The 144,179-nt window shown below is 37.8% G+C and overlaps 1 protein-coding gene across 2 annotated transcripts; it reads right to left on the bottom strand.

Moving 5' to 3' along the window:
- Window positions 1-31,425: 31,425 nt before the first annotated feature.
- On the bottom strand, window positions 31,426-99,712 carry LOC150092977 (COUP transcription factor 1-like). Of its 2 annotated transcripts, none has more exons than XM_090414079.1 (3): window positions 98,919-99,712; window positions 97,353-97,880; window positions 31,426-32,529 (listed from the first exon to the last, which is right to left on the bottom strand). In XM_090414079.1, the coding sequence occupies exons 1-3, from the start codon at window positions 99,298-99,300 to the stop codon at window positions 32,255-32,257; spliced, it is 1,185 nt and encodes a 394-aa protein (XP_090270205.1). In that variant the 5' UTR covers window positions 99,301-99,712; the 3' UTR covers window positions 31,426-32,254. The 2 variants fall into 2 exon arrangements, with proteins under 2 accessions (XP_090270205.1, XP_090270206.1); XM_090414080.1 differs by having other exon boundaries at window positions 98,931-99,712.
- Between the last annotated feature and the right edge of the window lie 44,467 nt (window positions 99,713-144,179).

Below are 144,179 nucleotides of genomic sequence, written 5' to 3'. Positions count from 1 at the left end.
ATCTTCCTTTACGACCTCACTGGAATCTATATTTGCATATATTATACTCGGGTGCTCCATTACTTTTGGAAACTGTGTGTGTGTGTATATCTGTCTGCACACTTGCATATAAATGCATCTCTGTGTATTAGAAGGGGGATGTAAAGGCGCAACTGATGTGTAGACAGAAATATTACAAGGCGAACAGAATACGTCAGCAGGTATTTGTCAGCTACTCTTGGCACATTCCAAATGCACGCGCGCGCGTGTGTTTTTGTTCAGAGCTGTTGATGCTACCCAAAGCTAATGTTCGGTATCCAAAAGGCGGTGTAGGTATTAGCGGGTGGGGTCACCCTGACAGGCGTGATTTATACACCAAACACAACCTAAGCGCCGGCTTTACGAGCGCCTAGCGCGTTCCACTTTTCCCTTTAAGACGTTCAATGCAACATTAGCATTTGGCTGCTAAGAGGAAGTCTTTTAGGTAAATTGTATCTCTTTGAAATAACTGTCCCGCTCTAATTCGTTTAGCTTGCAAAGATAAATGGCGCCTCTCGGGAGTGTATGATTAGGTGGAACTCCCCGCACGTGAATGCTAAAGAGGGGGGGTCCGTTCGAGTTGGGGGGGGGAAAGGATAGGAATGCCGTTGTTAGACCTGTCAGAAACCGCCACCTCGTAATGAGCAATATGTCACTCTTGTATTGTGTTTTGTTTCGGCAGCGATCTTCGGATGAACCGCACCGTTTCACGGGTCATTTGACCGTCTCTTCGAACTTTTAAAATAGGCACGTCATAAATAAAGTCTTCCTCGTGTTCCATTTTAACGAATGCATATAGGGACGGGGCGCTTTATATTAGTTCAGAGACCTTTAAAGATATGGAAGACGTCAGGAATCGGCGTGTGTGTGAAGCGTTATGTTATAGAACAACCCGCAGTGAATGAAGTTGTCCCTAGATGTCACTACTGGTGCGAATGAGGTCCGAGGTGTAACTAACAGTCTTCTAAAAAATGTCTCATATGGTGAATGAGTCCAATATTCAGAAAGTAGAATTTCAGTTTAAAAATCCCATTATAATTTCGTTTTTTCAAGTAGACGCTTCTGAATACACATTCGTTGTCCTGCTTTCTCGACATTGGATTGTTTTTTTTGTTTTTTTTTTTTTTAGATAATATGAGTAAACCACTCTATTGTTGTAAGCGCGGGTGGTATTTCCCTTTGGTCAGAATAACTGAAAATCTCAGAAACCTTAAGCAATGTAAGAAACGACTGTTCTAAGTTTTGTCAAAATCTGTTCAACAATGCGACCTTAAGAGATTGATGCCTGCAGAGATGGACACCTCCAGCACAAACAGAACATCAGATCGTTTCTAACTATTTAGAGAAATTCACTTAGTTTCGACATTATGATAGCGAACTAAGCGCCGTTTTAGGCATTATTTTTATACCTTAAAATATGAAATATCTTAACTGATCAGCCAAATGAAATGTCCAGTGATATTCGACACTCCAGTCCGATCGGACGACTAACGTACGTAGACCAACTTGGACGGAATAACTGATGGTGAAAAATCAGAATTATGCCAACTATTTCATTGAAAGCTTTTTGTCCTAAAATGATATTTTTGTGGTGTTATTTTGTTGTGCCACTTTAGTTGGTTTTATTATCTTAACAGTGAGATTTGGAAATTTGTCTGAAGATTATTTCAGATGTTCTATTCACTAACTGAATTCTCTAACCTCTCCCTTCTCCGTTAATATAATAATACTGTCTTTTTCAATACACCTCCTTATATATTTGATAGAGCGATATTTGATTATTTTATACATCCCCCGAGAAATTAAATGCAATCTGCCAATACTGAAATGTAGATGGCACCACCATCACTAAGTTGAAATAAGCAAACCAAAGTAGATGAATACCACATTAAACTAAAGGTGGAATTTAGAACAGAAAGCTGAAAACATTGATTTTAGATGGGAAAATTTCAGTGTTTGGTTTCGAAGGCAGTTGATTTCTATGAGGATTATAGAAACTGAGTCCATACATAAATGAACATTATATTTAATCCTTCAGCACTTTTTAAGTGTTGTGATTAAAATTGGGATGTTTATAAAACACATTTTATCACCCACGAAAGTCCCCCTGATACATTTTAAGTGTTGGCACGACGATATCTTGCCAGATTATATTACAGTTATAACATTTTCATGGTATAGGATGGTGGTTTGGTTACCGAACTTCTCTCACTGCCTTATTGCCCAAATTTATATTACACGAAAGATAGACAAACGTGGCAAGGAAGGTAGCGGCTATCTTCGGTGATAGCGGGGGGAACATTAAGGTGCGCTAGACATTCGTAAAATCTCACGAACTACAGTCCGCTAGTATTGTCGCTACGGTAGATCGAAGAAGCTACTATATATTGTTGCGGTCAAGGGTTGGAGAGCGTCGTTGTAGTAGAGGGTTTTTACAACTCTGCAAAGTAGCACTCGTGCTATTTCGAATGGGGAAACAGAAGGTGGAGGGGAAAAGAAGAAAATAGACGTGCTCTATGGAAAGCCTCAAGTCTTTCAAAAGAATAAGAAATACGATCAGTGTGCCGTCTCTTTTTTTTTTTTTTCAGACGTTGAAAGGAACGCCAGGGATTTTAAACTGGGGAGAAAAAAAAAAAGGGGGGGGGGTCTGATCACGGCAGCAAACATCATTCTCTCGTTACACGTTTCGTGGCCCTGTTCCGTCGTACCCTATTCGCTTGGTCCCTTGATACCCAAATAGAAAGAGAACAAGTTAGGGGGTTTGCTTCTACCTCTCCACAACGGAGGTAATATGATAGTTCCCGTTATGGGGAACAGAACGCATTTAGGTCTGTGCGTTTCTTTATTGTGAGAATTTATTGTTCACGTATTCGCCCGGTTGCTACGCTAGAGAATCGTATGCGAGGCTTTTATATATCGACTGTCAACATAGAGACTTATTGGAACAAAGGGTTCTTGCATAGTTTCTCGGACAAAATATCAAGGAAAGCAAAACGCGAACATTCAAAAATGGAGGGATCGCAATAAGGGAAAAATTAAAAGTAAACGCCGCGAGAATTGAGATTTTGTTATTTAGCGGTCTAACGGAAACTGTTTTCATAGATGGTGCTGCAGTAAGCAGTGCGGTTAAAGATGACGTGTTTCTGTCATGCGTCTCCTCGCCCTATCCATGTTTATCCTTTCCATTATTTCTTTTTCTATTTTTTGTTTCTTCTTTATCTCCAATTTTATTTAATTGCATGGTTCACCATGACATCACCGCCACGCGCTGTACCCGGTACTCACCGGCACTACATCTAATTGCCCGGGGCTTCATATGTCTCGTAACGACACGTCCTCCCACGTATATACGGCAGAAGACTTTTCCTCTTCCTAAGGCAGCAAAATCTCTATGCGAGGTGGTCAGGGACCGTCATTAAAAAAAGATGACCCCAGGCGTGCCGTTTATTCACGGGTACAACAAATGAGTGCGTCCCCCTTATCTTTCGACACATCTCCTGGCCCACTTCGGATCACCGTAATTGGAATGTGAGGATGCAAGGAACGAGGATAAGTGCACGATGCTTTTTGGTATTTGCGGAAATTGTGCAAATCGTAGTGAAGGCAAAAGCTATCGCGATGACCTTTGATCTTTCGTCTCCCCTCTCCCTTTGGCTACTGACTAACGAATAAGGAAGTATAACCAGTACTCGGACTTCTCCTTTGCATAACCAGAGCATCCATGTTAGATATGGCTTCGCAAATAACAACGTGAATGTCCTTCTCACTTCCAATATTCAATCCAAAGCAGTAAAATCCATGCCAAGTGGTCGTGGATCGTCTAATCATGGACTCTACAATTTTATTTAAATTTCAGCATATGAATTGTGAATAAACTTGTCCAGAGAATAAGAATTCTCCTGATGAAAATCATATTATTAAGATTGGTTTGATTCCTGTCAGGATGCATATTGTTTTGGAACGTTAATTTTTATTTATTTTTTTTTTTCTTCCAACACTTCACAGTTTTAGGCTCTTTGTACGGAAGTACAGTACTGGCCTTTAATAGTTGGTACCCGTAAAAGCAAACCTTCATTTGGGGTCCTTGCTGCATTAACGACTTCATAAAAACTAATGAATGTCATTGATAAGATGGTTAATTCTATTTGTGTTTCGACAGATTTGTCTCAGATACACACGCAAAACTATTAGTTTTATAATCATAAATTATAAAAATTGATTTCACTCTTTAATCGTTTAAAATTTGCATTCAGATTTCAAATTCAAAGATCCTGCGAGACCGGTAGTATACCCTCAAATATTTTTTTACGATGCCTGCACAAGCTTTTGATTTGTTTGTTTGAAACCCAACAACCGGAAGTCAAACCAACTTTTTTTTTTGTAATGCGCAAAAAAAAAAAAAAAAAAGACATTACTATTTGAGAAGTCCAATAATTCCCGGAATAACATGGCAATGACTGATGGGTGACGCATTTTCAAATGGTCTTATTTGGATAGCGCTGGATTAAGGGATGAGACTCCAAGGATGTTATGAGTATTTCGGTTTGATCCGTGTAGGTTTTATAGATATCAGATGAAAGCTTGAAATGCGTCTGCCCAGTTCATATCGAAAACTTTGTTACCCAAATTCCTTCATTCTGCCATCTTATCTTTACTAATTTCTTCGTTACTATTTTGTTACCACGGTGTGTGTGTGTGTGTGTGTGTGTGTGTATATATATATATATATATATATATATATATATTAGCACTGTGAATGAACTGAGATTTAGATCATCAGGATGCAGTTTTAGAGACCAAGCATGGCTCTTTTTCTAGCCACCAATAAATAGATGAAAAATTGTTATAAAGGTTCTTTTGCATCCGAGATGGGATTTGAACCCACGTCTTTCCAATTAAAAGGACATTGGCGATACCAACTGAAGTGTGGTACATCTGTTAAGAACAAAGGGCTGAAGTAGTATTGATTGTAGAGTTTGAGTTACGATATTTAAGGATTTATTTGAAGTTCGGAAAACTTTGCTAATTCAGTCATATTAAAAAAAAAAAAATTTTTTTAAATTTCAGTACTTAAATATTAATTTTTTTTTTTATATTGTAACATAATTATGTCAAGACTATAACAGTGCAGTATAGTTTACATGCATCAAATTACTTCGTACAATATTTAAATTTCGTGAATTGGCTTTAAGTACTGTCTCTATGTACGACAAGAGACCGTACTGAAATTGAGGAAGATCATTGAAGAATGGAGGGAGGGTTTAGAATTGGGTTTTCTGACATTGCATGGTGAGACCTCGTAAAATACATTGAATGGGTGCTTAGAGTTTATTGTGTTCAAGATGGGATTCAGGTGTTTTAATGTTAAGGTTCCCCGCAATGAGTCTACGGACTCGATGTTTATTGTCACTTCTCTGAATGCCTATTTTTTCTCTCTTTCGTTTTTTTTTTTTTTTTTTTTTGCTCATTCTGTTCGGCAGCAAGTATGTTAGTTTGAAACTGCATCGGTTTTTTGCTTCCAGGATGTAGCTTGTCTTCTTATAATGTACTACTGGAGTGCAGCCTGTATATGCATGATCTGCTATTGTTTCGTCTTATACTTCGCTGAGCAACTTCACACTCGGTCTGATCACAGTTTCAGCATTTTTTTTTAATCGTTTCATTCACGTGAATGAATATTAATTCATCTCTGCTCCTTTCACAAAATTACTGAACGGAGTTCATCGCATTCATTGGCTTTTATCCAGCATTGGAATATTATTTTCGTCTGAAAAAGATTTCAGAAGTTAGCTCCACCAGTCTCAAACTATAGTGGAAGATCAGATTTGTCCTTCCTTAAAACGGATAAGCTAGCCTAAGAACACACTTAAATTCACAGACAATACACTTAACCTCGTGTGTTTCTTTATCCCCATCTCTGATAATGTCATAGAGCAGTTCTTAGATGTTTATAAAGATTTTTTTTTAAAATTAAGTGTAAAGTTAGCTTACCGGTTTCATAAGGGGATTTAGTTTTCCCCCCTCCCTCAAAACAGGCGAACCAGCTGGAGAACACACACAATTAGCAGCCATATTTCACTAACTTCATAGCCTTGATTACTTCACTCCTAATTAATTTCCATGCTTTCTGAATGTTTCAAGTGCAATTTTTAGTCCCTCCCTGCAACCATTCCTTCAGTGTCTACAATTTTTATAAGCCCTTTCGCCCAAGCACTTTCATTGAGCCTACTAAGCTATCGAACCCGAGTCGATGCAATTTCGTCCAATGATATTTTTCACTGGGTGTCATCTCTTCCTTTATCCCCCCCCTCCCTGAAATTCTCCTATTTTTATTTTGCAATTGTTATATTCAGTCTTTTCTTCTTAACATCGTTTTCGTATTAGAATAAAGTTTCTAACAGTAATTAACTGTGATTTCACTTTTCAAGTCCGGTCTTTTCACTTCCAGAAATAAGATGTTTATAAAATTTTTGCGTTTAATCTTAACAGACGCACATGCAACACTTCGCGAAATCCTCAAGAATCAAAGGACCAAAAATAATAGCAGCAAATTCTGAACACAAAATGATATTTGAAGCAGCGCTCCTCCCATCCGTCCAATTGCACAGCAAAAAGGTAAATTGCTGATTTTAGCATTTTATTTATACGTCTTAGCTTTCCACCAATCGTTGCATTTTCTTTGCCCTTTCTCGTTCGATTTCCATGTGGTGTGTGAAATATAGTCGAGTGCGCTATATAAATGGAGCATTATTATTATTATTTATTGCAGTCCAGCTGCTAATAAACTTCTGAGATTGGAGATAAATATTTAACTGAATTATTCGGCGTATTTTTTATTGAATTGAACCGAATTCTGTCTCTGTCATGTCTCGGCGCACAGTGACTGACACCAAACCACGTGATCAAGTGTATACCTGCTGTCGATAGCTCCATCTTAACGATGGTCGACACCAAATTTTCCGAAAAGCCCCAGCTAGAGAGACCGCGACGGTACAGCCGTTGTTGATGGTTATGAACGCTACCTCAACTGGTTAGGCACGCACCACTGTAATAACATGCAAATCAGGGTCAGGCCACATCTACGGACACGCCGCGACGCAATATCCCTGTCACAGGCGAGACGGGGAAATAAGACTGACAGCTAACGTACCGAAATGCAAATAATCCCGACAGGTGGAGACACCATCAGTAAACTATGGTAGCTATTTTGGAATTGAAGATTATTTTAATATATATATATATATCCGCCAGATGGCGTGAATATTAAGAATATTCGGTTTGTGTTGTTAGTTGGGATGGAAGAAGGGGAAGGGAACTCGATCGCAATTAACCCTTATCACTTGATGAACCCATTTAAGGTCGAATCAGACGTGACGCAATAACTGTAATTGTTGCATCAGGAATGACTGTGTGATTTAAATAAACCTACAGTTGATCTCGTTGCGTATTCAAAACTTGCTGTTTTTTTAGTCGTCGTCCCCCCCCCCCTCCCATCCTCTCTTCCGATCTGTTTTAGTTTCCCGACTTGGACATCCTTGTCAGACAGCCAGTTCCTTCGCAGATGTCTGGAGAACATTGTTCTTCGTTTTCATATACGTCATCGAACATTGCTTCTGTCAACCCTCTCGCTCGGATGAGAAGGACTCGAGATGTCAGATAATGTCCCCTCCCTCCGCGCTAGCTGGGAGCAAGTGGTATGGCAATTATGACTGTGGTCTGATTCATCCCGGTCTGTCAATAAATCACGACTTATCAAGCCGCGTGCTTTGCCATCTCTCTCTCCTCACCAGCGACCCCTTGTGGCTGACGCTGGGGCTGTCCGTGACGTTGGCATAAGTACGCGGCGATGCACAAGGACCCGCGCGCGCGTTGGGCGAGATGGATGACCTATCAGCTGTGCTTATCGGTCGTGCGAGCGTTGGCCGGGGGGCGCCTTGCCCGCTCGAGCTTTTTACTCGTTCCTCTCTCTCTCTCTTTCGCTCTGTAGGCAGGCGATTACGTGTGTGTGTGTGTGTGTTAGGATTGCCTGCGGGCTGTGGGCGATTTGTTAAGCACCGGTGCCTGGAAGGCGCGAGTGACAAGGGGAGTCAGCCGGCTATGTCAGCTTGAGGGGCACATTGGGATTCCGACGTAACAAAGTACAGGACACCCCTGTGTCAAGGGGGGGGAGAACTAGTGGGGCTTAAAAAATGACAAACACGTCGATATCCAACAACCACTAGCTCATAAGGAAGGGGGGGGGAGATGGTGCTAGATCTGTAGTCATGAGAACTTCATTGCACCAAAGCATGCCGGGAAATGTAACAAAAGATTACACCTACAACACTCCCTCACTCTTTTCTATCTAATATTTTTATTTTTGTTTATTTGGCCGACTGTTTGACCAATTATCGGTCGCCTGTTGTCAATGCTAATCTACCCTCACTGTTAACATCGCTGATAAAAAAAAAGTAGTTTTTTTATTAGCAATTGCTAACAAAAACAATATTATCGATAAAGAGATTTTATCAGTCAATTAAGCGGATGAATGTTCTTGAGAGGGGCATTATTTTATCTTTTTTTTTTTCTTTAATGAAAGCGCGCACTCACGGACCAGAAGATATTGTGTTCGTAGTCGCAGCATTTTTCGGAGTGGGTAGAAACTTTCCAAGTACTGTTGATTGTATGGGGGCGTGATCCGTGTGTGTGGTTAAGTATTTAATGGGACAGTTGTCGAGAGGTTCGTATTATTAAGCACGTTACTAATGCAGACTGTTTTAGAAATGTTTTTAAGGGATTAAACCCCCACCAAGGCCAAACGTCCTAATGCCTGGCCTTGGCACGGAATTGTCTGGTGCAAATAATGACAAAACTGAAACTAGTGTCACGAGGTTTAAGGCTATAATGGAAGAAGTACCTGCCTAAAGAATAAAAATAAAATGTTCCGAAATTGGAAACTTGTTATTAACCACACTGACGTTATAGTGTGATTGTTTAATATTTTGTTTATCCAGTGTATATATTCCTGGAATGGGAGGAGTCAGTATTGCATTCTCTTTCTGAGACGATGGAATAGCCTGCAGACTGGGGCATCAATCTGCACAGCGCTGACTCAACTAGCAAACCTCTGTATACGCCACTGCCTATGAACGTATGTATGTTTACAAATAGTTGTTTCAGGAATTGTCCACGTTAGAAAAGATTCCCAAAGGAATCTTTTCTAACGTGGACATAAGAGGAAAAACAACTTGGGTTGTCGAGTTCTACTAATCCGGAACTATTGACGTTAACTGATCATCTTAACCAAAAGGAATATTTCTTTTTACGATGAACTTTAAGGAAAGCAAACCTCTCCGATGCACAATTCCACTCTGTTTTGATGCGAGGTCAAAGTACAGCTACTGTGTTGGATTACTGCTACCAAGAGACGTGAGGTTGAGTCCGAGGTGAGAGTCACGTCCCTTTGGTATCCCCAGGGAGCCTCCTCTCTTGCCAGTCCCTACCTTCGGAGTCAATAAGGAAAATAGAAGCTTCTGTGTACCTGCACTGACAAACCCACGTTCTCTAACCTGTACCCCCCCTCAAAAAAAAAACATTCTTTGGCATGCTTCGCGAAATAACCCTTCACTGTCTTATGTGCCACGGACTTGATTTCCATTTGGGTCTCAATTTATTCCCTACGAACCCCATAGAATTGGGGGGAGAATTCTTCAGATCTCCTGAACCTGTTTGTGTTCTTATAGCTTTTTTTTTTTTTTTAATTTTAGGTCAAAGTTTCTAGGGGTGGATAGGTAGGGGTTTACGCACGCGCACACACCCACACCGGCGCATGCTCTAGCGTGAGCACGCACTCACCTAGGAGATGTTCGTTCCTCTTACTCTCAGACTAGCCATCGATTTAATCTCGTAGGCCGTTGGAAGCATCTAAAAAATGGCCCTGGAACTGGCTATTCTAAAATGAAACGTAAATGGATGAAACGCTATTCTCCGAATTTTCAATCACTCTGCAAGGGATAATGTCTTTTGTGTTTTTGCTTTCTTTTTTTAAGCGGCTCTCTGTTAGAGAGAGAGATGGGGGGAGAACAGTGGACAAAGAAGAGAGGCAATCAAAGCAGGAGAAACCTGAATTGTATAGATGATGGGGAGACGAAAGAGAGCGGTACTTGAACCACATAGAAACTAAAGTGGTTCACATTTTCAGATGAACTGTAAAAGAAATTAAAAACCGAATTAAAGAAATGCATCCCGCGCTGCAGAAAAATCGCTACAATCTTCTCCTCCATAATAAACCTGTTATGACTAATTGTCTGAACAGATTAAAACCAAATAATATCAAGCATTAAAAACGATTTGGGTTTATTGCAAAGAGGGCCTTAAATTGATCCCTTAAATGGCATTGAGCGAACGAAATGTAGTGTGGTAATCCGTAGGGGGGATTATGGGTAGGAAAACTATGGAACAATAAACTCAATATTGTATTAGACAATATAGACTGTGAACGGTCCCTAATGATACTTACGCTAATGATAGTCCGACATACAGTTGGCCTGACTATATTTTCAGATGACTAATCTTTGGGTATCGTTACTCTGTAGTTTTACAGACGGAAATTATTGGGGTGGGGGGGGGGGGTATTGGAAGCGGAGTGAGACAAAAAAAATAAGACTATTCATGAGTGATATTATAGTAGGATTTCTCATTTCGAATATGTCTGTTTGATGATTTAGTTCAGTTTTCAATCTGGAAAACCAACATGAAAAATAGAAGGAACGCTTACTAAGTGAATTCAAAGCGGATTATTCTTAAAAAAACAACTAGAGCTTGTTGCAGGTTAGATACAGATCTACAAAATAGCATGGTCGCATTTACAGAGGTCAGACAGGAAACTGCCAAAAGGATAGCTAATAAACCATCAAAAAGGTGTTTCCTAAATGCCATGCAGATTACTCATAAGACTGGGCTGTTTCCCATGTTTTGATGCAAAAGCAATGCGTTCATCTTGCAACAGTAGGAGAAGGCTAGCTGTCTGAAATTGTGAAAGAAGGTGGATGGCTTTGGAGTGTTTTTCACCGCCAGTCACAAAACCAATTCCGGCACCAAAAACCTTTTACTGTGGGCTTACTTCATAAATCCAAAATACTTAATTTAAAAATTATGCCTTAGCGTTTATGAGTTGGCGGTTCTGCGGAATACTAGTGCCCCCACGAGCTTTTTTGAAAAAATATTACAAAAGTGGAATCCACTAGTTACCAAACGGGATGTCAGGATAATTTTCATAATCAAAAATATATGTATGAATATTAAAAGAAATTAAAACAGTCTTCTGTTAAAGTTTTTTATGAAACACAATATGCCAAAGAAATTGGAATTCTTATCGAGAAATTAAAATGGCCAAACATAAAGTGTCTACAGTGGTAAGAGTTCTGACAATTATTTGAGAGGATTCAGTGAGAAAATCAAATATGGGAATTTGTTAAATTTTAGTGAGAAAAAAGATGAATCAACAAAGATTTTAGTATTTCTTATTGTTAATTGAAGAATTTCTTATATATCTTCGTACTCACACACTCTTAACGGTTCATAATAAAGATTTTTATATATTTGAAATCCTAAGCATAGTTAGGATTGGTAAATTCTACTTGTTTTTGGACAGATAAATCGCTCTTAAAAGTACATATATAGCTAATGCATTTATTAGGCAGGCTACGGTTAACTCGTATAGAATTAGATTACATAGATATTTAAGTAATCGTAAAAGAAATTGTCAGCACGAGAGATTTTTATTTTTTTATTCTGCGTAGTTGCTTTTTTAAGGAATCTTTCTCTTGGGATTTTTGGAAAAAAGTGGACCCACCTGTTTCAACAAGACTAATACTGCTGTATCCTGAAGTATGTAGTTTGCCAATAATAATATCAGACACCCGTCACGAATCTCGATTTCATTATTTTCGATCATATTGGGGATGCTAGTATTAATACGGTATAAAATTCGTTACTAGGAAGCAAAACTTATATAAGCATCGACGTCAGCACCCACAAACAGAATCTTCGAGCAAAATGCTCCAAATGTTCTCGTACAATTAATAGTAAGTTTATATAATACAATTATAACTTTTTTATATATAGAAGGCTACTGCGTAAATAAAACTATTTGTTAATCACTGTTAGAACATCCTGAATGTTAGACCTGTGAATCAAACATCGATTTAAAAATGAATTTGGAACTTCTTGAAGAAACGGGTAACACACAAACGAACCGGCAGCCTCTTAGCTTATCCGCTATGGCTGGAGAGCGGATACGCTGAGCACTGGGCTAACCAGGTCGGCGTGTTAAAAAAAAAAATAATAATAATAATAATAAAGTATATTTTCAGGCCTTGCTCAGTAATTAAATTAAATGTCTTCTCCCTAACTATAGTCTCTGTTTCATTCGGTTGTCTTAGTATGCTTCCATGTTGAGATAACATAAAGCGATGTGTATTTTTATTTATTAATTTTTATTATGTTAAACAAGAAGTCCGGCAGATACTGAGACAACCAATAAAACCTCAGCCTTACATTTCATTTTTTTTTTCTCCCAATGTTAAATTATCATGAAAACGCGTGTGTTTACAATAACATTGGAATGGTAAATAATGAAGAATGCTAACAGTATATTTGACAATATTTATACTGAGAATTAACTACTCCTTATTCTTAATAAGGAGTAGTTAATTGGTAAAAGTGCCATCCTGTTGCTTCTTCACAGTTCGTCGGTTTAAAAGGACATGCAAAACGTCAGCACATCCATTAGACAAATAAGAATGGATTTTCTAAGGAAATAATTCTTATAGGAATGGATTCCTCTATATTTAAGTAATCTGCGAAAGAAATCTCCAGCACGAACCACGTGTCCATCCCCCTCCATTGTATCTCCAAGGAGCCGTTTGCTTATCAGACATTGCTACAATGTTCACACCGCCCTGCGTTTTTTCTTGTTTAAAGTGACAGTGGCTGGAGCAAGCTCGCGATGGTGATTTTAAAACATGGAGACATTGAGTGTGAATTATTCAAGTGATAACCCAGGTCACAGCAAGCTAACGGTGCTCGACTCCCTCGCGTTGTGTGCACTATCGTATTCCTTGAAAACCCTGCCAATAGTGAGGATTACCACATGCTCACACTGTCTGGCAACATTGTCATGCATAAATGTAAAAGCAAGTGCATATTGGAATCCCATCCTTTGAGTTAGTGGTCCGATCGCGGTCCAAATACAAGAGGATGACCTTTTGTCGTATGATTATTTAATACACTTTAAATTTCCTGTCAAAGTGCGGTGATTCATGTGGGGGAGAAAAAAAAGGGGGGGTCTATCCCGGGCGTGGAGCGCTTCATCATTGTCTAAGAAAACGAAACGGGTGTATTTTGAAGACTGCCGTGATCAAAGTCAATGGCGGGTCTATACTTCTACCGTAATGTACTGTGCATTCGTTATTGACCGAGTTTGAACCTAGAGTGTTAAAGAGAATATTCTCTCCCCTCCTAGACATTTTCCCCACCACCACGAGTAATATATTCGAGTAAAAAATTTGCATATTGAAGAAAACTCTTCCAGCATGTTTAAAAACGAACTAAAATCCTTATATCTGCTGAAGATTCGTTAAATTGGTGCTGTTGACTGCAATATGATCTTATAAATGGACGAATTTGACGTGCAACACAGACTATCTCAAAATCTCTCAACATAGGGCGATATTTAGAATCTATTTTACGCTTAAAATGATTTTCTATGCGTGATGGCTAAAGCGAAAAGACTTGAAAGACTAACTGACAATGCATGTGTGTGTTCTGCGTATTTCGTCTTATTGCAGGAATGCTCAGAATTACTGCTAATCGTGACTAGCAAACCGAGAAGTGTTTGAGGTCAATCCACACATCACTGAGACGCGCATGTGCTTAAACACCAGGTCTTTGCAACATTGTACTGTTGTATGCGAAGAGCAGCAGATACTGTGCCCTTCCCTATTATCTGAGAGGTCATTTTTCACCCACTCTTTTCGGATTTGGAATAATTTTCCACCGTTCGCTAGCGAATGGTCCAAAAGGAGGTGGTGTTATCCGATTGTACTCCTCTTTTAAGATTTACGGCCAGCAATGGATGTAGAATTACAAGGAGCGCTCGTCTCTGGTTTAGTCCGATTAAGGAATAACTAGTGTTATAAGAGAAAGGGGAGGGGAACTGTAATGATGGTGGGTTGATGACAAATACTGATCGTTACATATAAATAGGCCTTTATAGAGCCACACCTTTGGAAATTTTAGTCCGCTAACACTTAGATCCGACTATAAAATGTATGAAAAGGTAATGATAGCTATAGAGTAACAATACGATTATAATGAATAATGATGGTCGAACACACAGACCGAGAGAGAGAAAGGATGAATAATTTATTCAGCAGCAACCTATTTTGATAACACATTTCTTTAAATGAAGACAACTCTATTTTGAGAATTGTGTGAATGTCATCCATTATGTATGGGCCAATTTGAATACGCTGAAGGAACCTCCAATACATGCTCACTGTACATATGTCTGTGTGTGTGTGTGGGTAAGAGAGAGAAACATGGGGAACAGTGAGAAACGCCGCACGCGCGAAAAGCCGTAGTTGTAATCCATTGTTAGATATTTACATATCTGCTCCACCCAAAACTCTGCGATGAACCTGCCTCCCCCCCTCGATCCCCCCTGTATGATACATTGGCGGTCGTTAATGGTACTCACGGAAAAGCGCTTAGCTTTTGCCCCACCCTTCGTTTTCCTTCTCGCTCGCGATGGCACTAGCTATTGTGATGTCGCATCACACCAGCTCTTTGCCACCAACACGCCCACATTCTCCGAGCATCGAGGAGTGCCATCCTGTTGCTTGAAGGTCACCTTTTTTTTTTATTCCCAAGACTCATCCGAGAATATACTTTTAATGTCTATTAAGAATATCCTCCTTAGCTTCCTCCCTCCCTCCATCTTCTGCCTTTTATTCTTTGTATCTCTCTCTCTCCCCCCGCCCCCTCTTTATCCCCCCGTTCCTGTATTGTATAGAAGCGGAGTGTTAGTTAATGTACACACTACATGAAAAATGTCTCGATTGTACCCCCTGTTCACAGTTTAACCAGAAATACCAGCTTTAGGTGATGATGGCTTTGCCACATTGTTATGGTAATCTGTTTGGGCTCACCTCAATCTTAAACTACTGATTATACACGCTCGACACGAACTAATGCTTCTAGACTGGGGTAAAACAAAATCAAACAATCGTTTTGATATTCTGGTCGTACAGCGTATACTTGGAAGATATCTTCCTTGTGCCGTTTAAGTAAATCAACGGAATAAATAACCCAGTGTAGAAACAGGACAGTTGTAACTTAGCGAGCTAAATCAGTGTTTTAAATGATTTATTAGTTGGGGTGAGATTACACTATAAAAATATCTGTTAAGCGCATTCAGCTGGATGCTATACAGATTGGGAGGGGTGATCAGTCAAACCGCTTTACTCTAGGAAAGAATACTCTTTGTTAAGTGATCAGGTTACTGGGGTAGGTTGCTGTCCCGATAAGTAATGTCATGAAGAATGTAAGTTTTAAAAATGAACGATGTCAATTGTGGGACAACTCTGGTCTTTAAATTTAGAAATATGAAAATAGAAAGACAGATAGAAAAAAATAAAGTAAAAAAATTGAAAGATTAACCTGATGATGGCTGATGACTTGAATCGAAACTTCAATTTCTGGTTCGAAGGTGACCGGTCTCGTACGGAGATGGAAACTCAAGTTCGTCATCGCAGAACAGATACAAGTCTGTCCGACGAATGCACGCAGACATAATACACTTACCTTGCTTCAGAAATAATTCTAAGCAAGTAACCATCCAACTAATCGTCGATCTGCGACGCGACACTAAACAAGGACTCACAATAATAATAAATTCATTGCAGAAATCTTCTGGGTGAATTTAATTTTCAGATTTTTTTTTTTTTAACGTAATAATATTTGATTCGTGTTTTATTAAGCAGTTTCGCAATGAATGTTGGCAGCAGCAAACATGTTGAGTGAGTTTGCAACGATGGCGCCTTGCATACTTAAAATATTTCTTAGAACTGACAGTTCTCATTTAAGCAGTTTGTCTCTAATCATTGTTTGACTAACTGTGTACTTTTTTTTTTTTTTTTTAAAAAAATCGGACTCCATTCCGATGTACGTGGAAGTGATTTAATAAATGGTTATGTGTGGGATACCTTTCTTTTGAAATAAAACCTTCCTCATAAAAGAAAAATATTAAAAGTATTAAAACTTTTTTTTTTTTCAAAATATATTTTAATTCTGTATTTATTGAATTGATGTAGAAATTAAACCAAATAGTAAAATAAATTTCTTACTTCATACAAAAAGAGAAAAAAAGACATGCAACACTGTTTGTTTTTTAACCTATTTCAGAATCCTTCATTTGAATACTTCCTACGTTGGGGAGGCACTTGATGTGCCGCAAAGATATTTTTCTGAAAACGTGCTAGGCCGCCAGACAATTAATTCTGAGACCCATTGATCTAGAAACGTTAATCGGCCTATCTTAGTTATTGTTTAGACCAGTAACGATATCTACAACATATTTCTCAAATCAGTTTTTGATACGCAGTCTCGATAGCGTCTCTTCTCTCCAACTAATAGGTCGTGGGTGGAGATTCCACTACGAGCGTGGATGTTTGTGTCTAAGTGGAAGATGAGTTTCTTTTCACGGTGTGAAATCGCTACCCCGCTTACTGGAGGTCTGAAGTGGCTTCAAAATGTTCCATGTTTGGTTAACTAGAACATGGTTTCTGGATTACGTAAAAAACAAATTATAAGAAAAAATGTAAAGAAAATAGCCAAAAAATCTTAGTCCAATCCATCCACTTTCTTGAGTGGGAATCATATGAAAAAAAAAGATGCATCAGCAGAAATTGTTTTGAAAATCTAAGAATTTCCTTCTCTCAATGGAACAACTGAATCAGAAAAAAAAAAAAAAAGAAAGAAAGAAAACGCTCCATCAGTTAGCTAATATGAATGTTTTAATCATTACAATAATATACAATAAAAAATACAAAAAAAAATAGAATAAAGAAATACAATAAAAAAACAGAACGAAGACGAAATTAGGAGCAAAGAAATTGTCTGTAAAATGAAGACGTGTCTGTAGAAAAAGGTATCGCAGAAATAGCGATGCAGAATTTCCAGTATTATTAAAAGCTATGACGAAAGCCCAAAAGTACTTCTACGAAAGTATAGAGGCTATATATAGGACAGGAAAAGTTCTTTGACTTATTTCGTAATCCATTAACCGATAGTACTTTTGAATATTTACTTAGATTTCTATTTCTTTATTGTTATTATTTCCGTATGAAGAAAGGCTGAATCTAGGTTTCAGATTGGCTGGATTATGGTTCAAAGAGCAATATTGGTCTGTCTCATGTAAATTGTCAAAACTAATATATCTTCGCATAATTTTTGGTATTTGTCTCGGCTTCACCTTTCTTTCCATAATAAACATAGAAAGATAGATTTATTAGCATTATTAACATATCTTTAACAATAATAGTTATTTATATAGCTGACTACTTAAGCACTTACCTAAGTGGTTCTTGCCTTTAGCAAAACAGCATATTTACCTTTTATGTTAATTAAGGAATACTGAAATTCTTCAGACTGTTTTCGAAGCAATAGACTGCAATATCTCCTGAATTATTTCCGATAGCGCATATATACAGACATAACTGCATTTTACATGCTAATAAGCTGCAGCGTAGATAATGTCTCGTTTGTGACATATAACGCTAACGAATAAACGAATTCGCTTTTTTTTTTCTTTTTTGTGGCGATTTTATAGCGCATATTCGATTTTCAATGAGGGAGTTAAAAAAAGAACAAGAATCTCTCCTCTTATTAACTAAAAATATCACGTTTCACCGGGCACTATTTTCTGCAACGTGGCAGAATACTGTCAGCATAATACCGTATTCAACTAATTGTTCGTCTGCTCAGAAGCCGGCGTATAATAACTGTACAGTATATTATTTAATTACGATGTGAAATACCTTTAGGTTTAAACTGTCGGATATATAAATTACGTAAAATTCCGGTCTCTTTCTTGGAAAATATTCTAAGAATGGGTTTGCATTCCTGTCAAATTTAATCTTATGAAAATAAACGAAAGCATAAAAAGTAAGTATAATTCTAAAATATTCTTACTCGAGAGATTCTTTCATTATACGAAGCACGAGAAGTTGCACATGTAACACTAGATGGCGTAGATGGTTGCTTTTTTTCCCTGAAGAATATATATCTTTAATAATAATAATAAAATGTCCATATGCTGCAAATTAAAATATTTCGCTGATCTTGATTGCAAGATTTTAGTTTAAACAGTGTTAATATTGATTTGATTTCGTTTACTTCTAGGTATTCTGAAATATGATTTTTATGGTTTTAAATAGCAACATGGCAGATTTATATATATATATATATATATATATATATATATATATATATATATATATATAACCAAATCAATGAAGGCAAAGCGGGACGAGGATGAAATCAAGGCAGTCGGTGAGAATGTGACCAAGTCAACAAGAAAGTAAGGTGCAAAGAAATATGACCTACTTTGTGTGGTTAGGAGGGCGTTGTGTAAAGAGAACTGTTTGCCTTTCAACATCAAATCCCGTGTTATGGGATGAGGTGGCTTCAGAGATGGGAATAATAGTAGGCCTTTCGGAGTTTGCTTGTGCTGCTAAATGAGACACATGTATGGTTCGGGAACTGCCTCCAGCTACCGAACAGAGCGGGAAAGATGGGAGAAGGAAAAAAAAAAACACTCGAAAAAAAAAAAGTACTGAAGAAAGATGAGAAAGGTGAAAAAAAAGAGAAAACGTCTAAGTCAAAAAATAGTACGGTAAAATAAAAAATTAAAAACGCAAAAAAAAAAAAAAAATTAAAAGGAACATTAAGAAGATAGTAATTAGAGGGTTGACCATACATTCCTACGTCTGATTGAGAAACAAAATAGCTGTCTTTTTTGCTGTAATTATAATGCTAGTTGATTATTTGTGGCCTTTGAACTCCTTTAATCTTACTTATCGCAGATTAGCACAATTATTTTTATTCTAAACAGTATGTGTCATTGTTAAGCCTACTTACCGTAGTTGAACATAGTTGTTTTGAACAAAAATTAAATGGAGCCATGACCTCAAAAATCTCAATCAAGTATAGCTCTGCCTCTCTCTTTCTTTCTCTAAATATAATAAAGAATGAACCTAGAGTATAATGGATTCCACGGGACGCTCATTGCCCCATTAAACCTGTTTTATTAAATCAAACTCTCTACATTTAACCTGTCATTGGAGCAATTAGTTTCAATTTACACATTTCTTTGTGACTGGAGGGCGCTTACCGGTAGGAGACCCATCATTTTCCCTCACTGATGACACATACACACGGACACTGTGAGGTATTAATTTTTTTTCATTTTTTTTCTTTTACCTCAAGCACGTTTGTTTTGCATATGTCAATATCGTCTCTAACCTTCGCACCACAAAAACCATTAAGTTCCCTTAATAACTGTTATTCTTCTATCTTGCCGTCACCCTTGACCCTAATTTATCCGCCAGAGGGTGGTAGGGTCAGTAGGTCGAAGAAGGTATAATATTGTAGAGTTTCTATTTGGGTCGACAGCGTGACACACATAAATAAACGTGTGTGTGGACATGATGTCATCGTATGCAGGTATTGCACCCTTTTGTATTGAATCTTGCTGAGTTTCTCAACGGCAAGGCCGTGTGTGTAAGAGAGAGAATCCGGTGATGTGATAGACTTCCATTTTCTTGAAAAAAAAATTTAAAAAATCTTTTTTAAAAACTTTTTTTATATTTATGTCGTAATATACTCTATATACCGGTGCTTCTCAGTTAGTTGAATTTAGAATATTTTAAGAGACCATACAAAGAAGAGAATACGAAGTATAAGGATTTTTTTAGGAACATTAGTGCCGTGGTTAATGGGCGAGATAATCCAAGACAGCTCTACTCAAGAGACGAACTTTTGGAGCACTGCAAGATAATGGTCTCAAACTTGGCTATGAAATTAATACCAAAAAGACATTTACAAACATCCATGGTCAATGAAATTCGAACCCACAGCCTATTGACTAAAGAGAATGCCCTACCCTCTTGGGCAACCCAGGAGTCGGACCTACAACCTGTTGGCTGGAGAGTTGAGACGCTGCTCACTTAAAGAGATTGACTACAGAAATCTCTTGTGAGAATCGCCCAGTACATCCATGTGAATTAAAGTTTCATTATTGGGCTTCCGTGATCGACGATGAGGCCCACTATTGGTACATGATCAGTTTCAGACTGATCTTGGCACACGCGCTCGAAGGAAGTAGCGTCAATGCATTGCTGAGCAATCAGTTCCATCATCATCATCCTCATTTGAATGTGCAATATTCTTATTTGCGTTTTAGAATGCCCTTTTCTTCAGGTTTTGTTCTTTAGTTTATATTTCCGTTGAACTGTTTGCATATGTTAATGCCGTATATGTGTGCGTAGAGTCCATATACGAGGAATGATCTGAAATATCCGAGGCAGAATTTTTTTTTGCAAGAAACCGTTTATCAAAGTAGCAATCATAGGATATATGACTCTTTCTGACTCCATGCTACTTAAAAAGATACAGCCCGAGAGAGCCACAAGCTTTATATATCATAAATTTAACGAAATGAAATACGAATTGATAAAAAAAAAAAAAAGTTTAAGTGACAGCTGACAGTTCAGGGTTATTAAAGCATTATTATACACAGCGAAGAGAGTTCGTTGAATGGATTATGGAACAACAACAAGTGAATGCTTATTTTTCGAACAAAATCGTCTTCAGCGATGAGGCTCATTTTCAACTTGATGGCTTCGTTAATCGACAAAATTGTCGCATTTGGGGTTCAGAAAATCCACGAGTGATTGTTGAGAAACAAATACATCCACAACGTGTCACTGTTTGGTGCGGATTTTGGAATGGAGGCATCATCGGTCCATTCTTCTTCGAAAATGCGGCTGGTAAGGCAATAGCAGTTAACGGTGCTCGCTATCGCGACATGATAATCCAGTTTTTTGTGCCTAAATTGCAAGATATGGATGTGGACGACATGTGGTTTCAACAAGACGGTGCCACATGCCATACAGCCCGAGAAACAATTCAATTAGTGCACGAGTCATTTCCTGGTCGTGTAATTTCCCGTTTGGTGATCAGAATTGGCCGCCCAGATCATGTGACTTAACGCCGTTGGACTTTTTTCTTTGGGGTTTTTTGAAGTCTAAGGTTTATGCCAATAAGCCTACGACCACCCACGCCTTGAAGGAGAAAATTGAGCGCTGTATCAACGAAATTCAGCCACATTTATGCAAAACGGTCATGGAAAATTTCGACAAAAGAGTGCGTATGTGCCAGCAAAGCCGTGGAGGACATTTACCCGATATGCTATTCCATGCATAACCCTATACTGTATACTTTATGAATCAATAAGAAATTACAATTTTTAATTAAAAACCTGTGTTTCCTATCAAAATTACTTTTTCGCGAATTTTGGGACACTTTGTATATCTTGCTCTCATATATAGTCAATTAATTTAACACAATATCTCACAAATGCTCAGAAATTGACATAGAATTTAAAAAAAACATAATTTACTGTGGGCTACTTAGAAGATATAGGCGCCTCCCAAGCGTCCATATATTCGCCTTTTATTAGTCCATTTTGATAACGTTTCAAATGGACTAATAAAAGGCGAATATATATATATATATATATATATATATATATATATACACACACGCTTGGGCGGCGCCCATGTCTTTTAAGTAGTCCACACTAAAGCAACTCGTGAATTCCAGGGAGTGTATTCCCATAAGCTTTCTGGTCAACTTACCTTGCGAAGTTGTCATAGTTTCTACATTCGGCTTTGAAATAATGCTGGATCTAATATCCACTTTGCTTATATAATTTTGCATCGCCAAACTATGGCTCTTTATTTTAGTCATTTCCTCTTTCCCTTTGTGGGGAGTTCTCTGAAGGAGAAACGATTTCAACACAAACGCGGCCATTCTCAGATAGGCCTGCCAGAAATGCATTGCAAGGATCGTCACTACATACGGTCAAGAGAATCAAAGACATAACTGTCGTAATAGAAGATTAATTGGACCCTTCCTCTGCTCCGAAGGGTTCAGCAAAAATTCTCAAAGGGACTTTCGAAAGCTTTTTGAAAGAAGGCATAAAAATCGTATTTAGGAACAAAACGACCTAAAATACAATTTAAATATAACTTCACAACACACAGAACAAATCAGAATTAGTGCGTTTTATAGAAAAATTATGATAATCAAAATGTGAAAAATCGTACTTTGCATATACGAAGTACTTGCTGATAAAGAAGTAGCAGATAATACAATTCATTGGAGGAAACAAAAAAAAAACAAACTTTTATTAAACTAGAGTAATAAGCGACTGTTCTCTGGCCATATGGTAAAACTGTAAAAAAAGGATTCAGTTGTTATCACTCTGATTTGTTTCCATCTAAAGCTCAGGAATGTCTACTAAATTTCCAGTTTTACTGGACAATAAAAGATGTTCGCGTGTTCATATATCCTATCAAGATCTCGCTGTGAGAAGATATAGGATTTCGGATTATACAACAGTTAAGAAACGAACCGGTCGATCAAGAATGACGTACAGAACTGGAAGAAATCTTGTAGAAGTAGTTATGCCTTCCTTGAAGATTGTTTATAACGAAGCCTATGAACACAGTGTATTATGTCTGTTAACTTAACCATTTGTTTTCTTTTGTGATGAAAAACCCGAGTGTCCAGGAGGGAAATCCCACATTCTTCAAAGATATACCTACAAAACAGGATTGTCTATATGGAGTTGTACCTAACAAGTCTTGGAGAATGTCCAAGCATCGCCAGCTACTATGCACTACGTCTGTACAACGAAATTCCTAAGTGTCTTGGTGTTGAGCGCCCTCTCGCGAGTTTTGGATTGTGTTAACCATAATAAAGTCCTTCATGCTCAATGGCTTTATATATATATATATATATATATATATATTTATATATATATATATATATATATATATATATTTTTTTATATATATATATATATATATATATATATATATATATATATATATAAAAGCAGGATTTGCTCATCGAAGTCTCAGAATTGTAAATTTTTGGGAGGAGTTGAAGTTCTGCATTAAGATGAGAGTAATTCATCTCATAAGTCATGCTATTATGGCAAATGCAGTGAATTACAAATGCCATCAGATTCCAGTTTCATGTTATACTAAATTTTAGTTCGAGTTATTTGGTATTAACGTTACGGCAACTAAGGTTATGAATGGAGTAAAATTGACATCAGTTGATATGTGTCGATCAGGTAGTTATGCTGAAGAAACCTCGTTGTTTCTTACTCCAACCAATTGGACTTTTGCAAAAGGCTCAATCAAGAGTTCAAAAAGGCTACTGGGTTCAGGTTAGTAGTGGGCCACTACGCAGAGCTCATAGTTTCGGTTTTTGAAGAAGGGTAGTTGCAGATTAGCCAAATATGAACTTTTCAATTAACATCGAAGACTACACCAATGTAAAGAACATTGTAACTATTCTGTAGAACGTTGTAAGTCGCTATGAAAAAACAACTTATGATATATACCCTTTTTCCCATCGGATGTGGAGAATGCTGGCGGAGGGGGGAGGGGGACTTCTCCTAGTATAGATTCAGACCTTTAATTGTAATGCCGGCACAATAAATGCTGACGGTATATGCCACACTTCTGGATAATATAATCCAGAAGTGTGGCATATATATACGTCAGCATTTGCCACACTTCTGGATAATATAATGCTTCCCATATTGTGGCAGTTTTGCAGAAAAAGACCCATGTGTCACTTTCAACGATAATGTACCAAATCAAACGCTTAATTAATGTAGAAAAAAATTGATGTGCCTGATAAGGATTTGCACAGTATTGAAGTGCACGTATTTTAGGTTTCAGCACTTTCCGAATACTTATTAATGAGGGTCTTAGTATACTTTGGAACAAAAGTACACTGCGGATCTAAATATGTTTTGAAGAATTCGGGTTCAGTATTGTTTAGAGGAGTTTAGATTGATGCTGCAAGAGTAGTTTTCCTGTCTGTTTAATTTTGGATGGGGTTTACTTCAAATAAGACTTGAAATATTTGATCAAAATTCTTCATCTTAAGAAATCTGCTTTTGATAGCTGCTGCAATGAATACGACTGTGTACGAATGTAAACATGTTAGAGAAATCACAAATGATGTTACGAAATAATGTCATGATAGATAATATAATATAATATTGTCTCCCTTTAGCTGTTGCGAATTTTTCTTTAATCATGTTAATGAAGGTGGAGAAAATTCTTAGCAGTGTAGACGATGCGCTTGGTATCGTGTATACTAAATGAGCATATTTTTGCGGTGCGAATTTTTCACACCCCACCGCAAAACAGACAAGTCGGCAAAAGAATACACGCAAGTGATGTGATTAGTTCATTGTGTAGGATTAAATTTGCAATGACTTTTCTTATTAGATTTGATAAGTGGGGACACAAGCAAAGATTCTCTCTTCTTGTCATCATTTATTTAACAAAATGCATTAATGGACCTTCAATATAATCTCAAGTCTGCCTTATCACTCTTGTCGAATGTTCAGTTAAGGTTTTCTTTATTCCTGTTGCAAACTTTTTGTCGATGCGTTTGATAAGGCGGGTCAGTTCAATAGAAATCTCGTTTGGCAGGAGTAGTTTCTTATAGTGTGAGGATTCATCGCCCGTATCAGGATTTACGATTATTGTTAGCAACAGTCCAGAACATTGGACTGTTGGCAAGAACCGGTGGTTGCGAATTTATTCAGTTAACACTGGAATTCATGCCAGTGCTAGCTCGACTAGTTCTTAACCGGAATAATGCCATTCTAATATAAAGAAATTTGGATTTAAAGCAATAAGATATTAAAAGTAGACCATTTCAAAACATAAATGCGTTTTGCTTCCTATTTTTTTTATCTTCAGAGAATCGCCTTGATTCAGTAAAGTTACATATAAATATTTATGTCATTATTAGCAGTAATATCAGTGTTTGAGAAGAATGTGATGTAATTCCAGTAGCGTGAAAATTATCGCTGAAAATCAGCTAGTAACAAATTCGTGACTAGTGCTCATGCTTGACTGTACTTCATTTCCAGCGGAAGTTGTGTCACTTGCTGGAGCATGCGCAAATTCCGATATACACTCAGCTGCGAATACAGATGTAGGAGACTACCGGAATAAGCATTAAGCATTGAAACCAAATGACATGTTTATACGCCCATTACTGAGTACATATATATGTATGTAATAGATATTGAGGAACGTCAACAACATCCTGGTTATTCGTGAAATATTCTGCTCCCTATGATGGAACGTTGAGGTTACGTCTCTCCAGTCTTCGGCGATGTGATTAATATCAACTCCAGTAAAGGTCGGGATAGAGAACCTCAATGACTTCAAGCAGATGCTTTTTTTTTTTTTTTTTAATTTTTTCAAACTTTAAAACATATATACAATAGAATAACGTCCGTAGCTCAGTCGGTTTTGATGATTCCATTTGGTTCGGAAAAATCCTGGATTAGAATCCTATCCAGGACGAAAAGAATCTTTATCAGAGTTTTTCAACTAAGCGTGAAGTGGAAGGTCTCATATGGTGGTAGACGGGTTTTTCCTTCTTGGAAACGGGGGTAATATAAAGAAATAGGTTTTGAAGAAGCCAATTTATTTGGCTGTGACCATTAAGCCTAACACGCAAGGGAAAATTAGATATATAATGGGATATAATGTCATCCTCTTCGTAATTTTGCTTTGATTTGAAGCAAAAAATTAATTTGTGGAGACTTCAAAAATATCAAAACAAAATTTCAAAACTTCAACTATCCGGCTCTGGGGAAAGCGAAATCAACCTTATTTCGATATGTCAGTCATTCAAGCACTTGCTTAGCAGCAAGGGGCATGCACCAAATACTAGGAGAGCTCTTCCATCTTCTGTACTCACTCCCAATGCTAAATGAGTGCATAGCGCTATGAAATCCCATATGCACATCAATGTGGGCGGGATTTGTTTCCTCCATGCCAAAATGAGAAAACTAAAGGTTTGGTGTTGTTTTTAAACAAGAATTTTTCTAGTGCGGCCATAGCTGACATTTTTTATTGTTTCGTTCAGTAAGAAATGCAGACTACCGACGTTGGTGGTGGTTTTCGATTTATGACCGACGCAACTCAGGCCAGTGGAGTATGTTTGTTTGTGTTCTTATGACCGGTGGATTTGTTCTGCAGGAGGACAACCTTTCCACTTTCCTATGGAACCTGCTAACTCACCTTCCGTTGAAAAGTCCTAAGGTTCTTCGTGCCGTAGGCTTCGTAGGGTAACACAAGGGTATCCGACTGAGCTACGAACCTATTTTTATGCGTATGCTTTTTAACAGATGTCCTCGTAGAATTTTCGCAAACAAGATTTTCTCGAAAACAAAAAAAAAAAAAAAAGATAGATATTGTAATAACTAAACCGTTTTCGAATTTACAATAAAAAATGTGCTTTTGATTTTTTAATCATCCAAGATTAAAAAATCAAAATTTTTTAATCAATTCAGTTATTTAAAGCGTATGTATACTAGGTACTGTCCAAATATTCCCCAAGTGACTGAAAAACAAACTGTGATTTTAATTTAGAGATTGTTATTGCTCATCTCAAAGTATAATTCGTGAATTTATGCATTAAATCCAGCATTTTTGACACTGCTGGAAACACTTCTAGTTCTGTTCTCCTGCGATGTTTGTGGTTTAGTTTGGAACTCTGAAGCACCTTCGTTTTTTTTGAGCTGCAATCAAACAGTTAAAAAGTCGAATTAGGTAATGCCAATTGTTCTTCTTCTTCAAAACTTGTTGCACAGACAACGTAGTGTGAGTCAAGCATTGTAGTGATGAAGTAACAACTTCTTAGTATGTTGTGTCACTCTTTTACCGTTTTCCCGTGAACATCTGTCCTAAAATGCGTAATGACACCTTAAGTAATACTTCTGGGTTAACGGTCTGGCCTATAAGGATTAATTCCCGATGCTCAACTCCTTAGCAATCAAAGAATACAATCATCACACCCTTGATATTCGACCAGACCTCTTCAGGCTTTTTTTTTCGGACGAGTTAATGATAGGCCTTGCTATTGTCCTGTCGGCAAATGCCGTTAGCATTTTGTGGACGGGATAATGGTAAGGCTCTAAAGCAGTTTCTAACAAGTTTAAAACGAAACTTGATTCCAACTTTTTGCCCTTTCCTGTTCTTCGTTTCTGAGGAACAGGAAAGGGCAACACAGGAACAGGAAAATCTCAGGCAACTAAGCAATTCAACTGTAGTTTACATGAAAACTTTGCGCTATATAATGGTGACGTGCAGTCTATTGAACTCATACTGGAGCAATTCAACAATACCTAGCCGTAGAAAAGTTGTAGTGCCAACTGCTGCCACCTTGCAGCCACTTCGGAAACTTTTTTGGGTAGCACTTCCATAAGGTATTTTTGAAGTTGAGTATGTATATAAAGAATTTTGTCAAAATGTAAAGATCCTTTGAGTACAGAAAAGGAGAACAGTTTATTATTTTTTTTTATATTAACCTATTCAATAAATGTAAGAGAGTTTTGAAACCTCAGTTTATGTAAGTCAAAGTTCTATATCTGCCAGAAACACGAATAAATTATTTTAATTATTTAAAAAAAAAAATTTCTAAATATAAAATCTTCTTCTTCTTCTGCAGCTTCTCCCACTTAATGGGGTCACTGTTGATGATGAGTCTCCTCCACATCCCCCTGTCTTGGGCTGTCACCACATCCAAGTTCTTCATCCTCAAATCCTCTTCTACCAGTTCCCTCCATCTCTTCTTTGGCCGCCCACGCTTTCGCCTTCCTTGCACATCCATCTGCATGACCCTTCTTCCCACATATTCGTCCTCCCTCCTCATCACATGACCAAACCATCTCAACCTTGCCTCCTGTATCTTCGCTCCTAAGTTCGTAACTTTCACCGTTCCCCTCACATAGTCATTTCTCAGATGATCCTTTCTGGTCACACCGCACATCCACCTAAGCATTCTCGTCTCTGCTACTTCCATCCTGTTGATGTTATTTTTCCTCAGGGCCATTTCTAAATATAAAATAACGTACATTATTTTTAGAAAAAAATAATATATGCTATTTTATTTAAGTTTTTCATATGGAAGTATTTGGTGGCCAATATACATCATTTCCTGTCTTCTGCGCTGTACGTTTTTGATGCATGAATTTCTCATGGCAGTAGATTTACCTGAATTTTTAAGTCTTACTTTGATGTTTAATTATTTTTGAATTCCTTCCAATTATAAAATGCTATTATGAAGCATAATAGAAGTTTTTCATCCAGCTTTATGAATGCAATATGGATCAATCCAATATAATTTTCAGTTGATTCGGACATAAATTTTGATTGGCTCAATAAGGTTTCGGTTCCAACTTTGAAAGCGATGAAATAATACAAGTTTGAAATAAGCAACGAATAACAGATTCGTTGTTTATTTCGTAGTAGATTCGATTTTCTCAACACCTAGCGGAGGAGATTTGTACTAACTGCAATAGCGTCATCTAGTGATCAGTTGGAAAAGTTTTTAATTACACCTGCTGTCTCGTGACATAATACTTATTGAATTCAACATAGTCTAAATGTTTTCAACAATGGTGCATACGGCGTGTTGAGTCAGAAAAGGTAAATGGATAGAAGACGACAAGGAATAAGGGAGGTTTGCAAGATGTGTAAACAACGGCTCCAGTCCGTTGTTAACATATCTTGCAAACAAAAGGGGGGGGTATTTCGTTATCGTTTTTGAATTAATGAAATTTAGTACTTGCAAATCTCGTTTTCATTTCATTTGCAATTTCTGCTTCACTTTGTCTCATTTTTTAGGTCCGAATTTATATACACTTTGTATGCAGTGTTTTCCCCTGTGTCATTCACTTCTTTGGCTAACATTCAAATATCCTGTTGTGCAGTGTAACATTAATTGAATTTATTTAAAAACGATTTCAGAAACAAAGTATTTTGAAGCTCTCTTCGGCTTAGTAAGAGATCAATAACACCAATGTTAACAACAAAGGACTACATGGTTATGCACGTATAAATCTCTCGTCTCATTCAGTTCAAGTGATCTGAAACAACTTGTATTAACTTTCTATTAACAACATTTATAATTTTTAGTAGTTAATATTTGTTTAGATTTGCATTAGTTCAATAATGTATTATTTTCTCTGTTAAATCTGCGAAGATGGATGAAAGGGTCGGGGGAGATAGTGCAGACGAAAATTGAGTTTCTAAATTAACCCCCCACTCCCTCAGAATTTGTTTCAGAAGCGAAACTGCTCTGCTTAACACGCACGCACTGTATATTTAACAGTTACTTAGAATGCTAAAGCTTGCTGATTAGTTTCACAATGAAAAGGCCCAAATACTCGCCATATATTTTAAATAAGAGAGACGCAGTGCTTTCAATCAATCGCAGAGATTGCAAATAAGATTTCTTCTAAAAGGGTGAACTTACCACGTGAAGTTATGTGGACTGGAGATGTCCACACTATTAGCAAGTCATACGTTGTCATCTGTTATTGAGAGGTCACCAATTTAAGGCGCTGTTATACTGTATACTTGGATTTTACCAACCTCTTGCAGGTAAAAGGATTTTAAAATTTGTAATACTGTATCGGTTTTGAATGATTTTCACACAGCAAATGTACCAGTATCGCTTTGGATTGCGATTAAGAATACAACAAAACTAAATCAGCTGTTTCCTAATAATAATTAATATTATTAGGAAACAGCTGATTAAATAAAATAAAGCAGTTGTATTATTAATTCCTAATTAATAATACAACTAATACCAGAGTTAAGCCCTAGAACAGTATTTTCCAGTTTTTTATTATTATTTTTTTTAATTTCAGGATTTTAGCGACATGACAATTTTTAAATCAAATACGGCCAATAAAATCCTTCATATTTGGAGTATTTCATCGTACTGCTATAAAAAGTCTTCTGCTGGTCAAATTAGTCTTTAGAATAAGGACATAGAATTTTATTTCGAAATAAAGTTTACGAATTTATATGATTTCATTGTAATTAAGCTATAGGAAATATTACAGATGGCTCGCAAACATCGATGAGCGGTTCCCATAAATTTTCATACAATACAAAGAAACTCAGAAGCAAATTTTGAGACAAATCGATGTTTGCAGAGTCATTCGAAATTTGATTCCGTTTACGACGTGTGTGGGAGTGACGATAACATTAGTGAGTAAATCTGCAAGAATATAGAGTTTTGGTTTTGTTTAAATTAATCAAGAGAAACACGCCAGCAACTTTTGATAGAGAAGCTGTGGATAAAAGCCATCACTGATAGGTTGTGTTCAATTCCATCCAAGGAATACGAACACAGCTTACTTGCAAAATTTGTATACTTTTTTTTTTATATAAAATATATTTGTACTCCTTCCACATGAGCTTTAATAGGATTATTTCCATCACTTAATGTAGCGATTTAACCAAAACATTTCAAAGTCATATGCTCTAAATTTACACAAAAAAAGATAACATGGTGGTCATACAGGTTAAAGGGCATGGGGCAGCTTTGCATGAGTGCTGCCATCTATAGAAAGATAATACGTACAGTCCCATCAGATCTGGTTAAACTTTACCTCATCAAACGTGGGTGAGAACTTACCAAGAAAATAAGGTATCTGATGAAGGATTGATTTGACGCCAACTTAGGATAGATGGCGTCACGTTAAAATCTGTAGGAATATTTTGGTGCAAGTGTACTAAAACTAGTGACATTCACTTCTACACAAAAGATTTTCTGTAGAGAAACAGTATAGAATTTGTAGAAATAATGAAAAAGGACTGTGATGTAGGCCGAAAAAAAATCATTTGCATTTTTTAAATAAGTTTTGAAGGTATTCACTTATTAATCAGATTAACATGTACAATGTATTGAATAATGCAACATTAATTTATTATGGCGAAGATTTAGGTCTTCAGTAGTATCTGCCATCGGTAAGTAACTCTCTTAAGTATTTCGAAGCATCTTAAAGAACAAGGTGTCTGTGCTGTGTTTGTGGAGATCATCTTAATAAGTCCAGCTTACACCCTTTTCCATTAGGGTAATAACTGTATCTACATATCCAGGAGTTTGTGGAGTGTTGATACTGTTGACAGTGTAGTAAAAATAATCACAAAAACAGACAAACATACTGAGTTCACAAAAATTACTCTATTTCCGAAAAATTATTGAGACACTCAGAATGACAACAGCAACGAGGAACAATAAAAAGAGGCTGGTTTGCCTCCGGGTAGACTGGATAACATAAGAAGAAGAAAAAAAAAAAACGAGTAAATTGGGCTCTGAAACCATATTTATACATAGATATTGTTCATGTCGTTGACGAGTCGAGGGAAGTTTTCCAGTAGGAACACGGGATGGGAGAATAGGTATTGGCGATACGATAGTCGCAAAGACGCCTTGTGGTATGGCAAAAAATGTGGAGCCCACCTGAAGTTCCGATGTTTTATTTTTTTCATTGAACTACTGTCGTATATATATTTATATTTATTTATATACTCTTTATCTGACATACACACTTCGGACCAAACAAGGCTGGAAACAAACGAACGCTGACGTATACATATTTGTATATTCACTGGCCGCCAAAATTTGTCGGCATTCCTATTTGTAGAACAGATCTAAGCTACACCACGCGTATATACAGGTGTTTACGTACATCAGTTGGCAAGATTCCACAAAGGAACTACAGCAGCCTGTCTGTCTGTCTGTCTGTCCTGTGTGACAGAACGTGTGTGCGCGTGAATGTGAATGCACACACACACAGTCACTGGTCTATAAAAACGGGCTGTCAAGATGACAGGTTGACCTTAGTCGCTGCCCTTCTCTTGTCTTCGTCTATAGATGAACCGGAGATCGACCACACGAGGGCGCCACCGTCGGCCTGACAGTACTGAAGAAGAGGTGGGTGCACGGCAACCGGTTTTTGCTGGATCTGTGGCCCCTGTTGGAGGCCCGCCAAAGGTCACTGAAGGGGCATGTAGGGCCAATTAAAGGAGCTTCCACTTAACAGCATGTCCCTGATCAGCGTCTCAATCGGCGTCTTCCCCACGAGACGAACGAAGAATAGTTGCTCTATCACTTGAGAGCTAACTGTTCGTAGAGAGGGTAAACGAAGAAGGAGCTTGCCGAAACGGGTGGGCTGATTCGGGTATTGGGTCCGACAATACTCCTCTAATGCACACTGGGATTTCTCCTGGAGACTTTCGATGTGAGCTACGTCGGAAAGACCACATGCATCTGCAAAAATAAACAAAGATAATAATAATAAAAGCAAATCAACAACAATAGTCCATTATATCGTTTTATAAAAGAAATAAATATAACTCAAACATATCAAAACAAATCTTTATTAAAATCAGTTTAATCATATACATAATTAGAAAACAAAATGACGTCAGTTGAACAAGGCAGATAGACCGCAATGAACATTACCATCGCATGAACAACAGAACCAAGAATTACAGTCACCAGACCTTGGGCAAACAGCCAGCTTCGATCACGTGATTTTTGCAACCATATTACACCGCACTGAGTGCAGTCGACAACAAACAGTCGTTACACTTGTCTCCACTTAAGTTTTTTTTTTTCTTGTGTGTGTGTGTGTGTGTGTGTGTCAGCCGTGACCAATCACAGCAATGAGATCTGCCAGTTTAACGACTACAGGCATGTGTGAAGGAGGATCGCCAACCAAGGACACGGTTTGTTCGAAAAATGAGACATGACACGTTGTCGGCGTCTTATTCTTAGCCAAATACTGCGCACTAAACTAGTCGGGAATTGTAGAAGCAAAGCATGGCTGCTCTGTCGGTAATTTGTCCCTCATTAACTGGGCACGTCACAAGTGTTTATTTAGTATGTGAGACACCCAGTCTTGGACTGCTTGCTTTAATGTTTTTATTCGCAAAAAAAAAAAAAGAACTGATGAAATTAACTAAGAAAGTTGAGTTTTAAAGAAAAAGATACGTTTGAGTTAGAAAAGTTCATCGCACTATCTTATAATAAAAACTTAAATTACTATAGCGGAAGACTGGGGAAAAAAAGTAGGCCTAATTTCTGTTTAATTTGACCGACAGAGGGACGAATATATTTTTAAAAAAATGCAGTAATAATGAATGTGACCATATAGAGTTGATTCTAATTCCGTTTAGAATCATCTCCCCTTTTATCTTCTCCCATCTTTTCCCGCTGTCATTGGAAAGTTGAAGTGTAGAAGAAGATAATGATGCACTGATACGTTGACAGCGTTATGGGCTCTAAGGTCGTATCAAACGCGGCCTCACTGTGGATGAGATAAACTATTTGGTTAAGAGCAAATAGGGAGGGAAAGAAATGAAGTACTCGTTTGGCAATGCTGCTCCGATAGTGTCGAATACAAGCTGTGTGACCTTTGACCATTTTTATAAACAGAAGTTAAGAGGGAGATTCGTGTTTTAGTCTGGATGACAAAGTTCACCCATGTATTTACCAGAAAGTTCATTGATAAGCATCGAGATGTTTGTGTTGTGGAGGCAAATTTTATTCTAAACAATACTTGGAAGGGGGGGAAAAAATTAACTGCTAGGCACATGTAGTGCTGCATTATTTTTTAATTCCTTTACATCATTTTAACCCTAAAAGTATATAAATTAATTGCTATATAAGTATGACAGGTCTATACACGGAAAGAAAAGCATTACAAATATCATTAGCATAATTACTGCAATTAGGCTTACAAAAACGACGTCATCAGTAGAAAATAAGCGACTTCTTAGCTCCTTTTCCCGAATCCCTGTTTATAATAAATAATATTGCAATCTACCGGTAAAAATAAATAGCATTTCCAATTTAGAATAAATTTTTGGTGATTTTTATAGTTTATTTTTAAGCGATTTTGAATTAAATTTAAGGTAAAAAGCGAATATTAATAACTCACATAGCAGACGATTATAATGGAAGATTTAACTCGTAATGCAATGGAATACAGAAGCTTGATGTTTCCATGTAAGCGCGCGCTATGACGTCATTTAGATATCGCGAATGAAACACGCATTAATAAATTGAACGAGAAAACTGCGTAGTTTCCTAAACAGCAGTTAAGTCTTTTTTTCTTTTTTTTTTCTTTTTCTTTTTTTTTTTTTTTTTTAATAATGACGAAGCGCCCTCTAAATTTTGCAATGAGCGTTTAAAGAAAAATAAAATCATCATTATATATCTCATCGTATTTCAATTGTTAATGTTTTAGGAGATGACTGTTTTTTTTTTTGTATACATGTATTTTTACTGTTAATTTTTTTAGCCATTGTAAATAAAAAAAATCATCTCTGTAATGCAGATTTAAAAAAAAAAAATTTAGCCGTTGTAAATAAAATAAAAAAAAAAATCATCCCTGTAATGTAGATTTTAAAAGAATTTTTGTTCTACTCGATTAATTTTAGACTTCGAAATATCTATTTTCTACCGCAGATAGAATTAATCTCCTCCACACTTGGAAGACAGTAGAAACAAAGAGGGGGGGGAAGGAAGGAAAAAGAAAGAAGAGAAGCAATCTGCAGTGTATATAGGAACACTGAAATCACAATAACACTAAACAAACTGTGTGGCACTGTGTGTGTTTTGTGCGGTAAGAAGCGTGCCGAAGAGTAGCGAGTTATCGGATATGGTCAAGTATAATGGGCTGCTTTCAAGAAGACGGAAATAATAGACTGAAGCAGTTTTTTTTTTCTTTGTTATTTTTATTTTAAATGCAGCGAACGCGCTATTATCCGTTGTAAACTGAACCAAATTGGCTTGCTTAACTGAATACAGACTGTACTTTTTGTCTTACTGTTTGCTAAAACGTGTAGGAAGTTGATAAAAAAATACAAAAATAAAAAAGTAGGTGAAAATCCCTAATCTTTATTTTTAGCCTTTCCATTAAGACTTGTTCTTAAATTTCGTAAGATTTTAGAGATGAAGAATAGGGATCAATCTTTTATCTCAATCAGTTAAGAAGCTAGATTATATACACTTTGGAACAAAATGATACTATACAAATCAGAGGGGAAAAAAATTATACGTAATGTTATGGATAAGTTTCCACTGAATTTTATTTATTTTTATTATTTTTTTTTTTTTTTCAATTGCATGTAGCTTAAAAGTTGCTTGAACTATGAACTGTCTGTTAAAAAGCGAAATTTCCAGTAAATCATAACGATTTCTTGATGGTTGACGTAATGGTAACAGCGATAACAACGTATCAATATCAGATATATTTTAGGCCTTTTTTTTTTCCCTTAAAATATCGTACTGTTTCAGGTGATTTTTTTTTATTATTTATAACTAGACTGAACTTCATAAGGAAACGAATATAAATCACATAAAACAGAACGAAAAAAAATAATTAGTTTTTTTTTTTTCGTTCTGTTGACGATTCCAAAGAGGAGTAAAAAAACCAAGAAAGATAGAAACATTCTACTATAAGTCTAAAACAGACTGAAAATAACGAGTATTTACCATCTTAATACATTTCTTGTTTATAATAAGTGAATGCGACATATGGGATTAGTACAACATTCATGCAGATCAAATTCCACATCACTTGATACAGCTACAAATCCCCCAAATGTGAAGCCTCAGAACGTGGACACGGCAAAGTACATACAGAGGCTGAGCGTCCATCATTTTTGTGTTTTGTTCCGTCTTTGTACAAGTTTATTCTGAAACTTGATATGATTCGTAACGATATAATATTTTTCTCATTAAAAATAATTCTAAAATTGCATATCCAGGTTCTGGATCGAAGATTCAAAAGATAGTTAAAAAGGTGTTATTATAGTCTACGATCACGCCACAATAACCTAAATTAGCTAGCATGGGATTGTGTCATCTCGGCTAATTGCGTCAGTTCTACAGCCAGTTACTTGTTTTGGAATTATAAAGAATTAAAATATAAAATAATAATAAAAAAATACCAATCCAGAGATTTCGGGTTTTACTTCTCCACCACTCCACTAACCCCAGCTACCTTCATCAGCGCCATCTACCGCCGACTTCTGATTTCACAGATAATCACAAACATCCATGTCCACGGCGGGATTCGAATCCACAGCCTTTTGGCTGGAGAGCGGATACGCTAACCACTCGGCCAGGACATTAATCGGTTAGATGCGAAATAAGTCATACGTAACAAGTGTAAGCATAACACAAAAGTAGTGGGACAACGAATAAATGGCAAGTTTTACAGGCTTTTAATTATTAATGTGGTGGGCCAGTATTAGGCATTCATTTCGGCTTGGACATTGTGTGATATTCAGAATATCGCCCAGTGTCCATGACATATCTTGGAGGAAACACACTGAGGGAGTTGGATTGTCCTAAGATTAAGACAGCGAAAGAGAATGAAATATCCTTACAAAATAAACGAAACTAAATGAGAATACTTGTGGGGTAAAAACTGAAGAAATTTAGTAAATGCAAATAAATCGTGGATTTATTTAACGACGAAAGAAAATATAAATAGCATCGATTCTTCGCAGAATAATATTTATAAGAAAATTCTTTCCTTCCCACTTAAGTGCAAAGATATCTTTTAATACAAATTCAACACATATAACGCCTAACAGAAGACAAAATTAGTTTTATAGATGCTGTAGCAGTTATAGAAGTGAAAAGAGATGCCTATAAAAAAATAATAAAGAATCGGAAGGTTAGGGGTACGATGTGAAATCTGTTCTTATGTTAAAATTATTGAAACGCAGGAAGAAATTGACAAATGAAAAAATAGGAAGCTCTCCGGGGGTCTTCGGAGATTCGGTCAGCCAAATCAGGAGGGCTCTCTTCCCCAATCAACCTTCCCCATAAACTGATGCGATCAATTGAAAATATGAACAGAAGTAGCTTGAGTTTCTGCAAACATTCCATGATGCATGTTCAAAGATTAATAAAGTTAGATCTTTGGTGGATCGAGAGAAATCAAATCCTTACCTTTCATAGAATAACATTTAGACTGTCGCCTGACTTCATCCTGGACGAACGTAATGGGATGATAGTTCCATGGTAAACATTTGTTTCCCTTTCAATAACAAACTGCATAACAAGAAACTGATCATAAATGGTTGTGAGAGCCAAAGTGTATCGTGGGATGAGAGGAATTATTATTATTCCCCCCCCCCTCCCCGGGGGAATTGTCTCTCCTATATGTTCCTCAGAATGAGGAACATACAGGAATATTTCATGCTCTTCAACTTCTGTTTTCATTTTTCCTTCTATCTGTCCTCGAATTTTGCAAAATAAATTGCAAACTCACGTTTAGACTTATTTAGATTTCTTCGCATACATTTATTCACAAACTGGCAAATCAGTGTCAATGATCCTATCGGATTATTTTGATCAATGTCAATTATGACTTTCAAAAAAGCTTGCTTATTAACCATAGCCAGTCTTGTGTTTCATTGGAGATCTACAGACCCATGTGATTTAGAGTTTTAGTGACATACCACAAATACATTGCCTACTTGTAGATTTATCCCCGTATTTGTTCACTGATTTTGATGACATTTTTAAACTCTTCCCTTAGAATTCGAAAGTACTGTCTGTGATTTTAGATCACTCAGATCGGATACAGCTTTGCTGCTAACTGTACGTATTCTCGAGCTAGTAATATTGCAACTGGATTTCATACTGATACCGAAAGCAATAAAAAAAAATCTTGATTGGTTGTTGTTGTTATAGTCTTTTGACTGTTTAGGAGAAGCTATATATACGCTACCATCTACGGAATGACTATGAGCAAGGTGGTTTCCGGTTGCCTTCTTTTTCCTACTATATCCTATGGCTGTATCCGTGTGTGTGTTCACGGGACCTGTTTGCCTACTTGCGGGATGAAAAACCCCAGATAAACTGGTGGAAAAAGTCCTGCTGTCCACGCCCAAGACTGGCTATGAACTGAGGAAAATCCTTAAGCTCCTTACGTCGTCGACGGGAATCGAACCTAGAGCACTCCTTCCCTAGGCATATGGTTGCCAAGCGCAAAACCACTAGGATAACCGCGCGGAATTTCTTTTGGTATTCTATTCATAATTCATATTCTATAATAATTTTCGATTTATATTATTAAAAGCCTCAATTAGATCGAGTTCAAATGTAATGTTTCTTTTGTTTTCTTTGTGCTACTAACAACAAATATATTTCCAACACTCTTAGTATGACTAACCAGAGATGTACAATGGAGTTGGGATCATCCAAACTAAACCCAGAGTTATACACCCCCTGTCCAAAAAGAAACCGAACTGTTCGAAAATAGAAGAAACTAGTGGTGCCATATGTTCTATCTTTTTGTTGTCGAAAGCGGCTACCTTCATTAGTGTTGTGCCAACTGTTTATGACATTTGTTTCGTTAGAAGCCGAGTTATGGTGCCAACAGTGACAGTGTGTTTTGACGACGGTCGAAAAATGAGTTTCAAACAGAGAGCTGCGATTGACTTTTGCGTTAAACTTGGTAAAAGTTTTACCGAAACGCATCAAATGCTTCAAAAAGCATACGGTGATGAATGCTTATCCCGTACTGAAGTTTACGAGTGGTTTAAGCGATTTCAAAGTGGTCGTGAGACGCTTGTGGACCACGAAAAGCCTGGCCGTCCAAAAACTGGACTGAGCGAAGTTAACATCCAAAAAGTGATTGATTTCATCAACGAAAACCAGAAATCATCCGTGAGATTGATTGAAGATGAATTGGGGATTCCAAAATCAACTGTGCACAACATTTTGACCGAGAGTTTAGGCTTTCGTAAATTGAATTCGCGATTTGTTCCCCACAAGTTGACCGACGACCAAAAAATGTATCGAATTGAACACTCCAAGGACCTCAATTAAAACCGCTCGTAAGGACTCAAACTTCCTTGAAACGATCGTTACTGGTGAAGAAAAAACGTGGTGTTTTGAGTATGAGCCTGAAATAAAGCGCCAGAGTGCTAAGTGGAGACCACCAGAAGAGGGGCATCCGAAAAAAAAAAAAAAAAAAAAAATCGCTTGGAGGAGTCAAAAGTAAAGACAACGCCGATTTGTTTCTACGATTCCAAGGGCATTATCCACAAAGAATTCGTTTCGCCTGGCCAAACGATCAATGGGGAGTTTTATCTCGAAGTTTTGAAGCGATTGATAGCGAGAATTCGTCGCCGTACGGCATGAATATCGTGACTACCGACCGTTCGTCAAAACATACTGTCACTCTTGGCACTGTAACACGGCTTCTAATGAAACAAATGTCATAAATTTGTTTCATTAGAATTTCAAATGAAACAAATTTTTTGATGAAGGTTGCCGCTTTCGACAACAAAAGGATACGACAGGTGGCGCCACTAGTTTCTTATATTTTCGAAAAGTTCGGTTCTTTTTGGACAGAGGATGTACAATAGAGTTGGGATCATCCAAACTATACCCAGAGTTATACCACTGACTACAGCAATATGGATTACTGTATTACAATCGGTAGGGAGAATTGATATTCATTAAAAAGACAGTTAAATCCTTCAATATCCCCTTTTTCCGACTGAAGTTTAGAAGCGAAATGACTATCTACTTATGTGAATTAAATTTCACATTTTTAGTCTACGAACAACGGAAATGGACAACCCCTTTTTTGGTCCTCGAAAGACAGTACCGTAATAATTTTACACTCCAACTAGATCCTCATAAAAACTGTAAATCTTTTTTCTTTCTTTTAATGACGTTGTTGTGAACGTATATTTCTATCTTTCAACAGCCATACTCGAAGAAACACAAAACGGCTAAAATACTGTAGTCATCCCTCATCCCCCTTTTGCCCTCGGCGTATTTCTCAGGCTTTACAATAAAGGCATTTTGAAGATTATATTGTGAAGGTAGCTAGGGAGCATCTCTGTTTTCAAAGACCCCTGCTTTCTGGGGATTGCAAAAGAGATAAAAGTGTCGGTGCATCTAGATGAGGGCCGCCAATCAATGTCAGTGACATCACTGTCAAGGTAGGGGAAGGGTTTTGAATAGCGTGGAGGTTGGAATAATAAGCAGCTGTAAGAGGTTGCAACTCCAGTTGCGTCACACACACTCACGCAGTACAAATATATGGTTATTTTATTGTCCAAAGAGACGCTTATTAAATATATTTATGCATTTTGTCCCACATGAACTATACGGTAAAAAAAATAAATAAATATTCATTGAAGTATTTGTTGGTCTTTCGTACATAACTTTTTTTTTTGCCTTTTTTTTTTTAACCTACTGATCTACATATGCAACAGTTCTTACCAACAACCTAAATAAACAAGAAATCGAATAAAACTTTATTTATTTATTTATTTATTGTGACCCCAGGATAACTTTCTTGGAATGTTATCTATGTTCTAAACATAGTCGTACAAAAGTTGAAACACTTATGTTGACAAGGGAAGAACATAAGTCAAGTATTGTCAATTGCGTATTTTAATTAAGCAACAGCAACATTCTAGTTTCGAGTATGAAGCAGAAATATTTGAATGCCAAGCAGTATTAATTATTGCTATACAGTAGTGTTTCTTTCTATTAAGCGAATTTTTTATTATTATTATCTGAGACCTCCAGGGAATCAAGGACTCATCGAGGGAGGCAGTAAATTACCCAACCCAGCTATCATACCTACCCTTGAATTCATTCACACTAGATGCACTCACTACCCGTAAGGGTAGTGAGTGCATCTCACTCACTCACTCACTCACTGCTCTCTGAAAGAAAAACTTAGCTCTTACCCCTTTCTTGACTGAGAACAACCTTAACTTCCATGGATGCCCCCGTGTTCTCTCCCCGCCTTCCATATAACGAAAAATTTCTTCAGTTGAAATGCTATAACACCCATTCAAAAGTTTATAGGCCTCTATTATATCGCCCCTCTTTCTCCTGTTAACCAGAGTCTGCAATCCACTTACTCATAATCTAAATCCCATAATCCGGATATAATCTTTGTAACTCTTCTTTGCACCCTTTCCACAGCTTCTTTATCCCCTTGGAACCCGGGAGACCAAATCTGCGCACAGTAATCCAAGTGTGGTCTTATCAAAGCCTTATAAAGAGGCAAAATTGCTTCCTTATCCTTACATGGCAAGGTTCGCTTCAACATCGTGATTATCCTCTGAGTTGTATTTGCAACTTTTGCTATGTGACCTTTGAACTTTAAATTCTTATCCACCAATACACCAAGATTCCTTCCCTCTTCAGTTTCTTGTAGCATAATCCCACTAATATAATATGCCGCTGGAACTCTAATCATGCCAAAGTGCATAACTTAACACTTACCAATATTAAATTGACAGCCATTTTCGTTTGCCCACATTTCCAGTCTATTCAAATCATTTTGTAATTGCTGAAAATCAGTGGCATCCCTGATTGCCTTGCCTATCTTCGCATCATCAGCAAACAATTGCAAATCTAATGATAGACCCTGCTTGAAGTCATTAATGTATAGATTGAACAATAATGACCCAAGGACTGAACCCTGAGGTACTGGTTACCTTAAATCTGGCAGATTCACACCCACTGTATACCACTTTTTGATATCTGTCTGTCAACCATCCCCTGATCCAAGTCAATAGATTATGTTTTAGTCCCATATTCTCCAGTTTACACAACAGCCTATCGTGTGGTATCCTATCAAATGCCTTAGAAAAATCCAACAATATCATAGCGTATCCATTCCCTTTATCCAACTCGGCCGTAACATTGTTCTAAAATATGAGCAAATTGCTAAAACATGACCTTCCTTTAGTAAACCCATGCTGTTCCCTGCAGGGTATAGAATGATTGTCTACCCATTTCTGTATGCGAGTTCTTACCAACTTCTCTAAAATCTTCACTACCATTCTAATAGGTCGGTAGTTAGACACATCAGTTTTTGCACCACCCTTGTGCAATGGAATTATCCTACATTCCTTCCATTCCAGTGGTATCATTCCTGAGCTGAGACTCAAGTTATACAAATGTGTAAAAGGCCTAGCCAATTCAGCTGAACATTCCTTTAACAAACGGGCAGAATTACGTTTGAAAATTTTTTGGTTTGGTCTTTGTTGTAGTGACTGTCAAAAATTCAGCAGATGCTTTGAAATAAAGGAAAAAGGGATATCCAATTAAGTGCTAAATAAGCAGGGTATTTACTTAACTAGTGAAATGAATTGAAATAGGAGATGAATATTTGGAGAAATAGGAAAGCTTCCAACAGCATTCAATCAATTTTATGTTCCTGTTATGCTTATTTATTTTTAAAACTGAATTCTTTTCTGTTCATGTCTTTAATAGTTGCTTCGAATGTAATCCCACCAATTTTTTTTATGCCCCTTTAACACGAACTACATTCCGTAAATAATATATCCTCATAGGGTATTAAATTATGGCTCAAACTCCGGTCGGCTTTTACCTTGTTTAGCGGGAAGAACCCTGTACTTCCTATATAAAACCGGTTAACTCACCTTTTGTTATAAAGCCCTCATAAAAAGCTTTTAGCATCCTAAATAGGCTTCTAACTTAGTCTTCCCAAAGCTATGAAGCCATCTGAAAAGCTTACAAATATTCGTTAAAAATTTGTCTTTTTATGCGTTCATATTGTGGCCAATCAGCTGATCAACAATATGGCTAACAGCAAGAGTCGAACGTCAATAACTTCCAAAATCAGATTTCATAACAGCCAAACGCAGGATGTGCACGATTTATTATATATACACATGTTTATACATCAAATCTAGTCCTACTGTATGAAAGGAGTGGGACGTTTTGAAATCTCGCGAGTATCAAAGCCAACGTCCATTTACGAAATAAGTGACTAATTTTCGTTGATCTGAAAGAAAGATTAAAGGTATCTGATGGCATCAAGAGTCATGATTAGCAATTGCGTATGTTCTCAGGACGATTTATCTGTTTTATGGGTTTCCTCCACCTCCTTCTGAGACCGACTCATAAAACCTCGGTTGGAAAGGCTTCTTACATTCTTAAAAAAACCGGGTTTATTCGAGAAGTTTCTTTCTTTTTTTTTTCCTTTTTTTTTTTTTTTTGACGGATGTGTTGGTTTTCCGAATGAGTCTTAGACGTTACAAAGAAAGATGATGTCATTAAAAAAAATTTTTTTTTTTTTTCTGAACAACAAAAATGGGTCTCCAACTCGCTGCATGATTGTTTCTACCAAAACAGGGTTAACCTCTGCGATCTTATCTTTCAACTTCCTTAGAATATAGCCTTGACTCATGCCCTGTCTCGGATATTCTGGGTTGGTATGACGGGCCTAAAAAAGTACTGCATCACTTCATGACAAGAAAAGTGAACAAAACGGAGAATAAAAAAGAAAAAAGAAATCTACTGACACTTGTGAACAGGCCCGACCAACAGCACTTAACAGCTGCATGTGGAAACTCACACCTCAGATATGCCAGAGACGCAGATGTAACAGCGATACGTCGACGATGTAGTCCCCTGCGTGCCATGCAGTACTTTACGGGATACGGCGTACTAAGATCTGATTACTCTGGCTGATGGGGGAAGGTCAAACTTAACGTGAAGCAATCTCGTTAGCAGCAGCAGCAACCACAGTTCCTGGTCGTCTTGTTATGACCACAGTACATAACGCTCGTCAAAACCACCCTGTAGCAACGCGAAGATTAATACAACACACGAATCTAGGTACTTGGCCTTGCCACTTCTGGGCATTATATGCCATTTACCACAACCACTGGGTAAAGCCAAATTGCTAAGATTTTCGGCAGAACTACAGCGAGAATGGTCGGTGCAGAATAATCCTCTCTGTCATCTCCGTGCTTTCCCGCACACACACACACACCCACACTACAAAGAGAGATGGATTATTTAAACAAAATATTGTACAAAAGATAATACAGTAACCTCTCAGCAGAGGTTTACTGTATTATGTCTTTTTATTGCGTTCTCCTGGATGGTTTGCCTGTTTTTAGGACGAAAAAAAATTTTCGGAACGCAAAAAATTCTTTTCGCTTCCGTATGAGACCCGGTTACGTCATCTTCATTTCAGATGTGTAGCCTTATAGCGGTCCTTTGCATCCTAAACGAATTCAAGTCCAGATCTGGATTCGAATTCTTCACATTCTCGCTTAGGAAGATTTGCTCCAATCCCGCTCGAAGGATTTTTTTGCAAGCCTTTTTCAAGACAAGCTTAAGTCCCAATTTTGATGAGATGATAAAGGTTTTTAATCCACAGCGAATATACAGTTGGATAACCTGTGAAGTGCAGGAAACTAACTTTTTCTACATTCCATTTTAACTTCAAAGTTTGTCAGAAAACTGCACGATGTTTAGTAATGAAAGAAACACGCCTCATCCAAACTCTGTTATGAGTTTTATATTTAGGACATTAATTGCAAATTATCCTAAAAATAGACATTCCGATTATTCGTAATTTAATAAAATGCACCCAAAGGCAATAGGCTGTCTGTCTGTGAATTGCACATACAAGAGAAAATTTTAAAAATTCTATAGGAAAACCCAATCTTTTTTTGCACGAAATGAATAGGAGTGTTCGATTTGCATCCATCATAAATATCAATGATTAATGATGAACTACGACATTTAAAAATTATTAGCAAATTCCAACCTGGATACGATTCTTGGATTGTATTAAAAAAATAAAATAAATAAAGGTCAGGTTAGCAATACCGAAGTAAGTTGCTAACACCACGGACAAACCACAATATCTTTCCATCCTCGGAATCCATGAATCAACGCTTTGGGGGAGAAAAAATGCAAAAATATTTGCACCCCCCTTAAGAGTTTACAGATGAAGGGAAGTTAGCTGATTGCAAACGGAAATGACAGATTTCTTCCTGGAAACTGATTTTTTTATTCCACAAAATAGACAAATCCGCTAAAAGAACATCGCCGTTTATAGGCATAATACAATAGCTTTAGTTGCTTCGGCCGTAGTTGTAAATCTCCCCCACCACCCCTTCTTTTCCGAATATCCCGTATTAGTGGCATAGAAAGGTATAATAGCAAGCTAAGTAAGTTTAGTGGTTGAGTAAAATACTGGAAATGGACCTCGCTATACACATAAAAGATAGAAATATAATGGTGGAAAGAAACTGATTGAAGCATAATACCGATAGGAAGAAAGAAGAGGGAAATGTTGGAAAGAGCTGCGTGTTCCTTCTGTTTTTTCATCATTGGATTCCCTTAACTCGTAGTTGAGAAAACATTACCTGTGAATTGGCTTTTAGTTTCTATAGAAGAGATGGGGGGGGGGGGAATTATTTATCAGAATGTATATTTTGCTAAGTATGGTATTATGATTTGTGTGGGGATGTTTCTCCTGCTTTGGAGTTGGATCTCTCGTCGTTGTGGTCGGAAAAAATGAAGTGATTCTATGGAAAAGAGAATGCAAAGGTTAGACTAGCTCCCACAGATTCCAGATCGGAACCCTGCATATGAAGAATCTTTGGAAAACTAAAAATGTGGAGAACTAAGAAGCAGAAAAAAAAGACTCTTGCTTGTATAGGAACTGGCTACCATTCTGATGGAGAAATGAGCTCCTCTATGTTCCACCCAGAAATTCTAGCAACTAAGATCGTCACCAAAGAGCCTCCGTCCCATAGAGATGTCAGCATTTGTCTTTCGACTGGAAAGATTTGGGTTTCAGTCCCATCTAGGAACTTTATAAAGACCTTCCTAGCGAAAGAGATAACTCAGTATCGTAGAAAAGTAGGTTTGTTTTAATTTCCCCCAAACCGGCCAGGAAAATGTGCATTTAACAGACATAATACATTAACCATCATAGTCTTAATTGCTTCAGTTGTATTTGGTTTCGATTAGTAAAAATATAGTTTATAGGAACGTTACTATGATTTTGCAACACATTATATGTACGGAATTTATAATAATGAACTCAACGAACTCCATTGATAGCATAATTATCATTTAATACATGTCTTAAATGCCGTTCCCATTTTAGTCATACCTTTTATTTTGCATGACGTAAACACCTACGTTTTTTCTTTCTAATGTGGCGGGAAAGTGTAATACATTCACATTCTTTCCTATTGGAGAATACTCGGGACTTGCGCATTGCTGCCTCATTATAATAGAAAATCACAGATTGCGTAGGGTGAACTTAGAGACGGATTGCTTAATATTAACACAGTGTTGTGATGCATTTAATGCCTTTTTTTTTTTAATTCACGATGCGCCGAGTCAAATTGGCATATTTTGAATATGCGTTAGCTTTAAGAGTAAAATATGTTGTTCAGAGTTCGTGGAAGTGACAAATGTATCCTTACTATGAAATTCCAATAGACTGAGGACCTTTTCAGGATTTACTGATTCTTATTCATCCATTTTTTGTTTGTTTATTTGCCCATGACCATTAATTTCTGTGTGACTCAATTTTTACATCGGTTGTTGCTATCTTTGCAACATCAAACTTTGCAACGGACAAACAGTCGTATTAACTCTTTACAAAATTTATTACTTCAAATAATCTTCATAAATCAGTTATAATTAATACATAACTTCTAAATAAATCTTTAAGATGATATATAATTTAAAAGCATAAATTACACCCTTTATATATTTTTTAAATAATTATTTATAACACGAATTGACGACTGGTAGAGGGAGCCACAAGTGTGTAATATCTGTTCGTATTGCTTAAACCATTCATAGCGAATATGATTGAAGATCAAACCGGTAAAGATAAAGACGTCAAATTAAAAATAAATGCGTAAATAAAAATCCAGTAACCCATGTTAAACTATTCAATTGTATCCAGTTAGGAAAAAGCTAAAAATAGAAGATATGTCAGTAAGTAGCGAATAACTGATGACAAATTCATTGGAATTCGTCAACATCAAGTCTTCGACAATAACGTCAATGGTTTTTTTTTTTTTTTTCCTTCATTTTTGCACATCAAACGCTTTACTTGTGAAGAAGAACTTCAAGACCCACATCGAGCTAGCTAGATGACAGGTAAATAGTTACAAAGAGAAATATCAGTATTAAGAACACCCATTTCTTTGGTGATTTTGTGTTTCCTTCTCGGCAATAGGCTCGCAAATAACAGGGTGCGATGGTAATTTACCTCATGGCCTGACTGGTGAGAGGTAGTTACACCAAATTAGCATAAACAGATCGTGTCTGCTGCAAATCATGACAACTTTGAAACGGATTGTTCTAAGCGTAATTTTCTGGTTCACGACCCAAGACTTTTTTTGATTACGGGTTTTTCTGCATACTAAACAGCTGAATTCAATTAGCTTCCCGATGGAAAATGAAAGGTGTCTCACATCAACACTTCCACGAACACAAGCCGTATGAGCTAACTTACGGCGTGATCATAGTGTTGAAACTATAGTGGGTTGCGCAAGTTGAATATACATGAAACTCAAGCGTGAATTTCTCTTAAGGGAGATTATAACTTGTTTCCCCCCCCCCCCCTCTTCTAACACATACAATTTTCTTCCGAGTAAATACACCATACACAGGTATATAATACTTGACTGTAATATTTGAAGTGCTGAAGCATGTGGCTATTCTGTATATAGTTGCTCCTCCCTCTCTTTGTAGCTGTTCTTTTTGTTTGACGTATTTTTTGGGGGATTTAAAAAAATAAAAAGAACTGCCTGCAATTATTTATTTTAAATATCTATTCTTGTATTATATGATTCGCGTTTTGGGATGCTGTAGTCTATCTAGGAATGAAACTGAAAATGATTCTAATATAATAGCATAAACTAAAAAATATTAAGTTGAGCGCAACCACCTACCCACCCATATGCAGAAGTAATTTGTAATACATATTTTACTTGGGTTGCATTCTTTTTTTTTTTTTTTTTTTCATTTTCTACCAGTCTAAAATTATCAACAGTAATCAGATTTCGGATATCCCCCCTTTTTTCCTACCCCCAGGTGCTCTTTTCTAATATCGAAATCTTTAGTAAAATAGGTTCAACTTATCGATCATATACGCCTGGATGGGTGAGGCGGGATGTCGCGTGCAATAACATCATCAGGGGGAAGAAGTTCCGCCCTCTGTACATTATTTTCACTGTCTTTTCAAGGGAATCTTCTAACAAGTGAGGACAGCACGAGCATTTCCACCCCTCCCCCATTCATAATTCTTTTCCCCCCCTCTACCATTTCCCCCAGTGGCTGTTTCTGAAAGCGCTTACAGTTCTATATGAAACTCAATTGATGTTTGTAATGAGATCAAAAAAATACGGAGGGCCCCCCCCCAAACATTTGTAATGATTTAGATGTGTTTTTCCCCCCCCTCGTTGATAGGGGAGAGGGAGATATATTTTCTCTTCTGCTTCCTTATCGCAAAGCCAGTTATTTCATTTTTCAACTACGAAAAAAGAAGAAGATACAACTTAGATTCTTTCTATCATGGCCCATACGCTAGATTTTGTTCGTGTGGATATTGTTGAGAGTTCAACTCTTAACAATCACAAAAAAAAAACAAGATAAAAAAAAGGTCCACACACGAGATGTGTGCACAACAATGGAGGAAAAATCTGCTATTGTTAAGTGGCAAGCTGCAGAGCATATCACGGTTCATTGCGTCTTTGAAATCGCTTTGCCTTTAGCTGTTGGTCAGCACACTAGGTCGAACACAAGTATTGAAACTTTTAGGGGATCAGTCACGCCCTTCTTACACCGCTATCGAAATTCATTGGAGTGGAACCAACTAATCACCAGTTGCAGACATCACTAGGCCTGCAAATCTTATCAGCAGATATCATTGTCAAATGGCAGTTTCAGGTCGTTAACACATCACTATGGAAACGAATTTCAAAATGAAATAAACAAAATTAGATGATTTCTTTTAATGACTTTTTTTTTTTTTTTCGGTGCGTACGTTAGCGACATCTACAGGCACTTCTGTTACCTAATCGCCGCTTATAATCTTGCCACGAACGAGCTATGTCACCGCAGAGGTCCTGCACTGTAAAATTGTCAATAGAAATAGATTTTTATTTGTTCCACAGTCCGATCTATCCAGACACATAAAAGAGAGCCCGTTGGACATGGCCTCATCTGTTATCGTTGAGCATACAAGAAACAACTTAAATATAGCTCGCTTATAAAGCCTGGATTGGCAGGCTTTACAGGAACATATTCACTAAGCATTTGACTCTAAACGGCAGAGGGCGACCCTGGATTTTGTATGCGCACTTGGCGAGCCTGACATGATATATACTCTACGACAGCACAACTTTGATTGATGGAGAGGGGCCTGCATTCTCCCAGATCCCAGCTCTCTGCTCAACAACGACAAGGTATCAGGCGGCGTATAATAGCGCCATTTGTTTGACTTCGCTTCACGATAGCGACTAGGAGGAAAGTCGAGGGGGGTAGGGAAGGAGGGGACAGTGCTGTCAGCCGTGCTGGTAAGTCCTTGGTCCCGCTAGGCTAGAACATGGCAGAAAAGTTAAGATGGGTTCCTGACTCTAGATGCAGCAGAATGCTTGGGGGGGGGGGAATACAGAAAAGGGGGTTGAAGAATAAGTCTGCTTCTTATTGGTTGTTTTTTTCTTTATCAGCCCAAGTCTTCTGATTATCTTTAACTATAAGGTTGTATCTTCAACGATGTCTGTTGGTTTCTTGTTCGTATCATGCTGGTCTGTCTCTTAATATTGTTCATTCAGTCTTTCTTCCTGTATGTTCTCCCCCTCTTTATCAGTTCTTCTTTGTTCTTACTATACTTTTCTTCCCCTTATTATCATTAATCCCCGGTCCCTCATCATTCATGTATTTCCTCTACCATCCACTTTCTTCCTATCATTCTTTGTCTCTTTGATTCCCTTTTTTTTTTTTTTTTAATTTCTTACTATCATACTCTTCATCTTCTCATTATTTTTCCTTATTCCTTTTGTCTTTTGCTATCGCTTTTTTCTTTCTTTTTTTTTCATTCTGTCTTGGTTATAATTGTCTTCCTGCTTTTCTTGACGTTATTGGCATCGTATTCTCCTATAATTGTGTACCTCATAACTATTATTCCTTCTTCCCACTATTATTACTATTAATATTTTATGTCTGTTGGTTTTCATTATCATTATTATTGCAGTTTCGAAACCTTAATGTTTATATGCATAGTTTATAACGATAAATAAAAAGTGTAGTCTAGTGAGATCTAAAACCACTAATATAAGGAGAATATACACCTTCTTGGACTGAGTTCGTGTGTGTGCTCAAGTGGTGCACACCAAGACAACTCCGATGCCGAAGTTTATATAACCTCTCCGCTAAATTTTTAAAAACGTTTTAAATTTATTTAAATGTAACAATGATGAATAACTTAACTTGAGGATTCGAGTTCAGGCTCTGTAATACTTTAAGAAGTAATCATGCTTATATTTCTATTATTATTTTATGTATGGATCAGTCAAAAACTTCTATTCGTGACAAAACTGGATTCTCTTAGTCAACGTTTGAAATGCTGTACTAGCAGACCTCTTCGAAGAAAAATTAATTTAAATTCTTTGTAGTAATTAACGATAACTCATCTTTATTACAACGCTGCAAAACACGCATTCTTTTTCGCTGTGACTTAGCGGCAAACCGATCTATTTCATACGAAACGGGGTGTATCGAAATATCTGGGCATCGCTAGTAACCATGCATAAGCTACTTAATAAAAAATCAAGTCTCCTGCTTTATATCAACATATCGTCCCTTATAATATTTCATGCACTTTGCTCCCTTCTTACTAATTCTTATTAACTAAGCCCCCCCCCCCCCCTCTCTATACAGATTTTTGTCCGGGTATTTCGTCTTCTTCGTCTATGATCTCTTGTGCTTTTAAGCGTCGAGATTTTGCCAAAGAGATTTGCATGCCGTCCAAGGCTTGTTGTTTTGCTTCTTTCCAGTTTGGGCTTGTGTTATGAAATGGTTAAGAGGTGCAACTTGAAGGCTGTTTCTTATAGTTTGATTTCTTATTCCGTCTAGTCTTGTTTTTCGAGCCACTTTCCTAAGATATTTCATTTCAATTGTTTGTAGTTTGTGTTTCCTGTTGTTAAACACCAAGACTCGCAACTGTATGTTAATGTTGGTAGAAACACTGAACGGTACACTGCCATTTTGTTATTCTGGGCGACTTCTTTCTTATCTAGGAGTGGGCCTTTCATTTCATAGAATAGCTTTGTTCCCCCCTCTTATCCTGTCGTTAATTTCTGTGTCTAGTCTTACCATCTTCTCGTACATATGATCCCAAGTATTTAAAGGAGTGGACTTGTTCCAGTTGATGGTTCTCTATTTTTATTGTGTGTTTTGGTTGGTTTCTAGATATGATCATTGTTTTAGTTTTATTTATATTTATGGTCATATTCTTTTTTCTTGTTTCTTCATACCAAATGTTGATGCTGTACTGCAAATCTTCAGCTATATTTGCGAGAATCGCTACATCATCTGCAAAAGCCATGTGTGAAATCCTGGTTTCTTTCAGTTTCCTGTATCCCTAAGTAGAATTTTTTTGTTTTTGTTTGGCATGCCTTTAATATTTCATCCATTACTATAATGAAGAGAAGGGAGCTGAGGATATACAGCCTCGCCTCACTCCTACATTTGTTTCAAATTCTTTTGATCTATTATTACAGGTTCTTATATAATTTCTGTTACTTCTGTAGAGGCTTTGTATGGCTGCTTTTAAGTTATCTTGTATCTTGGTTTTTTTTTTTTAATGTTTGCTATATTAAGCGTCTGGGAACTCGGTCAAAGGCCTTTTCGAAATCTATAAAACATGCCTGCAGTTCTTTTCCATATTCCAATGTTTTCTCTGATATTTGTCTAAGACTGAAGATAAGATCCTGCGTGCTTCTATTTTTTCGGAAGCCATATTGCATTTCGTCCAGTGTATCCTCTACTTGGTTCCTAAGCCTCGCTTCTAAAATACGGGCATACAATTTTTGTCCGGGTATTTGGTTATCGCAATTTCAATAAACCTTTTTCATACTTTTACTATGTTTATTTTCTTTTATTGTCATTTTTGAACATGGGCGTCCGCAGAGGGGGTGGGCAAACGGGACACTTCCCCCCGGATCTACTTGCGAAAAAAAAAACCAAAAAAATTAAATACAGTAAGTAAACAAAAATTTACTGATGTAATTATTTGTTTCCAAGCTTTGTCCTACCCCCCCCCCCCCTTGGAAAATTTTCTGCGGACGCCCATGTTTTTGAACCTTTTTCTTTTTTATATCATTCTTACTATCATCTCTCTTCTCTTAACTCTACTTGCTAATTTTTCCTCTTCTGTTTCTCCTCGAGCATCTTTCTGTCTTTTTTTCTGGAACATCTTCCTCATTTGTACCTTTCATACTCTTTCTCTTCGAAAATCCTTTGTCTTTCTTTCCAACATCCGTATTGCCTTACTGGAGAAAGGGGGGGGGGGTCCGTCACTCGATTAGGACATCGATAAATGTTCCTCTTTCCTCCTGTTTATCTTTCGTTAGCATCATCACGAGTGTGTGTGTGTGTGTGTGTGTGTGTGTGTGTGTGTGTGTGTGTGTGTATGTGTATTCGATGGATGGATGGGAGGGAAGGAGTATTTTACAAAATCACCTCTTGCATTACGGGTGTCCCAACTTGTAAAATTCACCTAAAGGAACAAGTATAGGATAAAATATAATTATCTTTATTACATTAAGCAACGAATCGAGGCCCTCCACATCACGTCTCCCTAAATGGTCAAACCAACCAATGATGGAATACATTAGTTTTCCTGCTGTCGGGCACACGTGCCACGTTTTACTGGCACCAGCCGCGTGCAAACATATTAAACAGCAGACGACGCCCAAAACCCAGTAAAGAAGTATTGATCCACTTCCTTTGGTCTTTGCAAAATCCAAATATCGAACATATGCATGCTAATGCTTATTTGTGTATCGATTTAGTCTTTAGTGTCCCGGTAATTGTGTCCCAACGCCAGAATATGAAAATTTAACTGCATTTTAAAAGCGCACTACTCGCTTGCATTTCGTATTTCAACACCGCATTTAGCGACAGCATCGGCCTTCGCCTGCTGCTCTTAAAAGACTGTGGATTGATTCGGGTCCTATGGCTCGTTTACAGTGCCTGACGCCTAAGCTCTTTTCTCCTTCGTTCTCTCTAACCGTGTTCAGGTGTTTTAGTCACAAACAAGAGCCGGCAAAACGAATGATGTTTTTGTTCCCCCGCACACGGATTTTATCTGTTTGTAAATTAAGGCTGAATGCAGCGTTCTTACCGTCCCCCCCCCTCCGCTCTTCTCTTTCCTCCTTATGCCGTCAGGTTGCAAGTCTGTGTAGCTTCATCGTTTGTTGCTGTTGGATTGTGAGTGAATTGACACAACATTCTTGTATACTAAGTATGTAAGGAATGTCATTTGCTTTCTCTCTGTTTTTTTCTTATTCTTTCTTTCCTTTTTTTTTTCTTTCTGTTTCCTTCTCCTTTTCACTGTCTTATGATACGATGCAAGAGAAGCTGAAGAAATCGCTAATGTAAGTAGGAAAAAGTTGAAGACACTTCTATAAGCAAAAGGTTGAAAAAAAAAAATAAAGGAAAAATTCAACAAATGGAAAAACTCAGGAAAATCCTCGAAAGAGACAGTTAAATACTTTAGAAAAATCTTCAAAATAAAAGCTGAGAAATATAAGCTAAGAAACAAATAAAAAACTTAAATCCCGTAAAGAATCTTAAGCCTTATGTGAAATAGATCTTTGGCTAAAATATTGTCTTTTTTTTTTGTTCTTGCCAGTAACGTCATTTATTCGGACTTCGAGATCTTTCATGTGTCTTAAATATTCTCCATATATATATATATATATATATACACACACACACACACACAGGGTGGTTCAAAATTCCACGTACAAACTTTGAGGGGAGGTGGAGAACATCAAAATCAACCATATTCACATAGGAAAACATGACCGGAAACACCACCGGAAGATACTAACAGGGACACAAAGATGCAGAAATAACACAAGGAAGTAAGAAGTATAAAAAAACTTTATTAGGCGTAACTGAACAGTTCAATAGTAGATGGATACATACAGTGTCGGCGCTAGGGTCTTTGCCGCCCGCATGCAATTTATATCTAAGCGCCCCTGTAACGATACGGGCGTGTGTGGTTCTTTACGATAATAAAAATTTAAATTATTTGAAATTTCTTAAATAAATTTTGACAGAACAGCCACACGTTGGTTCGCTAAATGTAACGAACCGGGGGTGTTGACTAGGCAGGATAATCGTTGAAAACCCGAATATTCAAAAAATTCTCAAAAGTTAAAGCAAATTTTGATAAAGCCACTTCACTTTAATCGTTGAATATAATGATACAGGGATTATAGCCCTCTCACCGACCCGAATCGCTAACAAAATTAAAATGAATTTTAATTAAAGTTAAAATTTATTTGCACTAAAGTTTAAAAAATTCTTGCATTTTACAAGTTACTAAATTCTTAGTAACTTGCAGTAAAATTTTTTAATCATTTTTATAAGTGGAACTATCTTTTAGGAAAATAAAAGAAACTCAAGATAGATGAGAAAATAAGAAAAGAATTCAGAAATAATTAGAAAATTTAATATAAGTATTCAAAAGATACAATCTTTATATAATAATAATAGAAATAAATTAAATTACATAAATATGCTTGAAATTTTTTTTAATGAAAATTTTAGGGTTTTTGATTTCATATTCACAAAATTAGAAATAATGGTCTTAACGTCTAATTCCGCACATATATCATTTTCAATAGCTATTAACGCCAAACTAACAAGCCTTTTTTGTGACATACTTGTTCTTAAGTTGGTTTTAATCCATTTCAACTTGGAAAAGGAACGTTCACCGCTCGCTACACTAACAGGTAAGGTTAATAGTATTCTTAAAGCAATTGAAAAGTTAGGGAAAGCTAAATTATTGGATACAATGAAATGAAGAATATCGAAAGGGTTTTGAATATTTAAATTATCCTTCCGAAAAATATCCCGGAAAGCACATAACTCGTCATATAGTTGTATTGCATTTACGTCTTTATTGTCGCCGTCCTTCAAGAGAATCTCTAAATCGTCACAATTTTTTCGTAAATCTTCGTTATTAATTTGTAGTAATATAACAAGAAATTGAAATTATCATCATATGATTTTAGTTGTTCAAAACGTTCTATTAACGAACACATTGCAACGTCTAGAAGTGTATAAAAACACATTCACTCTAATTGTAAGTGGAGGTTTCTGTGGTTTAGAAGTTCACATGGCATATTCCGGTAATTGGACCACATATTTTTATTAAGCTATATAAAGCACAATGAATAAAACTCGACAAGTTTCGTAAGTCGTTTGACTTACATCTTCAGGGGTAAAAGGTAACTTAAAGTTTAAAACACAAAGAAAAGAGAAATTATTAGTAATATTTCATACTATACAGTTGTAGCCGTCTGACTATTCATAAAATTAAAAATCAGAATGCAGATTCAAATCAGTGCTGAGTTTAAACAATGCTGGATGATGCCACGTTCTGTTGTTCACGTTCATAATGTCCGAGGTCTGACTGAGGTATATTTTTTTTATTAAAGCTGACCAAACTTGGTGGAGAATTAAGCCTTGATTTTTATTGCATTGTGTTGGGATTTTAAGCATGTTTGCAGCTTCTTTAAATTTCCTTATGTAACAGTTTTTTCTATGTACGACATGTTGTTTTCTGCCAGAGTACATTGTGGCCGGTGGAAGTGGTATGGTATGGAAGCTTAATTCTCCACCAAGTTTGGTCAGCTTTAATAAAAAATATACCTCAGTCATTATGAACGTGAACAACAGAACGTGACATCATCCAGCATTGTTTAAACTCAGCACTGCTTTGAATCTGCATTCTGATTTTTAATTTTATGAATAGTCAGACGGCTACAACTGTATAGCATGAACTATTATTAATAATTTCTCTTTTCTTTGTGTTTTAAACTTTAAGTTACCTTTTACCCCTGAAGATGTAAGTCAAACGACTTACGAAACTTGTCGGGTTTTATTCATTGTGTTTTATATAGCTTAATAAAAATATATGGTCCAATTACCGGAATATGCCATGTGACCATTTATGTGCAACAATTCACTCTAAATTTATCTTATGGCGATTGTGGCGTTTCGTCATGATGCTCGTAGTCAAATTGTCGTGTCTTCTTTCGTCGTCGAACTTCCGTACCAGTTTTAAATTCTTGTTCTCCATCTACCTCTTCACTCAGTTCTTTTGCCGTTTGTAGAACTTGTTTAAAATTTGTATCTGATCGATACTCTTGTAAGAATATTCTTAATTTTTCGATAGATTCTAAAGCAAGTGTAACGTTCATATTTTTGTCTTGAAGCATTTTACTCACAGGGTTTATTCTGTTAAGTAAATCACGCCAAGTTATAAGAGAGCAAATAAATTTGTAGTCCTTTATTTTAGCACATAATATTTGTGCTTCCTGCTGAGTTTCTTTATTAAAATTTTCATTATTTAAAATTTCAAAAAGTGCATCGTAAATTTCTCCTAACTGATATCGTAGAGGGCGGATTGCATTAATTTTACTTTCCCATCGCGTTTCTGATGGCTGTTTCAATGTCAATTTTTTTACGAACTTTAAAAGGATTGCCCAGCGTTTGTGAGAGAATGAAAAGAAATTGTATATTTCTTGAATAATTGCAAAGATACTAATTGTATCTGCATTCATTTTGGCTGCATCGTTAATGATTAAATTTAGGGTATGACAGCACATGGCACGTAAAAAGCTCGAGGATTTTTGTTCAAAAGCAAATTTTGGAGCCCATATTTTTTCCCTTTCATATTTGCCCCATTGTCATACCCTTGACCTCGCATGTCTTCAATGGGAATGTTCCATTATTGCACATAAACCACGTCCTGGTTTATGTGTAACATAAACCAGGACGTGGTTTATGTTGTTCTGATTGAAATGAAAATTCGTTTCTGCGCAGAAAAACTGTTCACTGTTTCATTTTAGATAGACTGCAGTAGACACAACATTCTGCAGGCAAGCATTTAGCCTGCTCTCGCTGCAAAATTGTAAACAGCCGGCTGATCAAAGAGGCGGCAATATACAATTTTTAAACATTGTTATTCGGTGTATCGGGCCTTATTTTAATATTGATCATTCTAAGAATTTTTTGTTTTTATGATAAAACTGTCGTTTCTTAAAAATGAACTTATGAACCGTGCCCCGGCGGTGGCGCCCCCTTCGTAGCGGCTCCCGCATGCTCTGAATGCCCGCTTCCGCCGGCCCTGGATACATAATATGGTAAACGAGATGCATGTCTGCCATCTCAGCGTTCGTAAAACGACGCATGTTCTTCGTTGACGTCGAAAGTTTGAATGAGAAAAGCCCCAATTGCTCACCTGGAGTGCTGGCGAATAGCGCCACCTATCACTTTCGGGTGGCGTTTCCGGTCATGCTTTTCTATGTGAATATGGTTGATTTGGATGTTCTCTACCTTCCCTCAAAGTTTGTGGAATTTTGAGCCACTTTGTATATAGATACTTTCATGGGCATTACTTCACTGACTTAGTTACCTCCCCTACCATTTCTTTGCTTTCCTCTTATCATGTAAGAACACGAACAGCTATGGTCAACATCCATATGTAGTTTGACTCCAGAAATATCGAACCAACCTCTTATTATCTTCCTTCGTTTACATCTGCCTCTGTTTTTTGGAAAAAATTCTTCCCCATCTTCATTTTTTCCCCCAATTAATACAATCCCAGCTTTTCTAGAAACTTGTTAATAGATTCCTTTTTCTCCTTAAGCACTTATCCATACACGGCACTGTTGTGTGAAAGGTCTTGCGATGTCTCGTGTGTGGGGTCAATTAAAAAACACAACAACAACATATTTCATTACTCTGCCATCTTGTATATGCAACAGCCTCTTGTTGTCATGGGAACATGAAAGGATAATGTCATATCCACCTTAATCCAACAAACCGTGTGTGTGTGGAGAGAGAGAGAGAGAGAGAGAGAAAGAGAGAAGAATCAACAGCTGAAGTCCATAACTAGTCCATTTTGATTCTCGTTAAAGCAAATGATTTAAAATAATTCCCAGAACTCCTCTGATATTTCCAAATCATTCCTTAGATGTCAGAATAGTCTTGGACATTCATTGTAATGTCACAGTCGAGTAGACAATACAAATGACTGTTCGGGCAGGGAGGTGTGTGTGTGGGGGGGGAAATGGTTCCGCACTTGCGTGAGTACATCTGCACGTGATGCAAGACGGTACAAGTTCAGTAATTGTTTTCTTAGCATCGTTTGTGGCCGACCACTTAATAAAGAGACAGAACTTCAATTAAGCGCTCACCTAACACAGAAAATTTTTAAATCAATCTTCAATCGCGTTTCCTAATCACGCCATCGTTCAATACGCGAACGGATTAGACAGTGAAAAATGGTTGGTCGCCCACCAAGAACCTACAAGAAACCAACTTCCCAATCATCAACAATGCTCGCTCTGCAAGCAAGCAAGGGGTTGGGGGGGGGGGATACGGGGTTTAGACAGCAAGCAAACTTGCGCTATTTTAATTTCAATGACAAACTACCTGCTTGATAGAACGAAAGAGGAAAAAGCCAGGGACTGTTTGGACTATAAAGAAAAGCCAAGCGGAATTGATATCCCAAGTGGATTCTATAGTGAGATGTTGGCAAACACAGAAATCGGATCCTATTGAATCTCCTCTTTTTTCCCCACCCACAACCCCCGCCTTTTATTTTCCCCATGAGTTAAACCATCCAATGTACGTCAATCGATATGCCCATCCCCTTTCGTAGCATTCTCCTCCATCTCTGGTCGTTCGGTCCGTCAGGGATGCGTGTCCTCCCTCCCCTACTATAAGCCATGACAGCAAAAAGACCTTTTTTTTTTTTTTAACACACTAAGACAGGTCAAGGAAAATGCCCTTAAAAACCAGGTGCCGCTGTTGTGTGATAAAGTGCCGGTAGCGAATTATTCTCATTCGACATGCATTTGGTCCAAACCACCCCCTCTTTTTGTTTTGTTTTTGGTGTTTTTTTTTTTTTTTAAAGGGAGAAAAAAACCATGTTGTTCAGGTTTACGCTTATAAAGTAGCGCCCTCTATACAGTCCATCCACCGATCAGGTTTTCAAAGCGTAATAACGTGGCGCTATTGTGCCGTGGTGTGGGCGCTCAAGTTCCGCATTCCGCGGTCCTAGCCCACCGTCATCGCCTTAGGCTTAAGGATAAAACTTCTCGCTCGGTTCTCACGATAGAAAAGGTAGGACTCTTCCCTCCTTGTCTTAACACCCAACTTAAGAAGAAAAAAAAGAAAAAAAAAACGTGCAAATTGGGAGGAAAATCGACAGCAACGCCCTCTGCATACGAAACATACGAAGGGGTCCTCTAAACCTAAATGTACTCCGATGTCTCATTAAGAAGACCGAACAGACTTCGCCTAAAGAAATCACTTATCCGCCACACCACCGAAATGTTTTCGCGGGGGCCATCAATCCCCAACTCCGCCAAGGAAAGACGAACTGCACCGCAGTCCGTAGATGTTTTCGCTGCAGACCTTAAAGACACTACTAACAAATGACTGCAAGAATTAGGGACGTCGTTCCCGTGCGAGACAATGATTCAGGTGAAGAGGCAATTGGAACCCTGGCGGGTGCACGCTATTTAGAGAACCAATCAACGGTAATGGATCGCCGTCTTGGCGGTGCCATTAAACTTAAGTCCCGTCACTGCGGATTAACAAGATCTGCAGGGCTGTTTGGTCTTGGCTGTGATTAAACCACTTGTCATGGCCTTCCCCCATCTCCCTTTCCTACCAACTTCATACCTTCGGCAGCGACACGGAGGAACAAGTTACTGTGATGGCTATTTATATACTGGTGGTCAGCGGGGGTCATAATGCGAGACTTCATTTTTCGGAGTGTCGAAAGTTTGCCATGTCATTGACCTTTCCGGTATTGTGCGAACTGTGAGACTGGTGGGAGTCTACTAAGGGAGGGAATCTACTTTGCTAATTATCCGAGTCTGAGCACCTACTATCTTTTACTTGGGTTGTTTGTCGGGAGATAAGATGTTGTAAGGGAAAAAGAGCATCCTTGGATTTGTAGTTCTTAAGTACGTACGCATATTGAAGTAATGTAACCTCCTAGGATGACTTCCATGATAAATATTTGATTTGCACAATAGTTCGATATTTTTATTATAGTCATTAAAACATCAATTGACACTCAAGTGCATTCATTGCTGATATAAAAAAACAAACAAACCAAAATAAACTATGGAAGACTTCAACTGATCATACGTATGTATCCTATGGATCATTACAGACAACAGTATGAATAGGAGATAGTGATTCAAACTGACAGCAAAAAGAAAGCATGGAAATCAGAACACACATCTACCCATCACAACAGACATATTCGCCCTTCAGGCACAGGGATAGTCTGATTTGTGTTCTCAACTGTCTCGGAGCAGAAAAAAAAGTGTCCAAACGTGTTTATTAAACTCATGACAGTTGCAAGTGAAATGAGGTTAATTCAATTATAAAGCAAGGATGGATCAGGGTGGGGGGGGGGAGGGTTAGTAGATACACGCGTCGATAAATAAATCATAAAGACTCGCAGTCGTTAGATGGGTCGGTGGCAGCTGGATATTTGCCTTAAAGGTACGTTCTTTGGTGAGCGAAACTATAGATGACCTGGAGGGTGACCTAGACGAAATGTCATCGTAGGATATGATGTATGCTTCAGGATACGAGGATCGTGAGAAAACACTTGTTCGGAGGATGCCGATGGAATAACAAAATGACCGTTACAAATGGCGTCGAATCATTAACATGCACCGAAGGATCGGGAAAAAGAATAATAAAATAAAAATAAAGACTTTTTCCTTGTGAGGACTCTTTTTGGGGTGTTTTTTTAAACACTCATCCTCCCACGCGATATTTTTCGCGTGCTTGGCATGGACATTCCGGAGTATCCGTGATGTGGGGTTGTCGTTAGTAAACGAATAAGACCTGTCACATTTCGGGGTAGGTCACTCGACGGTAGGGTCGTGTCCGGAATATTTGATTCAAGGACTCGGAGCCATATAGTTCAATTGTGGGCATACCAGTTTGGGCGGATGGACAGTCCGGATTAAGTCAATAACCAATCAGCTTACAGAGAGAAGGAAGATCAATGATCAGCACCATCTTTGATCCCGTAAACATCTTATGATCTTCCTAACAAATATAGTGAGATCGGATTTCCTGCTGTTATCGTGATATCTGAGAATTCGGTTTTAATTTGAGCCAACGCGTCTGAGCCTCAGTGCAATTGCCATAGATATAAAGTCATTTTTACACTGTAAAATTATTCAGTTTTTCGTTATCATAGTAACTGTACAGTAAAATCATCTATATTAATCCGTGTGCTTCTGCATCCATAGCCGTTAGCGACACACTTTCTTGGTTAGAAAAACCTGGGTTCATTTCCCCTTCGGGGGTATTAGAGAAACATTAAGATGAGCTCTCTTAATGTTAAGGTTAAAAACTCTTTCACAAAGGTGAAAGAGTTTTTAACCTTACGAATATCTTACGTTTTTGCTCTGGAAAAAGAGACAAACTGGCTAGGGAAGAAACACGAATTAGCTGACAATCATAACGTTCACCTCATAGGCTCAGTTGTTTTGAAATGATCTAACTAATACTTCGGTAACTTTTGAATCATTTGGATCCTGAAGATTTGCTGATTTAAATGGAAGTGATTTGGACGTCTTTTTTTGCATATATCTGATGGACAAATGGACTGAGATCTGGTCAACTACCAGTCTGTTTGTTTTACAGAGAAAAAAAAAATTCGAGTTAATAGAATAAAATCAAGTATTTGTCTCCTCCCTACACCTTAGTGTAAAACAGGATTAAAACTAAGACAGGTTAAAGGAGATTAGAATTGAAACATAGTAACAGGTAATTGTGGTATATTACAACAAAGCAACTAAGTCATAAGCCACGTGTAGTATGTGTAGTACCTTGTGTGTTCTTGGGATGGTTTGTCTGTTTTGGGATGTAAATAAATTTTCTTATTTAACGCAGATAATCGGAATGAGAATATCACAGAAAACAAATAGGAACAAACTAAGAGGGGAGACATAATAGCTCGTGCAAAAGCTGGAAGCAAATCGTCAAGTGGGAAATTGGAGTTAGGAAGAAAGAAAGACGTCAAAGATAAAAATGGAGAGAGTGGGAACGGCTGACCTCGGGTTAGTCAAGAGATTAAACTGGCAGAAATTAAAAAAATAATAATATAAAAAAAAAGGAATGTGGCTGGCTTAGATGAGTAAGGATAAAGTCATAAAGATGTCACTCACTTATAGGACTCTTGTTGACACCAAATTTCATCGCACAGTTAGACAGACACGTGAACGAAGAAAATACCTCCGCACACCACATATTAAAGCTGACCTCTGACCGAAAAACGCAAGCGAATTTCCAACCCCACGTAACAGACATTGAAATAAAGGTGGTCATAACCTCCGACATTTAGGGGAAGTTTTAGTTCTGCAGATGGGTGTTTTAAGCGGGTTTTAACGTTGATTGCAAACATACACGTGGAGGGAAGCACCGACAATTTTCACCTGGTTTCCATGGATACCTCAATGCCAAAACAGTTTACATGAATGCCCTCTCAGAATCTGGCGTTATTAACCGACCTCCCGCCACTTGACGACATTGCGACTACGTGAGTAATAAAGAGCATCCGTACAAAAGCAGTGAAAAGCAAAATCCTGGGGGAGGGAAGGAAAAGGATGGAACTGCCTCATCCTCGCGCAAATGTATGGTCATGTGAAAGAAGTTCGCCAACATCTTTGCCCGGTTCGAATCATTGGAAACTCAACATCAGACGAGGAGAGTATGCATGGAGTGTAGGGAGTTTACTGGACATCGTAAACGTAAAATAAATATAAATATCTCGGTGAGTTCAAAAGGTTGTTTAGTTTCATGTATACATCAAGGACAACCGTGGATTTCAGGAGCTGCTTAACATGTAATATGTTCATATGAAATAACGATGTGTATAAGAAATGTCTTCTTTGTCGTATGATTATGTGGTTTTAGAATTTTAGAAATAGAATTTTATAGAATTTTAAGAATAATAAAATATTAAAACAAGTAAATACTTTCAGATGGGATTTATCATACGAAGAAGAAAAAGACACCAAAATATCAAACTTTGTCAAAGTAAATGGCATAATAAATAATATATTTAAGCCATCCCTAGTACAAAAACACACTAGAATCAGACTAGATAATGTCTTGTCAAAACCAACTCTACTATACGGAAGCGAAACATGGACCATAAAAAGGAAAAATGAAAACGAATTCAAACAGCAGAAATGAAGTTCCTCAGAAAAACAGCTGAATGTACCCAGTGGGACCATAAAACAAATGAAGAAATCTTACAATCCCTGAAAATAAAACCAATTAATTACTACATAAGACAGTATAAACAAAAATGGATAGAACATTTAAATAGAATGGACAACAGCAGACTACTAAAAATACTACAGATACAAAATAAGTGGGAAAAGAAGAATCGGAAAACCAAGAAAGAGATGGCATGAGACCGGAACAGTGGCCTAAAATCCATGTTAGGAAGAAGAATTTTGAAACAAAAGAAAAATTAGTGCAAAGTTTCGAATATTTCGTATCGTATTTGGTACTGTTATGATTCCCCTAGAGCCTTCGAAGTTCATGTGCTCTTTGGTTGGAAAAATCTGTTTTCCAATCCCATTGAGGAAGCAAAGATAAAGAATTATGCTGACATAGAAGAACTAATGGAATAAAGATCAACTACCTTCTTCTGTTGGATCTGGTTTTGAAAGCCTACATGGTTCGGTGTAGATCTACGCAGAAGAGTAAAACATAGATAGATGGCGCTCCCTTATATAAGGTATAATTGCAAAATAATGAAACAAACGCGTTTTTACTGATGTATTTTAATTGACTTTGTGCCACTCAAAAATAGACACTTTGGAAACGCTGGCTTTCTTTCAATTCTTGCACTAACTAATCAAACTTTTCTAGTGTCATTACTTAAGTCTGGAGAGATTTCTTTCAATATTTCAAGCGTGTCATACATGTAGACCTTCCTAACTTCGAATAAAATCCAATCTGTTGTTCGAAAAACTAATTGCATATATCGCTAGAGTAACAACAACACCACACACGACGCCATTACTTATATGGTTTTGATGATGATTTTTCATTAATTGGTTGATGCAATTCAAATGTACGATAACTCCGATTTAAAGGTGTTGCTTCCGAATTAAAGCGAATTAAAGTCAGCCTTAGTAGCTACGTCAATATCGACGATGGTCTCATGGTTGGAAAGATCTAATCTGAATCCAGGCTAGGACTCAAACAACCTTCATAAGGACTTTTCGCCTGAAGGCGAGTTAGCTGATCTCGTGTACAGTTGTAGCTGTTTGTAATTACAGCCGAATAAACTAAGGCTATAAATGATAGTGGGTTATTGTCTGTGGAATAAATAACACGAGTTTTGGGGAGGAAAAAACCTGGTAATTCACCTTCGAACTGTGGTTCTTTCAAAGATGTCGTCATCAATACCGGCTGAGCTACGGATGCTCTGTCTTATAAGGCAGCGGCTGGGATTTTCCCCACTTGGAAATTTAAGCTGTTACCTCTCCAAAACAGATAAACCAGCCGGAGAACACACCTAATGCGTTTATCTCGATAAATTTCAATCAATTCCACAAAACCAATGTTTTTTTTTATGGATGAACAAAGAGTATGACGCAATATCTCAACTAAGTTTATAGTTTTGGAAATTTAAAAAGAAGATTTGAATTCAACAGTAAATTCATGTTAGTGTCGTTGATTCAATGCTGTGAAAAACAGCAATGAAGTTGAGTGCAAGGAATTTTGAACTTGTAAACCAAAAATACACTCAAAGTCAAATTTTTATTCCTTTCGAAACAAATACAAAATACAGGAATTTAGCAAGAAAACACGTAAATGTGTCAAGTATCGATGCGGATCTTTTAGTTTTTACTGAAATGGGGGGGGGGTAGAATTGTTTTCATGCATGTAAAATATGCACTTTTTTTTTTTTTTTAACATGATACGGGTCAGTTCATGTCCATTAAAATGAGAAGCATTTAATAAACAAAGACAGGAATTAAGTGTTACGGTCTGGTGTAGGTCCAGAATTTGCGAACAAATATTTTTCAAAATATCCAGACTCAATCTCGTAAACAAACAGAGAAAAATAAGTTATTAAGGCCATATTTTTTTTCTTTATCAGGCCATTCTTTTTGAAAAATAGATGATTTTACACTTTAGTATATAATACTAAATAAAAACAGATCCAAACTTACCCGATAGCTAATCATTACAATGCAAAATAATGTCATTCGCTACTACCTAACACTTCGATTCGCTAACAGGAACCAATTGTGCTGATGAAACAATAAATGATGTCATTCACGATCTCTATATATGATGTAAAAGGACACACCGAATTTTGATTTACCTCAGGCAATTTAACTTCCAGGAAGGCTCCTAAAACTTTATCAAAAAATGGTTTAACAAGCAAAATCTAAGACATGATCTAGTGTACGTTGCAAGGGTAGAGAGTATCAGGTGCAAACCCCTCATAGGGATAATTAATTACAAAGTACGATATTTAGTTTACACATGTCCATCTTTGACTATTACAAAATCGCAAGAACGAAGAAATAGCCAAAAACAAAACACTTCTAATAGTTGCAAAGATCATCTTCTTATCTTGGTATTTCAACGAAGTCGAATAAAGTTTGTAACCCACTCAAGAACTGTGTTTATAAGTTACAACGAAGTTATTTTCACTGGGTTGAGTAATATATTATACTTGACAAGAAATCTGTGTTTGAAGATCCCCCACTACAAATCGTTATGAGCTTGCTTCAACATTCATTGACCTACACAATATCGTGGCTAGGTTTCTGGCACCCTTGGAAAATTCTTAGCTACGCTCTCCCTTTTTTTTATAGTGTGACAGTTTCGATAACGTGGTAGTTGCTAAGCGCTCTTAGCAACTACCACAGTCTCATAGCGTTTCTAAGCCACTAGCTCGAAGTATCCCATAATGCATGTCGTTGGAAGTCTATATTAATCCTGAATTATAGTAGGGGTTAATTCCCAGATCAGTTTTTGACCTTTGCTGAAGTCACTCAATGGGAATTAGATCCGTAGATTGGATTGATTGTAATTACTGAAGCGACTATAGTAATAGGGCCAGTATATGTTGTCTATTAATTCAGCGTTTCTCTCAGGTCAATTTGTTTGTTTTGCGGGGTAAAAAACCAGCTCCAGGGATGGCATTCGGACCCAGTTTTTGCAACTAAAGGCAAATATTGTGCCGTTAGAGGCTTTCAGGTAGATCTCAGAAATGTTGCCACAACCCGATAACAGTGGTTATATTTTTCATCTTCATCAGTAAAAAAAGGGGTTATTACTATATACTGGGGGGGGGGGGCATTGTAGAAAATTTTCCAGAAAATATAACTCGACTTCCTCCGTCGAGATGGCTCTCAGTATCTCCATGGGTTTAGCTTCCCCGTGATTAGACTCTTCTATCATCGAAATCGCTTTGGTAAATAGCATATTTTATATTGTAGGACAATATACGCTTTCTAGCTGTCATCAGCGCCCTCTGTTTCAAATTAAACTATTATTCGAGTCCTCCTTCGTCAATATTTTTGGGAACATAGAATGGAATGTCTATGTTGTGGATACCATTTTAATGACAATTCCTTTTCTTAATCTTTTGTTTTCTGATTCTTATGTCCTTTTCAAGACTTGCTTTGTCTTTTCTACTTCCATCTATTTTATCATTCCAGTACGTTTGAATGATAAAATAGTGTTATGTTTATGTATTTTATATTTTATTTTTTTGTTATTGATTATTGTTAAATCTGTTTTTATCTGTTATTCTTTGTTTATTTCGAGATACATAAAAATTCATTCTGTCAATCAATGGAACTATCTTAGCCTAAAGCAATGTTCGCACATACCCGCTGAGGAAGTCTACCGAGTTCAATACTTTATTATTTAGTCGAACATCGTTGGATTTGTACACAGTCGGAATCAAACAACGCGACAGAAGCTCTTCGATTAGAAACTACCCTCGTTTCAAACCTTTTCAGGACATCGACAGCTCTTATAAGAGCTTTTCAATTGAGAACGACTTATCTAGTCTCATACGGGGACGGTAAAGATTTTTTCCCCCACAGAATACTTGCCAGAGAACTCAAGCAACCCATGATTGTTTCCACTCCAAACAAACCGTCTTTCCCACCCTGTCCTTACTCCTAGTGCTAATCATTAATACGTAATTTTGTCGCTCGACTTCATTTATTCAATATCTATCGTGTATGTGTGTGTGTTTGTCCAGAGCTGCACATTATATACCAATACAGCTTTATGCGTAGTGGCTTCCAAGTTTAGTCTTAAAGTGGTCATCTAAATAGTTATGGACCGTGAAGCGAGTTGTTGTTTATAAATTCCATGGGTTCAAAGGTCGGATAATGTTTTGCAGAAGGAAAAAACCCTGACAAAACTATGAAACCGATAACTGCTTCAGCTGAAAAAGCCATTATAAAATAATCTTTGCATTCCAGGCGTTATTCGAACCCAGGACTATGGAAGAAGCACATTCTAACCAAACATGCTTCTTCCAACTGACTGCGCCACTGATAAATTTCCAAAAACACTTTCATCATCATCGAGCAGCGATGAGTGATAAGCTCCCCCTCCTGACTAAGTCCCGTATTGTAAGAACGCTACAGCGCGAGTTTGTATAAATAAATATTAACCATCTAATTCACGCACACGAACTGAAAGTCTATTTATGCAAAATACAACCTTCCGAACATGAGACTGCTATTGAGATGAAGGCTTATGTATCGCGTAAGGTTTCTGTCTGATGAATACCAACAATTCGAAACAGTTATCAGGCCAGTGAAACCTTCATCAAAGGTACTACTAAAAACCGAACATACGAATTCTGCCCACTTTCCCGTGTCTTTAAAGAAGGTCAATACCGAGACAACTTCGATGCCCAAGGTACCATAGTCTTATAAACTGTGGTCAATTTTGAATGAAGTTTAAAAATACGGTATTGAAAGAATAATGGATGTTTAATATTCTTTCATTCAATGAAAAAACATCTATTTTGTCCAAAATCATTCTCCATTTTATGCCTTATTTTTATCATTTTTTCAAATGTCTTTGCATGATGACCAACGGTATCGTTTCTCCACAACTGATGCATTATTTTCGTAAACTTCCGTTATACAGACATCCTTTGTCTTTGCCTTTTTAGTAACATCCCCAGTGTCATCCCCATACTTTGTTTCCTCTTTTCTGAAGTTTGTTATTCTCAAAACTGTCTTCTTAACCATCTAAATCATAATACCTTTCTACTAGTGAAGTCCTCTCTCTCTTAAGGTAGATTCCATTTACTTTCGTTCATTGTAAAGCTAAATACTCATTGAGATGTATTATGGTGATCATGTTGTGATCATCTTTAGCCACCTGTTATAACAGTGCAATTGCCAATGAAGTTAATGGTACGTAGCAGAAAACATGTTTGTTCATAGCTTTAGTTTGTTGCAAACGAAAGCTATGAGGCCACTGTACAATATTAACTGCATGTATTCTGCCCCTGTTTATCTATTTTGTCGCAGAAAAATCCTGTCACCTCCAGGTGAGTTGGGCTAACTCATATCTTCAGTTGAAAAGCTCTCATAAAGGATTTTCGTATCACAGACCGAGTTCGAACCTTTTCGACGAAAGGGTATCGTCTAAACAGACTGAACTACAGAGGCTCAAGTGTCATCCAAATTATGCCAAACATTTGCGAGTTCATATTCCACTTAGTCATGGAGTATGTGTGTGTGTGGGGGGGGAGAGGTTATAATCAGATATGAGGCAAATCAAAAGGTTTTAGCGAAAACCAACGTTTCTGAAGCCATAGCGATTGTTTAGCCTTCGTCAAAATGAAGAATAAATGCACATAGAAAAATAATTTCGATACATTTCCTTATATAATCGTAGAAGACTTGGATTATTTATGCATCGTCATTACGTTGTAATGCATTGCAATTGTACACGCGTACAATTTTATGTACGAGTGTACAGCTACCGACAAAAATAAACAAATACAATATCGCCTTACTGGAAAATGAACTCTACATTCAACCAGCGCCAACATGGATACAATGTAGATTCAACAAGTAGATAAATAAGTAGATTCAACAAGGAATAGTCAATAGAAATGGTGCACCAGGGGAGAAAACCCTTTCGATTCTCTCTCACACCTCCCAATACAATTGTCGAGTGTATACGATTGCAGTGAATCATAGTTTTCCACAGAATGACAAAGGACAATACTGTGACACTAACTTACAACCAGTCATAGTCATTCAAAGACTTAAATAAACAGAGGCAAATCAGACACACTTGACGCAATAGTGAAAAGTACACTGGTGTCCAAAAGCTAAGGACGAATTACATTTTTACCTGTATAGGAAAATAGTTTCATGACTAAAGCCAAATGTGGAGACATAAATTTATTATCAGCATGCTAATAAATTATATTACACAAAAAATGTCTTATAAATTTCGCGCAATACGTTTTTGGAAAGTTACATTTCTTAAGGACGTAGTTAAGGAAATAATGTATACAGTGCTTACAGAAAACTCTGCGAAGAGATCTTTCAGTGTGGAATATGTCCACCCCGAACTGCGATGCAGCTCTCACAACGTCGTACCATGCTTAGCACCAAGCGAATTAGGAGTTCGTGAGGCAAACTGGCCCACTCCTCCTTCAAAACAAGGATAAGGCCGTGTTTGTTTTTTGGAGGGGAATTTCGAAGAGCAATGCGTCTCCCTATCGCGTCCTAAACGTGTTCGTTCTATTGGGGAGCATGCTGGCCACTCGATTCGATTAATATCTTCGGTCTCCAGAAGTATCTCCACTGCTCGTGTACGATGTGGTGTGGTATTGTCATCCACAAAAATGAATTCTTCGCCTACAGCACCACAGAACAATCGAACATGACGTTGAAGAACTTCGTTGCAATATCGTTCACCAGTGATAGTCCCTTTTTCCAGCACTTGTAGTTCGGTGCGTCAATTAAGCATAATACCTTCTCCACACCATGACCCCAGCACCGCCGTATCTATCCATTTCATGAACATTCTCGCGATAGTGAGCAGTATCCCCTTTTATACCTCTTACATCAAGTATTATTTAAAATAGGAAAAACATCTGTAAAGATGGCGTCTTGTCCAATTTTTATGGCTACAACACCATGAAAACGTGCCCTACGATGAGCTGTGAATAAAGGGACGCAGACTACAGGCCTTCGGATGTATAGGCCTACTTGTCGCAGACGTCTTGCCACAGTTTGTCGAGATATCCGCGTACAACCTGTGCTTGATGACTGTACCATGGTGTGGCGATTACGTTTTGCTGTTCTAACCAAAAATCTGTCTTCATGCTCCAGGACTGAGAGAGGACGACTTCTTAGCAAACGTCTGGAACACATTCCATTGGTTTGAAAGTAGCTCAGAGCCTGGATACACCGTTACGTGAGATTCCAAGCTCTCTAACAATATCAGTAATTCTACGGCCTTCAAGCTTTCCACTAATGGAAGAAATAAATTCAACCCATTTCGTAGGTTCCATTTATTCTTCATTGTTCTATGAAGAGAGGGGGGGGGAGTTTCTATTTATACACTGTCTACACTAATGAACCCTTATAATGTTTCTTAAATTAATATATATACTGATAACAGCATGGTTGATTCTGTTCTTTGTTAGGAAGGCCGATAACATCAGAACCGGTAGAGTTTTTTAATGATCCAGCTTAACATGTGAGCTTTGATTATAGCTTCCTTTGTGAACAATACAAGTGGCTCATCGTGTATTAAGCATTGCCTGTCTGTTTGTATTGCGGGGAAACTTCTATAACAATGGAATCAACTTAATATTATAATTGTATAGTCACATATAATCTACTTTTCGACTCCGTTTTGTAAGTAAATACGCCAGCAAATTTCAAAGATAATATCTTCTTTCCAATAACAATATTAACATAAAAAAAAGCTTAATGGATTCTGAACAAGTTACGACATGTCGGGTGGCATCGGAAAGTTTCCTAAAATGATCTTTATGGTCAGACTCTGAAGTGAGTTGGATTGGAGTTAAGATGGAGTCACTGTAGTGATTCGATGGAAGAGGCGAATCTATTTAGGATGAATTCAAATCTGAAATATTCTTCGGATTCAAAGGCCAGACTTTTTGGTCACCTTACTAGTTTGATATTTAAGATTATTGTCGAGATAGTAAGACCGAGAGATAGCTGTGGCTTCTTCGAATGTTGATCTCAACCGAAAGATCAAACTGGGCTCGAAGGATCCTAAAGAATTTTATCATCTTCGAAGGAAATTCTAAGGCAGTAGAATTATTACAGCGTGTGTTCTACAGGTATTTAGACAATCTGCAGTTTAATATACGTAATAAGTAAAAATAATAATAATAATAAAAAAGGATCCTTTTATCTGAATGTTTACGTTTATCATCTGAACATATTCCTATCAAGGATTTAGACTGGAAAAGATTCGTCTGATTTAGCCTACTCCAAAGCTGTTAAAGCTACAATTGCTACAGACAGGAAGCTCTGTTTTGTCCGTGCAAGCTTTTTCAGGCGATGGCGATCTCGTTCCCGACAGACTATCTTAGGATCACAGTTACGCCTCTTAGAGAAGTAAGTGGGTTATTTTTACACTGATTAAGCATCGGGGATATCTCATTTTTGGAGAAACCAGTGTGCTGTTTTCAAAATACAGATGGGCACTTACAATAAGCCCTTTATCCGATTCCGAAAGACCCTTTGTCTTTTTCCCATTTTGATCGACACTATTGACAATTACTCACCAACGGCATTTTTAAGTAGTTGCCTGGAACACGTGATGTACATGACCAAGTATTCTGCATATACGCTGCGTTACGTATATCTGCATAGTAAAGGATTCTAATCAGTGGCCGTATGTATATGTCGGAGGGGGAAAAAAAAGCCATTGATTTTTTTGGGAATCAAAGGACTTTTTTGATCATTTTTCCAATTTAAGGCCCTTTGCTATCTACGAAGGCATATGAAACATATGCTGGTTGAAGTATTACACTAAAACAATTTTTTTTTTCCCTTGTTCAAGTGCTCTCATTCGAGCAAGTAACTTGCAGTATCACCATCGGTGGGAGAGTTTCCCTTTTACACATTTATTCGGTAACGGCGGCAAATTTTGAGGAATTACGTTTCGATCCTTAAAAGCTACTGCTTTCTGTTGAGTTTAGATAGCGAAAATACGTTCCGTGCTTAAACAGGGATACACTAAACAGCACGTGCATGCACAATGTGGAAGGGAGCTGCTTAGTGTAGCCGTCTCTGGATAGTGTTGAGACTACGTAAGACAGGCGTAGTCGATATTTCCAAGCGTGCGTGCGTGTGTGTGTGCGCGCGCGCGCGCGTGGATTATGTTATTAATTCGTTCCAAGCTGTGGAAAGTGTTCAGGATGGTTCATAGGATTTACTGTAAGGGAGTGTCGTCCAAGGAACTGAAGATTTTTACGGAATGATTACTGGGAACGGCTTCGATATGTTAGGCTTAAGATTCGTTCGTCAATCAGCGATCACTCGAGTTAAATGTCTTTCGGGAGGATGTATTTGTTATAAAGAAGCAAGCAATTTAAGATCATTGCTGTTGTTAACCGTCTGTAGTTATACGACATTGGTTTGTGCTGTGGTTGGAGATGAACGCTGTCGTTAATATTTAGAATTACCACAAAGCAATTAAGGCTACGAGGTCAGTGTATTGTCTATTGATTGCGTATTCTTTTTGCTCGTTTTTGTGGCATGAAAAAACCCGACTCTTTGGGAGGAAATACTCTGAATGCGGCTAAAATTAAAGTTTAGAAGGCTTTTGCAAAATGTTCTTCGCATTCTAGATGGATTCAAACCAAGATCTTTGCAACGCCATCTTCATACCGACCGAGATAAAGAGGCTTCTGAGAATGCTGTCTTCTTATGAAGATGAAGTGTCTCGTGGAACAAGGGGACATATCAAAATCATAGGAATGAAGATTCTTGGTGAAAGTAAGCGGCGAAATTATTCTCTGGGGATGAGAAGAGAAAGCATCCGAAATCATTTCTAAGATGGTATAAACTTTACACACGGACGGAGTTCAAAAGAATGCTCATTTTAACCCTAGTATTCGCTGTACATCAATTCTGACAAAAAAGAGAAAACGGTATTTGCTTGCAGAATGCAAATTACCGAATGGTATTTGGTTCAATCCAAACTTCCGTCTATAATTAGGTTAAGCACTGTAGTATTACGCTAAGCTAAGGTATTCCGACACGAGGATTTTCTTCTTCGTTCTTCCCTTGCTGCTGATAGGACAGAGTCCTAAAACATATCAAAATAGTTTTTTAATGCTATGGAGAAATTCAATCAAGTGATAAGAAAGATGAGTTTTTTCCCTTTCACTTAAACAATAGGAGAAATGATAACGGAGATGTTGCTATAGATAGTTTTTTTTTTTTTTTTTTTTACATTCAGAACGAGGCCAATAGCATCAAGAGAAAGGCAAAAGGATACTTGAATATAAATACACAACACAACAATTAAAATAATGTGGACATAAAATGATTTGCTTATTTAGATCAATCCAAACGAAACATTTGGGAGTGACCTCAAAGTGATAACAAGTTTAGGGGATGTGAAACTAGCCCTCCCATGAAACATTGTGCCAGTGGGACAGACCAGTTAAAAACCACATTATAAAGTTAAACAAATGGGATGCAACAACGTTAAAAGATCGACTTTGTGCAAAAACATGCAGAATACTTTCCTCCCCAACGTGGACGATTCCATCAGGATATTTCTTGTACGGAATACTTAAGCAAGTTGCACTAAAAAGAAATTAAGGACTTTTTAAAAAAAAAAAAACTATTTTATGCTTACGAGTATCCAGTTGTTCCGTACCATGCAGGCTTTCGAAACTAGATCCTACGAAATAGGGTGGTTAATTCTTATTATCGGCGCCAATTCCCGGGATTGCCTCCTCCGTAAGAGACCGGTTTCGCCTTTAGTTCACAAGCGTCGATAAAGGTTATTCGCATCTTACACGGGATTCGAACCCAGGTTTCTTACCAATCAAAGGACATTGTCGAAACCGGCTTAATACGGAGGTTTTGAGTAATCGAATATGTAAAATATATTTCCTTGAACTCGCTGAAGCAAGTGATAATTGGTAACAAAGATACGGCGTAAAGGATTACCGAAAAAGTCGGCGAAGAAGGAAGGCGGATTCTTAAGACGAAGCGGGATCAGGATTGAAAGGAGATCAAAAAGGTTGAGTGCAGGCGATGTAGTTATTTACTAGCAGTTTGTTAATCGCAATATTTAGGTATTTGAGCGTTTTTCTTTGATGTTTCTCAATCAAGCATTTGATTTCTGTGTATAATGAGATGTACGGACTGTTAAAGCTGTTCTGCACGTTCAATCATTTGGGTTGCTGATCACTGTTTTTCCGACTACCGTCCAATGACTGTTCTCGAGGTATCGGACGATTTTCCTTCCAGAAACTATTTCATTTATTATCTCAAAAAAACAGGCAAACTGGTCAGTAGTTTACAGACATCAATCCATAGGCCTCGTGGTCTAAGTTGCTTCAACTTAGACCACGAGTAAATCAACACAAACTAGCTCTCCCATGAACCATTGTGCCAGTGGGACAATGTTTCATGGGAGGGCCAGTGACAAATACGAGGCATGGGTGGATCACACGAAAATAATTCGGCAAATAGTAGATTGAAAATACTTGTATTAGGTTAAGAGCGTGGGTGTTCTCGAGCTTTACAACTAGAAATGTCGCAACTAATCATCGTCACCACGAACTCTGCATACACATATACTACTCGTGTAGATGCGAATATCGCACAATAGTAGCTAGTATGTGCCAGTCTCTTCGGTAATGTCACAATGATCGTAGACATCAGACAATCAACAATACACCCAAAATACGGGAAACTATTGGGTGAAGTTTTGTGGACAGGAAAGTTAAAAAACAGTGATACTCTTGCTATTTCTAGAAAGGCAAAGTCGTAACGCTGAACCAATACAACACACGTTCTCCGGAGACTCGTATCAACTCTTTTTATTAGTTCATTTCTAAGGTTCTGGTATGTAAATTACTGTTTCGAACAAATTGGTTCCCGTCAGGTTGAAGAGCTACATTTTACTTGAGCATTTAAAGTAAAATACTGGATATTTTCATAAATTCGTAGGATAACAAATGAAATATTTTATGATTTCTTTATTCCAGCATTGCCTAACAATGAGAGAAACAAAATACAGACACTTGAAAATACTCGGTGTTTTAAGAACAGTTGACCAGTAGGTTTGTTCAACTGCATAAAGTTTGTAGCGATTGTCATGATGAGCAAAGAGTGAAATTCGCCAAAAAAAAGTTGCTAATGGAATATTAGCTACACGAACCTCGTTGTAGTTTCAATTGGTATTTTTCTACAAAGTTGGTTACTACTAAATATCTAAGGGTACATATTTTGTGATTACGTATCTGGTGTCACATTGGAAGAATCAGTAATGTGAGAGAAGAAGCTGCCACTAGCACCCTTCCCCCCACTGCCTGCAAATCTTCTCTAAGGAGTCCTAGCTTTAATTCCAACATTAGGAAGCGTACGTTAGTTCATTCATCCGTTTAAGTTTACCTTAGACAAGTCCAGAAAAATTTCCTTATTGGGCCAATGATTTCTTCTTATCTGTCAACGTCAACTTTACAAAGTCTTTCGTTATATGAAGAAATGTTTTTCATCTATTCCCGGATTGCAAAAATATACTGAAAACTTTAAAATATGGCATCAGTAATGTCCTCATCCTCCTAAGGGTCTTTTCCGTTCAAAACTATTCGCCTCTACAACTGCTAACAGTGTATAAGTCCCAAATCCATCCACCCATGGAATATTGATGACACATTTGGGATGGCGCACCCAAAACCTTTCTAAGATCACTCGATAATATCCAGAAAAAGGCCTCCCATTAACTGATGACCCCCACTTTTCTCAGAGCCCCATTCCAGTTACTTTGCCATAGACTTGCTTTTACTGCTTTTTCCTATTAGGTATTTTCATATACGCTATTCTGCTGAACCATTATTCCATCACTTCTTTTCAAGACTGGAAGAATATGAGCAGTTTATTCTTCTATCTATCCTCTGTTCTTTGGAGGCGCTTTCCTTATTTTGTTTTTCCCAAGACTACAACCTTCAGCTGTTTTAGAAACACATCAACAGATTCTGTCTTCTTAACCTCTTGATCCCACACGGCACCAATGTGCTATAGGTTCTGTAGCTTCCTCTGTGTGTGTGTGTGGGGGGGGGGGTGATATAGTTGATGTAAATCTCATAGAAAAAAAAAATTACTAAAAATATTTTCACGTTTTTCCCAGTGTGTGCGAGTATACTCGATGTAAGGTTCAATATTGGTGACCTACACGTTTTTTTAATTCTAACTTAAAACCGAGCTCAAATACATTTGTTAACGATGATACATGTACTGTAAGAAGCTAATTTTATAGAAACTGGACCTTATATCCAGGGGCGAATGCTGGTCTTGAAATTCACGCTTGCTCTTGTTATCATTCAGGGAGCGAGAGGTGTGATTGAAGTCTGATTAGCGGAATAATGAATTACTGACCATTTAAAACTATATATTTAGAAATTTATGTACATTTAATCATACAAATACAATATTTATTTTACAAATGATATTCTATCTTTTTCAATTTAGCTACTTGAATACAAATTCTAGCCTACGGTTCTTCTTTATGAACTGGTCAATAACATCATCATAAAAAGTTGGTTGTAACTTAATTTTCCCAATCAACACGCACACTTGTAAAGGCTGGCTGAAGCTCACTGGCTAGAGCTACTTTGACTGTGTATGGCCTAGGTTTTAAGCAACAGAGTGAGACAATGTGAAATGGCTATGCGCGCGCATGAAATCACATTGCTGCAGCGAGGACCTAGAAGCTCGTACAACCGAGCAAGCCAAGGTAGCTTTGACTAGACGAGCAAGCATCGGCCTTCGATACACAACGCAAAGCTCAATTATTGCCGCGCAAGCTTAAAACGTCTTCTGTCTACAAAAATAAAAGCCTAAATGGAATGCTTATAAATGCATGCATTTATTAACAAATAAATAGTACTTCTTTCTCAATTAATGAGCTTGCGCAGCAAGCATGGAGAATTCGCCACATCTTATATCATACTTTGCAAACCAATGTTTCACAATAGCGATCCACAAGCCTTGTTTTCAACAGTATTAATGGACTGGTTGAGTCTCCCGTTTAAATAATACCAATTTCATCAACAATCACATGACTGCGCAAGTGAAGATCAGAAAGTGTATTGCGCAGAATCAGATTAAACAATTGTTACAGCTTCGATGCAATAATTGAAAGTTCCAAGGTCAGTATTTGACAAACATGAGATGAAGAATTTTTTTACAACAATAGGATGCGATGTTGGGAGATTGCATGCGAAAACAGACGCACATCCCACATAAAAGAAATCAAAATTTTGGCACCACTCAACTCCCTCATCCACATCAAACGATAGTTGACATAGACACAACATAAAGACCAAGGTCACACACTTTTACGAGGAGGTGTCAGAAATGATAAGAGATACGGAGCAAGCAAGTTTCCTCTGCTACAACGCCCCTTCCGTCGTATACAGAGAAAGAGAATGTGTCCAAGTTTGTAACACGACAGGAGAGCATTGTCACGAAGGATTCTCCGTAACACTGGTGGTATTAGTTATTTTTTTTAAATGTAATTTCTTATGAAATTATGGTTACTATGGTAGCGTGACGTAGTCGCAGAATCCAGATCCGAACACGGAATCCATTACATATTTGAAAATAAGGATAAGTTTATCCGAGCGTAGCGACAAGACGATGGCCTCTAGCTCTACCCGTAGGTCTACAAGCTACTAACCACCAGAATATAACCCACATGTTCAGCGGCCATTAACCTGGTCGCATACCATGACTCAATCCCTCCATCAATCCAAGGATACGAAGTACAGGAAGCGGTCTGGCCTGTGTTTCCGAATACGGTATGACACATCGAGATATGCCGCATAAGGTAGAGCATGAGTCGGCTTTAGATGTACGCTTTTACAGGGAAAAAAAATAAAATAATAACTGTTGGGAAACTATTTTAACCGCAAGGCTTATTATTAGCTGTTTTGAATTGTGTTGGAGAGCGCTGTGATGATTGTAGGTAGTCAAACTCATCCGGAGTTGATTTTTGATCGAAGCTTACTTCGATGACATGTTCATTGGTATGTTGGATGGGATGGTTTAATGAAAATACAATAACTATTCTGTTTAGCAACAAAGAGAAGTGTTCGGACAAGCAACAATAGATAGGACACGAGAACTTAAAAATATGCAACTATTACAATGCAAAAGAAGAATATGAATGACAATACAAACACTGACTATAATATAACGGGAAAAACAAGATTCATACAATAGTGTTTAGGAGCATCAGTAGATGCTCCTAAACACTATTGGGAGCATCTACTGATGGATAATGAAACAGGATTGCGTTTAGTGCATCAATGAGTACTTTAGACAATAACAGATCATCAGAGAAAAGGCGTTTATTTTCACGAAATGAAATTTAAATGTGATAATTTAATTTACTTTTCATTTGAGGAATTAATGGACAATTCAGGCAATGAGGCCAACTTATGTCTTTTAAATGATGTGTTCAGTGGTTGGTTTGTCTCTTTCTGAAGGAATGGAGAAACCTGCCATCCGGCTATAACACCAACTAACTCGCAGTTAGTTGAAAAGCCCTAAAATATCCTCCCAGATTGACAGAATCTGAACCTAAACCTTTATAATCACCCGATATTGCATTTCTGACTACAATACGGAGGCTTAGAAATTTGGTGTTTAAAAAAGTTCACTAAAATTTGTCGAGACGTTTGAAATTTGATTTGAAAGGCTTAACACCTAAATTAATGTAGTTTTTGCGTGTAGTTGCTGTAAGTGTGCAAGAATGTTGTTTTATTGTTGTCGAGAGAATTGTTCAGTTCAAGTCATATTAGCAGGTTATAAACGGATGCGGGTAAATTACAATGCTTACATGTGTTGTCTGCCATTTCTCTGGTCTAATAGGGGTGTGTTAGGATTTATAAAGTTTATGCAATAACAGCGATTTCTATTTTGGACAGAAATAGAAATGTATAATGCCTCAAAAGAAGTCTGTGAGAATAGCATGATGATAAAAAGCCGCTTAACCACGCTATCGGCCAAGACGTCTATAGACCTCAAAATTATCATGGATGCGAAGTGCATATTAAAATTGTAATACCGTTGATATTACATTGAAATATATGATGGATACGAAGCGTATGAGGATGCGTATTTGATCCATAATGGCCGGTAATTTTCAAACTGTCACCACTTGAAAATTGTGGAGATTTCAAAAGTATGATGTGAATATTGTAGAAATTACTAAACGATGATCACATTGTGATCATCATTTAGCAATTGCTGTCCACAATCATCATGCATAATGATTGTGGACATCACACGACTATAAATATGAAAATCACCAATGATCAGCGCTTGAAGAGTGTGGATATAACTGATGTTGATGATCATAATGATTGCTTGACGAATGTGAAGATCGGCCTGAGTATGTTTGTCAAGATTGCTAATGATCATAATGACCATTTGATGATCGTGAAAGATCATTAATGAGTTTGACATCACTAACCGCCAGAGTCCTCCAAAAAAAAGAAACAATCATGGAATCCGAAAGCGCAATGTTGGCTTCTGCTGTATTTGTTCTGCACTACAACGGGACGAATCCTGTATATGGAAAGATAAGACTGATCTGGAAAAAGTGATGTTAGATGTCTTCTCCCCTAATCCACTCTATCAGCTTTGATGGGTCAATAGAACATCACGATGGCACGTAGAATCCACCGCTGCTTACAAAAAGAAAAACGCAACGTAAGTAATCGGATGTTGTTTATTTCGTAGTGTTTGTTACGTAGAAAGCGGCCGTCTTTAATACGGAGTGTATGAAATCCGACAATAAAATGACGAGACTGATTTTGTTACTGAGCTTCATGTCCCTAGTAAAAATTTTTGATTACACCGATGTGTTTCGAAGACAGGTATTATGTTCGTATGTCCGTTCTACGGCTAGTTTGTCTGTTTTAGGGGGCTGTAACCCGAGTTTCTAATTAGAGAACCCAGCTAGCTGAGTTTCCCTCGTCTGAGGACATAAACAGCTTGTTATTTGACTATCGGAGATGAGAAGATTAAAAAAAAAAAAAAAAACGTGAATTGAGAATCTTAAGAAACCACCCAGAAATCACACCCACATCAATTAGTCAAAAACTAAATACCGAGAAAGATAATGACACTCTTCACCATTCACACCTCTCCCGTTCAAACACTAACGGTATAGTGTATTTCTTTCTTACTCTCGTATACACACACACACACACATTCCCTATCATTTACTAGCCACCAAAGATAAATCCAGTCAATGGCTTTGGTGTGTGATGTATAACGTACAATTTCCATTCTTATCAGCTTTAAATAACATCTTACTGGGGGGAAAAGTTTAAAGAAAGAAAAAAAACACCTCTTAATTAACCTCCAACCGAAAGCCAAGAAACACATCGAGTACAATTAATTAGCAGGTCTACCGATTCGTGCGCGAACAGCCCGCTCCATCCACTCTCTGCGTTTAATTCTTTTCTGAACTGCAAGCTTTCCATTGAGTGTGGCCTTAAAAATTGCTGTCATTAATAATTATCCGGTGTTTACCAATGATATCTAAGAAATAGTTAGCGAAACAAGGGCTAATTGTTGTGTTTTTATCCGCGTGAGACTTCCTCACATCATCTAAACGGGGAGTCTTAAAAAGGTTAAGATGGCTCGCCCAACTCTGATACAATTATATTTATTATGTCGTTAATTTACCATTACTTCCAAAAGCAGGCTTATTTTTGCCCGCCAACCTCCCTTCTCCTGGCTAATGAACAGCATTATAATGGTGAAACATAACATTAATCTCATCGAGCGAAAGATTAGCCCTGCTGGTCCCTTCCTCTATTAATAGCGTTCGTTAATTGACTTAATTCTGTAATTTAGGGTTTTTTTTGCTACGTGTAATTCCCTTCCCCCCTTCATCATCCCCCCTTTTTCTCTTTCTATCTGCCTCTGCTAATGCTGCCTAACATCAGGCACTGTATTTTAGAGTGTATATTGTGAGGGTTGCCTTAAAATATGCCATAATTAAGCGGTTTGTTTGCAAGCCTTGCATTATTGGGGACGAAGCGGGACAATTAGACAAATTTCTCTGCTTTTTCCTTCGTTCATGCCATTATTGTAAGCAATTAGTGGACACCAAATAAAACATGGACACATTAAATTTCTGCTACGGAGGCTACGACATGAAGCAAAATGAACAGTGATGGGAAGGGGGGGGAGAATAACTAGGTAGAAAGAAAATTACTAAATTAGAACACGCGACAGAAAGAAAGAATAAATTAGTGAGAGTTACCGAAATAAGAGAAATATGGTAGAAGAAGGAAGGATGGAACAAAAAGAATAAGTAATTCATGTGAATGTATTTGGCGGGGACAATGTAGGAGTGGGACATTTAGTTCCAAATGGAAACGATTGTATGAAGAATGACAGATGGAGTTCTCTTAGTTATTACTGTCAAATGCAAGTCATCTGGAGCGAGATCAGGGATAGAATTTGCAGTTCCTTTTAATACATTTTCAGCGTAGTTTTCTTAAATTAAGACAGCGACTATTCTCGTTGTTTCAAAACTCCTAAAATATTCATTCCTCTCAATAAAAACACTTTGTAGACTAGACATTTATCGCCATTAGTACGCTAATACCCAGCAGTATTTTAAAGATGCAAAGGCAATAATCTGATATGAAAATACCATTGTCCAACGCCTTGTATATTTCGTGATTCTTGTACATTTCACGCTTCTTGTGTATTTCGTTTTCTTGTACATTTCAAGCTTCTTATATATTTCGCTTTCTTGTACATTTCAAGCTTCTTATATATTTCGCTTTCTTGTACATTTCATGTTTCTTTTATATTTTGCTTTCTTGTATATTTCACGCTTCTTTTATATTTCGCTTTCTTGTACATTTCACGCTTCTTTTATATTTCGCTTTCTTGTACATTTCACGCTTCCTTCATATTTCGCTTTCTTGTACATTTCATGCTTCCTTTATATTTCGCTTTCTTGTACATTTCATGCTTCCTTCATATTTCGCTTTCTTGTACATTTCATGCTTTTATATTTCGCTTTCTTGTACATCATGCTTCTTGTGTATTTCGTTTTCTTGTACATTTCATGCTTCTTTTATAATTTGTTTTCTTGTACATTTCATGCTTCTTTTATAATTTGTTTTCTTGTACATTTCATGCTTCTTTTATACTTCGCTTTCTTGTATACATTTCATGCTTCTTTTATATTTCGCTTTCTTGTACATTTCATGCTTCTTTTATATTTCGCTTTCTTGTACATTTCGAAAGCATAACATCACATATATATGTGTCTTAATCAACAAGTGAACAAAATCTAATTATATAGAGACGTTATGTCAGATATTCACTTCCTGTGTGTGGCAATAGCACATTTCAGTTGCATGTAACAATCCACAGCTAATTTCTCGAGAGCAGTATTATTCGGTGCACTTGACACCGAATACATATAAATTCTCCTGCACTACAGGTCAGCATTTGTCCAATTACTCAGCTATGAAGGCTTCCATCGGTTATGTATACTTGAATCTTTGAAGTATAAAGCCAGTTGCCATTCTCACAAACTGTGGCAGTGACCAGCGCTAGTACGACTGTTGGCTTTAAAACTTCAATAAATACTTGGCTGCAAGCTATGAAGTATTACCATCATTTTGTCCTAATGGGAATCCATCACCGAATATTCCATATCTGCTTGTCATCTTTTTTCCGTCGTCTCTTTGTATGCTGTTGTATAAGAGGGGGCGGCGAGGGGAAAAGGAATGGTACAAGAGCATAGTCGCTCGGCAATGGGACTTAAGAGTCCGCGTGAGTCAATTCCGGCTGTTAACAGGCTAGCGGAAACCACATCGATGCTACTCCGTTCACTTCCTTTGCGAACAATATCTGCAGACGTGCAGGCCTCTCTCTCTTTCCCTTGGCGCGCGCGCGGACGCTACTGTCGCGGTGTCTGCGTTCCGGCAATGAGATGGGGGGACCGTCCCAAGCAGAAAACACAGAAGGAAGAAAATGTTTTATTCAATAACATCTTAGTGTCTTCCTTGGGAATAATTAATTACATTTTCTTTGTCGGTACTGTTTTTAAGAGGGAGGGGAATAGTCGGGAACCGTTATTAGAAAAGATGCCGTACGTAGGCAAAGGCTATTTCCTCCCCCCCCCCCAAATTAAAAAAAAATATGTAAATTAAAAAACTGTGTTTTTATGGTTGAGATACAAGTTTGCTGGTTTTTGTCGCCCTCTAATCTTGCCGCTCCTACGCATCGTCTTAGTTCATTACTGGGTTATGACATCCCTGGGGGAGAGTTGCAGTTAATAGTTATGATTTGCAACTTCCCCTCATCTTTTATAGTAAAGAGATCCAGATCCCGTTTTCTTGTCGGACCTAAGATAGCGATCTCATACGTAATATTGCCTTACCCACTCCGACCTAATATTTTGCGCTTAAGTTTCAAAAACTTAATTCCAATGGAATGTCTTTATGATCCTTAAGTAATCAGATATAATCTACAGCATTATGAGCGATTGGCTCAAAAAATATCTGAGTCAAAATATATTGCCATTGCAGTCAGTTGAATTTTGTTCTGTAGATTTTGTGTGTTCATCGGCTAGTTTGGATACTTTTCCCCTTTGATCGGGGAACAGATCCTACAGGATCTGACTGACAGATTCATTCCTCTGTTTAAATTGCGATCTCTTTCCCAGCCGGTGATGCTTGAGTAAACTCAGACTCGCTAAAAAAAAAGGGGGAGGGGGAGCGATTCTTTGAAGTCCTTAATAGTGGTTCGAACTGTCTTGTCGTCCAAAGAGTGCACACCCATTCAACCGTATCACAGAGAGATCGCTCGTCAGCGAATTCTTGTATTATTGAGAGAAATGGTAAGGATGAAGGAAATAATGTTTAGGGAAAAAAAAAAAAGACCATCCAAGGAAAAATGCCATAATTTACTTAAAAAGATACTTGAATATTCTATTGATTAACGGCATCTAAACTCAAGCAGGAAAAACTGGAGCCACGATTTTGCAAATTACTAGTTGTCTAGAAATATCGTAAACTTGAATGGTTCAAATATGTAAACAAAAGATTTAAGTGCAGCGTCTATCAATAGAAAGCTGGCTTGTGACAAGTTGATTAGCAGTTGGCTCTGTAAAAATAACACGGCTTTGTGCTTTTCCTACCATTATGTTCAAAACAGGACTGGGGAGATACGATGCAACTCTGTTTCATGCAAATCTAATTGTATATTACAACAGAATTTTGATGCATTCAAGATCACGATCTCGAATATATATATATATATATTTTTTTTTTTTTTTTTCATCTTTAACCTAGTAGAAGGTTTAGCAGTCTGCCCTGATCCCGTCTCTTCACCCCAACAAATTCCACGGCCATCTACCGTTCCTAAATATTGCTAGAAATGAGTACAAAGCAATACAACGACTTTTAAGGGTTTCCTAAAAGGCGCGTGACCTTTATTCGGAAAGGGGAGTACAAATCACCGAATCTGCAGTCTTCTGCACATCACGCTACCGAAACTGTATGAGTGACGTGTTCTAAAGCCAAGGAACAATCACCTGTGTCGTTCGGGAATCTACGGGCAGATCCGACCTTCGACAATGAGACGCTGATGTCCTCCTAATGCGCCCATTACACGGTTCACTCGACGGAACATTACCCGAGCCATGGCCGTCCACCTGTCGTGACAGCTAGGCACAGGCCCGCAGGCAAAGAACATTGTCGTGCAGCCTAATGGCTTTGCGTGCGACCGTGTGCGGTGAACATCAGAGGTCATCCGGCACCTCCCACCCATTAGAATGTGTGGTTGCTATTAAAATGTCACCTGGCACGGAGAGGGCGATTCAATCAGCCCTGAAGTGTACGAAGAAAAAAAAAAAAAATCTTTCGTACTCTTGTTACCAAAGACGTGGCAGATTTTTCAAAAGGGAGCAACTCCCCTGATATTCCAAGTTATCTTAAGGGTCAAAATTCCGTGTTGCCAACTAGCGGAATCTCTGAGACTCGCAAGATAAGTTTAAGGGTCAGCTCTGGTTGTTGTTGTGATAATGCACGTATGTTTATCTTCCGATTCGATACTTGATTCTTGTGCGGTTCATGCCGGTCACGTGGAAGAGATAAAATATGAACAGTTTAAAAAAATATAGTTTTAATTCGACATTTGAAATAAGCACAGATTTTTTTTAAAGTCAGTATTGTATTATTTCGAAACACCAGCGTATTTGTAGAAAACATTGTCGTAGTAGAGCGTGCATAACATCACAAAATCACATGAAAAAGTATCACCTTACAACAATTGAAAGAATAGAATAGTTAATTTCATAACAACAGTGAAATGAATCATATTACAACAATGGAAACACAACAATTGGTCTTCAAGTAACAGATTTGTTATGCGCCAACAATGGTTGAAACAAACATATACTGCATATGTATATATATATTTTTTTTTTGTAATAGACAATCCTGGAGTAACTTCCCGATCATAAATTTAGAAAGTCGATGTTTCTAACTATTTGCACCAAACTTTTAAAAACATGTCGAAAGTGATCATGACAATTGTTAGTCTACCGCGGAAGAAAAAAAAAGGGAACATCACATACGCCCACTTTAAGCAGACAGTATTCGAGCAATCGACAGTCAATGGGAATCAGTCCTAAGAGATCACAGCCGTAAGCTGTTTACAACCTTTAATAATCACCCATCACATAATAATAAACGTATCGAAGGAGTGTAGACAGCAACAACCATAAAAGCTTGAAATGTACAAGTATCACCATGGCAACTATACACATTGTTGCAGGCATAAAATGCTCAAAATGATTGTTGAAATATCCGGAAAATTATTTTTTTGCAACCAAATTGTTCTAGGCTGTACGCACGCACAGCTAAAACATCTTTGTAAGAAGACTAAAGAGGGCAAAGGGGGGGGGATGAGGTAGGGGTTATGTGTAAGCGTGGTTTTATGACAAAGTCAAACACATAAATCCTAGCCGCGCATTGTTTTGTTGGAGAATCCCAGACTGGAGGAACCCACTTAAACCCTGGTCCCGCCAACCTTGTTTGTTTCGGCTGGCTTCATACGTCTCTAGTTTGCTCGGGGTGGCGAGGTGGAATGTTTCGCGCGCTTACCTTTCGCTACTCTTGCTGACCTGAGTTGACTGGGAGTCGCCATGCATCGGTGGCTCTCTCGTGCACTTCGCTGTGCAAGATAGCAGTGCAATAGGAGTAGGCCGTCAAGAGGGGGGGGGGGGGGGGAGGACTATCTGCAGAAACGGAAGACGGCGGCCAGTAATGGGTTTATCAACGGTCGCCTTATTGGGTTAGTTCCTGGTCTGACGTAGCGGACTGATAATATACAGACGCACGTTCCACACAACAACCCTAATAGACATTTTCCCATTGCATTGTAACCGCCTGGTCCTTTTTTTTTTTTTTTATGACAGGATATTACGGTCAAACACAACTGTGTACGCAGTAAATAATTTAAAGTCATATCGGAGCCGTAAAATTTAGAAATTATTATTATTATTATTTGGCACCTCCAGGGAGTCCAATCGTTCGATGCTGTTGGCACACTCAGGGAGAGTGTGCCAACAGCATCGAACGATTGGTCCCCCTCAATTGTCTCCCGTTTTTTTTTTTTTTTCCCCGCCGATTGACCCCTTCGGTTAAGAACCTCCGAAATGGTAAGAAGAGTCATTTATAATCATCGGATATTTCGCACACCTTTGCTATGTGAAACGCGATAAAATCGGCTTTGTTTTTTTATCTACCAGAAGGCGTATACATCACCCTGAGGAAAGGGAAATACATCCGAGACCAAGAAGTGGGGGGGGAAGGGAGAGCGGCATGTTTATTTTACCGATAAAGATCGCCCTTGCGGAAAGGGAGGTGTCGCCCCCCCGCTTTTCAAACTCTTCCGAATCACTGGTCTCTTCCAACCTTAAAAACCATTGCTGATAACACTGCCCTCTGGTGTCAGATGCATTAATTAGAACGGCCAAAGCGATCTCAGGGAAAAAGCTAACAGGATCAAATAGCTTGAAACCACGATTAATCACACCAATAATTACAAGTACAAGCAGACACTACGAGACAATAAAACACACTTCAATTTTCCTGTCGGTTTAATTAATGATGTTTTCGTAGCTTGTCGGTATTTAACAAAAAGAGATAGACAATGCCAATTCCTGCGTTCTTGTCATCTACGTTTAAACCCCTATCGGGGTGTGGTGTGAAAGGTACGGGGGGGGATGCATTGTGCGGGTACAAATGATGGAAATATATTTGCGAATGAGAAAAGACATCGTACGATCAACTGGCACACCTGGATGACTTCTTAGCTGAAATAAATCGGTTTAAAATACCCCCAAGTACACATTAGGGGTTGGAGGTTGAACCAACAGAAATGAGAAATCGCACAAGGACTGATTCTGATGTATTAATTGACACCAAAACTCTGAATAGGTAGCGACATTGGTCATAATTCAAACACAGATATTTACATTTATAGCGAATGGGTAAGTGATTATGTTGGGTTGACTCTTGTGTGTGTGTGTGTGTGTGTAGCTGGCCATGACATAAATTTTCTAGATGTATTAAGTAGTATACTTCGTGATTTGTGTATTACCTGGTCTACAGTCCGGTTTTTTCCTTTTTTTTCTTTTCCTCCCTCCATCAGACGTCATCTACAATTCGCTATCCAACGTATACAAGAGCGAGGCTGTTATATCTTTATTATTATGTACGAAACAAACATGATTATTTTTGTAAATGTGTCAAACAAACAAAATTAAATAATTGTGATAAAATACTGAAACATACAAAACTTGAATTCTATATTTTTTTTTTCCTGAACCACCAGGTTGCGCCCTACTAGCTACTCTTGTTTTAATGAAATGTCACAATCGAAGTAACGTATATCAAAATGCGTGAATTGATTCATTGTTGAAGTCGCGTGCCAAATTTCTCTTTTTGATATGGTTGCCAATTTCAACTTGTACATTTCAAAAGGCATTTGAAGCATTAAAAGAACAACAATGTAATTGTACTAACCTTTTTTTTAATGACTAGCTGGCGATGTTCTATTTTAAATTGAGAACCAAATATTCGTACTCAATCCTTCGACGTATATATAAAATAAAGCTTCTAATTTATCACAACAATGGGACGGATTACACGAAATTAAACAAATCATTTAATTCGTCTGTTTCCTATTTGCTTACTAGCGTCTTTCAGCATCACACCCCCGACATTGCGGAAGAGTACCCGGACCTCGTATTTTCTCCCCTTCCCCCCTTAACGTGAATCTCACGTCTTGTGTTTGGCGTCGCCTGTTGAAGGGCAACATCCATCTCTCTACAGATGGCCATGAAATATGCAACGTCAGTCCTTGAAGATAAAGAACGCAAGGTGGAAACGACACACACAGATGATGCCATTTGCATATATGCATAGCTACAATAACGCTTGCCACTCTGCCCTTGCTGATCTGATTGCGCACTCTCCTCCTAGCTTTCGTCCTTCTGACGAGCGCAAACGGGTATCTCCTCCCCCCCCTCCCACTTTTCGCTAGATCGAAAAAAGCAGCACAACGAAGGAGGGGGAGGGGGATCTAGTTAGGTATGTGTACGATGGTGTAGACGGATTGGCTGCGTATTTGTGTGTGTGTATCTCAAAACGCAAGACATGTTCCATTCAGAGCGACCATCAAGTAATTCCCCCAAATAAAGTCGGTACCAGAAAGGGTGGAAAGAAGATGGGGTTAGGAAGAGAAAAAAAAAAACGTGCGCGCAAATGCATACGTGCACTATTTCGGTTGGCCCAACGACTACATCACATACAAACATTGGCAAGGAATGTTAAACAGGCTCGAGTCGGCTACCATCCCTACATACCTTATATTACTTTCAAATCCTTAATTGACGATGGCATACAACTTTTATTTTTTTTCTCGTCCATCTTCACAGGTAGAATTATTTAATACCGTTCTCAGTTTTGGTAAAAAATCCCCCCCTCCCCCCCAAGCCTTTCTATTTCTTTACTGGTTAAGTAACCCACACATTTTACCAAACTTCTTGTTTTTTATGCGGTGTAACATTCAAAGAGAACGGTTTCCGATGTAAGTGTTTGCTACAGTTTTGAGTTAATAAAAGGTGTAGACAGACTTGGCTTCGTTAATGCTAAGACGAAGAGAAAAATTTCTTACATGTATCTGTGTTGCTTTGAAATTTTAATGGAGTGTCTTCGGTCTGTAGGATTATATTTTCTGTAGCCATTAAAAGTGTTTTAAGAGAACGAAAGATAAAAAAAAAAAAAATTAAAACATCTCCTTCTTTCTCTTTCGTTTCATGTGCCATCACAACTTCACTTCTCACTATTCTCGTGTACATCCCCTCGGGCACTACCTTGAGTGATGCTAATCTACCACCTTAATCCTACTAAGACACTGCTGCCGTAAGTGAAAATAAGCAAACAAGAAAGTTACAGACCTTTTTGAAGTTTTTTTTGTTTCTTTCTGGTAATTCATGCCGTTTTTTTTAAGTGCAATTAGGCTAAGAACAGTATAGTTACCATAGCAACTGTAAGATACTTTGTTTCCCCCACCATCTTTGTCGTGTGGGTTTTAACTATCAGTGCTAATTATGCAAAGTTGTTTTAAGCCCTTCACTAGTATGTGTAAGGAAATACTTTTCGCCGGTTACAACCCCAATTAACTGACCTATTTAGTAATTAGCAAACTGGATAATTATATGTTTTACTGACGAACCCACAACTAGTACAAAACAATCACCAAGAAAATTGCGAGAGAAGGATGTAATATCCTTATAGTACATCCATATTCAATCTGTAGATGCCTGCCATCAACCAAATGGCAGTCATCTATAAATAGCATTTGGTTGATAGCAGGCATTCTACAGAATGTATGGGAAATAATAAAGAGAGTGGATACATTTTCTTCCGCATACCTGGCTGGAAAGGATCAATTCAATCAGGCTTGGTCATAGCGTTGACCAGTTATTGGACACTGGAGTGGAGCATACTACGAGTTAAAACACATAAGCTTGCGGATCCCCTTAAAACAAATTAACTGTTGTTAGCCTGATCGATGTTCTCGCCTGTTTGAGGGATCTTCCACCGGAATTCATCCTAATGTACGGATGATTTTCCGACTACCAACTTGTTCCTTTTCTTCCAGCTTTAAATCTGTTGGAGTTCTTGGTGTCTGAAGATTTGTTTGAAGAGTTCCTGTATCTGAAGATTTTTAAATACAGAAATCCTTCCTGCGTGCATCTGCAAAAGTTTCGCAATGGGTCTCGAATATTTAAAAGAGAACAAAAGTCCCTCAATCTGAAACGGACTTTAAAAAATCAACGTATATTTAGTCCCTTTTTTTTTTCATATCATTAACCTCATTTGACAATCATTCAATTTCACGGCGGGGGAAGGTCTCTTCCCACTGCTTCTTTACAGTAATCTTCTGTTCTTTAAAGTAATCCTGCCCCCCTCACCACGAGATCATAAAGAGATGTCAAACCGGTAGGCTAATGATCGGGTTGACACTTTAATAACATTAATGGCGATGTGTCAGTAATTATTGATGTAAGAGGTCACCGAATTAAGCGCGCTTTGAAAGTCAATGGGGACTTGCAAGACCTCCCCTCGTGTCTTTAGGCACAGACGCTACCGTGGCCAATCCCATCCCGTACTCTAATTTACCCCCGTGTTTGTCTATGTAAGACGACAGACAGCCCTGCAGACATATAAGTTGCTATTGTCTAAGAAAGCGATAATTAAGACGATTTTTTTTTTTTTTCTTAGCAGAGAGTATCACTTGGGAATATGAAAAAAAAAAAAAAATGACCCATAAAATATTGTGGCTGAATTCCTGAGAATGATTAAGCGTATGGTAATCCCCCTCTTCCTTAGTAGGGGGAGATTATCATACGCTTAACCGCCCTCCCCCAACTGAGGAAGAGGCGGAGAACCCAAAAATTGTAGTTACGCTATGGACATCGCCGAACTGACCCTAAGTAGAAACTTCATGCACTAGTTTACTGGTGGCGTCACCTGTCGGTAAACATGAAGAAAAAGTTATTAATATATTTGTCTGTTTCAACGTCATTTACAAGAATAGAGATTCACTGCACGGTACGCCTACCCAATTTGCTTTTTTATTACAACTAATTTCCAATCTAAACATAAAAAAAGTTATTAATATATTTGTCTGTTTCAACGTCATTTACAAGAATAGAGATTCACTGCACGGTACGCCTACCCAATTTGCTTTTTTATTACAACTAATTTCCAATCTAAACATAAGGTTTTAAAAGAAATCAACATGACTGTCATGGCAACCGTTTAAAAGCATTTGGCGACACCTATTATAGGATAGGAGATAAAATTGAGAGTAATTATACAGCACTAAAGGTTGGAAAAGCACTCAAGAGTATAGATGGGACTCAAAGTTCAACACTTCAGAAATCCTACTTCAAATACCAATCCATATGAGCTTTTTATTCTCAATCTGTTTCAAGAAGACTGTTACGTATACTCCCCTAACTTATGGCGACATTTATAAATGTGAGAAACACTAACCTATCAATTGTATCAGATGCCAGTCGTTCGCACGATCATCGTCCGATATATAACAAGCTGGTCCGACACAATATTGCAGATTCGTACAGAGCAGATAATATGAGACGGTAGTTGCTAGCGTGTATAATATCAGTAAGGTGATTCAAGATATCATACACGAAGATGGGCTGTTCAGGAAGGGTGGAGAATCATTTCTATTGTTCGTACAATAATACACGCAAAGGTCACTTCTTGTCTAGTTAAGCAGATCTATGTCCACGGAATATTAAATTGACTAATTGTCCTTAAGCTTAAATAATTCGATCGAACTAAGCCATCCACATCCTTAAAAACATTGTAATAGTATACCCCTGAAGATCAATGCAAGAATGAATTGGACTACCCAGGTTATTTCGTAAAGGTTAAGCCTAAAACCTAGATTGAATAGTAACGAACGTTAGGCTTAATTTCTCTGCCCCAAATCTGCTTATTTATTTTTCAATCTCATCCTAACAATAACCACGTGAGTATGCCTCGTGTAATAGTTTTTCTGAGGTTATTTATGAAGTTTCCTAGCTTAGTTTACCTAGCCATGTCTTAGAAGAACTAAGGACATAAAAAGGGAACATTACGTCTCGCGCAAGTCCCCCCCCCCCAAAAAAAATCAACAATGTCACGGTACCAGACAACCTAGCAGAAAGTAGCGAGACAAATCGGTGGGATGACGTATACAGAGTCCCTCGTTAGATGTTTATTACTGGTATTTACGTCAGTTAGGGCGAGATTCTTGTCGGTACCGTTGCCTTAGGGTAGTCACTGATAACATGACACCTGTACAATCACCTTACTCCGAGGGAAGCCATGTGGCACTGAGAAAGGGAAAAAAAAAAAAAACTACGGTAAATAAACATTTCATACTAAGATTTAGAACCATAGGCTCCCCAGACAATCCCTTTGGTTTTATCGCGATAAATTCTAAGTGTGCCATAACATATCAATAATTTCGCATACGATCTTCAACAATGACGCACGTGGTTGTATCTTTCACTGATGAAAAAAAGCAAATAGTTCACGTGCTTCCATTGTTGTACCGCGCAGGACATTTTTAGTCAATTTCTTCGCGGTTTAAAAGCAACATTTGTTTGTTAAAAGTTCAGTGAACATATTTTGGACAAATTATCGTTCTTTTACCGAGTACGGTTAGGCAAAAAATTACACGGATAGTAGGAAAATCAGATAGACAATGAGGAAAAGCAAGAATTTCGTATGTGGTTTAAACAATGATGCTATTTATTTCCGTATGGTACCCGCTATTAAACACAATGCAAGAAACTACTGCTCAAAGACAGGTTTCTTTAACTGTAGCATTCTTAAGCAACAATCAGCATGATATGAATACGTTACTGTTGACTAAGTTGTGCCATTATTACTCGAAATAACAATGCGAAACCAAAAATAACTAAAATGTCCTATCTTACTAACCCATCTCCGTCTGAAAAGTTATTTTCTCTGCGGTAGGAATGCAGTTAAGTTGTTTCGGTAAAAATTATCTTACCATCCGGTTGATACTTACACAGTTGGGGGTAACACAGTGCCGCTGTGCTTTTCCGTTAACGGTATTTATCCTTTTTTTTTTTTTTTTTTTTAATAGGCACACTGATAACCCTCCTTTACACGCACGCTTACCAAACTACCAATAATCACAGTTCTAAAAAATAAGTGAACTGACATTACTAAGCGGTATTTTGATTTTATTTATTTACTTATTTTCTAACTCATTGTGACGTTGGTTCGCGTGGAACTGCATGCAGATTTCAACAATGAATCGCATACGAAACAGACCGAGAAAATTATATAATGAACAAGCCTGTAGATTTCGATTGAGTAAGAGGGAAAGGCATATTTTAAAAAATAAAATAAAAATAAATTCTGAAAACAAAATACAATAATGCAAACTGCAGTAATACAACAAATGGCGTTTTTTTGAAGAGGAAACGCATCCAACACGTGAATAATTGATCAGATGTATCTCAAAAGGTGGTTTTCAAACGATACGGCTGTTATAAAGCATTACTAAGCTTGCGATGGTCAACATGATGACAGTTGAGCATGTTTTACCATAACAAATTCTCCGTAGGATTCACCATCAAGAGAGGTGGGTCAGTTTATTCGCTTACTGAATCATCCAACTAACGGTATACCATTATTATTCTATGACAGGGAGCACCATCCCAAAACACACCATTGTCATCAGGGAAGAAGACGCATGTTAAAAAAGTATTACTATAAGCGTGGTTCCCAACCTTTTTCCACTTGTGTACCCCTTTTAAATCCATTTCTATAAATTGTACGCCTTGTTTTTAAATACTGACATTTATTGTTCCTAACGTTTTTGCATTTTGTTTACTTGTTTTTCCATTACTGATTATTTTTCGTACACCCCTGAACGGCCCAGCACGTACCCCCAGTTGGGAACCGATGCTATAAGCAAAAGGTTTATAATTCCATGGTCAACTTGGATATTATACTGTCTCTGGGTAAATCCGGCTATTTTAGCTTTCCCGAGTTTACTGAAAGTCGTGTGTTTATACGATGAATTTGTTAATCATCTGAAATAAGGGCCCAGTTAGTCTACTGTCTATAACTTCAAGAATATTGGTCTATTTCTTTTTAAATAGTACTTAATTGGATTTATTTCCTTTATCAAATCTTTGTAATGTATCGCGATGGTGAGGGATTCGTTAATATTTCACTTGTTCTTAAAGGGATAAGATTATGATCCCCTGTGGGATACGTAGGATTTCTAACGGCCTCTTTTTGCGACGGAAAACCCGAGTTGTCGGGGAATAGAGAGATTCTGTTTCTTGTCAGAGAAGCAGCAGCGATAGTTTATCCGGTAACAGACAACTAAACATAGGTCTTTAGATTCAAATTCTGATCTTTTTTATTTATTTTTTTTTATTAAAGAAAATGTATAATTTATGAAATAGTATAAGAAGGAAGTAATTCTATTTCAGGTTCACGTTTTATTTATTTTTTAAGCGATATTCAGCAAAGGCTGTTCGATGCATAGCCAGGATATCAAAATAACCGACATCACCTTAAAGCAAGAACGATGAAAAGAGTTCCGTAGGTCATTCCGGCCTATTGATATAACGGCCTGCATTCGAATCGTTCCCATCGTAAAAGGTGTGGACTTCAAACCCGGTTAAAATGGAAATTCTTTTGTAATTAAATTAAAAATTACACATTTATTCCTGGACTATACGAAAGTGATGGTCTTGGAATAAATGACCTTGTTATATTCTCATTGTCATGCCTCTATTAATAGCTAAGACGAGAGACAGAATAAAAAGGGAGATTCATAAAATATTACTGTATTTTAATAATTGAAAAGACTGTGTAGGGAAAATGTGTGAAACTACGCTATCCAGCGCATGAGCAGTAACATTACCTAGTAGATCACATATTTACAAACATTCCATTATGAATTTACATAGACTCCGATGTCTGTTAAAAAATGCTTATAAACTATTAGTAAAAAAAAAAAAAAATCGTCTAATTTAGATACTTGTATATATTATTTACGTTTTTATTGAGATTCCTGGTTAGTCGACATAAAATGTGAGTTCGAACCTAATAGTTCATCGAATTAGTTCTAAACCCACAACTTTGTATTCGCAGCACAAGCTGGGATATTATTTAAAAAAGAAAGGTTGACAACAATTGTATGGTTTGGATTGTGATGCAAGAGTTACGACAATAATGTAGCTAAGACGATGTAACAGTAGCATCTTCTTTTTGATTCGCGTGTGTTGTGTGTGTATTCGAAGCTAAACAATGGAATGAGGACCATTGTTGGAATAACAATGCGTGTTTCTGATCTTTATATGTAAAGCGAAATATATAAACCGACTACAAACATCTAGAGTTGCAAGCTAACCGATATATTACTCAAGATTGCTTTGCTTTCCTGATGTTAAATTCAAACTAAGTAGAATTCAACTCAAGAGAAAACATCGCATTGAAGAAGCAGATTATTCCTATTGATCCATGATCACAGCTGGTGCATAAAAAGAGCTACCAACATGGTTCTATTCGACACTGTTGATAGAACATTGCTGAATACATATACATTATTCAACAATGCTGCAAAAAATGTATTTGTTATCCTATTCAAGTTGTTCTTCAAGCACACCGGGAGATCTAATTATGTTGTAAAGTATCCATGTGAGGTATATTTGAATTGATGCACCGAAATGTTAATATGCGTATTGATAAAGTGTGTTATTTATTTCGATGTGTTGAATCTACTTTGGGTTAAGCAGAAAGAGATACGCAATTATAATTGTGTTGTGTCAGCAAAGAACGTAGAACTAAGTGTAAAATTTTTCATTGTTGCCTACTGTGTATTGTGTGCAAGTAGGCATATTGTTAATAACAATAGATAAGCAACAATGTTGGTTATATTAGAGAATATCTATTGTTACTTAGTTACTATAGGATTGACGTAACTAGCAGATTCAACCAATCCTAGCCTTGTAGAGAATATATTGTCGCGCCGCATCTTTTTATGAATTAAAATACAAACTGGCCAGTATAAAGGATCTAACTATAGACAAGTTTGAATCCATATTATAAACATAACGTAGATAACTGTGAGAACAAACCTTATGAGATAGAAATCGGACAGTAATTGATAACAAATTCATATTTGAAGGAACTGAAATATTGAAATAAAAATGTAAATACTACCACATGGGATTCTTTGCTCTTATTCCAAGATTTATATGGGGAAAAAAAACCAACAGGGAAGTAGGATATAGAAGAGGATGCTAAGGTGCTACCATAGTGACCGGTTGCTATGGAAGGAGCACTACTGGGACATATAAACATGGAGATGAGTATCATATGACACCTCCTGTTTTTTTTATCTTGTACTCCTCATTCGGTTGCCGTCTTAGATGGATTCTTTAAAGAGCATTGAGGGATACATTCAATACTACGAATAATAGTTAAAGAAAATTGGGGGGGAAAAAAGAAAGCAACTTACCTGTGGTGAAAAGGACTATTGCTTTAAGACAGCTGTATTCTGCAGCGTCGACATGAAGAGCTTTTAACTTCTCCACTTGTTCTTGGAAAATACGAATATGGTCCATGAAGGCCACCACCCTATCGGCAGCCATAGGAGAAGCGTGGAGTCCTGCAGCTGCTAGAAGAGGGGCCACATGTAGTGGCATGGAACACTGGGAGGCGTTGAGCACAAACAGTTCGCTCCACACAAGGCGTAACAGTGCAACTTGATCGGTTACCTGGAGGTCAGGAAAGAATGGGATGTTTCGAGCCCACTCTACTGCACTAAATAGAAGTCTGGCTGCGAGTTCACAGATATTGTCGATACCCATAATATTGTTCGGCTGCATACACTGGGCATATCGGGAAGGTGGGTACGGTTCTGCTCGTAACAATAAGGAGATGAAACTGGACAAATAAGAATGACCATTGAGTGTCTCTCCATTGGTCAAGGCCATCTGTCCCGGTAGAGGATGTTGGGTGGGAGGCACACGCCCCCGTTGGACAGCTAGGGGACAGAAAACACAGCATGAAGGGCTTACTTTGCAACAGGTATCACAAGCCATATATTGCAGCGCCATAACTTTTAAACCATAACTACTAAAGCTTAAAAAAATTCTAGTGTAGTCATATCAACAATTAGCAACAAACTTTTCACTCAGCTCCAGCGCGCGCGCGCGCACACACATACGCATATAAACTACACACACACGCACACAAGAACAGCCGTGAAGTCGCGTGGCAGGCTGCGACTTTTCCCGGCCACCAATGTTAGCACACATGCGTTTGGCTTTCACCCTCGCGTCTCTAGTGACGCACCCCGCCTCCCTGTGCAGAGACATCGGAGTGAGAAGCAAACGTAAGCGGGCTAGCTTTTTCATACTGCCAACAAACGCGACTAAGTCAGCGGTGAGGTTGAGGGGTGGTAAGTGGTATATAAAATGTCGCTGCGGTTGCAACGTGTAATGTTGCTTAAGAACGCACGAGAATAAATACGGAACTACCTGTTAATTGTAAATAACTAACAAGGGTTTGAAAAACACTAATTCTAACGTATTGGAAAAATATTATATTTAAGCAGCGATTGAAGATGTTGAGAAAATTTTAAGGAGGCTTTCTTCGAGCCGTGAAAAAAGGAGGTTTAAGGATGTTTACAATGAGGGGGTCACTACAATAACACAAACTTTACTTTCTGACTTGATTTGTTGAGTCTACACAAGTTCACCGTAGAAGGGTTTCGACATTTGACCTTTGACTTTCACCGTTATTGAACCAACAGCGAATAATTCCTTGAAATCCCTCAAAGAAAGGGGGGGGGGGACACAAAATAATCCATAAAACACGTTTTCCCGCGTGTACACAGGAAAATTGTTGGTAACTTTTTTCAAACAGGAATTCTCGCCGTGGCCAGACATGAGTAAACGATAAGCATCGACATGACGGACGTGTGTGAACTTTGTGTAGACCCACAGAGGCCAGACATCTAAGGGTCAGGGGAACGTTCAACCCCACCGCAGCACTCAACGAAGATCAAGGGGGAGCTAACCTGGGCACCTACCCTCCCTGCGCATGCCCATCTTCAGGCATTTCTTGAGGCGACAATACTGGCACTGGTTCCTGTGGTGCTGGTCGATGGGGCAGTTCCGATTGCCCCGGCACGTGTACGTCAGGTTCCTCCGGACACTTCTCTTGAAGAACGACTTGCACCCTTCGCACGTGAACTGGCCGTAGTGCTTTCCGCTGCTCTTGTCGCCGCACACCACGCACTCAATGTGTTGCTGGTTCTTGTCCGAGCTGGACGGCGTGCTGGGCTGCGGTGGTTGAGGAGGACCGTTCTGGGAGGGAGGTTGAGAGGCGAGGTCCGTCTCTGCTGCCGTGCTGCCCGTGGTGGGGGCTGGATCCCGCCACGGAGTCACGGCAAGGGCCATTCTACGACTCTACTGTCTACTCCGTAGTAGTTGCTGTCTGCGGCGTCGAACAACACGATGCGGAAATGGAGAGCCAGGCCTGCGAACGGCAGCGGCCGTAGCTCGCGGTGGTAGTGACGACGTGGGAATGACACAGCCCACGCCCTGCGTATCCTCCCGTAGATACGGACGGTGAGACCTTCGCCACTATTCCTGGAAAGGTGAGCTTCGAACACGCCGCAGCGTCGTCCTGTCGAAAGCAAGTCAGGCGGGAGACTGCCGTACGCCACCGACCGTCACATGAACAAGTCACCCCCCCTGCCGTAGTGGCAAACACCAAACTTGAACCGGGTTTGCGCGTGAACTTGCGTGAACTGGGGCCTTGATGTCGCGGTGATCGAGACTGTGCCCCGCCGCCGGAGCATCAGCGTCTGACTGGACTTGCCTACTCTGAACTATGACACGGCAGTTGAAACTGTTCGGTTGGCATGGCAACAGCTTCCATATATGGCAAAACGTGTCATTAAAGTTCAAGAAGCCTATTAGCAACTGATAATCCCGGCCTAGGCGGTCATGCCCTCCAGGCAATCAGGGCATGACTGGGAAGCCCCGATCTGTTCTCCCATTGGTTGACAGCGCCTAATGCTAGCCTGGGCATATTGTCACTGCAGCGTGCGGTTCATATCCTTGCGCAGCGTGTTCACGCGCGCCGAACGCGAGCCGTTGCGTGGTAGAGGTCATGTGGGTACTGGGGCCAATCATCGCAGTGCACTGGACTAGCAGCGCGTCTGTTTCTGGAGGTGTGAAAAATGGGTTGGCGTTTGACACCGGCGAGGGTCGGCACATTCGGATCTGTTGCTACGAGGTAATGAACTTCTTCTCCGTCTTGTCCATCTGCAGTCGTGTCGTCTGACACGAACACTTCCAACTGGCCATCCGAAAGCCTATGTGTGGGTGCGTGTACGAATTCCACTACGAAACAAAAGCGAGCAGCGATAAAGATTAGAGGCCGCTCTCAACGGCGTTGGGTGGAGGTCAGTGGAGGAATGCATTGACGTATGGAAGCAACGTGAACATTTCCCCACATTACACGTAACACGTCGAATCCAAACTGCACATTCCATTTATTTCTATTGGGAACTCAAATATTTATTCAACGTTTTTTTTTCCCTTGACCTTTACCTACCCGTGCTTTCATCCACTAATTAAAGGAAATAATAATATATCCATCTTTTAACATTCAAGATTTGTTTTCTACCTGAATAATTGCAACTTAATCTTAAAATTCACTTAATATATTCACCGTTCAGAGACAAACCAAAATGAAATCGGTTATAAGTCTGTCATTGCATATTGTTGCGTAAGAATCTGCACTCTCAACAATTACCCCGCAAAATATCAGCATTAATTAATTTTCATACCAACAATACATCGATATCCTTTCTAATGTAAAACCTTTGTATTGTTGAAATTGTATTATTGCGTCACAACATACCGCAACCATTCATTGTTTCACTTTTAACAAAGGTAATGTACATTGTATATTACATAATTCATTATTTAACAGAAATATACTTCAAATGGATGACTTTTCCATAGTTGGCTAAATAGTTCGAAGCCGTACACGTGACTTAGACCTAAATGTACATTTCTAAATGTACATCAAGTAAGAGAGCATAGATTTGATTGAAGTATTCTAAGATATGTTAATATTTAAGACTAATTAGAACACTGAATGGCAAATTAATTCTTGCAGACCCCCTAATAAGGCATTAACCCTTCTGAGAAATGCATTCTTTGTTGTCTCTAACGAGACTCTATCTGAGTAAATTTTGTCTGCTTCAAAGATGAGGATGAGAGGCGACCATAGTTGCATCTTCTGATCACTTGAGAATGTATCATTAGATGTTGGAAATAGCAGTGAGTGTAGTCGAAACAAAAGTCTGAGGATTGATTATAAATAGTGTTAGTATGGTTTCTGATTGTTCACTTCATTTCATTTTTATCTCTTAAATTGATCGAAATTAAATGTGGCAAAAGAAATAAAAAAAAAATAAAATAAAGATGAAAATGCAATATATAAGAAAAATGTAGGGAATGGAACATAGAAATAAGATAATAAAAATAATGTAACAAATCAAAAATATTTTTAAAATTTATCATTTTTAAGCGGTGTTGAATTTTTCGAATTGTACACATCCAGATGGCGTGGAGGAGCCAATGAATATGTTAATAGAAAGAATGAAGCTTGAACTTCAAATGAACTCCACGTTCAAGTAACTAAATGAGGAATCACGATTTAGAGCCACCCTACAAGAACAACAAACTAAAATGATTCCTAAGGGCACACGTGTATTCCGTGTGTGTGTGATAAGATATCGTTCTATCGATATCATGAACTATAATTATGCACTATTGGGTATCGGTCATTGTTACACGTACTCTTACGATGTATGACATAACATCTAATTTGTAATGTTCTAACCACAACACGAAGTTTTATTATGTGGTCATAAGTATTACGCAACTAAGTGTTGCTTCTATCAGATATTCATTTTATATTGTTACACTTAGTACACTTACTACTCAACGCATTAAAATTTTTCTGATATTTAAGATTTTTAAAGCTTATGTTTGAATTTTAAAAAATAAAAATGTTTAAGAAATAAAACGTAAAGATAAATATAATTTTTAAGACATTTAACTCTGTTTTTTTTTTTTTTTTTTTTCGTATTACTTTTAGGATTTATTTTACGAAAAAAAAAGGATGCTGATATACTTTTCCGCATTTAGGAAGACAATCAGTACTCATCATACTACCTGTTCATTGGCGTTTGAATGCTCGAACCGATTGACTGATTTTGGTGAAATTTACCACATTAAGAATTATTTCTAATCCTTAATGTGGTAAATTATCAATCAGTTGAATATTAAACCACGTTGTGTATGGTAATGTATCGTTTATAAACTTACAAGAGATATAACTGACAATTTACAATAATAAGATACGCATTGACATCTATATTTTGTTATAAGCAATACAGCGTGAGAAAAATATTATTAGGATATCATATACTGGCAGTGACTATTTTCGTTTAGAAGGTGTTAGGTAAAAACAGTTTATTTTTATTGCGTTCAGATTTATGTAGGTAGTACTATGATAGAACTGTTTGAGACAAACAGATGTGATTGGTTGGTTATTTTGGATTTATAGCAGAAGCAGCTAAGGTTATGAGGCCAGTGGGAAAAAAATAATATTTTGGCACGTGCTTCAAAAGTTAAATTATTGTATTATATATTTTAATGCCACCTTATCTTTCAAACTATGGTTGCGTTGAGCAATTAAAAAACAACAACAAAAAAAAACTATATAGAAAGAACGCATGAAACAAGGAAATATTAGCCATCTTCTAATACACGCAAACGTTAAAAAAAAAAATGAACGAGTGTAGGCCAATAAGAATCGAGTAAGGCTAACTACATTTTTATGGAATGGGAAATCAGTGTTAGGCTTTAAACCTTCACGAAAAATTGCACGATCCCCCCCATTAGAATCCACAATGTTACTAACCATTACTCTATCATTCGTTTTGACACCCCTGTGGCTGTGGAATGCAAAGGCTATCAGACATGCACGTGCAACGTGATTTCGGTGATACAGTTAGCGAAGGTCGTACGTCAGTTACCCTTCCTCCTCTTCTCTCTCTCTCTCTGCCCCCCCCCCTGCCATCCGCCGATACTACGGTATCATCTTGCACAGATCTCCCTGCACACGTGTACATCTAATAAAGTCCGTACATCATAATTGTGCCGATCCAAACCTGATTTCAGTGCCATCTGATAAATGCAGGTTGTTACTTGAGCTTCTACAAAAAGAAAAAGAAAAAAAAAAGCTGTAAAAACAGGTGGAAAAACATCCTTCAAACCGGACGTGGGCAAGTTACTTCCTTGCAGGCCGTGTTGGTGGCCATCGAAGCGAATCAGTAGTGACCACAATCACTCCAACTTGATGCTAACAATGTAAACCTCACCTGAAGCTTTTTTTTTTTTTTTTTAAATCGTGTAGTTCGTTCACTGATCTGTAGTAGTTCCAGTACATACTTTTATAAGGTCAATTATACGTTTTAAACATGGGCTTGTTTTTAACCAGAATTCGTTTTTATGTTGTATTGAAATGACATGAGACTAATATAAAATGCCATAATTAAAAATTCACTCATTTCCTGTTATATAAAGTATCGCAGGTGGCTCGTGGCACGTGTTTTTTCACTTTTTTTTTTGTCTTTGTTTTTTTTCCCCCTCCTGATTGTTGCTGTTGAGTTTATACTTAAATATAAACGTATGTTGTAAATTGACGTCTCTTCCTGTCATTCAATCATGTTTCAAAATGACCCCCCCCCGCTTTATTATTTAGTGGTTAAAAAATTACATGAAAGACTATTGACCTTTGATAATCGCCTACGATAGCGATTGATTATTAAGATCGAAAATATTTTTAGGATAGTTCAAGTTGTTTTTTGTATCATCGGTATTATTCAGTTCTGTGGTACAATTGAAACTAACCAACGACATTCAAACTGCGCATGTCAGATTTCTTTATAACCATAATATATAAGGAAGCTTCACATCATAACGTAAGCCAGAGCCTGAGTCTTGTGTCAACACATCGAGTCAGTTATTTGCTTTCACGCTATCCATCTGGTGCACATGCATTTGCTAAATGTGACCATGCTATTCACGTAGCCCACATCTCGCTATTCCACCCCGTACATCTGTGGTATATTGATTGGTACCTCCCTCTCTTCATCTGCATGTTTGCCGAAACCTCACTCCTCCCCCCTACCCTAATTCCCTCCCCCCGTTCAATAGCCTCTAACACCATACAGGATAGGCTACAATAGGTCAACATGAAAAGCTTTTCTCCTCTCGTAACCCGTTTCGGAGACTATTATTCCCCCCCCCACCAGCATCATCCCACCCCTTTCCTCACCCCCCTAAGGTCTACCCAAATAGGGTATATCAGAGGTAGAAAGCCGAACGTGCTAAAAGTTAGTTTGTCTTTAGCCCCCACATCGAAGCTATTGTGGTTCGCATAATAGTGCCCTTCAGCCCGCAGGGAGTCGCTAGTGTTTGCTTGCTACTGGTCACACTACAAATGGCACTCCCGCCTCAACAAACTGTGTGTTTGGAGTGATTTTGAAGGCACTCGGCTGGAATGACGTCATTGTCATGACTGACGCAAGTTGTACTCGATCTGTTTGGTTAAGGGAAAAAAAAAAAAAAAAAAGGAAAAAATTTGTCAGGACAGATCACCGAATTAGTTTAAGCAAAGAAAAGAGGATTAGCGCCACCTAGGAATAGAAACATCGTACTTCAAAATCTCTCGCTAGTACCAGAAAAAAAAAAAAAAAACTATTATGAAATTAATGCAAACGAAATTATTGCGCCAAGAATTTCTAATCATTGTCAGTAAAATAGTACGATGTTATTGTTGGAGTACATAAATCATCAAGCTCACTGTTCCATCCTATGCAACCCAAGTTTTGATATTCGTACATTTTCTTCCGCTTACAGTTTTCATTTATCATTTCTAGGCCATTCTGAGTGACAGGAGATACTCTATATACAATCATTTATATTCCCTCTAGACCACAGGGCATTCTCCTTATATTAAAGTAAACTTTATGACGTCCTAAATTCTCCTAAGTGCCTTTTTTTGTTGTAGTACTTTTGGACAGAATATTTTTTCTAACATTAAAAAAAAATGGACTGGTGATTTGGAAGTATTTATAAATATTGAGATGTTTGGAATCCTTGAATAACTACTGCAAATACAAGCAGTTCATAAACTGCGTATTTCACATTAATATAAAAGTTGTAATGAAATCTACAAAAATGCATGACGTCTGTGCTTAAAAGGCAGCTGTGTGAAATTGAATATGTGTGTGATATGGACTTGATTGTGACGTGAAATCTACGTGTTCATATCTAAACTTTTGTTGCGTCACGTGAAAGTCACAACTGATGAATTTTATCTGATTGTTACATGAAAGTTACATTTTAGATTTATTTCGTGATTGTGACGTGATATCTGCAACGTTTTCATAATCTAAACTTCGTTGTGCGTCACGTGAATTTCATAATAATGATTTTATTGGATTGTTACATGAAAGCTACATTTGAGATTTATTTAAGCGTGATTGTTACATGTATTGAAACCTATAATAATACGTTTTTTTGATGCAAATAATAAATTAAAGAGCCTAGCACTTAAAAAAAAAGGCGTAATCATTTATAAAAATGTCCAAGCATAAAGTTATCATATCAATCGTTCAATACGTGATAACTTCTGCACACGCACAACTAAATAACAATAATAATAATAAAAAATTCCATCATTGATTTTTTTTTTTTTTTTTTTTTTTTTTGCTTTTGATGACATTTTTTCGACAGGCGATCTTTTCCACCTCTTTTCAAACTGCCGATTCCGTGTCTTTACTTAAGTAATAAAGCTACTTAGGAGGTGATCACTCCGCATGAGCAGCATGCTCTCTCTACACGATCACTCGTTATCCAGGCGCCCACTGCGAGCAAAGAATACTAATGACATCTATGGTGAAACCTCGTAGGTGCATGGCCCATTTGCCGTGACCTTTAAATAGTCACGGACGTGTCAGTGACCCTCTTGAACTTCTTCATTTGCATATTACCTGATGAGCCCCGGTAACAACTTCATGCAGTGAGGTTAATACGATTAATACTTCGATGCCAACTAGTCCGAGAACCTTTTTTTTTTTTTAAAACATGCTTCTGGTGTTTAGGGAAGTGGTTGTTTTTAGTTTTTCTTGTTGGTTGATGCGGCTCTAGAAGCCGAACTTTGACACACGATGCGTAAATGGTTCTATTTATGTGAGGACACATTTATTACAGATGTTTTACTATGAAGTGAGGGCTAAAAATTAAAGTTTGCTACAGTAATTCAAAATTCAACTTTTAAAATAAGCATTCTCCGTCTGCCTGAGTTATCCGGTCTTAGACGGTGGGAGTTAGGTTTTTTTTATCTCGCTAAAGAGGCAAATGACTAGAAAAAAGACTCAGTTAATAGACACACTGTACTGTCTTCATATCCTTAATCCCTCTCTCTCTCTCTCTCTCTCTCTCTCTCTCTACCTATCCCACAGTCGTATCGCTAGTCACCATTAGACACGGCAATCATCTACACACCAAACCTAACTCTTAACTCCTGCCTGACAGCAAGCAGTTGACTTGAGCCCTCCCAATGACTGAAAACGTACTCGCGCTGATAAACTACACTTACATTAGCAAAGCCGGTGTGATAACGTCAGATAGATGGCCACCGAAGACCCTTGAAGTCAAGAGAAACTTGGTAGTCCAGTTAGGTGTCTCGCAGGAGTTTTGGGCAACAAGAGGAATAGGGGAAGACCTCCCGCCCAACCGGTTTACTTAAAGTAGCCTCGGGCCTGCCACGATATGGCAGAGTGCTGGGGTCAGGTCACGGCCGCTAGTTCCGTCGATGGAAACAGGTTTTTACTTACTCCGTCTTTTATAGAATCGGTGCATTGAAGATGATTCTTTGAGACCCGAACTGGAAGTTGTAGGAAGGGGGGGGGGGGTGATCGGAGTCTTGGAAATAAATCTAAAATGAAATGACTCATTTGGTCGCATACTTTTCAGATGATTGCAATATTGGAATTTTTTTGACGTTTACTGGGTGGAAGGGAAGGGTGATTTCGTTTTCGTTCGGTATTTAGATACGATGCGATGTAAATGGATTTCAAGTTCCGTGTCTTTTCCATCTTAAGAGGAAGAAAGAACAAAGAGAAGTCTGCAGAACAAGGGAATTTGTAGGACAAAGTAGGCTAATGCTGAACGCGCTGTGTGTGTGTTTACATTGCTGAGGATTGTTTAAATAGCACGGAAGAAGCAGGTTGATTAGGGTTATGTGTAGTTTTGAATCATCTCCAAAGCAACTAATGTATTATGTATGTTAACTGGGTTGAATTCCTTCTGGTCCGTTTTGAGGGATGGAAAACCATACTTTCCTAGGGGAAAATAAAATCTTGCCACTTCGTACGAGCCCATACAACTTACCTTTTAGTCAAAAAGATGTTATACGTTCTAGACGGGACTTGAACCCTTCTTTCTAACCAAAAGACATTGTCAATACTGACTGAGCTACGGGGGAACTCCTAATCAAATGAGGAAGTAGGCAAGTACTGTTACATTATATTTAACTGTATGGTAATTGTGCTATTAAAATCGTTATTATGTACCCGAGTTTTAACGACATCTTTTTCTTTGTTTATTTATTGGATACGATTAGCGATTTTTTTTTTTCATACCCAGTTGTTGATCACATGAGCCTTCAACTATCCGATGATGCAGACACCTGCAAACTATTGCAATTCGATGGCACATTCCTAAGCTATTGAAAACACGACACACACCCTAAAAATAATTTGCTTTTAATGAGGTAGTTTAAATTAGCGAAAAAATAAAATTATGTATTTATGAGCACATTCCTATGATTGTTTCCCACGGGCATGTCTGGGATGTAAAAAAAAAATAAAATCAATTATTCTTTGACCTCACAAAATGTCTACACAATGCGATGAAGACAGTTCTTGAGGTTTCTTCCAGTAAAAAGGTTGAAGAACTTCTTAGTTAAAGGCTAACTGACGATACTACCTTCCATTGTACAGAAAACAAAGTCCATTTATCAGATGGAGTTGGGGGGCCATTAAAGGAGTGAACTCAGAGCAGGCTGACAGAGGGGGGGGGGGAGAGGAAGCACACTCATCAACCACACCTAGTTTGAGTGAGCCAGACTTCAAACATGTGGAGAACCTGGTCAGACCTCCCTATCAGGTATCCAACATAATATGATTGACCTACGATACTGCGTTAACTTGGCCCCTTCCCACAAGGTTTCGTAACGAAGCAGAGGTCAAAGACACCTGAACACCTCAAGACATAACCTGTCAAATGGTGAGGCTTTTCAAAAGGGACTTGAATTTTTCTCACGCTTCTGACTTATGTCTTAGAAATACCACTTACGATGATTTAGCCTGTGGTACTCCGTTTTTCCACATGGAAATTGGATTTTTTTTTTTTTTTTTTTTGCATTTTATTCCAATATTCTTTTATTGTCAAACGTAACGAACTCCTAAAAAGAAAGAGATGAAATTAAAAAAAAAAAGAAAAGAACGTCATAATGTCATGGTATTCCTATTGGTCAGGGTTTAACAATGGTTACTACATTCTTACAAGTAGCCACAACAATACAAAACATTGTTAGTAACGTAACACAGTCCTGTTTTGTTTTGTTGCGTAAGCGATGATGTTATAGTGACGTCATTGCATTGAAGTTAAGTCCAAAAATTTTAAAAGGAATAGCTTTTCTTCTCTCTCTGTCTTTCTTGGAAATATTGGTTTACCTAGTACTAAACTGTTCGCTCTTTCCGATTTTTTCCTGGGAATGTAAGGCAGGTAAGATTTGTGTTAAAAGTTTGCCGACGTTGCTATCGCCAACTGTTGCCTCAGTCACGAGATTGCAGTGTCCACTTGCAGCTAATGGCGACGAAGCCTGTAATTTGCCGGCCCTAGGGGGCGCACTTCGTCTTTGTGTAAAAAGGAAGTGCTTTGTATGAAGCTGGAAATTAGTCTGAAGCTGACGGCTACGTTGGAATCAACCGAATTTATCTGGGTAATGAGTAGGTTTAGTCTGAAGGGCTTTGCTACACGTAGCAGATTCTCTTTTCTCCCCTACCCCCCTTTTCTGCCTTTTACATCGACTTCCCCTACACTGTGCTGTGGTATTTGGTTGTCTGGTGAGTGTTCTCACGACCATAGCTTCAGCTACCTGCTAAGGAACGATCTTTACGCCCACTGTTACAAAACCTATAGTTTCAAGCAATGTTGTTGGAATGGCTTCGGTACTATTTTCTTTCTTTCTTTCTTTTTTCTTGGAGGTGTTTTTCGAGTAAGGGCGAGTACACGTTTTATATTTAGTGGCACAGTGTGTGTGTAAAAGGAAAAACGGAACAGCAGTTTTGTTTCTGGGTTTTTACAACAGGTTTTTTAATCGGATACATGATGAAATGGCTTTTTCACCTACGATGGCCGCATTTGTACCAAGTGGGTGGCTATTTATAGGGATGTCGTACCATTAGTCAAAGTATCATCACGAGATTCTAATTTCCGCGTTTGTTTTTTTTTTTTTTTTTAAAAAAAGTTGCACGTTTTGATAAGGATTTGGGTTCGTTCTTGTCCGAAGTTGTTCGTGGGTCACTTTTACGTCATAAGGGTTGAGTTTGCTGGAAAATTCCCATCTTCGTTCATTACTTGATATATTTATTTCAATACTTGTAATAAATTAATCTATTCTCTGGCCAATTTTTATTTATTTGTTTAAATTTTTTATGTTCGTATGATACTGGTTAACCCAACTTTAGTTGACAAAGACGTAATCCGATTCTTTATTTCACTCGGTAGCTTTTCTTAGTATATTTCAAATGCCTGGATGTCTAATAAAAATTACCTTTTAATTGAGATTCCGTTTGTGATAACTTGGAACATCCATGGTGTTAACTCATGGCTTATTCTGACTCAACTTTCGAAGTGTTATTAAAAACTTTTTTTGGCGATTTTATGCCTAATGTATGATCATTCTTTGTCACCGTGTTAAGGTTTTTTCCAACCTGTGATTAACGACTTCAGCATGTCCATCCTATATCCCCACAACCTACAATTTTTCATTTATTACGGACGTTCCACAAAACTGTCCTCGAGAAAAAAAAGTATTAGAATGTATGAATCAGGATCTTGAGTCCAATAGTCTCGATACATATACAGGATGGTTCAAAATTCCACGTACAAACGTTGAATAGAGATAGAAAACATCAAAATCAATCATAAAGCATTCATATAGAAAAGCCACCCGAAAGTGATAGGTGGCGCTGTTCGCCAGCGCTCCAGGTGAGCAATTGGGGCTTCCTCATTCAAGCTTTCGACGTCGAACAAAGAACATGAGTCGTTTCACGAACGCTGAGATGGCAGACATGCACCTCGTTTACCATATTATGTATCCATCTACTATCGAACTGTTCAGTTACGCCTAATCAAGTTTTTTACACTACTTACTTCCTTGTGTTATTTCTGCATCTTTGTGTCCCTGTTAGTATCTTCCGGTGGCGTTTCCGGTCATGTTTTCCTATGTGAATATGGTTGATTTTGATGTTCTCTACCTCCTCTCAAAGTTTGTACGTGGAATTTAGAACCACCCTGTATACTCTCAGACTAAGACAGTAGAACCCCCTCACCTCCCACACGGGTTTTTTCCTTCTTACAAGATAGGTAGACTGACAATTAGCTGACATAATACTTGCAATAAAACTAAATTTGTTTTGTTTTTCCTTCAATCAAGGCTATGAGACTAATGTTACTGTCTGATAGCTGCGTGTACTCTCCAGCCGATCTGTCTGTTTTGCGAACAAAAACCCTCCCGATACCATACGAGACTGGTTAAGTTATTTTCGTATGGTGTGAAAAGCTATTTTAAAGGTTCCTTTGCGTCTTAGACGGGATCGAACCCAAGTGTCTTCGAGGTCAGGATTATCGTTATATTCTCGTCATGTGAGCTGATAACCAGATGAATATCCAGTTGCGTATTAATTGCAAGGGTTATAAACAAACTAGTTGAGACGATTGAATTAGCAGGTCTTGAAGCATCGTCTGTTTTATTCTATTAATAATTTTATGTTTTCCTTCTAAGTCATGCTGAGTTTTGACAATAGAAACACAGTAAACACATTTTGTAATTTCAGCACTGAATTTTAGTACTAAAATAATAATAATAATCATAATAATCAGTTTTTGTTGTTTTTTAGTGTTGATTAATGGTTATCACAGTCATATTTTTGTACCGATTTCCTAAACATAATTATGATAACCTAACACACAAAGAAAGACAGACGGATGTTTTCTGCATCGTATAATTTTCTCACTTCTGTTTCGGAGGGTTTTTATTTTTTTTTTTTTCCGTGGGTGTTTCCTTGTTTAATTTTTCCCTGTTCATGTTAATGTAGGAATTCTTCCAGGAAGTAAATACCATTAAATATCTCAACAAACATTCTTAATTATAATATCTTGTTTCATTTATCCACTCTTCATTCTCTCTGATGGACAGATGAAGGAAATGACACTGAAAATCTGATTGCGATGAAATCATTACCCCCCTCCCCCCAAAAAAAAGATTCCATTTTCCTGATTTAAAAATTGTAAATATTTTTAATGATCATATAAATATCTCCTTATATTTTCAGGGACGAATGCTTTATTTTACTTTCATTAGTAGGGGGGAAAAAAGCTGAATTGAGCTGCGTCTTTAGTGCCTTTTTTTTTGCAAACTGTACGTTAAAAAACCGGAGGTCCCGTGGTAAAAATAATTTCTCTCGGCTGCACTGTTACTTTTCGAGTCAAAAAAAGATGAACGCCTTAGACATTTGCAGAAGAAAATAAATTGTATATTCTTTGATACACTAAGACTGTCGTTCTTTCTTTTCATTGTAATACGTTTATTAATTCATATTTTGAAGCTTTTATATGAAGAAATTATTCCTTCTTTTTTTTTTATCCATGGAGGCTATAAAAATTGGAAACAAGCGAGTAGGGTAGAATATTTATGTAAACATTAGATAAACAGATGGGTAAACAGAAAAAAAATTGGTAATGCTGATGGCGAGAGAAGCGGCGTCCTTTTTTAAGGGACGGACTACATCTTTTTCTCTCCCCTAACCCCACCCCACACTTTTAGATGATAGCGTTTTGTAAACCACAGTCACTGGAGTGTCCACAGAAATAAATTCACTGCGGTATAGTGAACATATATTCTCTCTCTCTCTCTCTCTCACACACACACATCTCGTGTTCATGCTTTCTCCCTCTCCTCGTCAATTCCGTCCTCCCCTCATCGTAATCAATATAAAAGGCCGGAAATGGCGAACGATGGTGGACTGGTCCCGACTTACTCTGCGCTCGCGCGCGCGCACGCACACACACACACACACACACGTTTCATGCAAATTATAGCATTGTGTGGTCGATATTATCTTCTGAGAAACTCGGGGGCCAATTCGCCATAATGCTCGCCGAGTGGAATGTCATATCAGCCGGTGGGTCATAAAAGAGAGTTGAGAATCTGTGGGGGAGACCTCCTACTTCCCCTGGTATGCGATGATTCAAGAACATGGCCCACTTTCGAACAGTCCTATTAAAATAATAGTAATTGCGACTCCCTGGAGAGTGTGTTCCCACAGTGGGGATATAAGGGGGGGGGAAGAGATCAGCTCTTCATTTTATCTACCTTTGTTGAGGGTGGGAAAGAGGGGTCGTTTTTGTCAGGTGACGCCAAAATTCCCCAACATCTCAAAAATCCCAGTGTGCGTGCTCAACAGCTTTAACTGACTTTTATATTGCAGTCAAGTGAAGGGGGGGATTGAAGATGAATACTTACCTCCCCCCAATCCCCAGCTTCTCTCCGCAAATACTTTGATCTCATTACTGCTACGAGTTGAATGTAAAACATTACCTTCACGTACGCTAAGCCTAATTTCTACTGTATTCAATGATGCTTGGTGTCTCCATAGTAGCGAATTTCAGGAGGTCATACTGCCTTCACCAATTTGGCAATGGCCTAAATTATTTACTCATTGGGTCCCAGGATAGTAGGTCACGTCTGTGGGTGGTCTCACGTACAGAACGTTAAAAACTTTTACAACAATTCACACCAAAAAAGAAAACCGTATAGCCAAGGGCAATTGCGAGGCGCGTGCCTATGACCATCATATCTATTCGTGTAGTTTCCTTTTGTTCCTTACCAGTGAAGCGTTGATCAAAGAAGAAAAAGAAAACATTCCCCTAAAGTACTTGTCCTATAGGGGTGGAGTACGTTGGGGATAGTTCCGGACAATGGACCCCATCGGTCGTAAAGTGAACAGCCGACACCATTTGCGTTTCATTTTGACACCATTCCTTTCGGAGCAAGAAGAGGAAAGACGGGGGGATGACGGGGGGGGGGGTGTATTACGTGGGATGTCAGCGACTTTAATCCATTCAGCAATTACTTGGTTAATGGAGGCAGTCATTTGGAGCTGTGCGCCAGCTAATGAGGCTATTTGGTCACTAGCCTGGACAGGAAATGACCAACCATGCGAGCCTCGCTTCTGCTTGCCTCCGCACACACGCACACAAACTTAAAATAAGAGCAACTACTAAGATGTGAGTGTCCTAACCGGCTCAAAGTGGGGTTCACGTTATTGACATTCTGAAGCCGGAATGAGTTCTGTTTCAGTCCTTATCATTGAGGCTCTATTTTGAAATTTGAAGTAGCTTAAATACAAAATCCCATTATCAGCTATTATTATACCACTACCTGACTGACAGTCACGTGCTTTTTTTTACAGTGTCGTATTTAATTGCCGAACAAATTTCAACGTCCTTTCTTTCCTTTGGATCTATTTCAGTGTTTTTTGTTTTCTTTTTCTTCTCTACCTCCCCCCCCCCCACACACACACTACCCGTTTTTTTTTTTTTCTCTTATTGTTCGGTGTCAGTAAAAATTGTTTACCTGGACTACTACGGTTATTCACCTTCGCATATTACTATCCGAAGTTCGGCACGTGTTTCTAACAGACATAGAAACCCAATAATGGATGTACATTTATTTTTTGTTTACTTCTGTTGCCCTAAATATTAAGGAATATTAAAAACCAAAAACGAATGGATCGAGTCTTCGCCAGTTGCGAGCTTATTATTCGATATTTCCGTCTCTTTTCTTCAACTGGTTACTTTCCCTTCGTTGATTATATATATATCTGGTTCATTAACCTCTGTTTTTAAAAGAATCGCCCAGAGATACGAAATAGAAGACACTTGGCTTCCCGTAATGGTCTTTAGGCTGAGTATTTCTACATGTTCAATGGATTATAATATAATGTAATTATTTTGTTATGTGGTACACCGAAAATCAATAATAAAAAACTTCTCCAATGAAAGTCAAATAAAAAAAAAGTGCAATCTGCTATTAAATAAACAATTGTTAACACGCAGACGACATAAAACAATTTGTAATCAGTGTAAAATGAATAATAACAATGAAAGAATGCAATACGAATAAAGTGAAATTTACAATTAACATCAACAATGAAAATAAAATAATCAACTTGAAACGAATGACAACAATGAAATTTACAGTTAATATCAACAATAAAAAACTTGGAAAGAATGAAATCGACAGTAATAATTAAATTACCATGAAATAAACATTTGAAGCCAAACGTCAAAACAATAAAAACGAAATCAAAAAATGAATTCTTTTTATTCAGAATATAAAAACAATTTAGAATTTTTACATTCAATGTCAATGCACAAAAAAAAAGTTGATAGCAAAGGATGTGAATGCAATCTATGCGAACATACACGTATTAATCGATTGTTCTGGCCATTCGAACTCTCAAGTTTATTAAGACCAGGAAGGGTTAAGAGAAAATGCAATCCTCTAAAAGCAGCTTTGACAAGCTGGACTCTGAATTTGACAAGAGTGAAAGCAAGGACAAGTGCATATCTCCCAATCGTTGCCTCAGCAGCGGGGGTCAGCTCAATGCGACAGATGGTTCTACTGCCTCCGTATCTCTCCCCCCCCCCGATGTATTTTGTGGCCTCAGGTTTAATGGGGCGAAGGCAAAAAAACACCATCGCAAGGGAAACAGCAGAGGTGATGATCGATTGATTACATTAAACGACTCGTTCTCTTCCCCCCCCCCCCTGCGAACCTAGTCCGCCCTGCTTTCATTCTTTATCCTCTGTGGGCCGCAACTCTGCATCCTCCTCCCAAAATGACTCAGCCTCCGGCCGCAAACTGATGTCCAGGGTTTACAGGCAACTTTCTAGAAGTGTTTGTGGCTAGATCTTCACTGTATAATCCCCTGCACATTGGAGGAGGGGAGGTGGGAGGGATGACTGTTGGGTTCCTGCTGTTTTCAGCTTCACATCCGGGGATTTGGTAGTGTCAAAATCCCGTTTTTAATATTGCTTGTGTTGTTGAGAGACATTACGGATATATACCAAGGATATATAGATTGAAAGAAAGAAATAGATCAAATGATGCGTGTACTAAGTCTGATGAAGACAGTGACAAGGAAGTTTTGAAACCAAAATGTAATATTTATTGGTGAAAGGAAGAGTTGAACTCCTTCAGGATTGAGTTTTTGCACCTTCCAAATACAGTTTTTGGTTTTTGTTTCGTTGTGTCACCAAAAATCTTTTCGTTCTCTTAATTTAGGGGGAAAAAAGTACAAACTAATCCTGGTTAGTGACTATGGTGGGTGTCGTATTATTTGACCAAAAGCTGTAACACAAACTAAGTTTGAATGAGCAGGAGCATTGTCATGGTGAAAGTTTCTATTTAATGTTTGCTGTTGCGATCATTTTCGGTAGGGGGTGTTTTGATACTTCTAGAAATCTAAGAAACTAATAATCATTTTGATTTTATTAGTTTATCTTTAAAACTCTTGACTATTCGCAAATTCTTGTACGGCTACATCCAAATATCTTTGTCCCCAATATATTTCATGAAAAATTTAGCAAGCCCGCACACCCATCCACCCACCCACACACCCACTATTCAAATACAGATTCATTATCATGAAATGCAACATGAATAATAATACACTGACCGATCAGTGTATTATCAACTAAAATTACCGAAACAGCCACGGCTGTTTCGGTAATTTTAGTTGATTAGATTAATACCTAGGCAACTAAGGGTTGTAGGAGGAAATACCAAGGTTTTGTACAGGAGAAATCGTAACATTCTTCTCTCTTCCGGAGACCGACCTACTCAAAATTTAAATAAAGAGGTCGCTATTTCTTGATGGGATATGAAGCTAAGTCCGAAAGATTCTTTTAGTAGGATCAAAAAAAAAACTTCGATTTTGATTGAAAAATAAAATGATTGGATCATAAAATAATTATGCTTACTGCTACCATCGCAATCGGACACAACTGAAAGCTTTTTTTTTAATGATAATCCGCTCACGTAAGACTGTACAGCTAAAGAGAATGTTGCATGTCTCATCTGTTGAGGCCATTTACTGTCTTTACATTGTGAGCAATGCAGTCAGTTAGATTTACTATCAAGCAATTGTATATTCCTTTCAGATGGAAGCTCAAGCTTACAATGAGTAGACATTTATCAGGCAGAATACAATCTGTCTGAATAATATTCCCAATCGCTGGACCTGATATTTAGTTGGTTGTGTGTAGCAAGAGTTGACCCAAAGGAGGCGAATAGTTGTGTGGACGTCACCTAGCTATGCATTTATTCCGTTTCTCAGACTAACCTCGGATATCATTAAGTTGAGTGTGAGTGTGTGCGCGCACACACACTTACACTCCTCCTTCAACAAGGGCTGGCTATTAGATCCCCGAATGAATGTATGCTTCCTTGTGTCTGCGGGACACCCATTGTGCACGTGGGCAGTGCTGTTACGGGGGCCCCCGTCCGTCACTAACTCCTTGATAAGAGGTTGTCTTGAGCCGAGCAATCACTTAGAAGGTGAAACGCATTACGGGATAGAGCGAGTACACGTGTAGCACACACACACACACACATCCATTCTCGACCATAATAAAACTTCGCTCTTGTGTGTGCGTGTGTGTGTGTGTGTGTGGTGGGCAGAGCCCTTCGGTGCGTGACCCGCATGATGCTCATCATATCTATTGTCGTCTTTCGGGCACGGGTGGGGGGGGGAGGGGAGGAAATCTATGCTCGCAGGTCGGCCACTTTTTATGCGGTACTGCGGCATTGCCTTCGACAATAAAAATGTATGGAGCGGTCGCGTTACTGATAGGGTCGGGGGTAATCCTCTGTACGTTATGTTTGTTCATTACTTTCCTCCCCCTTCTTCCCCACCCCCCTAAAATCATAATCCCTGGTATTCTCCCCTTTCTGTTTTCTTTCCTGGATACTGGACCAGCTGTCAGGTTGCAAGCCTGATCCTCCTCCTGACCTCGTAGGAGTAGATGCGGGAAATGACGTCGGAACTTTTAGGGGGGGTGGGTTAAGTGGGGGTCTTCACTTCGCATCCCGGAGGTTACTAGGAAAAACAACGGCAGCAAGGAGGTGAATCAAGGCCGTGCCAAGGTACTCCTAGAGACAAAGGATGGAACGTGTGTAGTTTTGACCTATTGCCGGACTCCGTATCAGTCTCGCTGAAAGGAAGTGGGGAGACGCGTGAACGAGGGAAGAACCAGACGGGAACTCCTGACGTGGGAAACACTTCCAGAGATCTTGAGATGGATTCACATCTCTCAGTGCTGCTCTTCCCCGCCCCCCCCTCGCTTTTTTTTTTTCTTTTTGAAAAAGCAGAGATAACGATAAATGCGAAGTCATTCTTGAACTACATCTAAACTGGTACAACGTAAAAATGATGAAATAAATAAGCAAATAAATCTACAAATACTTATGACGGTTAAGATTATAAAAAAGATTATTAATAGTTTTTTCTTTTCAATTTTTTTTTTTTTTTTAAATCTGAATTCTCTTTGACAAGTATCCATCACCCACGATACGTTGTGAATCTATCACCTATTGACTATGCTGTATTCAAGCTAATGGCGAAATTATCCGGAAATTCGTCCTCAAAATCAAATATGGAACTTTTCAAACTACATGTATCCCTTGCTTAACGCGGGATTTGATTAACGCAGCGAAATTAATTGCGACAATCCCTTGATATACACGGCAAGAGTTTTGATTAACGCGCCTTTAAATTTACGCAAAATATGCAAGCCTCGAGGAATGTTTCCTGACCGAGAGAAAGAAAGTCGTAAGCAGATGACGTTATTCCTCCCATTAAGCATTAAGAGTGGGTGTATTACAATCTCCAATTGTTCTGGTGTATTTAAGAAATACAGCAGAACCTTGATTTTAGATAACGCACTTGGTCATCCAAATTCTCTTAATAATCTGTGTGATGCGAAAATTTTATTTTTTCCACCAAATACGACATCATTGTTACAACAAATGGACATGGACTTCATTGCAACTTTCAAAGCCTATTTTCTTAAAAAGACATTCTCAAAGGCAGTAGAAACAACAACGGGAGAAAATGCGATTACGCTACAAGAATTTTAGGAAAAAAAATTAATATTAAACATGCAATTGAAAACATTCATGAGTCGTGGGAGCAAGTGTCTTCTAGCTGCATGAGAGCTGTTTGGAAAAACCTTTTGCTAGAATGTGCTAATGACTTTTCAAAATCCTGTGAACAACGTGGTTGAAGAAATCGTTGCTATTGGTAAGACTTTGGTTTTGATGTAGAAGACGTTAAAGAATTATAGGATTCAAACTCAAAAGATTTCAGTGACAACGATCTCCTTGAAATTGAACAACTCGCATATGAAGACAACGAACAAGTGGAATGTGAAGAGATGAGCTTCCAAAGGAGATAACAATCAAAGAACAGGATGGAATATTTCGCAGTTTATAATCGTTTAAGCAGCAAGTAATGGATATGGATCCAGATGTTAATCAAAGAATGAGGTCTGCAGAGTCATTTTGCTTGTTATCGTAGAATTTATGCTGATGGGGAAAAACTAAAACTGTTCAGACGACTCTTTGATAACTTTTTTTGATAAAAAAATTGCTGTAACTAATGTAGGTTCAAGCATTTATTAAACATGTACTTTGCATTCATTTTTTATCTTTCCTAAAGGAGTATCTCATAAAACGAATTATTAATAGAGTAATCGATCATGGACGAATTGTAATTTTTACCATTGATTATTAGATTTGATTAACGCGATTTTGATATACGCGGTAACATCGAGGGATTAATTAATCGCGTTAATCGAGGGATACCTGTACTTCCGTTTTCCAAGAAGTGCAGTGTGGTTTCCCACCGTGCAGTGAAGATCATCTACTTTTTTTTTTTTTCGAATCGAAAAAAAAATGGAGATAACTACTGGTTAGCTAGGAAAGGATAAAATTGTATAATGGATGGTATATGAGCTAGTAAAATTAATTTAAAGATTATTATTTTTAACAAAAGTCTGCATATTTTTTTTTATTCTCCTTCAGAATTGCCAAAAAAACCTTGCGGATTGATTTATCACGTTACCTATTTGAAAGCAGCAATGATTGGTTGTCTCCTTCTGGTCAGTAGTTGCAAATTAAAGACGGCGAAATCTCAAAAAGGTTGTAAATTACGACTGAGGCACCTGGACTATGAGGAGGTGATATTTGTCTGTTTCGCGGAATGAAAAAATCATTTTCCGGAAAGGGGGGGGGGGCTCTCTGAACTTATGAGACCAGCTGGCTCATAAATTGAAAATCCTTTATAAAGGTTTTTTCAACAAAGATTTTTCTGAGCCAGTATCTCAAATTTCGGAATATTTGACGTGGCTGTTTAACACTCGATTATATATTGAAAGTCACTGAATTAACTGTGAAGCAAGTACAGTAGCAAATCGCTGATATTACTCATATTACAACGATCATTAAGGTCTGTTTTCGACCTACTCTAACCGCGATTCCGAATAGAATATTTTTAATTCTTCTTTTGTTCTTCAGAAGTCATGTTGGAGGTTTAATGGAATATTATCAGCACTGAGAAAGGATAAAAATAATTTTAATGCTTCCAATATTTCGTCTCCGTCACAGAGACATCTGCAGGGATTACAAAAAACGTTTTGTAACAACACACACAAATACAATACAATAGAAAGTGAAACCTAAAGTCCTATCTAGGTGGTGCGCCCTCTATGGGCATTTGCAGGTGGCCTAGGATGTAAAGAGGGATCTCTGATAATTAATGTTTCATAAATTTTGGAAGTTTAATGTAACCGTGTTTGTTTAAATTAGGTTAATTCCTGAGTGCAGATGCAGATTCAAAGGACAGCTTTTCTTGTCTTTGTTGTTACAAAAAGGTTTTTGTAATCCCTGAAGATGTCTCTGTGACTGAGACGAAATATTGGAAGCATTAAAATTATTTTTAATCCTTTCTCAGTGCTGATAATTATTCTATTAAACCTCCAACATGAATTCTTCACAGTTTAAGCCTCAACACGCAGGGGTTCTTCAGAGGTGTTCAGTAGGTGGTCAAATCTGAAACAATAAATCCAAGTAAAGAACTGGAGCACTTTAAAATTAGAAAAAAAAAAGCATATACTGTCATACTGTTCAATCAATATCGGCCGAATTTGGAATGTAAGTACTTTTTAAGGCTCTCTGTGATTGGCGGTCAGACTAAAATTGGGGAAGGGGTTCCTCAAATTTGTTTAGATCGCATCGTCGAAACGATTTCGACCATGGCTTAATATTTAAATTATCCTCTAATTTCCCAGGAAAACCAAAACATAGAACTCTTGCAAACATTAATAAAAATCCATCGAGGAGTTATGCCTAAATTACCAAATTAAATTATTAAATTATTTAACTAAAAAACTATATAATTCCCTTGCCATTACGAGATGTCCTCTATTATATACATGTTTACTGTACATATTGCACTTTACGTGTAATCATTAGTATACAGAGATAGAGCTAGACATTAGCACATAAGCCTTCAGTATACACATCACGTATTTTCGAAACTGGGACAGAAGACCTAAAGATTGAAATGAGATCTGTAGATAGGTGCTGGGGATCCATTGACCCCTCTTGTTGGGGGGGGAGTCGGTGTATTATTGCATAAAAGAACTGACAGGGGAGAAAAAGACAGAAAGAGAAAAAAATAGAGCTACGAGTAAGATGACGTGAGGGGATAGAGAAAAATGAAAAGATAGACTAAGAGTAGATAAAGAGAGAAAGACAGAAATAATTTCGAATACTTTCACTACGCTCCGGTACGTTTTAACTCCTCTTTGTGTTAGGAAGATCAACTTCTCTGCGTAGAGGGAAGATCAAAAGCATAAAATGGGTATTAAGTGATTATTATTCCCATCTGTCTCTCATTCTTTGTTTAGCAGTTCACATCAGTTATTGTTCTCCTATCCAAAAGGTTTCCCACCCTGTTCAACGCGGACGAAACCACCTGACAAAGTTACCCGTAGTGGCGGCGATAGTTGAACAGGATCCCATAAGGCTCCAAGATCATTTATGTCCCCCTCTCCTGATAGATACGTTGGATGTCCCTCTAACCATCCTAAATCTCCCTCACCTGGCCTGTAATTTCGGTTAATCGTAGATCTCCCGTTTAGAAAAGGGGGGGATGTGAAATAAGTGGGGGGTTGGGTTCAGAGCCTCTGGCGTTACCTGCCCCGTGTGCGTATGAATGTAAGCGAACACACTTAACGACTATCCCTGCGTCACGTTTGGTTTTAAGCATGAAGTACTGGAGGAAAAAAGAAGTTTAAAAGCAAGGAAAGAGACCTTAGGAGGTCTACTGGCATACGTTCGTATTATCTTTAGAATTCAGCTATAAGGATTTATTTTCTCTGTCTTGTATTGTCTTCGACATGATACTGTTTAACGTGGCACCTTGCAGTCCAGAACAAAAGTAAATGCATTCTAAACTTTATTGGAGCTTAGAACCGTTCTGTATACACTTAAAAAAAAAAAATTCGAAATAAAAATAATAATAAAAAAGTATTATCTTCATTTAGTGCAATAGCAAGCGTAGGATGCTCATAAACCTAACAAAGAAATCGACATGCCTAGAAATAAATACTGTAATGAAATGTGCAAGGTGGAATTATATGACGATGAAATGTGCATGTGGAATTATTTGACGATGAAATGTGCAAGATGGAATTATTTGAAGATAAAATGTGCATGCTGGAATATATGACAAGAGAAATGAAAATTTTCAAGAACTGTATAGCATGTTGGAAGTTTTTTTATGCTGTACAACTGTATAGCATGATGTGTAAGATTATATGCTTTTTATTATCTTTAATTGTCTATTTTATCTAGAATATGATAACGAAACACGGAGTGAAAAAAAGACCAAAACAAAACTCAGACTCAGCATTAGATAGGTGAAGAATCTTTATTTAAAAGCGTCCTCAGTTATAAACAGCTGATCTCATTAATTTGATCTCAAAAATTACAAAATGCATCTCCCAATCTTGGAGTAGCTTGTATACTCCACGGACTATTGCTTTTGATAGGTGGGAAGAAGGTGATGTCAAGCACCCCGTTACGAACACAGAATGTGGTCACCTCTCTTGCAGAGTTCTTCGTATTCTATGACAATCTGCGGTCACTGCCTGAGGTGAGAGATGGTCGCCGGGAGTCATCAAAAAGCAAGGTTACAGACGATGGAAGGTAAGGTAGGGTAGGGTGGGTTTTGGGGGAAAGTGGATGAGCTCTGGTGAACACAGTTAAGGGGTCCAACAGAGTGGAACCTCTCATAGCCACATCTTTGTGTGTTGACACTATTTTTCACTTGCAGAGGAGCTATACATGGAACGTATTTTTGCACGTTCGCATAGAACTGACAGGTAAGATGGACAGTATTCCGCAAATGGTCCCAATTTTAGCAAGAAACTTCCGGAAGTAAACGTATGGAAGCTGTGCATTGATACGACTAAAATGATGAGAAGTTTTTTTTTTTTTTTTTTTCAAAATAATAATTTTCCCAGTCTTCAACTGCGAAAAATTAAGATGGGAGTTTGATCTGTTTATTTTTTGCATTTTATTTATTTTTTTACGTTTCATTGCTTCGTATTGGTGTTAATAGTGAATTGCGGCTCAAGTTCGTCTTCAGGTCAGTAGAATACACGCTACGGCTTTCCAGATATATTCCGATTATGACGTAAAGAACCAGATGCGAGTCATAGATAGCGTAGGGATGATAGTTTTTGACATCGTCAGTAACCGAAATAAAGTTTAGGGGAAGGCTCAATTTCTCGGTATAATCTTAAGAATTTTTTTTTACTTCTTTATATTATTTATTTCCTTCTTTTTGCAGACCACAGCGTCCGAATCTTAGCTTTATTGATTAGCGTCGACCCCAAACTCTAAATATGTCACCCAGAGATACGATAACTGAAAAGTAGGTCGCTCGTCTTATGTAGCAATGCGTTTAAGAAGACGCTATGAGATTTTACCTGTCTGGCTTACGGCGTTTCCTCACGGTCGGCACGGAAGCGCCTTGCCTCAGGTATGACGAAGAAGTAAGAGGTCGACCTCTAGGCTTGCGGCCGTCACACGATTCTTCGGGTCGGATTCCCCTCATTTGTCTTTTTATTGAATTTTCTGTAAGCTAGTAAGTCGAAGTGGTAGAGCAGCTCCTGCCGGAGAGGAGCTGGACGGACCTAAATCGATAGCAGTGACCTCTACCGGTTTGAGTATTATACCATTTTTTTTTCTTTTATTCGTAGAATCTTGAAAAATCTCCTCACCATCCGTACGCATCCCAATCACATGATCATAAGGATAGGTAGTGACGTAATGAATGGACATCAGTGACCCCTACCGACATGGATAACAATATTTTTTTTTAATTAAAAACCTTCAAACCAGATCATGATCACACCTTTCTGTCACGTGAGCCCAACGATGACGTCATTGATTAAAATTGTTTGAAGTTCCGCATCCTTCCTGGCGATGTCAGGTAGACGTTTCTTGTCACGTAACCGCACCTTTCTGTCCGCATAGATGGAGGGGGGGGGGGAAGGAACAGATATACGTGAGCACCGGACACCACCCTTCACGTCATTCCCACCATCCCACTGCGACGGGTCATTAGCGAAGCACTTCCATCACGGCCACAAAGACTTCTTCGACTGGCTTGTTCAGTAGTGTTCTGTTATAACATTAAAGCCCATGACCTTTGAGTTACGTCACAGAAGGGGCATCTCCGGTGCCTCTGTTCCTATTGGGGAAGGCTGATGACACTCTAATGAGGTAATGGTCGGTGCTGGTTGTGCTCCTGTCTTCGAACAATGACAACTTCCTCTGAGAAACCATTAGCGAACGGCTTTATCAGAGCTTAACACTTGCTTTCGGCTTGACTTCCTATTGTTGTAATAATAGCGAGCGGGGAAGTGTCTGAACTCGACGGGCAGAGCACTTTTGTCACACAAACATTGTTATTTTTTCGTTGTTAGAGGCACTGATTGCATTGACGATTTCACGAAACGTGAAAACATTTGGTTTGGTGGGAGGATTGGTGATTAGTGCGGTGCTTACTGAAGAGTGGAAATTGGGTGGGTTATTATTGATACGAGGGATGTTATAAGAGGGAGGGGGGTTATTTACGAGATCAGTGAAGCACTACGTCAAAGGTAGATTAAAAATTGTCATGGAAAATTTTTTAACGAACATTAAACCCAATATTGGGAGTGCCCATGGGAACATTTGTAGAGGGGGGGATAACAGAGGGGGAAGGGAGGAATAAAGTCTAATAGACCTCAAGTGACATCTCTGATATCGAATTCAAGTTTCACTTTCTTCCGTAGTAACTTCAGGTTGTATTGCCCAAGTCATGTGACCTGGCGTACTTCAGAGAAACATAGAGATGGGTTACAAGTCCTGCCTTCCATAGTAATAACAGTGTGTATTGCAAGATGGATGAAGAAGTCGAACAAGTCTTTTTAACGGATATTAATTGTTGACACGCGAACGAGACGTGATACAAAAGCCAAACAATGACACAACAATTAGATGGCTAAAAAGCAATACTTCTAGTTTGGATGTCAGGCATAGAAATATCGGCCGATCTGCAACTATACAGATTGAAGGCGCAGAAAAAAAATAAAAAAAGGTGAAAAGATGGATAGACAGGAAATATGAAGGTTTAACTAGATTAGGTGATCCATAAGTTGAATTTAAATTCAAGTCTCATTCTTTCCTTAATAAAATGTACAACAGAGAAATCCTGCTTGGTATTTCCCCTCCAAAAATAATTTCAAATCATGTTCTGTGGTGGTTTTAGATTATAATGATACAGAGAGTAGACTGGGTTGCATATATATATATATATATATATATATATGTGTTGTCGTGTTTTTCAAGAGCATCTTTTGAATCCTTGTCCATTACCAACAGAAAGTTGGCGAACTACAGCTCTGATGCCGAGGTCTATAGTCGATACTTCATTTATAGATAATCCCTAAAAAATCAACCTTTTCAAAACAATTTCTCTCAAGCCAGTTTTCAATAACTCTACCTTTGGTGCCAATTCTGTATTTCCCTTTTTTCCTGTCAAGAACTACTCTAATCAAGTTTGCCGGATCTCCTCGATCCCGATCAAAAGATGGTACAAGCACATTTACACAATCTCCAATATCCACTTCTTTTAGTTTTTTGTTTGTTCTTTGCACCATTTTCGTAGCGATATGCTTCATGTTCTGACGTGCAATGTTCCTCAGCTTCGCCGCTGGATGGAGGTCATTAATGTCAGTATCTGAAAAAAATTTCTTGCCCTGTTTCATTGTTATTTGTAATAGATTCTTCATATAATTCAATGTATTCTTCATTGTTATGATTATTTACAGTTACATTTGCCCCAATAAATGAATTTTCATTTTGTTCTGGAATTACTTGCTCGGATATATTCTCAGTGTCAGTGTAGTTTAACATATCCATGAAATTCTCTTCATCAATTCCCAACCGAAATTTGTTCAGAAATTCTGTTGGAAGGTTTGTACCAAGACCCACTTTTTATTCCAAACAGGGCTTTGTAAAGCTCCATTTTTATAGTTTCATGGTATGTGGTATTCATACTCCACTGAACAAATTTTATTCCCATACTTCAATTGGAAGAATTATTATCTCGCATCCACGCAACTAAAGCATCTTTAAGAGTTGCATTGCTCCTTTCCACTGATCCTTGACTTTACGAGTGTCTGGGCCTTCCATTTACTAACACTAAGTTTGGCCAAAGAGTAGAAAATTCTTTGATAATTTCAGCTATGAATTTCCTTCCATTATCGGATTGTAAAACATGTAGAACACTATACTCGAGAAAAATGTCTACTAAATGTTGAGCTACTTTGTTGTTTTTGAAGCCAGCGCTAGAAGCAAATGAAGCTTTGTGAGATGCTCTTGATAGTAAGCTTTGAAAGTCAACAAGATCTACCTGACCCCTTTGATTCATGTCATTTACGGTAATAGGTCTAACGACAATCCCTTTAACGGTCTCCTTCCTTTTTAGTGTGCATCTTTCACATTGTCTTATGAATTGAGAAACACGTCGTGGAATGTTAGCGTACTTTTCCATTATTTTCTTGTGGGTTTTTTGTCTCGCCTTTGTGACCAGTAAAGAGATGAATATCACGAATGATGGAAATAGCGGATTCTTTTGTTGCCATAAATCGACCATTTTTTTGTGGCTACTTTCGTTACACCCGCTAAATTTGATATAGCGTACTTACTTCTAAGATGATATTCTTGTCTGCTTCTTTTAACGCCAGATCTATTATCATTTAGAAGGTTTATGACATATTGTTCGAATTCATTAGTCCATAAGATTTCTTTTATTTCCCAAGTAAGCAAACAGACATGAAAGTCAAGTTTGCGCGTGCAAGTAGTGCAAGTCCAATGCAACTCATGGTAGTGCCAGAAATAGGATTAAAACCAAGTTTATATAAAATTACTTGGTATCTTGAATACGTAATATCACAGTAGATGTAGTAATACAGTTGACAGACGTGTTGTTTCGTTTATTTACTTCAATGGGAGCGTGAGAGAGGTTTGTTTCTTTCCTAGGTAGTGTTTAAGCAATTATTTCTACCCACTTTTTTTTAAAAAAAAAAATACAAGATGTCCACAGTAAAGTGACGTTCTAAGATGGATGAACAATAAGAATGTTACGATGATTGATATTTTCGATAATATCGAAAAAAATATTCTTTACACTCTAAGGAGTATTTTTCGACAACAGAGCATTCTAGTGTCTTTTTGTTAGAGGTATGCTTATGATCACAAACTGAAGATGTGGTGATGCCTTTTTTTGCCGGCCTTATTAGCGTATTCGTTCTCCAACCAATAAACAGGCGATGAGTTCGAATCCAGCAGTGAGTATGGATGTTGGTGATTGTCCAAAAAGTGGCAAATGAACTTTATCGCCCACTGAGAGTTGATCCACCCATGTTTGTGTCTAGAGTGAGATTTCCCGACCGCGTAAATATGAATAAAAAAAATATAGATAACTATTAAAAAATAATAAAAATAGAAAAAGAAATCCGTATCCTTAATAACCTTAATTTTTAAAATTGTAGGAAATAAACAGAAAGCACAAAAAAAAAAAAAAATTAATCAATCCATGGTAGTAATATAGTATAGATAAATCTAATGATAAATTGTCTAAAGCAATATTCCGAGAACAGAAAGATCGGGCCCCTTTTTCCCTTTGTATTAACATCGATGTGCATTCCGGTGATTCATGAACCAATGAACTCTCATTACATCATAGTATCTGATAACATCTCAGTTTGCGTTCTTTGTAATGTCAAATCTTACTTCTTTTTTATATTTCATCTTTTATTTAAAACATACGATTTGTTAAAAAAAAAAATATAAAAAAAATTCTAAGATAAAACCGTCATACCGAGTGACCCCAAGATCATTAATTCCGACCTCCTACCTAACGTGAATGACAGCTTACGGATGATTTTAACAGCAATGAGTGACAGATGGTGTAATGGGAGATTTCTACCAGATTGGTCAGCCGTCTTCTCAAGGCTATAAGGATGTAGGGGAGGTGTGTGTGGGGGGGAGAAGTGTTGCTTGTTCTACTAACGTAAAACACTTCGACGGTGTTATGGAGATATGCTTACAAAGACAAGGTGTGGGTATGTGGGGGATCCTCGTGCTGTAGGTCTCGCTTCACGTCCTTGTATTATCTAATATAGATGGAGCAATTGAAACGGACAAAGCACAGAGAATGAGAAATTAAAAAAAAAAAAAAATTATCGGCTTTGGTTAAGTGGGTTCTATTGAAATTTAGTACTGAGATATTCTTAAGTTTGGATTTGATTTAATTTGGTTATAGTTGCACAATTGAGCAACGTTTCGAAATGATAGAAAAATCTAGTTTAAATTGTCCAGATAAGATGCCTATAATACAAGAATATGGTTATAAAAAGGCACCCTTATGATAGCCTTTGCTATTGTCTTATTTTAGCATGCAGTTTTCTTTCTTTTTTTTTTTTTTTTTTGGCAATTCGTATGGTAAAATATAAGTTCTGCATCACTTCAACCTGAGTATTTACATCTGGGTCTGGCTCCCACTGACGAGACCTCAACAAAGGTCGAAACCGGTCTGTTCCCATAATGTATAACATCATACATGTCCGCTAGGAGATGTGTTTTATATTATGGGAAATACTAAGGATGGTGATCAGAGCTGACACCACCTTTACTACGAGTTGCCCCTGTCATGAAAGGTTTGCTTACGCTTGGATCCGCCGAAACTTTTATCGTTTCTATATTCGGCACGAAACTCTTGTAGTTTCTCAATTCGGCTTTGAAATAATGTTGGATTCAATATTCAATCTCACTGCTGGATTCAATATCCACTTAATCTGAATAATTTTGCATCGCCGAAGTGAAGCCTTTTGGCTCTCTTTTTTTTTTTTTTTTTTTATGACTCACATCTTAGGTTGTAAGCCTATAATACATTATTAGTACCCTTAGTAGGCTAATGATTTTTTTTTATTTTTTTAAAATTAAATTTTATATTCTTTGTATTTTTTATTCATTTTTTTACCTTGATCCGGAAGCTCTCTTCTAGAGACCAAACACGAAACTTTTTTTTCAGGCTACCTCAAGCCTCTAATAAAGGGAGCAGTGGTGTCCGTCCCATCAGGCGTTGAAAAGCATCTCCCATCTAAAGACAATCACAAACATTCATATCCAAGGCAAGATTCAGATCTGTAGCCCATTGGTTGGGTCGGAGAGGGGGATATGCTAACCACTCGGTCAACCAGGCTGAATTCTTTAATTATTATTTTTTTTTTTTTTTAGTTAGAACGATCCGATTTGAACCAAATTCGAAAGGATTAGATAAAATTGAATAATAACCGTGCCAACATGTATGTAAAAAAAAAAAAAAGCGGAAATAGTCCAAAAGATGGAGAAAATAATGGGGAAGGCAAAAGGTAACGAAAAACCAAAGAAGAAAGAACGAAAACTAATAAAAAAAAAAGAAGAAACGATAAGTGATAATTAGATGTACAGAAAAAAAGAGTGAAAGAAGACAGCAAAACGTCGAAAAACAGAAAGCAAAAAAAAAAAAAATGGGAAGGGGCTGTGATACACATAAGATGGCGGTCACTGCTCAGGCTGTCACCCATCTTAAGATGCGCTTGTCAATGCATGTCGTTCGTGTCTCGCGCAGGTTGACGAGGAGACTTCAACAAGGCCACGCAACCCTAAAGAAACCGCCACTGGAGTAAGGAGCCCATCAAGAAGGAATCGCCGATGTTATCTGGGAACCATTTTCCCACCGGCATCAGTTGGTAAGTTTAATCCAATCGGTCATGGTTGGGGTCAACGCCCATAGAAAAACATCGTCTGTCAGCATTAAGGATGGCTAAACACGTGCATGTCGTGATCACTCGAAATAACAATGGCTGGTAATTTGGATGCATCGTTGCATTCGATGAAATAACTTTGGGGAGTTCCGGTTTTTTGGTCAAAGCTTATTCTCAATCGTCCGATTTTCGGATGTGTGTACGATCTTCTCCCTGCGATAATGTTATCCCCCCCCTTCTTCTACTCCCCCCTTTCGCAAAGAAGGATTCCAAGTAGCACTTCACGTCTTTATTTTCTCTAAGAAAATTGTCTTCAGAAAACCGTCTGATGCACGGTGTTTTGTATTCTTCATGTGTGTACAGATGAGACTCACGTACGTCGGCGATTGTTTATGGCTCATCGTCACGGATAATGCCCGACTACTCCCAAACACGAAACTTTGGCATTTCGACAAATAAGGGCCCATGTTCCGCATTGCGGCCACTAATTAACCCTAACAAAGCTGAAATAGCAAATACTTGGTTGTTTCCAATGCTAGGCTCTTTCAATCGAAGAAGAAGAAGAAAAAAAAAAAAGACTGATAGCGCCATCTATCGACCATGTATCTAACACGACCAAAACTGAACACGATTCTAACCACCAATGTAAGAACGGATGCAAAATCCTGTGGTGAACTCACCGCATAATTCAAAGAAAAATTTTAAGACGGCAAGTTTTTCTTAAGACAATGATTATAAAAGAAAACAACAAAAAAATAAACAAAGAAACTATGAGACTTTGGAAAGGTGGGGAGGGGGGGGGGACGATAAATATACGCACGTGCACACACGACATCCCTGATTCGGTTCATTTTTTTTTTTTCTTTGGAAGTGGAAGTAATGAAAAAGTCACATTCCATCTTGTTAAGATTGTATGCATGGTTTTTTTTTTTCTTTCTTTCTTTTAAACTTTACATTTATCACCTGTTTGAGGTTATCTCTGATCTTTGATACTCCGCCATCAATAAAAGCCTTAATGACGACATTTCTGTGCGCTCCACTAACGCTTGTGACATCAAACAAAAACAACTTCACCACAACGTAATGTTACCTATGCTTATAATGGACAGAGTGGAAATGGTTGAGGGGAAAAAATGCATTTTTTTTTTTTACTTTGTTCATCATTATTTGTAAACCACTTAGAAAGCTATTTCTATATTCTTTTAAATGCTAACAGACGTGTTTGGGTTTAAATACTTAAACCAACCAACCTCCTGCTTATAACACTTTATATCCGATTATTTTACCGACACATCTCATCAATAGGCTTGTTAATACATTTCGACGACTCTTTTTTATCTTTATTCAAATATCATTCATTGTTATTATCACAACTCCCATGAAAGAGAGGGGGGGGTTCAATGTGGAATGTTAGCATAGAAGTCATCACCAGAGCGGTATCTTATCCTACCCTTCCTTGTTAACAAGTACTTCATTAAATAATTCTACTGGTGAATGTATATTACAGGAGAAATCTATTATAACGAGAGTTCATAATGTCTTTCCATGTAAATTTTTATTTTTCTGTCGGTAGAGGAATGTAAAATCCATCCATAAAATGGCTATCGAAATTAATTAGGCAGTGAAGGATGAGCAAATGCAAAGAATAAAAAAATCAACTGTTGTAAACAAACACTCTATTAAAGGTGATTGGAAGATTTAGAGTAATGAAATGTACAGTTCTCATTAAATAACTCAATTAAAAAAAAAAGAAGAAAAAACTCATCATATTTGTCATCACTGCAGTCATCATCAAACCCAGTCAAGGACGCGAGGAACTTTTGTATGGACTTTTACAACTGAGAGTGAGTTAGTCGGTTTCATATGGAGGTATGTTTTTCTTCCCAGACTTATTTTAGTGAAAAAATAATAATAATGAAATAGTACTCTTGTGACAAACCAGAAAATATTCATGCATTGAACAATATTACACTGACCTTGGAAGGGGGGGGGGGCGTAAAAACAGGTTTCCTACTTTACTGATTACATTGAATTTTTACTACGCTCGTTAGCGAAAAACTTGACCACCTTACTAGAACTGTTGGGCCCTTTTGACCGAAATAGCCGTTTGCACTCAACTCATCTTGGCATTGACTTCACTAGAACACAGGTGTCGTGGGATATTCTGCACTAGACAGAGTAACGTCACGGAGGTCAGCGACCGAGCAAGGCACTGGCGTTGACCGGCGGAAACTTCGTTCCGCATGATCCCACAAACGTTCGATGGAATTCAAAACTGGAGAATTAGACTGCCTGGAGGAGTACAAGGCATGCTTGGATATGCTTCGCGAACCATCTTGTTGGAAGAGTCCAGATCCATTGGACCACACAGTTACCATGTAGGTCACCTGGTCCGAAACGAACTCCAGGTAAGAATTAGTGGTCAATGTGCGTTCACTGGAAATGAGAGGACCCAGTAATGTCCATGAGAACAATTCCCATACCAGGATACCCCCACTACCGGCCTGTTTTCGGCCGTCTGGTTGGCCGGAAACAGGCTGGCTGGTTGGACATTAACGTTTTGGCTGATGAGTGTATTTGCTGGTCAATCAGACTTTAATTGGAATGATTTAATTGTTAAATATTCCATGTGGAATTGTATACGACCTAACATCAATCCAATACTGTATGCATATGTATCAAAAAAAAAACAATGCAAATTATGTTTCAGTAGTTTGGTTGGTTGGGTATGCATTCTGCCATCTATTGATTCATAGTAGTTAGTGATTTAGGAGAATCCGAGAATGACGCAATGGGAATGTAGATTGTTGGAGGAAAGGAAGTGTACACTTTCTATCCAAGCTTTGCCTTGCCGTCGATATCAGTTCTACGGGACGAAACAGCTCTGACGTCAGAATTACTTGCAGTGAAAAAAAAAAAAGCACCAGGTGATCTCTTCAAGTTATATCACCTGTTGCCCGACAGGGGGATACACAGATGGTCTCCTTTTAGATAGCAGAGAGAGAGAGAGGGATCATCTGGCCCGTTCTTACTTCTGTAAAGGCAAAGCAGGAATCGTAAAACCCCACCAGGTTAAACATAGCAACAGTAACTCCCATCTGATACAAAATACTCAACAGATTCGAGTGAGGACTTCGCCAGATATTTTAAGTTACGATTTTTTTTAAAAAAAGTGCCAAAAAACGTCTCACTTTTGCAACATCTCCGGACCGACCCTTTCCACCCCTCCCCCCCGCCACTCGCGCCTATGTACGAAAGGTGAACTCCAGACGTCCAAATTTAGAAAACGCGGTAGCATTGCACCTTTTTTCCTGGCTTACAAGCTTCGCCTCTGGTGTTGGCAGCCTGTTTTCCGCACCTGTTTACGGGGGCCATTTGCACGCTAGGGGCGTAACCTTCTCTTGTGGCTCCGTAAAAGGTTAGCGACCTTGCCACCGACCTCGTGTTCGAAACAGCAATGGCAGACGGCACCGTACGATTATAAAGGTAATGAGAAGGATGGATACGGTGTCGTCAGACGGGGGGGGGGTGAAGGAAGAGATGATACATGTATCTGTATGTGCGAGAGAGAGAGAGAGAAAGTAAAAGTGGAGATGGATTCAGAGCACTTCTTGGTCATAAGAAGTGGGTTGAAAGACTTAAAAGCTATTCAGAATTCTCCTTTAGCTCCGAGAGCATTTAGATGTGACAGATTACTTAAATCAGATAACAGATAAGAAAACGTAACTTTCGGTTTCCGTTTTTATCTCCTTCATATCTAATGAATGCCCTTTATTTTTATTTTGAAGAATAATTGTATTTTTATTTCTTTGAGTTGCAAACAATGAAAGTTAACAAAACTTCCCACTCAGAGACATTGTTGCGTAGCATATCAGCAGCCAATGATGAACACTTTTTTATATTATTTTAATATTTTTTTTATAATACAAAGGCCTACGGGAAATTTATCACGTTTTATTGTGCTAAATATTAATCAAATAATTCTTTTTTCTTTTCTATGATTATCTGACAAATTTGTAATATTGAAACAAATTTCCCATGATGTAATTCGTACTATACCATCTTTCCGGGTATATAATGTCTAAAGGAGAAAGAAGGGTGATATGATTGAGACTTACAAACTTCTGAAAAGGTCATACAGGAATTCAATTGATGGAATTTTTCAATTTATGGAGGATGGAGAAAGGATAAGAGGCCATCCTTGGAAGCTGAGAATGAAGGCCACTAAGAAGGGGATGAGGGCTAGATTTTTCTCTCAGAGGGTGGTGCGTGGTCCGAATGGATTGCCATTGGATGTCGTGAGTGCAAGCAGTGTGAATGAATTCAAGAATAAGTATGATAGCTGGTGTGGGTAGTATGTGGCCTCCCTCGATGAGTCTCTGACTCCCCGGAGGTCTCTCTTAATAATAATAATAATAATAATAATAATAATAATAATAAATCCCACATTATTTTAAAACCGAATAAGAAACTCAGAGATTGGAATCAGAGAGTTTCATGCCGAATATAGTATAAAAAACTATAAAAGTATCAGCGAATACTAGCGTGAGCTAATGCAAGTAGTCCTGGTACGTAGTACAATATCGGACAACTGGTTGCAAAGGTGGGTAAAGTTCTGATCGCTATTCTTTAATATTTTCCATAATGTAAAAACACATTTCTTTGGGAATGCATGCTGTTATTACATTATGGTGGGATGGTCACTACCCAGACCGGTTTCAGCCTTTTTTGAGGCTTCATCAGTGAGTAGCTAGACCAAATTAATACCAAAGGGTATAGCGAAAAGAACTTGTATACTTTGCTATACGGGTTATCCAAAAAGTGCACCCATTAAGTTGCTTAAATATAAAGAGCCAATAGGCTTCATTTCAGCGATATAAACACTATTTCAATTAAGGGGATATTAAATCCCGCATTGTTTTAAAACCGAATAAGAAACTCAAAGATTGGAATCAGAGAGTTTCATGCCGAATATAGTAAACTATAAAAATATCGGCGAATACTAGCGTGAGATAATTGAAATAGTGTTTATACCGCCGAAATGAAGCCTATTGGCTCTTTATATTTAAGCAACTTAATGGGTGCACCTTTTGGACAACTCGTATAGCAGAGTACATAAGTTCTTTTCGCTATACCCTTTGGTATTAATTTGGTCTAGCTACTCACCGATGAAGCCTCAAAAAAGGCTGAAACCGGTCTGGGTAGTACCTTCCACCATAATGTAATAACAGCATACATTTCCTGAAATGTGTTTTTACATTATGGAAAATACCAAAGAATAGCGATCAGAAATTTACTCACCTTTGCAACCAGTTGTCCGGTATTGTACTACGCACTAGAACTACTTGCATTAGCTCACGCTAGTATTCGCCGATACTTTTATAGTTTACTATATTCGGCATGAAACTTTCTGATTCCAATCTTTGAGTTTCTTATTCGGTTTTAAAACAATGTGGGATTTAATATCCCCTTAATTGAAATAATAATAATAAAATTAATAATTATAACTAAAGATAACAATTAAGCGCTGTTTCGCAATAGAATTCTGACGTTACTGTGCAGTGACGTCATTTTCACAACAATTGAAACTAAAGTTCTTTTTGAGTTATATAACTGCCAACATTTTTTGATTATTGTCATATTCTGTATAGTTTTATCACTGTAAAAAGAGTTCAGTTTAAATCAAATCCTTTTAAATGTTCCTCTGATACTAGGACAGGAATCGAACCAACCAGGGCTTTGCAACATAAGCGAACCGTCCTTCTCGAAGTCTTTCTTCATTTTTCTCTTCTTTCATTCTTGTTATGTTGACATAAATTAGTGAATTGTCTTCGTTTCACACAAAACATTAGAAATTTTGTTGTTTAAGAATAGTTCCGTCTAAGCCTATTGGGGATTAACTGAATTTACTGTGGTTAATTTACTTACGAACAAACTGCAAAAAAATGTTAAGAGGACCAGACAGTTAACGACTATTAAAAAAAAAAAAATGGCAGTGTAATATGTTCAACTTCGTGTATTCTGGCTGGTTTGACTATTTGAGGGATGAAAACTCCGAGATTTTGGTGGGAATGCATTCCAACTCTGTAAAAGAAAAGAAAAAAAAAAAAAAGAAAAAAAAATCCATATCAGTTTTGTAAGAGATGTTGAACAAGTATTTTGTAACAATGCCTGTTACATCGTAACAGATATTGAAAATCTGGTCAACATAATAGGCACTCCATAAAAGAATGACAGACCGATAACTATATAGAGAGGAAAAACTACAGAGAAAGCGAAAAATTATAAATGAGAGAGAGAATGAAAATAGGCAGATAGATGGAGAGAAAGCGAAAGTGTATTTTCCATTTCCTGCTTCTAAGATACACCTGTTGCTAATTTGGACACAAGAAATGTCTCATTAGCGGTGTGATCTGCTACATTACCCCCACAAATAACCCGCGTCAGACACAAAACGGTTCACACCACACCACATCCCCAAGAACATTTTCCACGCTCCAGACTACCTTAATGGACGTTTTGTTGTCGCAAAGCAAAACCCACCCCACTTAGAAAAGTGATTAGAGCTCGTGCAATAATCTGCTCGAGCTGTATGTACGCCTAATAATAGAGCCAAAATTTGTCAACCGACAACTGTTGCAAATAATTCCCCCCCCCCCCCCCCACCACCACTGCCTTAGCGTGGGATGATTATGTTCAGCGTTAACTGTTTTCCACAACCAACTAAGCACCACCTAGTTTAAAAAATAAAAAAAATAAAAACTACCGGAAACATGCTAATGAGGTTGGTTAGATGAAACAAAATTTGTCGTAGCTGTTAAACTCCTCTCATTTCGCTATACAATTAATGACAGGCAAAGTACCACGCCTTTAAGAAGTATTTGAACTAACCCTCGTGTGAATGGCCCAAACTTTCTGTATTTATTTCATTTTGTGCAGTCCGACTGGATATTTTGTTCCTTGATTACGTGCAAGACATGCTGCTAAGCTACTATCAATATCTCTTCTATTTATTCTCCTTTTTTTTTTCCCTGTTTGTTTTGCGAGTTTTTTAAATGTTAGGCTTAAATCATTATCATCATCATCATCATCATCATGCGTATCTTAGGCCTAGAATGGCCTGTTCCGGCCTTAGAAGTCATCGTTGAATGTTTAAAATACCCGATGATTTATACATTTTTTTACGAATTAATCATAATTATTATGAATCATAATTGCATTCGACTAAATGAAAAGTATGTTTAAAAATGGCTTTAAAAAAAAAAAATCTAAGCTGTACCAATGGCATCATAGCTTAGAATAAGGACAAAAAAAAGTTTTGATTGTTTAAATATGAAATTCGGACGTACGTCAATTTTCACATTTCAATGATAAGTTCTGATTGTGTATACCAGGTGGTAGAGTAGTCAGTATGGTTTGTGGTTTAGCTGGAATTGTGGACCAAACAGCTAAGACTATGAAATGGCTATATTATGTCTGCTAACTGTGTGTGTGTGTGTGTGTGTGTGTGTGTGTGTGTGTGTGTGTGTGTGTGTGTGTGTGTGTGTGTGTGTGTGTGTTCTGCGGCTGATTTGGAAATGATGAACCTTGATATCTTTATACTTAACTTACCTGAAAAACGCTAAACAGGTTCTTTATGTCCTAAACACGATTCGAACGTAGTTTATGTCAGCTGTCAGAAAAATGATTTTACGGCATAGAACTACGAAGGTAATATTTTAGCACGCTACGCGCGCCGAAATTCTAGTATTAACAAAATGAGTCTATTTACTAAATAATAGATATTAAGTAATTAGATTTATGTTAATCTTCAAAACCCGTTTCTGTCATAATTCAAAGCGACATTTTGAATTAATAATTGTTGATAGTTTAAATTAATTGTTTGTTAGTGTAATATATATATGATTACTGTTATGTCTGTGATGATTCATATTAATAAGTTTCGATAGCGGTACTTTATGTCTTTTAAAACAATTCCCAACAAATCATTGGTCTCCATACAGCGTGATGTTCATTTAAAACAAAGATTTGCTGGCTTCGCGTTTTGTCTTCGTGTCACGTGTGTGTGGGGGGGGGAGTAGTCGTACTGATCTATGTTTTTCCATGTAACTATTCAAACAGAACAAGGATAAAAATTAATCAACCGAACAACTGTATCCTAAAATTTAAAAACCGGCTATTTATGTCAGTATAAATCACTTTACATACATACCCTACCTGTTGCTAGCCAGTTTCCATATGTTTGAACATGCACGTTTATTAAAAAAAAAATAAATAAATAAAAACCATAAACTGGTTTTAAATTTTGTAATTTGTATACACAGCTGTATCTGGATCTAGAGAAGCGCCTTGTTCATGTATTTTTAAAACACCCTGTTTTCTTTTTTTAAACCTTTTTTTGATACATGAATTGCAAATGGAGTCAAGTATACTTGGCCGTGTGGTTGCACTGGTAACAACTGTATTTATGAGGAGATCATCACGTACTGCTTTTCAATGCCCGGAGGTATCCTGGGACCTTACTTTGCTCTATTTACATTTTAATCATCAAATTCTCATAAAGTCTTCTTGAATTAACGGAGTATTGCTTACTAGACGGGAGAAGAAAAGCCCTTTGAATGTAAGAATCGAGTCCGTAATATCTTTGCAAAGCGGTAGAAAGGGTAAAGCCTTTAGAAGAGTTGTAGTTTATCATCTTGTCAAGTGGGAGGTGTGCCCAAGGAGTAAGAGGAAAGGATAAAAATAGAACAATGGAACATTGATAAAAGCGTATTGGAAAGATAAAAATAAGACTGTTGTAGAAACTCGTCAATAGAACGTGCCCATTATATCCAAAATATTAAATACTTCTGAAATGATATGAGATGAGTTGAATTTAGTTTTAAATTAATGTTTTCTCCTGTGATCCACAATTTGCCATAATGGGGGATAGTCGTCTTAAGTCGCAAAAGGCATCCATCCATCTAAAAACGTGGATCGGAGCAATGGGGGGTTTTAAGATTCTCATTCTGCGTGTCTCACCAGGAGACTTTGTTTCTTTCTATTGTTTATATTATCAATTTATTTCCCATTTGACCAGTGGCGGCCGGTGAAATTTTTAAGTGGGGGTGCTGCATATACCAAAAAAAAAAAAAAAAAAAAATCTTTTTTTCCTAATCAGTAATAACCAATTTATTAATAAATAAATTTACATATTAAAAAATTGTTTTATTAAAAATATTTCACCTTCATCACGAACAAACACCAATAATAAAAGTTTCATATCTCACAGAAATAACATGCGCAAGCATACGATACACTGCCCAAACGAGCAGTGTCGGAATCAGTGGTAACGTGCAATGAGAAGCGCAAACGAATATCTGCGAGACCAGCTGCAATTGGCCTAACGTGATAATTCCGACACTGCGTTAGATCGCAGTGCAATCTAAAGCGTTAATCGAACAATTCCAATTATTAACTATTCAGTCAATGTCAAAACATATGCTGTAACCTTTAACACGTTGTATTGCATTTGTTGTCAGCATTGTTATTATTTATAAACACAAACAAAATTTAATTTTTTCATTTTTTCCTTGGGGGTGCTCCAGTGTCGCAGTGCTTATGTACGAGCCGCCACTGCATTTGACATTTTCGAAGCATGGACCTATTAGAATCATTTTGTCCTTCCGTAAGCCGAGGTGCAAAACCCCTCGGATTCCATTGATATTTCGCATTTGTAATCTTTAGTAAAGCTTATCGAATTCCTTCAATGTTGGTTTCAGTCGGATTAATCTTATTGGCAAAATTTGGCAAAACTATTTTAACCCGAACAAAATCCTATGTTAACAATGACCATAAATGTGGGACTAAATGCATAACCCAGAGAATGCTAAGAATCTATTACAATCGGTTGTTATGGTAATCGGTGAACGTCATCATACAAGAGTTCGGTCCATTTCCATTTGTACGATTGAAGGTGTGACTTAATAACTCTTCTACTTGAGATTCCTGAGTTGAGATTCCTCAGTCAAGTTTCGTAAAAAAAAAAAAAATTAAAAAAAAGTTTCGACAATGGAAGAGACAAAATAGGATTTTGGACTAATGTTGGCCCTTCTAAGTACTACTGTGGCCTGTAGATGAAGTAATTTGAGGTGCATTACAATCAACCACTTCGGCAATATCACCAACTCAGTTTTCTTGAAGATTAATTTCTTACGTTCCTTTTCTTAAATATCGTCAGCCAAACTAAAGGCCGGAAATCAAACTTTAATCCGATCTAGAGATGAACCATATCAAGCCCCTAAGGTTGTGAATGACCTTGTCCGAACAAGTCATCAACCTTGCGCACGTCTGATTTGGACTAGCACATCTCTCTCTCTGGCGCGCTATCCCCACCCTTCTTTTACCCCCAGAGGTTGGTGACAGTGAGTTTTATCTTTTGCCATGTGCCCAACAGGAAGTTGTTGAGCACCAACCGAGATATATTTCTATTGTTTTCGAAATAGCTGCTTACTGAGTGGCCAGTTGGTAGCTATTGTGACGTCAGTTGCTATAGTAACGGATAGTCAGTTCCACCAGCCCAAGCGGCAGAATGCGGAAACAGATAAAACTATTTTATTTTTATTTGTTTGTTTATTTTTACAACTCCGAGAGGTTTCTTTAATAGGGGGAGTCGTCACGGGTTATTGATAAAAACAATTGTTTCACGCCAACCTATGAACCTACATGAGACGATAAAATAACAAACACCACTTACCCGGTGATTAGACTTAAATCCTTGAAAAATCACCTAAAATTTCTGTTTCTGCTTGAGTAAAGTTAACACTCAAGTTTAGGCAGACGTGGGAGAACGGAGCCATAGTCGGATGCACCCCACTGTAAAAAAAAGGGGCTTTTGTTTTTGTCCCGAAAGAGTTCAACAGACCACATCTATTATAGTTACTAATGCATGTGATAATCATTTTCCCCATGATGACGTCACAATAATACAAACCCATTGTTTAATTACATGTGCTTTTCATAATCTGTGACTAATGCCAACTTCGTCTGCCATTTCGAGTTGCTTTCTGAACACCAATCAACTTCGAATGTTTTTTTTAAGATTGTGACATGCTTTACATTCACAGAGGTGTTTAGGACTTTCACAAACACCTGACAGGTGGCATGCAAAGAAAAGGACCAAGAGATTATGACTCCATTCAAAATCACTGTACTCAAAGAGGTAAATTAGGCCTAACAACGACTTCAGAATGATGTTTGAATATAATCAACGCAGAAACTCCAAAAACGTGATTCATTCTGACATTCCCGAGTGTAGTTTTTGTTCTTTATCGTTTTCCCAAGGACCAAAGGTTAAAGGTTAATTTTCTTCATTATTTTCCAGAGGGTTCATTTTGACTTATCCGGGATCCACCCACACATAGAGTATAAGCAGTACCTTTTGTTAAGTTTATTGCTTTGTGTGTGTGTGTGTGTGTGTGTGTGTGTGTGTGTGTGTGTGTGTGTGTGTGTGTGTGTGTGTGCGTGCGCGCGCGCGCGCGCGCGTGTGTGTTCCCATTTATTACATCCTCCACCCTCCCTCTTGTTCATTCTACGTTTGTAGTTTCTTCCGAGTTCGGAAAGGTCACTAGAAACATGGGATATTCAAAGTCTTTTAGAGAAATTTTTAATTGTTATTGAAGATCGCATAATTCTACCCAAAAAAAAAAAAAATCATCATTAAGGTCATTCGTGAAAACTCTCATAAAGTAACATTTTTTGTTTAGTTCCTGGTAAAATAGTCCCCTCTACAAGAATGGGACTGGGAATGACTAAAAATAAAGGAAATAAGTCTCACAGAAGACTCAAACCTGTGATTAGGCTTAATGCATTTCAAGTCCGTAGTCTGGTTTTAACCGCGATAGGGGGACAATTATACTGCACATACCATAACATTCCACAACATCCATAATGTTGAGTATATGCTTTAGTGAAGAAGGAAAAAACATCCTGTAGGAGGAATTTGTATTTCCCGAATGTCATGTTCAAACTAAATTCTAGTACTCTTCAACCAACTTAGTGGCTCTTGTTTTGAGGCAATTTAGAAAAGATGACCAGTTACAAAAGGATCATTATCCGCCCACACACCAGACATCTCATTTTTCTATCCACCTATAATGATCTTAATTTCCTACTTTTTTTAAGTGGGAAATAAGAGATGGGGGTCCTCAGCAATGTCTTGGTACCATATATTGCACAACTAATCCAAGTAGACAAATTAGGTTTAACAACAACCCGAGATAAATTGACTTTGGGGAAACGCGAGAGAGGGAAGGGTTATAGATAATATTACCGAGATAGTTAAGGTACTTAGTAGATATAAGGATAATGATTGCGTCTTTTTCTATGTAACGTGGTAGGTAATCACCCACCAATCTTAAATAGACAAGGTCCAATTAAGGGAAAAAAAGAAGTCATCTTATAATTAAACCTGACAAGGGCATATATCATGAAGACATCAATATATCGTTTCTATTGGAAGATAACACAAACCTACCCTTACCCTTCCAGCACTTTCACTTTAGATTTCGTAATTGCGTTCGAACGCAGGGCAAATAAGTATCCCAAGAGGACGTTATTCCCTCTTATTATTCGATGTCATGAATGACCTGTTAATCCCGTATTCCAGTGAAGCTAGCTAGGCAAAAGCAAAATACTTCTCGAGGCGGGAATACAAATGAGGTCTTCGTAAACACAAGGCTATCGAATGATGTGAGTATCGCCCATAATACATTATGTAAGTTTAGAGTTTTCCGAAAGATTGTCATAATACGTTTCGCATTCAAACATTTTATTAAATGATTCGAAAAATATTGAAAAAAAAATCAAATAAAATGATAAAAATTGCTTTTATTTTGTAAGCATTTTATCTATAAAATGCTTACAAAATAGAGTTGGAAACGAATTGGTTATTTTTTTTTATTGAATTCCTACGCTAATTAGCACAAGTTGGTTCGGAGTCAGTAGGTCAATTCAAAGAGTATTTTTGCACACAAGATTAAAATAATAACAATAATTGAAGTCTGTTAAAACTATATTTTTTCACACTTATAACTGAGGACATCTGAGAAAGCTCTCTCATCATCTAATTGTAATATGACGCCACAGAACATTTAAAGGTATATTTTTAGAATTTTGCGTAATCAATTGTGTCAAAATAGCTTCAGTTGTTTGATCCGAAAGATAGACGTGACATAATGTTTCCATGGTAACCATAGGGTCTGTTTGCATCTTCAAAAGAGAAATAGGTGAGCCGTTTATGATACACATTAACACATCATTAATATATTAATACAAGTTAAGGAATCTCTGTGGCTCAGTTAGCGCTCTGATGCCTAGAAAAGATTTGGATTCGCATCTTGACTAGCACGTAAAGAACTGTTTATAAGGCGTCGACTGAAGATGGATTATTTAGTTTCAGAAAAAGCATTTTCACTCTCCGCAAAATAGGCTTTTATTTATTTATTTTTTTTTTTAATATTGAGCTATACACGAGAGGTTGGTAGATCAACCTATAGTACATTAGTACCGTGTATGGGTTGGAAAAGAAGACTTGTTCACATTGGATTTGAATGACTGTATATTGTATTCCTTAGGGAACACATCAAGGGGAAGACTGTTCCATAATATAGCAGGGATGAAGGAGGAGAAGAAGAAACTTGTTCTGTGGGTTCCAAGGTGTACTGTGAAGGGACGTTGAGCAGTAGCTGCACGTGTTCCGACGAGCTTAGTACTAAGTAGGAGAATTATTGATGTTATTTCGGATGAACATTTTCCATGGAAATATTTGTAGAAAACACATAGTGCAGAGACCGATCGTCTGTGCGAAAGTGGGGGAGAGAGTTGGTAAGAGATGGGGCATTAATAAGTCTGATTGCTCTCCTCTTGTATTGAGTCGAGCATTTTGAGGGAGCTTTAGGGTGCCCCACCCTATATATGGGAGAAGTATTCGATGGTTGGGCGTATTTGTGATTTGTATAAGGTTAACTGCTGTTCAGGGGTGAAGTAACGTCTTGAGCGAAAGAGAAATTCTAGTTTTTGTGAAACTGAGGATGCAATGGTTGTGATGTGTTTATTCCAGGAGAGGTTTGATGTGAGGGTGATTCCAAGAAGAGAAATCTCAAATTGTCTGGAAATGTGGGTGCTGTCAAAAATAATACTGGGAGAAAATGGTTCTTTTTTTAATGAGACACTACTGGGTTTTATTAGCATTGAAATTGACGTTACCTGAACCCCATTGGAGGATGGACTGTTTGGCTTGGAGATCAGAATTGAGGGCAGTGGTGGTTGAAGTTCTGTAGGTTAAGGTGAGTTGTGTAGAGTGAGATTTATCAAAAGAAAGGGAGGAGTGCAATGTGCAGTCGTCTACAAAACTG

The sequence above is a fragment of the Typopeltis vanoorti genome, chromosome 24 (assembly GCF_054136105.1).
Source record: "Typopeltis vanoorti isolate ZY-2024b chromosome 24, IOZ_Tvanoo_1.0, whole genome shotgun sequence".
NCBI classification, from domain to species: Eukaryota; Metazoa; Arthropoda; class Arachnida; order Uropygi; family Thelyphonidae; genus Typopeltis; species Typopeltis vanoorti.
Note: the sequence above shows the minus strand (reverse complement) of the source record. Positions and strands in the feature narration are given on the sequence as shown.

Coding starts and splice junctions, on each gene's coding strand:
- LOC150092977 (XM_090414079.1), bottom strand. CDS start 99,300: ATGGCCCTTGCCGTGACTCCGTGGCGGGATCCAGCCCCCACCACGGGC. Junction 97,881..98,918: donor CAGGGAGGGTAGGTGCCCAG/GTTAGCTCCCCC, acceptor TCTGTCCCCTAG/CTGTCCAACGGGGGCGTGTG. Junction 32,530..97,352: donor AATAGTCCTTTTCACCACAG/GTAAGTTGCTTT, acceptor TTATTTTTGCAG/ATGCATGTGGTCTTTCCGAC.